The 144,179-nt window shown below is 47.4% G+C and overlaps 2 protein-coding genes across 3 annotated transcripts; both read left to right on the top strand.

The window, feature by feature from the left end:
- The first annotated feature begins 32,418 nt into the window (after positions 1–32,418).
- Positions 32,419–103,761, top strand: LOC119379383 (ornithine aminotransferase, mitochondrial). 2 transcript variants are annotated; one of them, XM_037648702.2, is made up of 9 exons: positions 32,419–32,528; positions 34,270–34,447; positions 35,841–36,065; positions 38,607–38,830; positions 41,030–41,202; positions 48,700–48,778; positions 71,389–71,502; positions 73,364–73,502; positions 103,530–103,761. In XM_037648702.2, exons 2-9 carry the CDS (start codon positions 34,276–34,278, stop codon positions 103,697–103,699), a joined length of 1,296 nt encoding a protein of 431 aa, XP_037504630.1. In that variant the 5' UTR covers positions 32,419–32,528; positions 34,270–34,275; the 3' UTR covers positions 103,700–103,761. The 2 variants fall into 2 exon arrangements, with proteins under 2 accessions (XP_037504630.1, XP_037504628.1); XM_037648700.2 differs by lacking the exon at positions 32,419–32,528 and adding an exon at positions 33,854–33,985.
- Positions 103,762–124,907: 21,146 nt separating this feature from the next.
- On the top strand, positions 124,908–126,991 carry LOC125757537 (uncharacterized). The gene is made up of 4 exons (XM_049413109.1): positions 124,908–125,056; positions 125,158–125,234; positions 125,328–125,478; positions 126,122–126,991. Exons 1-4 carry the CDS (start codon positions 124,908–124,910, stop codon positions 126,900–126,902), a joined length of 1,158 nt encoding a protein of 385 aa, XP_049269066.1. The 3' UTR covers positions 126,903–126,991.
- The last annotated feature ends 17,188 nt before the right edge of the window (positions 126,992–144,179 follow it).

Here is a 144,179-nt window from a genome sequence, read left to right as displayed (position 1 = left end):
AAGATATTTTAATTTGGTTTTAAAGTAAGCCTGAGTGCTTATCTGAATTTTGAACTCCTATCAACATAACCACTAGTATGACGTAGACGTAGGCCCCCTGTGACGTTGCAGAGGTAAAGCAAGTGTTGTCGACGTCACAGACAGAAATATGCGCGGTGCATGCACTGTGGTATATTGCGAAGCATGTTTACTCTCCCATTTTCTCCTTCTTCGGTACGTGTCGGCAGGCAGCGTGAGCTCTCCGTGTGTGTGTTCTCCAACTGGCAGTTCAACAAGCGCGTGGCTGACGTCACCCAATACTGAGCGCACGTCATCACGCGTGCCCCGAGGCGCGACCGCCGCGGCGCGGCGCTAGTTTCTTAAGGCCCGAACACACGTACGCGTTGCAGCGCGTCAACGCGTGACTTTTTGACGCGGCGTCGCACCCTCTCACTATGGGGAGAGAGGGCGCGCGGCTACGCGAAGCTGCGCGCCCTCCCTCTGCACAGGGAGAGGGCGCGACGCCGCGTCAAATAGTCACGCGTTGACGCGCGTTAACGCGTACGTGTGTTCGGGCCTTTATCCTCTTTCGGCGCGCGTTTTGAACCTACACTAAAAATGACCACAATTAACGCTGCCAGGATTATTTAGACATCACGTTGGAGGATTTACGGTGTCATTCCGTGATTACAAGACATAGACCTACTTATTACAACATAAATGTCACAAACAAGAAATCGGCTGTCAGGGGCCCTTTAAGAAATCGGAAATAAAACGTAACCATTCTAATGAACACGCATTTACTTACGTAAGCCCTTTCATTTTTTTTTCAATAAAATATCCAAATCTCGTGTGAATTAGGTGCTGCCATCCACTCTTTTAACGGCCTATTTATCTGCGAATCGGTGAGAAAACGACAACGCACTCGGAAGTAAAATTATCCAGTAGCAATATCGCACGCCGATTTGCCCGTACGTTCGGCTACTGGCGTTCCAACCCGAGACGTAAATAGGTGGCGCGAAACTTGCAGTTACCGAACACAAGCCACTCCGATTAGACATATCAACCAGCTCAACAGCAAGCAAGGTGTGCTTCAACGAACAGTCGAAGGACGCAATGCTGCAACATGAGGTCAACCTAACACCGACGGCACATTCAACAGACTGCAAAGCGGCACGCGAAGCTTGGCGTGTGCGTGCCTGACTTTTATCGTCAATTATTGGAAGACGGCGAACCTCAGAGGGCCGCTCGCCGGGTATTTTGTGTACGACGACGCCATGTTCGATAACAAGCTTCGCTTAAAATGCGAGCCAGTTGGTACGAATCCATAGTTAAAAACAGCGCCAAGTAGACACGGAGGACAATGCACACAGGACTAGCGCTGACTGCCAACTGCTGGTTTATCATAAAAACGCGCAAATATGTACTGAAACGGAAGACTCGGGGAAGGGAAATGCGGCCTCGCTGCCCGATGTATGCTATTCGAGCGATACGTCTAACATCGGGCAGCGCGGAACGACCCAAGAAGTTGGCTTTCCCTCACAATAGGTTGGCTTTTCCTCACGAAAGGGGACTTTCAGGCATAGAGTTTCCTACAATACTATATAAATGCATCGAAATATAAATTCATCGAAACACAATCCCCTGCGAAATTGCCACGCTCATTCCTCAGCGTAATTGCAGATGTTAGTGCGTGGAAATATTTTTCTTCATATCATACATCTCTTGAAAAGAAGGCACATATTCAGAGACAACAGCCGTACTCGAAAATTTCGACAGCCAAAGCAAGGACAAGCAAATGGACAAAAAAAATGTTTGTGCATGCGGTGAAGTAAGCTTTACAGGAACAGACCACGGCGCTATGAAAGCTCACAAGAGGCGCAGGTGCAGGTGGCGTTCTACTGGAAGTGAGGTCCGCACAACTTTCTTCAGCACAACTTGAGAAATGATACTCTGTGCCACTTGCTTCGGCCGTTTTATCCCAAATACCCGCTGATGAAATCGCGAGATGGTGCCTTCATGACACAGTCCCACTTTTTTTCAGTTAACTATTGGCTTGGTCTCGATGAAATTTGTTTTATACTATTTCTTTGCAGTTTATATAAATATACCACAGCCGGTTTTTATATCATCGCGTCAAAAATATAGGCAAACCTACAAAGGGTTAATGGAACAGCCTCTGTCAAAGTAGACAGAAGTGTGTGTGTGTGTGTGTGTGTGTGTGTGTGTGTGTGTGTGTGTGTGTGTGTGTGTGTGTGTGTGTGTGTGTGTGTGTGTGTGTGTGTGTGTGTGTGTGTGTGTGTGTGTGTGTGTGTGTGTGTGTGGTGTGTGTGTGTGTGTGTGTGTGTGTGTGTGTGTGTGTGTGTGTGTGTGTGTGTGTGTGTGTGTGGTGTGTGTGTGTGTGTGTGTGTGTGTGTGTGTGTGTGTGTGTGTGTGTGTGTGTGTGTGTGTGTGTGTGTGTGTGTGTGTGTGTGTGTGTGTGTGTGTGTGTGTGTGTGTGTGTGTGTGTGTGTGTGTGTGTGTGTGTGTGTGTGTGTGTGTGTGTGTGTGTGTGTGTGTGTGTGTGTGTGTGTGTGTGTGTGTGTGTGTGTGTGTGTGTGTGTGTGTGTGTGTGTGTGTGTGTGTGTGTGTGTGTGTGTGTTACTTCAGTAATAATATTTTCGGTTAGCACTGTGCCTGTCTTCCCTGCTGTGCTGGTTTTGACACGTGTGCACACTACCAACATGCCCAACTTCTATATTTGTCAGCTATGAATTCCAATGCTACATTTCCATTTAAATAGTCTATTCAGTCATCTACAGCTTGTTGAATGTCCCAAAACTGACCATTTATTGAGCAGTCACTGGGATACCATTTCCTTACCGTTGTCAAACAAACATTTGCACAAGCATATCAGTGCTTCAAGGATACAAAAAACAAAGGCATCAATTTCTTCTGTTCATTATTGTTCTTACTTCATGACGTCCTGCCCCCAAAAATGTGTTGCACACTAGTTGTGTGCATCGCATTGTTATGTGCTTCAAAATATATATTTTCACGACTACAGTGCCTTCATTAAACTGCGCTGAATTATGTAGCACTTTTCATTTGCATGTTGCTATTAGTATTTTTTTCCTTGCTGCCATGTTTGAGTGTAACTCCATACACCTGAGGCTAATGAAATCACTGTCATCCAATCTAACCAACCTAAGTTGCCACACCTGCTTTTTGCCTGGGAGACTGGCAAAAAGATCATTCTAGGGATTTACGTGCCAAAACCCCAATACAATTATACGACACGCTATGGTCGGGAACTCTGAATTAATTTTGGCCACCTGGGGTCTTCTAACGTGCACCTAACTGTAAGTGCATGAGTGATTTTGCACTTCGCCTTCATCAAAGTGCAGCTGCAATGGCCGGGAATCAAACCGGGACCTTGGTTGCAAAAGCTGGGTTGCCAATCACGAACTCTTTCTCTTTTGCCAGGGTACTGAACGTTATCTGTGTTTTCAGTAAATTTACATTTAGCCCTACTTTTAATACTTGCACAGTTGCACAGTTTAGGTCTTCAATAATTTCTTGTAATCCATTGTCATCATTGCTGAAAAGCACCATGTTATCTGCAAATCATAGGTTGCTAACATATCTTTATTTCAATTTCTTCCAAGTTCAGTTGTTTCCGTACTTCTTCAAAACATGCAGTGAATATTGCCAGGAGTCCAACACTAGATAAGTACCTAGGTAAGTACAGTGAATATCAATGGAGAAATTTTATCTCCTTGCCCGTTTCTCGAACATAATTCTATTGCTTTTCTCGAGGAGAAGCAAGGTAACTGTGGAGCCTTTGCAGATGTTGGATAAGGATTTATACATGTTTCAAATACTCCTTGGTGACGCAATGCTTCCAAGACTGCTGATATCTCCACTGAGTCAAATGACACTTTGTAGTCTATGAAAGCTATATAAAGGGTACTTAATAAGAACTTGTTGTTGGGCGAGTTGGTGAGTACTTAACATCGTGGTTTAGCGCTAAAGAAAGACAGACACATGTGAGAGACAGGACAGGCGCTACTAACAACTGGTTTATTGCAAGGGTTGCAATGGAATAAATACCACACTGGTGCGCAGACGTGACGAACGCGTAACAAGACGTCACCACTTATCAGGCTACAGGCATGTGACATCAAAAAGCCTAATCTCATTTCTATACAAGCAGATAGATGTGTCGCTAACACAGTTAGTACCTTTTTTCTTTATATGATACGCCTCCCAGAGTTCGCGGGCTGATTTGTTCCAGCTTCTTCCTAGAATCTTAGTAGCGCCTGTCCTGTCTCTCACATGTGTCTGTCTTTCTTTAGCGCTAAACCACGATGTTAAGCTATATAAAGGGGTTTGTTGTACTCTGATTTCTCAAATACTCGACTGATCGCATGGCTGTGATCCATTGCAGAGTACCCCTTCCTGACGCCAGCTTGCTCTCTAGGTTGGTTAAAGTCAAGTAGCCTAGAGGTAATATGAACTAGAAGAAACCACAAGTGCAAAGTTCGAAATCCCTAACAGCTTTCAAAAAAAGGCTCCTGCACGGTATAAAAGAACAGGGAAGCACGATTACAGAGCTTACAATCACAACCTGCCTTATGAACTCTGTTTCAGAGTTCTATACAGCAGTGTCAACAATGCTACATGGACATGAGTATCAGTTGTACATGACTGTTTATGTTAACCTGTTTGCTCACTTCCACATAAATTTTACATGCATATAGCATAGGTGAAATTCCACCATGGATTCCACTCAATATTAAATTTGACAGCATTACTTGCCTGCTTTGTCTGAAGTGCTTGCCATGTACAGCAACATTATGCCAAAAAAAATCCAGCAGGAACTCACTACTAGGGAATTGTCATACATTGCATAGCATTCTTTGTGATTGCTTATTGGGTTCATACTATAGGTTAGTCCTAACTGCAATGCAGGAATCAGAAATTTGAACATAATGCATAAGACCAATCATTTAATGAGAGGTAAATAGCTTAAAGGATTCAGTACATACTGCCTGAAGATCCCACAGTGGGCAAATTTTACCATAAATCGCCGTAACGTTGTGCTTAAGTGTGCCACAGTAACAGGAATACAAAGTAAAGCCAGCAATGGAACCACCTAGAAATGCTCTTTTGCTACAATGTCGAGTGCAGTGGACAGGCATCAAGAAAGCTGGCGGTTTCATAACACATTAGGTGGACGTGTTTGGCACCTGGTGGTTTTCAAACAAAACATTGCAGCAGATCTGACATGTTGCAATGGAATCCGAGTAGCAAAACACTTTTATGAAGTGGTGGACGAAATGCCATATTAGTGAACATATTCTGCACAGCGCTTTGCACCATTGCGATTACATGCCTACCAAGCAAAATGGCAGGACGAGACTCCACAATCTAACCCACATGACTGCGCATTACTGCATCTGGGTTCGACCCACTGTGTTAGTACACCATCTCCAGGGTCAGCACTATACCTAGAGTGGGCCACTCCCGGACTTCTCAGGTGATAGACCGACCTAGCAGACATGCCAAACTAAAACCCCAGAAAAAGAACACAGAGAGGCTTGTTTGGTTAACTGAATCGTGCTCTTGATGGTGTATATTTGTAGAAGTCAAAATATTCAGAAACTGTTTGTTTACAGAGCTATGCAGAAACTGCATAGCTCTGTAGAGAACAGGATCAGCAACCAGTGTACCGATAAACAGGTCTGCACTTATACCATGAAGCACCCTGGGTGAACCCAGCTGTGGCACCCCTCGTTGCTCTTGTGACAAGTATGGTGCTGCAAGGGGGGGAGGAGTCACACAGCTGTGTCAGGCACTATGTTCAACCCAAGCAGAAAGCTAAAGAAAAGTTATAGGGACATGTGGTGGTGCCTCCTACTAACGGTAGCCTAGGTCGCCCACCCTTAAAACCGGCCCTGCCTGTAGGGATAGTTCATATGCGGCTACGTATAGGCCAATTCAAATGCTGTCCTGCATGTGAGCTTTTTGACAAAACAACAGCGCCCAGCAGCATGGTCAGGAAAGTGTGGGAGGGTTCGCAAAGAAAACTTCACTTATCGTATTAGATGTTCATGCACTCATGACGAGGTGGCAGTAAGCATGCAGAACATTGTGTGGTATTCACAAATAGACAGGGCTACAGGTTATGCGCTTTTCAAAGAACACCATGCACAACAAGCAGAGCTTAATATGGCGTCATGCACCTAGACAAAGAATGCCATGCATTAAAAGCAAAAAATATGCAGCATTAGAATGGTGCCACTATTGCTCACTGTGTCAGCACAACAAAGTGCGCGCATCTCGCTTTAGTCACAGCAGGTGGAGTAACCCTTCTGCTGCAACAAATGTCCATCGCAGCAATCGCACACGAGCGGAAAAAAGCAGGGTTCCAGTGGGAATCAAAGCGAGGCCCTCTGCGTGGCAGTCGAGTGTTCTAACACAGAGCCACGCCAGTGCTTGAAACTTCTTCGCAGAAAGACCCTATACAGGTGTCACGTCAGGCGAGGAACCACGTTAAAAGATGTAACATTGCGTGGCAGAAGTTGAATCACACCAGGCACCACACAAGGTGAGATGTATAAAAAGTGGGCAGATTAAAGCTTCCCAGCTATTAAAAAGGGCTCAGCCATAATTTATCATCATCAGCCACAGCCTCAACAAAATGTGCAGCTACGCAGGTGCACGTACTACCTTGCAGACACGCAGTGGATACCTCACTATTTCGCCAAACGAATTATGATGTAGTTGGCACTTCCCTTTTGCAAAATGATAATTATGGCGCAGTGGGTACCTCAAAACTGTGCTTGACGTAGTCGACCTAAGAGAGTTTACAATGGGCTCTATGAAGGCCGCTCTCCCAGCTTATGCTGTGACCGTGCTACGTGTTTCACACAGGCCTGGCGTTCTTTTTTTAATGCAAAGCATTTCTTTATGAACCAAGGGCACTTTCACCATTTCTATCTATCTATCTATCTATCTATCTATCTATCTATCTATCTATCTATCTATCTATCTATCTATCTATCTATCTATCTATCTATCTGTCTGTCTGTCTGTCTGTCTGTCTGTCTGTCTGTCTGCCTGCCTGTCTATCTGCCTACGTCTGGGTGCTCTCGTGGTCGCCTCGTTAGCTTGGTATAAACAAAAATTGGCATATAGGAGGGTATGAGTGTGCGACGAACATGACTGACAGGTCATAAACATGAATAACATGACGTGCCTAGTGTGTATCTGATGAAACCCTTTCCCACAGTCACGTGCGGCGCATACCATGGCCCTTGGTATTCAGGTATGCAGGTGATTCACAGTATATCAACCCAGGTGAGCAAAAATAGAAATTGCTGGCTTTATAAGACACTTTTCATGGATTAAACAACAGAAAGACATACCGCCTGTTATAGTTGATGATTTTAATGTAGCACACAAACTCTTACTTATGTACTACTATGACTCAAACAGTGTTGCTCGTCCTCGCAAGAATATGCTCACACTTTGTTTTGACAAAAGTGACGTCTGTGCTGTAATGTGCGAGCCGACGTTACATAAGACAATGAACTACCCTTTAGTAGCCAGTGTGGTCAATGTGCCTGGTAAGCCCACAATATGCACACAGCTACTCAAACTACACAAATACATCAATGCACCTCATAAGAGTTGGCTCAGAATGAGGCATAAGCAGCTACTTGCTGGCTGCTTTACATGAAATCAATTCCCACCTGGCGTGGGACCTGCCGGAATTTATTTCCTGTCTACACCTCACATGACGTACTTATTACTGATTCTGGATGAAACAAGCCCGAGTGCACTATACAAACCCATCTATGTGTGAAATTTGAAGTCATACTTAGCTAATGTGCTTATTTACACAACATTTAACGGTCATACTAGTGAATTTTAGAACCGAGTACACAGGCCTTGAGTTTCTTGGGTTCGCTGGGCTTGCCTGCCCCTGCACACATGTGTGACTGTCTTCCATAAATCTAACCCCAGGAGAATCGCGCTTGCAGCACTGCCAAAAGGATGCGGACACTTTTGTTTCATGCACGTGTGAAAATATTGAACAGATTGATGCTTTCCTATACACCCTTTAAAATACCTTCAACATAATACAGATTTTTTTTATGTATTGGAGTAGGTGCATGCACGACACATAACACAGCCATGACTATCCTATCAAAATCAACCTGAAGCAGCCTTGGAAGTGGCTTAAGTATGCACATTACCTTAGAAAAATGGAGACTGAAACAGTAACCCAATGTGTGGCTTGCATTTGATGCAAGCACAGTGATGACAATCCAACTGCAGATGTAAAGCTCTACGTAACCAACTCTAAACCTCTCTATTAAGACAACACTCAGCGGAAGTGTGCGAACAGCGGGCCAACGAAGGCAGTGCTAATTCCATCTCTTCCACACAGCTTCCCATCAATAAAAGCGAGAATGATGAAGACATTGAGACACCGCTAATGGGGGCGACTGGAGCACACACTGTCGCCATGTGTGAGCTAAATACTGCACACGAGGTAACAATGCTGCTCAGCAGCGTTGCCACTTCAGCCGATGTTTCTCCAGACCCAGCATATTCCTGGCTAGATTAGCCATACAATTTCACTCAACAAAGAACAAACATTTGTCCCAGAGTTCTCGGTTTGTCTTTCGCAGAAAATTGCGGCCTAAGCTACGAATAACGTCAGAAAAGAAGTTTTCCAGCTTTAACCGCAATGGGGTCCCGAGACACCGCAAAACGCGGCGAGGCGTGTTCGCATCTGGCTCTTATTTACCGCCCCAACGCTCATGGACTATGGTTGATTTCTGCAAGGCAATTTTGTCTGAATCAGATACACGAATCCATTCAACGAAGCCCACAAAGCTTAGTGCAGGAGACAATCGTTGGCAACGGTTGGTTGATTTATGGGGTTTAACGTCCCAAAGCGACTCAGGCATTGAGAGGTGCCGACATGGGATTCCCTGGCATCGCACAGTACACGGGCCTCGATCATTTCGCCTCATCAATCAATATGCGACCACCGCGACTGGGATCGAACACGCGCCTTTCAAGTTAGCAGCCGAGCACAGTAACCACTCAGCCACGACAGCGGCCCCATTGGCAACACATGAAGATGCGGCAGCATACAGCAAGCGTAAATTCAAGGAAGTCGATTACCATTAGCAAGCTGCTGCTCGAAGGAACAACGGTTCAGTCACTGAGGTTTCTGTTCTGCCTTTCGTGTTCCGGCCACGATGCCCACGATTATGGCTGCGAAAGTCAGTCCTTGACAGACCACTCGAGTACGCATCATCATCTGTGACTGCCTCGACTGACCCTTGAGCATCGTCCTTAGACCAAAGCCCAACGCCGTCACCGTAGCCAGAAGCCCTGCGATGAGCACATTTGCCACAAGAGTTTGTTTAGCGAGATCTGAAAGGTCTTACCCAGTGGCACGAATGGGTTCGCCGCCAATTTATCCTTAATTCGTTTGGACCGGTCCGCTCTCTCAGCGGAATCTTCTTGCCGAAATGATTTTTCGATCTCTATCCATTCCAACTCGTCGTGCTTTGAACTTGTAGGATGATCCGCCATCGAAGCAGCAAAAAAAGAAAACGCAAACACATGTCACGTGACCATTACTTCGATTACCGTATATTCGCCAGCTGGTTTCTGGGGAATTTAATGCCATAAATAAAAATTGGGTGAGTAGCCAAGCGAAGGTACAGTGTACTAGAAGTTTAAGTTCTAGTACACTTCCGCGAGCAATGCCTGCGGCCTGCGGTGAGAGTGCGGTGAGTACTCGTGGCGCTGCCTCTCGCGTATCGAGCGCTGTAAAACGGTTTCGGTTTCCCACACTGGTTTCGCATGCTACACCAACGCCTCCGGAGGCGTTGGCTACACAGTACTACACAGGGATATGCTTGCACTGTAGGAAAGAAGGGGAATTTTTCCGAGGGGCTCGTTTCTTTGTTAGAGACAACCAAATGAATCCAACAGACAATTCGGCCAAGGATTGCTATTTATCATTAGTTGTTTTCTTTTAACTGTAGTACTTCAATGGAAATAAATTAAAGTGGACGAAAAATCACCCTTGCCGTCTGTGAGATCCGAACCCAAAACCTTTGAATTACGCGTCCAATGCTCTACCGATTGAGTTACGACGGAAGGTGCTTCCCCGTCCACTTCGTTGTGTGTCCCCCTTGGTGTGTTATCCAGCGCCATTCGTAACCAGGGCGGCAACTGTGGAACCACGGCCGATCGATAAAAAAAAAAGAGAGAGAGAGAGAGAGAGAGAGAAGGCCTGTTGCGTCGCGCTGAAACACATGGGCACAAGTGGGAACGCTGTGTTCACAGTTTCACCCGCATTCGCGCTAGTAGAAATACGTGCCCCAACGTATCTCGCTTTTGCACAGCCGGGTGAATCTGCCGCCGCCGCTGCTAGCGTGTCCGCTTATGTAGTTTCTGCTGGTGTATCTCCCGAAACAACGGTTTGAAAAGGTGAAAGCTATTTCTTTTCCGTGTTTTGCATGTATAGCTTGAATTCAGTACGAAATTAAATGCTCATGAAACGTGCAACGTAGAATGAATTCTCGAAGTGGCGAAGGCAGCGGCGGCATGCAGGAGAGGCAGAACAAATGTGAACGCTTTCGACGCGCGCGTCCCCCTTCACCTTACTAGGGCGGAGGAAGTCGTGCTTAGAAGGCTTCGGGCAGGGGTGGCCCTTACACCAGCTGTTATCTCAACATGGAACTGGTCGCATTTACCAGTTGGTGCTACATGCCCGTACTGTACGTTCTGTTCCGGTGATGCAAGCAGATGAATACCACCTTATATGGACATGCCAAGGATTACAGTCGGAACGCTCCCGGCATCTCCTGCAAGCTGGTCTTCGCTACACTGACACAAACAGTTATGACCGATGGATACATGACAACACATTCCACAAGACACTTCTTCACTTCATACACAACACCGGCCTAACGGCGCACATTTAGCACAAATATACACAACAAATATTATGCCTTAAGGGCAAGTCTATGTCGCAAATAAAAAAAAAGAACACGGTCTTCCGGCCGCTCTGGCGTTTTCGCTTTCTCTTCGCTTCTCAAGTGTGAATACGCCATTAAAGGCGAATATTTTTTATCTCTTTCTTTTTTTTTCTTTGTCGAGCGGCTGTGGTGGAACACTTTTTCCAAAGAGCGTCACGTGGCAAGTGATCTTTGCACGAAGCGGCAGCTGACCAATAAACCCTCGCATGCTAACGTAAGGCATTAAGTTGCTGTGGCGAGGCCTTCGCTATGAATGAACGAAAGGGAAATTTTTTCGATGGGCTCGTTTTTTTTCTGTTTTTTTTTACACAAAAATTAATCCAATTCAGACAATTATGGCAAGGAAAGCATTGAGGACGTTGTTTTCTCTTAACTGTAGTGTAGTAATTATGATTTAAAATGAAATGAATTAAAGTGACGAAAAATCACTCTTTTTTGTGATTGGTGATTTTCGTCCACTTTAATTCACTTCGGTTTAAAGGGATACTGGACAAAATTTTGGCCGCCGAGATTTTCAGCCAAACAGAAAGATTTGGTGCTGAAATCATTCGACACAACCTTCTTTTCAGACAGAAACTAGCACAAAATAATGAATATAACGCGTTTTTCACAAACGCGGCCGCGACGAGAACTAGAGGAGGTGACTCACGGCCGGTCTGGAGGCCGCGGTTGACGTCACCGGAAGCTGGCGTGCTAGCAATGCCCAACGTTGGCAATGCCAGCCGTCGCCCGCGTCTCTCAACCAGCACTGCGCCCACTACGCTTCCTAGAACCACTACGAACGGCAGCAAACAATGCCCCCCGGTGGAATAAATCCCCTAAAGCGGTATACACACGGAGGACAAATCCTCAGCAGAATTCGCTACAAATGTCCCCCATTCACACGGCGAGGCGAACGGAGGGGGCGACCAGTCCTACCACACTACTCTGGTGGCTTGTACCGCCCGGTTTCACCAGCTGGTGACAACGAGCTGCAGATTCTGCTGCTCTCTACAGGAGCAAGTGCAGCAATGTGGCCAAACAAGAGCCCGAAATTCCGCTATATCCCCCACCGCCGGGGGATCGTTTGTCCTGTTGGCATCTTCCTTTTTTTTTTTTTTTTCGGTTGTCTGAGAACATGCGTCCGAGAATGCTGTGTGAGAGGTGATTTTCAACCAGATGGCAGAGCGCTACCTATGGCCCATATACCGGTAACTGATATTAACTTTTTTTTTCGAATGGGGTGACTTTTATGAGCATTTTGACGTTGCAAGTTTTGTTGAGCCCGTTTAACCCGACGTCGCCGGTTTTCTTGAAAATAACGACTTAACGAAAAAAAAAAGCATAATGTACATATGTTTGTAGTAGTATACTAATGATGAAAAGCAGTTAACAATACGTTCGAACGAACTTTCTGGATGTTTGGTGGAGCGTCGCTTGCTCTCGCACACTACACAGTTCTCATGCAGAAGGCCCCGGCTCATTATACGTTAATTTTAGATATATCTGTCAAGCGTCAAGAGGCGACAACTCTTCCGTTCTCGTGAAAAAGAAAAAAAAGAACTATGATAACTGCACTTCTTCGTTAACACAAAGCCGACCAACATCGAAAGACGCTTTAATTCATTTCAATTTCTATTACTCGACTACATGACCAAAGCCTCACAGATTAGAACCAAAGTTGACTGATCGGAAAGGTTGTGGGCAATTTCTTTAGCAGAGGTGGGGGGGGGGGGGGGGGACGCCGTCAATGACCTTTTTTTTCAGTCCGGGCTTGCGACAACAAAAGCACGTGAAATACTCAGCGTCGTTATTTTTTACGCGCATTCTGCGAAAGGCAGCAGCGCACTTCTCAATAGCCACCAGGGTAGTGTGGTCTCCCTCTCCGTTCGCCTCGTCCGTGTGGGCGGGGGATCCCCGCTTTCATCCCCCGCGAATTTCTCCCTCGTGTGAATAGCGCCTTTGTGGAAGGGGTAGAGTTGGATGTGAAGGACAGGTGGAGAAAGGAAAGTAGCAGGACAGGAACACGTGCACCCGGCGCGGTGACTGAAGTCAGGGGCGTAGCCAGTGGGGGGGGGGGGGGGGGGGCGTTGGGGGGGGTTCAACCCCAGCCCCCCGAAATTTTTCAATTTTGCTTGCGCATATATACGCGCATACATAGAAACGCACGCACGACCATACATAAAGTATGGTTGAACCCCCCCAAAAAAATTTCTGGCTACACCCCTGACTGACGTCACAGCTCGCGCTGGCGTGCAACCGCCGCACGCTGACAATCCTCCAAAAATACAGCCAAATACGTTAAAAAATATGTGAAATAAACTCTGTTCATCGGAACAGTCGTGTATTCCGAGTAAAATTTGGACGCTTTCGTTAGGATTTTTGTTCAGTATCCCTTGAAGTCCTGGTTACTACACTGCCGTTTAAGGTAGACATTTATTGACCCCTGTGCTTTCCATGGCGTAATAGTCTATTGCATTAATTCTTGTATTCTTCAAATCAGCCATGTTTCCAAAATCTTATCAACTCTGATTGGCCCAAAGGGCCGCACTCACTGGCTGGAAATGCCACCACCCCAGAATTTTATAATATGGCGCGATTTGACAGTGTCCAGAATAGCACCCCAGGTCACTGTTGTGCATGCAAATTTAATTTATTTGCACGTATTAGCGGGTCTAGGAAAAGTAGAGAGGTAAGACCTAGTGGTGTGCGAATACTGAAATTTTCGAATACGAATCGAGTATGAATAAGGCAAAATAACTGTCTTCGGATATCGCATATGCGATCATTATTAGTCTGTCTTGTGCAGCTTATCAGGAAGAAGGCCTCGATCTCCCTGTGATCTCCAACACAGTCATGTTATGCCTCGGAATTTTTTTTTAATTTCGTCGCTGCCTCTAACCATTTCCCGTCCTCGGCCGCGAGTGCATCGTTAAAAAGTTGCCAAATGAAAAGTAAGAATAGCTCTCACTATTCTTTTTTGAAATAAGCTAATTAAACCGCACGTCATTACGTTGCAGCATATTTAAGATACTCTTGGTAATGCACTAATTAAAAATTATCATGCAGAAAAATTAAATAATTGACATGCATGCTCACAAGGCAAGCACTCTCTAGGCTCTGTAACAACACGTCTGCAAATGAAAAAGACCCTCTCCCTCTGATGTGATGCTCGCACATTGCATTTTCTTTTTCCAAGCATCTGAATATTAAGGCGAAAGCCATAGATGCCTCATCAAACGCGAAAATTGACTGTAAGGGACGGCGTCCCACGGCTTCGGGGACAACACAAGTGATGCAAAAAAAAAAAAAAAGCGCGAAGCTTGCACTAAGCCACGCAATCCTTGAAACAGCGAAACTGGACGATTCTGAAGACTAATCTGATTGCTTCTAGGCCTTAGCTAGGTGATGCAGGTTCTAGGTTGTTGCTAGGCTTTAGCTGTGATGCTAGGTCATTTCTGCGTTGATTCTCAGCGCAGAGAGATTCGAGTTAAACCACACTCAGTCACAGACACGACACGGATGTCCAAATTCCAGAGACAGAAACTCGCGCTGAAACCAAGCGTCCGCACCTCTCATAGATCTACGGGCACGTCGCCGTTGGCGCAGGCCTTCCATCCCTTCGGGGTCTTCTCGTAGCCGCCGTGGCCTTTCCCGCTCCCTAGTGTTGGGCTAACTGTTGCGATCTTACTTTTTAGTGTACCAGTGGTGAGTAGTGGCATTTACCCAATTTCTATGGCACATACCCGTTTATTTTTCGAGATATATGGTCGGACACATTACGGCTAGCTTAAACAGCTTCGCAGTTAATAATTATCGCGTGATGACGTCACCATATGACGTCACAGATTGCCAAATTTTTTTACGCCGTTATCATGACGTCAAGTGGCGTAACGTCACATGATGACATCGTAGCTTGGTCAAAGGTAGCGGACGCAGTGCAAAACCAGGTGAAGTGCCTCCGATTATGGAGGCAGTGCAAAACCACTTTAGGTGCAGAAAGCTTTCGGAGGGTGGCGGAGCAGCATCAACACCGTGATCGACCGAGAAGAAAAAGAAGGTGGCTCTCGCCTTCGAGTCGTCTTAGGTGAGTGCATAAGGGACCCTGCGTGTTTTTTTTTTCTTTAGGTAATATTCTTGGCCGTTATTTTATTTGCATGCTTTGTACAGAATGAGAAAGTAGAACATATGCTGTATAAAAGAGCTACAGAATAAATACTGGTAAAAAAGAAGCATTCTCTCCTGCTTGGGCGTGCGGAAGTTAAAGGAGTACTGACCCGATTTTGAAGTGCAGCAAAACGGACGTTTTTGGTTTCCATGGCATGTAGTGTTAACGCTCTCGCCACACCGCATCCGGGAAACACGTATAAATATTTAAGTTTGATTTTAAAGTTTTCATCTCCCAGCATCTGCAAGGAAGCTTCACCGCACGGAGAGCCCTATGACGTTTCAAGTCAGTTCACTTGGTTTGCGAAGTCTGGGTTCTGCATGCAGCCTAAATCACTGAAATCGCTGTCGGAGGCACTGGACGACAGTTCACTCATCATGAACCACGTTCGACTGACAGCAAAGGACAGCAGGTGCATATTTCGTGGGTTGCAGTCGGCCCGTGACGTCACGGGCAGACTTGACACGTCACTATGAAGCCGCCCTCTCGAAACCGAAACAGAAACTGCTGGTTGAAAGAAGCGGTATTAAAGATATATGCCATGCATCCCCAGGCACCACGACACTCTTTTTAGGGTTCTCGACACCCGTGCTTTCATTTAGAGCAACAACCCGAAAAATTTTAAAATTCATGTCAGTACTCCTTTAAGGCTGAAACGGAGCATGCAGGCAGTGCGCGGGTCATGCGCATTTCTCAGGGATTACGGTGAAACATCCCCAATGGCCGGAAAGCAAAACTAATGCGGTAATTGCGAAGAACAACGTAACCTAACGGGTACCCATTAGCGTTGTTTCGCTTTAAAGATAAGAATCTGTACCATTCGTGTATCGTTACTTGTTCGAATATTCGAATTTATCCGAATATTCGTCTGCTTAACCGCATATTGGGCCGTGGCGGAATATTAGGAAAAATTCGGATATGCCTTTTTCGAATAGAATAAGGTTCGAATAAAGAATATTCTATTCGTATTCGAAATTTCGAATATTCGTATATCTCGTAAGAACCCTAGCGCATGAACATCTGCAAGTCTGTCACTGAGAGCAGGTAAAATAAACCACGAACCTTGATAGGGCGCACCAGTTTACATCCATGCTCGGCTATTTTTTTCCTCACACAGTAGCCCAACCAAGTTCTGCTAACCTGGAGCAGCGGTGAACGCGAAATCACCTCTGAAGTGATTAAGATAAAAAGCTCAGGTAATCGTGCAAACTGATAGTGCATGGAAGCATGCTAGAGCGTCAAAGATTCGAGAAGAGGGCGGTAACAAACTGTCCCTTGTTTTGAAATGAATTGGTACAGTAATTATGAGCAGTGATAGAGCCGATGACCGCAATTAAACTTTCAGGCTGCCATCAGTGGTTTATTGATGCACGCTGAGCGTCATTTTATTCGACAGCATTTTAGCTCTGGCTGGAGTTGATCAGGCAACAGAGAGAAATCATGTGTACATAACTACAGAAATGACAAACAGTCCTGTAGAGTCTTATGCCTGCGTGTACATACCAGTCTTCATTATCTAATCTCTCCTGCAATAAATAACTTGAGTTGGTCTCAGGCCAACGAGGGGACGCAACAACGAGCTTTACGGCACTCAGATGAGGGTCGTATAATAAATGTGGATATCGTAGAACGGAAAACACTTTCAAACCGCGGGCTTTTATATAAGCGCGCTTTCCACTGCTTCAAGTATAGCGCCGTGAACGGCAGCCAACACATGGATTTCTTTAGGGAAATTCGAATGAAGTGAAAATTACAAGTAACAAATGTCAACTTATTTATGGCATTAAAACCACAGAAAATGCCGAGTGGATTTTGCAAGTTTATTTTGTATGCAAAATTCTGTACGTAATACACAAGTGTCCAAGAGGGATAGGTATACGGGCACACATTTCGAGTACTTTCCCTCGAACGAAACATGAATAACCCCCGTATTCAGAAACGCTCCTTCACTTGAACTTGACTTGCCACCGCCTTCAACGCGTTTCGAACGCGCTGCCCAAGGCGGTGGCAAGTCAAGTTCAAGTCGAGGAGCGTTTCTGAATACGGGGGTAAGAAATAAAAAAATGCGCGCCACTTTCCAAGGCTCCCGGTCTTGCGCGATTGAGGATCGCGTAATGCACGATGGATACCCAGGGCATAGAGACTCCTTAAATTCCGCTAGAAACTTATGTGTTGCTCAGGCTTTATGTAAGCGGCGCCAAAAATCCAGAAAAAATCTGGAGCGTGAATGAATCCCTCCAGCCATAGGCGTGCGCAGGGTTCCCCATTAGGGGGGGGGGGGGGGCAAAGGGTCGTCGCAGCACCCCCCCTACCTTTCTAAGTCAATGTATGGGGCAGATTTTGCCCCCCCCCCCTCTTAAGTGTCTAGAAGGCTCAATGTACAGGGCAGATTTTGCGCCCCCCCCCCCCTGCCCCCCCTGTGCGCACGCCTATGCCTCCAGCGTCCTTCGTGCAAAAGACTCGCGGAGTCATTCTTTGAGGAGTTGCCCTAATAAATAAACAGTAGACAAAATTGGGGCACGTTTTCAACATGAAAAAGAAGAAAGGAATCCAAGTTCGAATATGCATCGTCGAGACTTGCACAACAAGCGCCTTAAAAAGCACGGGGGGAGCTTTTGTAATATATGACAAGTTTCAAGTCAGTACTTATTCGGCGCTGCTCTGTCACACACGGTCACCGGCACAATAGATGCAGATTAAAAAAAAAATTAGCTAAACGAGATGTGCTAGCCAGCCATTTGTGTATGACATGACGTAACTCTTCTAGATGCCAACAGGGAATAGCAGTCGCCTCGTTTATTAAATGCGAAGCATTTCTTAGCGAACCTTTGGCACTTTGAGCGTTTCTATCTATCTATCTATCTATCTATCTATCTATCTATCTATCTATCTATCTATCTATCTATCTATCTATCTATCTATCTATCTATCTATCTATCTATCTATCTATCTATCTATCTATCTATCTATCTATCTATCTATCTATCTATCTATCTATCTATCTATCTAGCCGCCTACATCTGGGTGCTCTCACGATCGCCTTTGTTTAGACCAGAATTGGCATGGGAGGGTAAGAAGATTTGACGAATATGGCTGTCGGGTCATGACATGAATAACGTGAAAATCCTGTCGCGTACGTCGTCAAACCCTTTCCTCCAGACACGTGTGGCACATACCCGTTTACCACGGGCTGCTGTGTACGGGTATGCGCCACAGGTGATTGACAGTTTATATCTACCGAGGAACGGCGAGAACTGACATCGGTAATTTAAATACGAGAGCGTTAAGAAAAGCCGACATCGGCAGCGTTGGCCCGACGAATGTAAATAATAAAAATTAGGATCCCAGCAGGAATGGAACCCAAGCATTCTGCGTGGCAATCAGGTATTCTACCACAGAGCCACGCCAGGTCTAGAAACTGGTGTGGAAAAAAAAAAAAAACAGCCTATGCAGGCGTAATGTCGGTGCAATACCAATTGTGGTTGTGGTGCTGGCTATCTAATTTTAAAAGAAAGCAATAAACATTACATATGTACTCCTACGATACAGGCGTCATATCAGATTAACGTCTGTGGTTCCACAGTTGGCTCCGCTACATTTGCATTGTATGATTCAGCAAGCTATATTGAAGCAATGCTCCACCCTGGAGGAATATATTAACGAAAGTTACGTATGATATTCACATCGTCACAACGTAAAGTGCAATTCGTTTCATAATACAATAGTCCCTCAATATGCTATAACTAGCACCCTTACACCCTAGGAAAAGGGTGTTTTCACGTATCAAAACACCCATACCATAGGGTGTTGCCACTGGCCTAACACCCTTATCATGGGGTGTTTCCAATGGCCTAAACACACTTATCACTAAAAAATGTGAAAAATAAAATCTACCAGTGAGGGAACATGCAATTACAGATGACATCAGCATAGAAGGTTCACGCACGCGCCAAACCGCACACACAACAGAGCGTATTGTGAAATACCACAAGGACGGAGCGCTCGTGCTACACAGCCTTACACTGAATCGCAGCACCCATAACTCCCCTTGCTGATGCCGTTGGCAATAGGTTATGAACCGCTTTTCGCCCGAAGCTTCGTGACCTATTTGTATCGACTTTACAGTATGTCTAGAAAAATTGTCAATTCATTACCAGTCGTCGCCTTCGCGATAACGCTACACATAGCGCTCTCGTACTGAGGTGAAGCGACAGTCTCAGGGTGTGTGAACTGTTTCTTTTTTATTTTCTTTTATATTTAGTGCTGCTTCAGCGCATACGTCATGGCAGGACCATTGAATTCTTTAAGGTCGATACGACACGTGGGGCAGTTCACGCGAACTAAACCGCTGGTGTCCAGAAAAGCTGCATAAGCTCTGGTGTAGTGGGCACTGCGCAACAGTCCTTGCATTAGGCATCCTAGGATAGATTGAAACGGCCAATGTTACGCGCACAGACATTCCTTTCCTTACGGCACGGTTGAGGCATGCACCGAGAAGCGAAGCTAAGCTAGCGACTGAGAAGGCGAAGCTCAAGCGTCCCCCAAGTTTTTTCAGATGCTTCCCATTGAGTTACGTGAGCATATTGCGGGGAGGTTAAACAAAAGGCTGAAGGGGCAATGTCCTAGATTTCTGGGCATGTAAAAGACAGCGAGATAAGATACGGAAAGATAATTTTGAACAGCAATTGTTCATGAAGATAACGTCTGAAAGGGCTGCAGCGAGTCCATGCGCTGGAAGAGCTAGGTCAGCTTTTTTTATTTGCAGTACTTAATAAATGGTGATAATTGCCGGTGGGAAAGTAGCACAAAAGTAGTTGGACACAACCCAATGAAACCAACGAGACAATGAAGCTAAGGAAGGCACAGGCAGCGTTACTTCTTGTTTTAGCTGCAGTATATCGTAATTATGACATAAGTAGAAAGAAATTGAAGTGGACGAAAATGCAACCTCCGGATAACTCGTCCGACGGTCTACCACTTCGTAGAGCGTCGGACCCTCACATCATCATAACCTAGTATCTCGTAATAATACCGCTTACAGTGCGCGCACATTGGCTGGTTAAGGAAAGGCGGGCAACTACATCTTCACAGTCATTGGTTATCTCCATATGTATGTGGGTGGGTGTGTTCGTATGTGTGTGCGTCAATATATATATATATATATATACATATATATTGTTGGGTGAATCCAGATAAGAACGCATATGTGGTCTTGGTTGCCATTCCCGATTTTTATGGAATTTACTTTAGAAGAAGGTTTTGAACCTATAACAATGATTCCGAAGTTTGTTCGTGAAAAATATTTTGCTTGCCTGAAAAAAAAAATTAGGCCGCCGAAAGCACTTTTGCGTCAATTTCGCAATTTCTGACCTTTTAGCGCACTTAGCGAAGAAGTGGTATACATTTCTTGGTCGCAATATTTTCTCCCAACAAAGAACAAGTGATTTTGCTTTACTGTGAAGGAATTCTAAGGGGGAAAAAATCACAAACATGGCAAACGGCCCAAATTAGCGGTAATTCAGGAAGTTACGTCCGTTGACAAGTTAAGCTGACTGTAGTAAGACTCTGTGGGTAGTGACATTGGTGTCTGCGCTTTCTTTTGATATAAATTTAGTGCCTTTGCGCGAACTTTTATACTTTGAAATTGTGCTGAAACGTATGTGGTTTACCAAAAACGTCAAAGTTTGAAAATAGTTTGTAAAAACGGAGGTTTTTAATTGATTTGAGAGTCTCTCAGGTTTAAGTCAAGGACATCGTCTACCATTCTGCGTAAACAGACGTCGCATTATTTGAGTTCCTAACAAGTTACAATGCGTCAAATGTGACCAACTCGGCCTAGCGGCCGCGCCATACCACTGATTTTGCGCTGCGAATCGTATGCAGGTTGTTTAAAAATAATTGCACTCCACATAGTGGCAAAGAAGCTGTTAAAAAAAATAAATGCGCCTACAGGTTGCATGGTGGGGGATCGTTCCTCGGAGATCAAGAATCCCAATATGTCCTCAGTTCTCCAATTTACCTATTCGCGCGCGTGCCTGTCACGGCCTTTTTCTTGTTTCATCAGCACGCAGTTGTCCTCTTGGAGGGCGCGCGTTGTATAAAGGTGGTGTCTGACTTGCATCATTATCCCTCCTCCAAGAACGCGTCGTCCAGATGCGTACAGCGACGAGCTTGTTGACCTGCGTTGCATAATGTGGTATTTGGCATTGAGTGGAGGTGGTTGTGCACTGTTCCTTGCCTTTCAAAACAATAAGGCTCCATTCTGACCACATGCACAGCTAATGCGCATCGTGATGAGCTCACTTGTCCTTGGTCGTTTTTTGGGGGCCGAAAGTGGCGAACTCTGCAAGGACCTAAATAACGACGCAGAAGCTTTTCGGAGAGGCCAGGTGTCCGTACGGACTCCATATCCATACTTTAGTGCGTACTCAGCTTCTCTACGCCATCGATGCGCTGTTGCTGTCGAATGCGGTGTCGTGCCAGTGGCCGCGCTTCTTAGGCCCTCTGTGCATTTGCTGATGTCATGTTTGTGTTCTGCATGGTCGCTTGCAGGCAGTATTGCACCCGATGGCGTAGTTCGACCATAAACAAGCTGGAATGGCATCACCTTATAGTAGCACCTTGCAATGCAGTATTGTAAGCCAGTGACATAGGGTGGTATCTTGTCCCATGTACTATCGGTGTCAAATGAAACCCGAGCGACAAGCATTAGAAAGGACACAGTGCATGCCGCCCGGTCACCACCATTGAGAGGCGCGCAGCACTCCGGTTTGGCAGCACAGCGCATGCATGTCCATGGTGATGATGACTGGACGGCGCGCATTGCTAATGCTTGACGCTGTTCGGATTTCATTCGACGCCGATAGTACTCTGCTCTAGGTCTAAGTAAATTGTTACATATCGGTCAGCGCTCTGCTCAAATTAGCTCGATTATCCCATTTGTTGCTTTTCCTAGGGCAGATATGTGGGCAAGTTTCGTAATGGCTGCGTCAAATCGGCTGTTAATGCAGTTCCTCGGTCCGTGATAACAACCTTAGGAACACCATTTCATAGTACTATGTTGGTGACAAAGAATTCATCTACTTCTATGGCTGTTCCCCTGACCATAGTGGCTGTCTCAGCATATCGGGTTAGATAATCTGTCGCTACTACAATTCATCGTTTGCCCAATGATAATGTCGGAAATGGACCAAGCAGGTCCATTACTTGTTTGAACAGGGCTTCTGTGGGTGCTAATGTTTGAAAGAGCCCTGCGGGTTTTAATGGAGGTGTTTTTGCTTCGCTGGAAATCCCGACACGTTCTCACATGCCCATACAACTGTGGCCTCCGTGGGGCAGAGCGTTTAACCAAGCTATTTATGTACACCATTTAGCGTTGGTAGTATGAACATCTTGTAGATTCTTCACCAGCTTGACACAACACCCGCGAGATGGCGCAAAAGGCCTACGGGCGCGCTTTTAAACGGCATCGCCCCGCCGTGTGGGCGTGTTGGTGTTCCGTAGCGCCGCATGCGTGGATATTGGACCTGGAGGGCGTCCGCACTTTCCTTGCGGCACGGTTTAGGTCTCCACCAGGAATCGAAGCCAGGCTAGCGATTGGGATACGGTTCGATTACGCTATCGCGTTCTACTCTTGAAAGCGAAGCTCTAGCGTCCTCCAAGTTTTTTGCCTATTTTTAGGCAAGTAGGTCTGAAAATAAAACATTGCGAGTCGTACCTGAGATTCTCAATCCAGTGAGTCAACTAATGAATGTTCTGCGTTGCAGCTATAGACCTGAACACAGCGAATTCCATGCGCATCGCCATATTTGCATCGCGCGTCGTGCCATCTATCGCACACGCGACGAAACAACACGCGCGGGCTGCCACGCCAGCAGACGCTACACAGAGCAAACGTGAAACTCCCGAAACTCAGCCCCGTCGGAGAGCGTGTTTCGCGTCTTTTCTAGCCTGGACATTTTCGCTGATTTTATTGGAACATCAAGAACATCTTGCTCATGCAAGTCCACAATGTATACAGTACGTGCTGAGTGGGCTGCGGAAGCAACCTCGTCAGATACGTACGCTGTTACATTTGTAAAAAAAACGTTCTCGCTGTAGTACGCGTGAATCGTAATTGTAATGCAGCTCGCGAAAGAGTAAAACGATGTTTTGTTGCCCCATATTACAAGTTGTGCGCCAAGTTTTGTGAAAGCTCATCATTTCAGCATGCATCGCGTAAAGTACGCTTTACGGGTAGTTTCGCGGAACGTAATTTTTGTTTCACGAGCGCTCTTACAATAATGCGTCTTGCTCACGAAAGCTTGCTATCAGAGAGTATAACCTGCAGTATCGTTCAGCGATCCCTTTTGGAAGCTACCTGCGCGATTTTATTCTTGTAACGATGGTGCTTTACAAGCGAAACTGTGCTACTCTTAGTTAAGCCGGTTAGCTACGCCTGCGACGTAAAGGACACTGGTGCGAGTACTGTTTACTTACGTGCCAACATATGTATTATGTGCAGCTGGATGCTTTGTGTCCAAATAAATTTGGGGACATCAAACAGTGAAATGAAAGCACGAAATTCTGGCCAGCTGTTGAGGAGCACCATGCCATTTATTACCTTTTGAAGACGAAATCTCGAAGGCGTGGATGCCATCAAAAGCACTAAAGCTTAACACTACGTTGAAATTGGCAAAGCATGCTGATTGTTTGTGCTTGAAAGCACTACCTTGCACTAGATTTTCGTCAAAGGAAACGCTCAAAGGTATGAAGTGCACCCCCACACAAAGCTCGCGCCTGCCTTCAACCCAGCTGCGTGTCACGCAAATTAGGTTCGCAAAATGAAATAGGTGGGCATCACACTGCAGAATACACGCAGTTAGTGTACTTACTCGCGCATTTTCACTCGGCTCCTAGTTTTTCTGCTCAAATCACAGCTATCCACTCGAGGCGAAGCTGAAAACACCCCACCGGCACTAATTCCGTGGCGCGTCGTAATCGTCGCAGACAACGTTATTATCCTCCTGTTGCGCTGCTTGTTTTGACATCCAAAGACGACGAAGTAGTGCCCAGACGAGCTCTTATACGCTGAAGCGGCGTGAACGGGTACTTTTTTGCACTTTAAAGCCGCAGAACTGCAGCTTGCCCTGTTTACTTGATGCAGCCCGCGCGCGCCTTGGCAGCCCGGTCAGCCCGGCGTATGGGTGCGAGAGTATCCGCTCGGCTCGCCAGCAGCCTGGGTGCGAGACAGGCGTGCTCTGGTGTATAGCGTTAATTGCTTCGGGCTAGACATATTTTAACCCTTCACATCCCGAGTTATTATATCCAGAATGCCAATTTATTTAGTGCTTGATTGGATCGGCACATTGAATAAACGGCGGAAATACATTTGGAATCATATCTTTATTTGTATAATATTCATAAGCATTTGTTCAATCCTAGGGACAGTTGGCTTCACTACACTGTGATCGTCCCGAACACAACTTCTGTGGCCTGTGAGTGTTGTGACGCAGCTTACTTTTACACAGATTAAGATGTGATATATGTATATAGGTCGCTGTCCTATGTGGGCCCCCCTTTCAATGAAGGGAGACTTTTAGCCCTGAGTACACCGAGTGATTGTCGCTCACTGCTCGGAACACCGTATAAGTATGGTGGGAATTTTACTGCAGAGCTGTTAAGGTCAAGGTTTGCCGTGTGTCGTAGACAATTATCCCCATCATGAACCGGCCCGCGCTCAATGACCGCCCAAGCATTTTGCCTACAGACGGTTAACAAGAGAAGCTGAAACGTGCCCACCAGCTCTGCTGTGACCCAGCCTTGCGCGACTTCGTGCAAGCTGCGCCAATTTCTTCCTATGGCCCATATTACCGCGAGACATTCCTTTCTCAGTCGCCGAGTAGTTCAGCCATCGAAAGAGTGCTGCTGGTGCATGCACTTGCTCGTTCCTCGCAATCCCCAAATTGCTCACGTCCGTATGAATGTGTGTTTCCGCTTCATCAACGTGTTCAACGACCGCGAGCTCATTGGATTGCATCTTCTTGTTCACTTATCCAGACGAAAGAGACTTCTTTTCTTCTTTTTGTCAGTCTCGTTAGCGCTTCGGCAATCTTCGAAAATCTTTTTGACGAAGCGTCTGCAATAGGCGCAAATAGAGTTACTGTGTATGCTACTTAGCACATACAGTAACTCTAGCTAGGCGCAAATAGAGTTACTGTATATGCTACCTTTCCTACAGCTGCAGTCTTCTCAGGGTCAGGGCGGATTCGTTCAGAGTTAATCTCATGGCCAATAACATAATTGTTGGGGTCCTACGTCCCCCCCAGTTAAGATTTGTCCAGGCTGGTAGTAGGCTAGGCGTTTCTAGGGATGCCTCTTCCTTATCGTCCGGTGACACCTTGCGACCAGGGAGGCCAACTTCCAAAACAAAACTGTTTATTAAAGGCAAAAAGGTAAGATCAGATGGGATCAACGTACATGACTGTCCAACGGAGGCCGATGCCCGGCTCGCGCTTCTCCTTCATTCACATACACCCCGTTTATAAACACTCACGATGTGGGGGGAACCATTGTTTAAACTCCTCCCTCAATTTCGACCAATGAGTGCGTCATATCGTATGATAAAAAAAGAGGCGGGGCACCTTCAGTGTACACGCCCCCTTTCGAGCGCGCCTTCCACGACACATCGTTCACGTAACACTGTGGGACACTTACAGCAGTGCCCCAGGGCTCTCCTGTTTACAACTTGCGTCCGTTTCAGTGTATAGCTGGCCTGGCGCGGCGACATCACTCGCGAACACAACAACTGGTTCGAATCTTGCCAACAATGAACAAGTTATCTCGCCCTTCGCCCCACGCAGTGTCAACGCGGGACCTCTCCTCACTGTTGTCCTTTTGAAGTCATAGACCTGCGCCGCCGAAGAGTCCGCTTTGTCGGCATCCAGGCCACATTCGGATAATGATGCCGCCGGCACCGGGAGGGTTCGGGCTACTGCATGTGGCATGCCTACACGCGACGAGACGACCGCTGTACAGCTGGCCTGGCGCGGCGGCATTGCTCGCAAACACACAAATTGGTCCGAGGATCGCCAACAATGCATAAGCAACTTCGTCTTCCGCGCCGCGCAATCCATGGCCCGTGTCTCTTATCTCTTCATCTTAACACAGCGCACACACACGAACACAGAAGAATAAGGAAACGACGACACAAGCGCTCGTGTCGTCGTTTCCTTATTCTTCTGTGTTCGTGTGTGTGCGCTGTGTTAATTATCCACCTTACTCTCTTATCTCCCTCGAAGCCGTAAACGGCGCACGCCGTCGGGGAGGCTCTTCGTCCATGGACTCTCGTGCCCCTCCAGATGAGACGGCGGAACGGCCGCGCGTCTTTGAAACTGGTTCTTTTACCGCAAAGCAGCAAACTATCGGACCAAGTGAACAGTGGCGCGAGGTCGGCTGCGACTAATCCTCACGTGTTCTGCGCACTGCCCGAGGGCTCACTCGAGCTAACGTTCGGCTTGGCGAAATTAACTCCCCCCCCCCCCCAGAGAAAAAGAAAAGCCCAGCCACATGGCCAAGAAAAAGCAGTTCATGAAAACGGACTTTCGTGGCTTTATCATCAGCCTTGCAGCGTGAAAGGTTCCCCTGAGTACCTTGGCATGCGAAATCGCTGGCTGCACCGGTAACGACGCTTGTGGTTATTGTGATTGAGGCTGCTGTTCACGGACTGCTTGCCTGACTTCTTCACTTTTGCCACCGATGAGACCACTGTCGGGCCTTTGTTTAGCATTTCGATGGAGGCGAAATGATAGAGGCCCGTGTACTGAGCGACGTTGCGTCTCAACCCTTTGTCTACGCTATACTGCAGGCCTATATATATGTATGTATATATATATATATATATATATATATATATATATATATATATATATATTGATGACGTAATCTGTGTGTAGTGGTTCGGTGTTAGGCATCTTCATTACATTTTGTATACTGACACAAGATGCGATCTTTTGTCATTCGGGCCAGTGTCATCGCGCAAAATTCGCATACATGCTTCTTTACTTTAATATAAATCCTGCAACACACGCACTGCACTCACTCCTCCTAAAGACTGATGCACAACTAGGGTAATGGCGTTTGTGCTTCAGCGCAAAAAGTCGACAAGGACGGAAAGAGACCGAGCCCTGACTGTACAATTGAGTGTTTATTTTGGAAGAATAAATTAAGGAAACAATAAATGAGATTCAAAACGAATTAGATGGACACATACTATACATTGCGAGAAAGTTTCTCACTAGATGGGAGAAAGTTGCCTTACGCATTCCAAGCCTGGTCGCTTTCTGCAGGGAAGTCAAATAAAAAATTCGGCAGATCCCGCGCGTTGTGGGAATCGGTTTCATGCGAAAGTCGGCGAGTACTTCTATATGCCGTATTTTGTATCTTTGAGCCAAGCGTTACGAGGTGGATCGACGTGTTTTTGTAAGTGTAGTAGGTGTGTGCACATCGTGGGCTTACCAGGCACGTCAACAACACTGGCGTTTAAAGGGTAACTTATGGTCTGACGTAACGTCACCACTCACGTTAGAGCACATACGTCAGTATTATAAGCTATTGAGGGACTATGGTTATAGACACGGCAAAACCCCCTTAAGGGTGTAAAGTGGTTTACTGTGTACCAACTTCTATTCAACGTTGTGGTTTACAATGTCAAAGGCTTTGGAGAACTGTAAAAGTAATTAGCCGAGCACCATGATCCGACTTTCAGAGTTTTCTGATATAAAATCCCTCCGAGCACGTTCAGTCGATTTCTTTTCACGGAAGCTGTGATGTACAACATTGCGAAGGTCTACGAATTCCTGCTAGTTGTCAGACTTTGTCCTAGTTGTGGTTTCAAGATAAGAAACACGCTTATTTCTGAAAGCCATACGGGAGCACGGCTCAGAGCCAATGGGGAGGGGAAAGGGAGGTGAAAGAAGATACAGGAAAGGAGAGGCCACCATTTGGACCCACAGCACCATAATCATCGAAGGAGAACGCCAAGTCAGCCCCATACCTTACTCAGTCCTACATTTACCGTCATTGTTTAAAGTGCAGAGTTATGATCATGCCAGTGTTGCCGAATGGGTGCCTTCATTCCATTCCAATTCCATTTGGGGAATTAGAACTTGCCGCAATTCCATTCCTTTCAATTCCTCGGAATGAAAAAACTTAGCCCATTCCCACTCCAGGAATGGCCGGGCAATTAAGTTCCATTCCTGTAATTCCTCAAAGTAGGAAAGGCATCTTCATAGTTTTATCGAATTAAGGATGAACGCCCCATAAAGCTGATGTCATCATATGCATTAAGAACTGCAAAAGTACGCAAAACACGTTACCAAGGTTGAGGGACAGTAGCTTGATGACGTATCTCGTGCAGTACAACCACCCTACTAAGGCGTTGGGGGGGGGGGGGGGGGGGGGTATGCCGCCGCCGTAGTTCCGCACGACGGATATCAACGGTATAAAACCGCAGTTACGAGAAGAATAGAGACAAACTTCGGAGCTACACTGCTACACAGTCTATAGACCTTTTTTCCGTGGGCGCCGCCATATTGCCTAGCGGGTGGCACCGTCTTTGGTCTGGCAACCAACAGGCATGTGGGAAGCTCCGCTATCCGCGCGGTTGCAGTTGCAATCATTCATTTTCGCTCTGGCGCGTGGAATATCGTATCAAGTGATGCAGTTTAAGTAGGAAATGAGTCTTTGAGACGTCCTGAAAAGGTTTGATCCACTGAGGGTCAATTCAACATACGGCAGTGCGAACGTGTCGCAAGTGGGCGTTATTATATACTTCCGGCACTGTTTGTCGGTAAACCGCGCAAATATTTCGACTCGTTCTAGCTGGGTAAACAACTGCTGGAACTCTTCGGGGATACAATGAATTTTTTTTGCACTGTAATCTTTTAGTTAGTTTTTTTTTTCATTCTCGGTCGTTTTATGCTGTCGCACCGACTACCGCTCGTACATGCGGTCGTGCATGAGCGCAGTCTCGATTTCGTGGCGCGGACGGCATCTGTTTGTTGCTTACAAACTACCGATATCTTGTTTCTCAGTTTTTAAGTGACCGCTTACTATTCGCTCATTTATTATCCACCGGTACGAACGAAATGAAAGCTGCACAGGAAAGTGCTGGTACATAGAAACACAAGACAAGCATAACAACGGGGTTTTTGTTTTGCGCTTAGAAGAGAATTAACTAGGTTAATTCTGTGCGGCTTGTTGGACACGGTTCTTGACCACGTAGAAAATTGTCTCCCTGAGGTAGTTGTTCGACAGACGAAGCTACAGAACCTTTTTTTAAAGACGCTAGTCTTTCCTGGGATACTTAAACGGAGAAATTTTGGTCTGTCTTTCTGTTTGTCGGCACGTCACTCGATTCAGCCGCTCGGCCAAAGTTGAAGCACTTGCCCAAGGGCCAGCCATCTTGAACAGCTTACTAGGTTCATACTGGTGTACGTTGTCGATCAAAAAGCAAAGATTACGCATATCTGAGGCGCAACATCACTAGGTAAGTATTAGTTGGTGTGTTCCTTTAATAGAAAATGCATACATACGTAATTCTAAAGACCCTAGTTTCTTAAGCTGCGCTGAAAATGCGACTGCACTGAAACTTGCCTTCCTCCGTGCCCTCTGCACGAGCTCATTGTTGTGTTTCGGTTTCGGTTCTGTATTGCACTGTACGAATGCCATGGGGCGCCGCTCTGGCATTCCTGTTTACCCAGGCGACGTGTAAATAAAAGAGTGTGTGGAGAGTACTCGTTGAGTGCGGACGTTTCTTCTGCTTCAGCGCTTCGCGCCAAACCGCGTGTTCGGGCTGGCTGGCGTCCCCGCCGGTCGCATTGGTCACCGCCGGTCTTCGCCTGCTGCTGCGCCGGGACTACCAGCCCGCAAAACAGCACTCATGTTTCCCGACGTATTGCCAGATGGCGTCCATATCTCACGCAGCGCCTCTTCTATCGTCTTTGTAGCGACATTTGTAGCGAAGCACGCAGATACGCGGCCAATTTTTTTTCTTTTCTCTCCTCCCTCCCTCTCTCTCTCTCTTTCTTTTTTTTTTTTACTGTTCGCCTTTTATATCGGACATCGATACACACCGCTTTCTTAGGGAAATGGTAACCTTACGACAAGGATCTCGCCACGTACTTTTCATGTAGTGTTCAGTGAATGTTCGGGTTTTACAAGGCCGGTGCAGAGCACAAATTAAACCTATGATGCCGGTTACCCTGCTGCGAAGTGAGGGATTTCTCGTCCGAGATAATGCCGCTATATAAACTGCAGCGATCACCGTGTTGAGTCGAGCTACAAGGCTAATTGTTTAACCTACCAAACATATTAAAATATAATAATCAAACGAAGCACAAACAACACAGGTGGCTACTCGAGTGGCGCTTATATAGGTGTTCCGCGCTTTACCGGGCAGGTCGATACTTGACCGCTTATGTTTGTTCGACACTGGGAATTCCGGATATATTGCGGCACTTGCCGATTTAGAACCTGTAACGTAACACAAACGATGTACCTTGAAGAGTCCGCAACCGCAAACACTCGCGCTTGGTGTTGTACGTCGCATACTTATTCAGACAGCAATTTCCTTTTTTTTCTGTAGTTGTTAGAACAACCAAAAACGGCACAGTGGTTTCCCGTTGACCTTTCGCTGGCTGAAATCGCAATCAAAGAGAACAAAGTCCGCAGGTCGACCTAAAACACGCAAAAATTGTTCGAAAACGCCACTCATCCAAGCCCGCACATACCGCGCCGTCGCGCACGAGCCAGAAAGGAGGAAAGCGCTGATTGCCAGACCGGTCCTCCTCGCCTGATGCAACGGTCTATATAAGGACAGAATTGTAGTAGGCGCGTTGCTTATAAATGTACCGCGTAATCAGCCAAGCCATTTTAAAAATACTGCTTTATTGTTAAATTCGAGGCTCTGACTAACTAATGTTTGAAGTTTGAAAAACAGCGTGTAGACGAAAACGTGCTCTCTTTTCGGAAAAAGACGTTACTCCATTCCCATTCCATTCCGTGCAAAAGGCGCTTAATTCAATTCCCCTTCCATTCCTCCACGCGTTGTCCCCATTCCATTCCAATTCCATTCCGGGGTCGCGAAAATGTGGAATGATTCCGGAGTCATTCCAATTCCGGAGTGGCAACTCCGCGACACTCGATCATGCATGTTTTTGACGATAATGGCGGCCGAGGACCTCTGATGTTGCATTCCAAGAGCTTGACTTTTTGAGAAGTGCACCAGGAGCGTAGCCAGAATTTTTTTGCAGGGGAGGGGGGGTAACCATACTTAATGTGTGTTCGCGCGTGCGTTTGTATGTGTGCGTGTACACATGCAAAATTTAAAAAAGTTCGTGAGGAGGTTTGATCCCCCCTCCCGATTGCTACGCCAGTGAAGCACATCATCAGTTCGTTTTTCATTTTTGCATCCATTGCGAAGCCTGTTTTCTTTCGGACTCGTCCAATATTAGGGGTGGGGGAGGCAGCGTCATTTGAGAACTCTGCGCACGCCTACGCACAACACCGAGCGGCAGGCTGGGTTACCTTTCTCTCCATTAGAAGAACTGCACATCGAACCCCATACCCTTCACATTGTAATAATTTGAGCTACTTTTTCTAGCGCAGGGTGGGAAACAGCACCCCTTCCCCCTCTTTCTTATTTTTTTTTTCTCAGTGCAATGATGTTACCGACCGAAAACCAAGCTCCTAACGCTCACGACTCGGGGTGCTGAAAATGAGTGCTGTGCTCGGCACGTTCGGCTTGTAGTTGAACATGAATTTCCTTATTTTGAAAAGACGACACGATGGCGACGGTAAAGGAAGGAGCTCTAGAACTGCACTGTCGATGTGAAAAAGCAAACAGGAGCTTAGACAGCACCATTACTTGTTTTCAAAATACCCGCGCGTTTTACGTCAAATTTACGTCAATTCTGGTTGGACCACGAACTTTGCTTCTTTTCTCTCCACTTTCCCGTCAGTGCAACCGAAGTGTGCTAGAAACTTACCCTGTGCAAAAAAAAAACAAAAAAAGGAAGAAAAAATTACACCAGTCATGACATCGGTGGACAACCCACGCCACCACGCGACGAGTGGACATCTGCGCCTGAACGATAGCCAATGAGAACCGCTGATAGCAGCGCAGAGCGCAGGAGCGGCAATGGAAACTGTTTCTTCCGTGGAAACTGCCCTACCGCTTGCAGCGCCACAGCCCTTAATGTGGCGTGTCGAGTAGCCACTATCAGCTGCGCGCTGCGATACCAGCGATTTGCCTTCTTTGCGCTAGGGTAGTTATCTTGTTTGTTCCTCAGCGGCTGCCAACGGTGAGCCTTTTTAGCCGTTTTTGCTTGCATGAGATTATGCAGGAACGTGAAAAGCCCGCTATTTAATCTGTGATTGAAAGTTTAGACACGCACTCTCACTGTCTTAATCTCTTAACCTTAAATTTGACTGTTTCTCCCCCGCCTCTCTTCCTCTCTTTTTCTTCTTTTTTTTGTTTTCCGATTACAGGATTAGCGGGACATGCGACCCACCCTACTGAGCCCCTCCTTTAGGCGCCAAATTTGACCGTCCCGCCGCACAGTGTGCACAATGCGCACGCATGTATCACGTGCACCTTTAATGGTAGTAATTCGAAGCGATCGCTGTGTTGGTCGCTTTGCGAAACGTGGCTATGCGAGGGCGTTGTCACTGCGCACTCGCTTAGCACTCTTGGCGCTTTATTGCGTCCGCGTACCTGTATCCTCTACCCACGTTCTTTGAATGCTAGACAGATAGAAATGTTTAAGATGAATGGGACCTGCACTTCTGTAGAAACATTTCGCGTGTGTTAAGAAGTTTGCAATCGAGTGAGAGTGAGGTGCACAAAATAAATCTGGCATAGTTGTGATCAAAATTTGGAAGTTGGTTTGTGCAAGGTGCATTCCAGCATGTCTAGAACGACATACAGCCTCTAATCAGGGCAGCTAGGGTATGCGGCCTGGAGGCGGGGGGGTATTTGCCTTATTTGCGCTGAACATGAATCTTTCTTTGCACTGAACATGAACAAAAGGGGAGGGGGGTACAGAACTGAACAAGTGGGGAATCGCCCTGGTTTGCATGCTAGCTAGGCATGGTAGATAGGTGCAAACCCCTATACGCAGAGCGTCTGCTAGCCGTCTGCCCACGGGAGCAATGGTTGGCAGGTCTTTGAATGTGTAGTTGTTCAGTTGTTGCATATGGACTGGTTTAACTGGTCTAGTCAGCACTGAACAGGGGCCGGTTCGGCTGTCCTTTGTTTTGAAATCTTCTGTCTAGCGACTAAAGCTGTATTCTCACGACGGACGTGATCGCGGACGGATCAGTCACGTGACACGTGACGTGATTCGGATCTCTCCGCAGCCAGCATTCACACGACAGGACTCACAGGAGAGAATTCACGCTACAAGCGAGGATTTCGGCATTGATCCCCGAGGATCCCAACTGTGATTTGGGCCTCCGTCGTTTCACGAATCGCTCCGCGCGGACCGAAGCGGGGACGCGGGAACGGCTGACGTATGGTGACGTAGTACGCAATCCGCAGGCTCGAATCGCGATTTCGTCCGTCGTGTGAATACAGCTAAGGACATGGCATTCTGTAAAACGGAGTGCATTATGCAAGAGATGACTGCAGAAACAAGACACCATGAATGCCTTATGTGGCTTTTTTAATTTTTCGCTCATCACTGGCAACATCAGCCTATTCTGTGTCCGGTGCTGGACGAAGGCCTGTCCCAATGATCTCCATTTTATTCTATCTTGCGTGAGCTGATACTATTTTGTACCTGCAAACCTTCTCAATTTCATCACTTTACCTAACTCTGTTGCCCTCAACAAAGTCATTCCTTGTATAATGTGCCATGATTTACCCAATATGCAAATCCACCCAACCTGAAATTCTGTTTTAGTAGTTTTGTTGGAATAGCTGATCCCTGTTACTCAAATTCATCACGGTTTGGGTCAGGTTCCAGAGCGCATCCATCTGCGATCGGCAATGCGTATTGATTACTGAAGGCTTAATAACTTTTTGATGTGTTCATTTTGCAGAAAATTATGCATGTTACCAGGCTGTCCTCCAGAGTTCTGCGGCGGCAGCTTAGTTGGTTACAAAAAAGGAACCAGGCTAAGCTGTATCCACTCAGTTCTGACCAGATCTTTGAACGTGAAGAAAAATATGGTGCCCACAACTATCATCCACTTCCGGTGGCATTACACAAAGCAAAAGGTATTTTATTTATTAGTAATTATCCACAGCCCAACTAAGTCTATTATGTTTGGCTACCCGTGTACACAGATTCATGTCCACAATCTACATATAGTAATGTATTCACGTTTAAATCACCTTGTGTCATATTCTAGTGATCGTATCAGACTGCTGTGGCAGTGGTCATCTTTAAAGGATTTTAGTAGCAATATTCCATCTGATGGAAAACAACGTGCAATGCCTGAAGGCCACTGGTTTTCCCGAAGTGATGATTACGTCCATGATAGAAAGCCTGTTAAAGTAGGTGAAAGCTGGCATTCAAGCCAGCTTGATGATGAAGGTGTGCAACAGGCAGGTCCTGTGCCCATCCCTTACGTGCACTAGCTCTCACACTGTCTATAAAAGCTTGCGGGAAAGTGCGGTGTTCCCATTGTTTTTATGGCACTGAACAAGCTTACACTCATGTGCGCTGTAGTGAATGGGCTCAGCCAGGACAAAGCGCGTAAGGTGAACCATGCCACGTGTTTTGTTCAGTCCACAACCGCAGCGGTTTACAGGATTCTGCTGCCTTGCGGCAGGTGCTATGTCGGCTAAACTGTCCAGTGTATAAACATCAGGTGGTGGGAGCGCTGGGTGGCAGTACAGCCACCAGCAGAAAGTGGGCACCTTGTATACCATTGCCGGAGACGCTCCCATACTGTGACAAAACTACAGTGCTGCGCAGTTTTGCAATGCAGGAGTAGAGGGAAATCTTCAGTGCTCTAATAATTAGAAAAGGTATCTACACAATGCGGCCTCTGAGATGCTCTGGCATGCCATTAATGAAATCAGCCAATCCTTGCACTCACTCGCTTCTGCTTGCTGCATAGTTGATGACAACATTGCCGAGGAAAGAGCAAGCAATTTTCGGCTGCTTCTGACACAAAATTGTAAATTCTCTTCTGTGTGGTGCAATAATATTTGGTTCACATGTTCACAGAAGCCTTGATTATAGATCAGCATTTTTCAAGTATGTTCAAAGCATGTTGCAGAGCCATTTTAATATTTACTATAATTAAAAATACCATACCAAACTACTGTATTTGAAAATCATAGAAGCTTGTGGGTTACAATATGCGTACTATATGGCAGAATACTATGTCTTGTATTTTCAAAAAAGTTTGTTAAAGTCATGGGAAATGGGGAAAAGAAGCACAAAAATATTGAGCTCGTTCAGAGATTTATGTACTTGTGTAACAGAGGAATTGAACCATAGTGTCTTGAGCTTAAACCTCTTAATGTAACGAAACAGACTGAACTAAAGCGTTCCACTAATTTCGTTGGACGGAATAAAAAAGGAAAAACAAATGGAGTGAGAGTGATTATGTATGCACATGGAATTCTACATGTTTTATTTTTTGTGTGCTCCATACAGGTGTCCATGTGTGGGACGTTGATGGCCGTGTTTACTTTGATTTCCTGAGTGCATACAGTGCTGTGAACCAAGGCCACTGCCACCCTAAAATTGTGAGGGCTCTGAAAGAGCAAGCAGAAATTTTGACTCTCACCTCCCGAGCCTTCTACAACACTGCTCTGGGAGAGCTAGCCGAGCGACTGACAAATATGTTTGGCTACGACAAAGTGCTGCCTATGAACACTGGTAAGTACTGTCCAATGATTCGTGATATAACATGGCACAGATTTCATACCTGCACAGTAGTATACTGATAAATTAAGAGTCCTAAATAACTTGCCACACAAAAATAATGTGAGCAGTCTCTGTAGAATGCATCCTTGCCAAAGGGTTTGGGGTGAACAATAAAAGTATTATGGAGTTTTTGTGAATTGTCATAACAGTTTCCTTAAAGGAGTCGTGAACCACTTTTCCAAGTAATCATCAAATGACCTCAGTATTGAAGATTATTGCCTCACAGATTGATTGCCGCAAGAATTCCTCGAATCTATCAAGAACGAGTGGAGTTACAGGGGTTTGTCGTGCGCTTTAAGCGCATTCTCTCTCCTCTCGTCCCGATGAATGTGCTGGAAGCTAAGCAGGGAGGGGTGGCACAAGGGAAAGATGTTACGTCGGTGCGTGTCATGACCTTGAGTGTGCGTGATGAAACACGATCGCTCTCTCCCATTGTTATTTTTGTGCCTGAGTGTGGCTCACTGTGTAATCCTATGGAGCACTGCGTCGGCACGTGGTGGCACCCTGTGGCAAGAAGTGCTTCTGATCCAAACGCCGCTCTTGATTCATGTTGGCTTTTGGACAATAGCATGCTATCTGTTGTTGGACGTCAAACAGAAGGTGCCAGCAGCTCCAAAGAGAGTGAGCACAGGCCTCTGTATGAAAACAGGGCACCTAAGAAAATGGCAACTTCGCGCTGCGCTTGTAAGCTCTCCTTGCCACACACAACTGCAAGATTTGGCTGAACTGTTCATAGCAGTGTCTATTATCCGCAGGATGTGTTTTCTCACCAAGCCCGAGGGGTGGTTTATGACAGCATTCGTTCTCCATTGACCTGTACCTTTTACTCTCGTGACACTCACTTGTTGCCTTTGACAAGTTCCTACAAATATGTATAGGTTGTGTGCACACTCTACTGCAGCTGTCATGATCAATTAAATAAGGCTTAGGTTCTGAGCAATACCAGTTACCGTATAAACGCGTGTAAGGGCCGCACTTTTTTTTCAAGAAATGAGGGCCAATTTTCAGGGTGCGGCCCATACACGCGACATTTTTTTTTTAAGTAAAAACGCACCAGTTAGCGAACGAAGAGCGTTTATTGCAGTATGCGACATTTCTTGCGACATACGTGCTCAATCGTCGTCACTCGGCGAGTCCTCAGACTTGAAGTCCGAGATGAGATTGTGTGCTGTGAAGCGCCGTCACCCCACAAGCAGTCATCTTCCGTGCCATCCAAGCCGTTAGATATCCCTGCGACTTTAAAACTTCGGGACACAATGTCCGTCGACACCGAGCTCCACGCAGATAGGATCCACCCAAGTACAGTCGCCAAGGCTAGTCCCTTCACACGCAGCATGTCCGTTGCGAGTGCAAGACCATCATTCCGCACTTCAGTCACATAGCGGAGCAAGTCTTCTTCCAAATAGAGAAACTTGCACTACTCTCCTCGGAAAGCGCGCTTAGTGCTGTTGGTGTTTCGCAAGGCTTCTTTTTGAGCACACCAACGTCGAACACACTTCTCGTCAACGTCGAATTTTCTGCCGGCGGCACGTTTCCCATGCTCGAGAGCATACTCGATCACCTTCAACTTATAGCCAGCAGTGTAGCTATTCAGGTACTTGCCCATCTTGCCAAAACGTGAACGCCGAGTAGAAAACAAGCTAGTACGAAGGTCATCGAACAGTGCAGAAAACTACAGCAAACGGCTGGCTGAACTGCAAAAACCGAACAACGCGAACGCCATGCCCAGCCATGCCAAAGTTGGTGATGCTAATGCCGATATGGATAGCGCCGATAGCGCGTTTGTATAGAGATGTGAGAAGCTAAAGATAAAATCCTACTTTAACCTTTAGTTGGCGGGCCTATGAATACTAATAAAAAGTTAAAATTTTTAGCCCACTTCACAAACATCTTAACACGAATAAAATACAAAAATATATATTATATACTCTGGTGACGATGATGATGGTTGCGTTTCCTTGCGCCATCTATCGACTACGCCTAGAAGCTTACGCGCGCGCGCATTTTGAATACGTATTGGTTGAGGAAAGTGTGGGTGCGGCTCTTACGCGGATTTTTTTTTTTAGAATATGCACTTCAAAAAAACGGGGTGCGGCCCTTACACGGGTGCGGCCCTTACACGCGTTTATACGGTAGTTCGAGTTCACAAGGCAGGCAGAATGTAGAGCATTCATGGATTGAAACACAGCAATTTAGGGTAAAGTAACGCACACACATTGGTTTCCATAGTCTTGTGTTAACGTCCACTCAGTGTAATATTGGCTCGTGCACTTATATTAGAGCCAACGTCAGTGGTTAGATTTGTAGCTACATGATGTGGTTATCTCGAGCAACTGCAGATACACTTGTTATGCCTGAGCTTTTCGTGTCACGTTTCAATCTGTGAGCGCTGTACACATGTACACATGTTACCAGAGAGTGGTGTGCGACAGCTGCTATGCTATTTATACCTGTGGAATTTTGCTTACGTGCTATAAAACTGATGTCATGCAGGTGTGGAGGCTGCAGAAACTGCCTGCAAGCTTGCTCGTCGGTGGGGGTATGATGTGAAAGGCATCCCCGCCAACAAGGCTAAAATCGTGTTTGCTGAGAACAACTTCTGGGGTCGCAGTATTGCAGCTGTCTCTGCATCAACGGATCCGTCAAGCTATGGAGGCTTTGGACCATTTGTGCCAGGTTTTGAGATCGTACCATACGATGACTTGCCAGCCTTGGAGGTAGGCAGTGTTGGGCACAGTATCAGCCACCATTATAGTACATGTTTTTTTTTCCTTCCTAGAACCTGCACTGAGACACATCAATGTGCCTCAGGGCAATCATTTCAATTTTGTAGATTAGTGTGATGGTTTGTTCCAATTACTCATGAACTTAGTTCTTACAGCGCACCAGGGCCGTGCAGCTTATTCCTTATCTTTAGAGGCAATCAGATTGCTCATAGCCTCGTACGTCTTGTGCTCTCATGCAGAGTTTGCGTTGAAGCCATAGACATCCTGATGCTCGCTTTGCTTGCCTTACTTCGTATAACTTTCCAATTTGTCGCTATCATGTTCAGTGCTCATTCCTTGTGGCAAAACTGACTTTTTTTTTAAAGGGACACTAAAGGCAAATAACAATTTATGTCGGAGTGAAAGCTCAATGTATGGCAATGTCTAAAGCAGCAATATTGTCAATAGCAGTGCTCTACTTACCGAGAAATTAAGCTAAATGTATCACACGATGAGCGTCACAAGCGGGACATTTTGGAAATGATCCTGATGACGTGAGAGAGTCCGACTATAATTAATCACTCGTAATCAAACTAGCTGCAATAAAAAAAGAACCTTCCGTGCATCAAGAGACGTAATAAAATACTGCTTATTCGTTTCTGTTTGATTCATGGAAAAAAAAAACCTCTTTGGCGTTGCCATGGGGAGCGGTGCGCGTGGTTCAAAGGTTCCGTTTTCGCCGAACTGCGCTTTGCCCGGCGCCCTGCTTCGCTCACGCGGTCGCGTCTCAGTGGTAGTTTCGGTATCGCATACTGCCGTGTGTTTTGCGTGCTTGTGAAAGTTGCTCTGACAGAAAGTTCGACAAAATGCCGCATACATGTGATGTTGCCGGATGCCCGAATGGTGCACGTCGCAGTGCACGCCGCCGCGCAGTAAAGGCGGGCAACGTTGGGCACGGCAGCAGTGCCGTGTGAAAGACTGATTTCAGGCGGGTGATTTGAAGTGCGCTAACGCGATGCAGACCACTAAAACATGATTTTATTTCTAAATAAGCACTTCCTTGGCATAAAAATAGCACTACGAGGTTTCTGGACCGGTATTTCAACAATCAACGTGGACTTAATATTTGCCTTTAGTGTCCCTTTAAACAGCGGAGATGTTTAAGCTTGGAGAAGCCCCGTTATTCATGAACAGAAATGATCATCATCATGAACCGACACACGCTCTCTTCGTCCTCTTCTTCATCTTCTGCTTCGCTCCCAGAACATGTGCTTTGATTTGACCGATGTGGGATGTAATAACACTGATGGGCGAGAGAGCGAGTACAGAGGGAGAGAAAAAAAAGAGATAGAGAGAAATTCTTGGCAAAAAAAATTTCTTTGCAAGGTGGGATTCAAACCCATGTGCCCACAATCCAAAGTGGAGCGTCTTAACCACTCGGCTATCCAGGCACATTAGCAGAACAAGCATTTATGGGAACCATATGATTGCATTGCTATGGGCGAGAGAACGAGAAAAAGGTAGTGTGAAAGAAAGAGAGAAAGAAATAGATACAGAGAGAGAGAAAGAAAGCGTAGCCATGTATAGCAAGTGTGGGTGGGAAAGGGAAGTGAGGAGGAGAAGGCCTCCAGCTCCGCTGTTTCCTCAGTCTTCGCTGCCCCAATTTTTTTTTTGCATTACCGCATCTTTTGCTCATCCTGCAAAAGTTTTCGTAACATTTACCCCGGACAATAAACGCACCCCCCAGCTTCGGTGTTTTGGAAAAATAGTGTGTTCGTTCGTGAGTAAGTGCGGTAGTAGTGAATGTTTACTGTAGTTTGTACGGTTGATGAAACTAAAAGCCTTGCTTTGTGCAGTTGTCTGATGCTTTGCTATTGCTATCAGCCACTGTGGTGGTACAGTAGTTACGGTGCCTGGCTGTTGACGCGAAGGTTGTGGGTTCGATACTGGCCACGGTAGCTGCATTTTTGAAAATGCTAGAGGCCCGTGTACTGACATTTAGGTGCACGTTAAAGAACCCCAGGTGGTCGAAATTTCCGGAGCTCTCCACTACGGCGTCCCTCATAATCATATCTTGGTTTTGAGACGTAAAACCTCAGCAATTATTATATTTCACATCATGGATACTTGGCTAATTGGGAACAAGCGGTATTTCTGCACCTTTGTCTTGCGTGATTTCTCATCCGCTGCAACTTGTTTTGTTATGCACAGAAAGCCTTGCAAGATCCCAATGTGTGTGCCTTCATGGTGGAGCCAATCCAGGGCGAGGCTGGTGTCGTCGTACCGTCAGCTGGCTACCTGCGTGGTGTGCGTGATCTTTGCACCAAACATCGAGTTCTGTGGATAGCAGACGAGATTCAGACTGGTCTGGGCCGCACGGGCAAGTGGGTGGCCTCATTTAATTTTGAACAGCAGCCTTTCTCGGCTGGGTGAACATTGCTTGGGAGCTGGTCTTAGGCCTAACAACCTAGCCAACTCCTTCACTTTACTAGTAATTAGGATTCTGATGTAATGGATGTGACACTTAGAGAAGAAAAATGTTGTGCTACATGTGATAAGGATATGCTGTAGTGTGGGTCTGCCAGTGGTCATGAACAGTACGTGAATGCTTTCACTTGTGGAGAATTTCTTCAGATTCCTTGGGCGCAACTAGTTATGATAAGGTTGCTGCAGTCATTATTCATCTTTGTGTTATTCTGGCAGCATTTTGAGAAGTGTGGCCTGTTCAAATGTAAGCATCAAATTGATGATGAAGAAATGCTTAAAATGGAGATATTAGTGCAGTATAGATGTTAAGGTAATGAAAGGGAGGCAAGATTTTACAGTAAAACCTCATTAATTCAATCCTTGTTAATACAAAAAATCAGATAATTGAAGCTCGTCCTCTGGTCCTGGAAAGCACATGAATTATTTAATGGTATCAAACTCCTGTTATAATATGGATATATCTAGCCACACCCTAGTTACTTAAAACAATCCTGGAGTGCACCAAGCACAAAGGGGCACAAATACGCAGTGCAGAAGAACGAACACAGCACTGGTGCCCAAAACAAAGCGGTCCGCATCGCTGTAGTCATTATCATGAACTGTATGGTGAGGACTAAAGCCCTTTAATCATGGCTTTAGTATTGACAGGAAAGCCAGAATGCTTTGTGCCTGGGTGACTGCATGCGACATCACTATCACATGTCTTCATAGCTGCATGTCTGCTATCCATGATTGCTTTGTTAGCAACCTATGGCACATCCACAGTGGCTGCAGTTGACAGTAGTTTCAGTTTTATTCCGTGTGCATCGGCCGCATAAGTGTTTTCAGAAATGCGTGGATGCTATTCATGAATGAACGAGTAGTGATTGTGGTTTTGTCTGCTGTGGTTGCGGCTAACAGTGGTTTCGTTTCTGCTCATAGCGCCATGGCTACTTGCTGTCACAAGTATATTGTCACGGGGTCGTGACGTCAACGAAGGCAGCAGTCGGCGTGTCCTAGATGCAACTCTTTATTTGGCCGAACTTGTGGCCAGGAAACGAAAAGTCAAACTACAGCATTACACACTGTACACTGATAGCGGCGAAGAGAGCGTTGGCCGTCGGTAAACTGAACCGCGGCAAGGCGTGCCGGCATTTTATACATGCGGCATCGAACATTTGAGCCTTATTGCTGGTGGCTGCGTTAGTTCCAGAATAACCTCAGCTGTTTCGCGTTTGCGCGCTCAAGCCTATAAGAAGATTCTAACATAATCTGGAAGGTTCCCAGACATTAGGGCGCGGCTTGTGCAAGGCAGCGGCTACGTGTGTAACGGACTCGTTAGATAAAAATAATAAAAGAAGCGTGCGTGGCAATATGGTGTCCATCTACGATTTCATTCTTAGTGAGCTAGGATTCATCTGCAGTGGTTGCAGCAAACAATAGTTTTGTTCTGACTCGGTGCACGTAGGCTGTGCGGATGCCTTTACGTGTATCCTGAATCAATTGCTTCTCTGTACAGGAGGCAAGGAAGAAACAGTGCTGACGTCTCGTGATGTTCATATATTTGAGAAGTGTATGCGTATTCTGCACAGACGCCCTAAATTTGGCGTTCACCCTGATGTTCCTGTGCATTAACTAATTGCCTTGAATCGGAAAGTGTCCGAAAGGGTTAAAGATGAAAATCGGTACCACTGCCTTCTTGAAGGTGTCAACTGCCTGCGAAAGAATGTTCCGAAAAATTCGGACTTGCACCGTAATAGTTTGTTGCATGACGTTGTGGCATTCTTTAAAGGGACCCTGAAACGGTTTTTTGAAGTTTTGTCAGCGTTTAGGCAAGAGCATCCCTAAATCATTCGCACCAGAAATTAAGCAGTGCACCCTGTACCAAGGCTACTAGGGACAATTATATATATATATACCCTCCTCCTCATCCTGCCTTGCACCCTCAACTCACAGACATGCTGGCATCGCCGGCGATCGCAGCGCTTTCATGAGCGCACTCGACGGTTTGAGCTTCACCCAGTCATGGCCTCCGATATTGCACGCCGACGGGTTGCGCGCAATCTCGGAGGCCCAGTGTGCCCGGCAGCACGCCGCTCATGGAGTGGTCAATATTTGCTCCGACAGGTGCCGCCACACTACCAGTCGATCTTATTTTATTCTCCTGTATCGCGACAACCTGCGAAAGCATGCGGACAAACAAAAAGAGTTAGAGAACGATCACCGATAAGCGTAAACCCTGGCTATGTGGTTGTGTCTTCAGGGGTGAAGTTACAGCCGCAGACATGTGGATCGTGGCGTTGAACGGATAGCGAGAGCGCGACGCTCATTGCAGCGACGAGCTGAAGGGATTCCGCTCGCCAGATGCCTCACAAACATTGCACGATGTCGCAGCTACAAGTCACCAATTGCTAGATACGCGGTACACAACACGGCCAGGGCAATTCATTTTGTCCAAGAAAAGAAACCTCGAGATAAACACTGTTGCTCAGCTCACGTCAACGCAGAGCATGTTGTAACACAGGCAGACGACGCTCGTTGCCCACAGGAGGTTCAGTTGTACGTGGACTGGACATATCCAATCAGATCAGCCGCCTGCGTGATGTCGCGCTTCCAGTGCAACACGCACTGGAAGTGAGTGGGGATCACAGCTGAGCCGCTGTGATCGGTGGCGATTCGCAGCTTTAAAGCCTTGTAATAAATTACACAGTTTACGCACATAGCTTAAATCGGTCTGTAAATGATCCTTACGACTTGCTCTACCGGCCCAATGTGTTCGTACAAAATCGTCAAAACCGTTTCAGGGTCCCTTTAAGAGCAATAACCTGATGCTTGTCCAAACTGATAAAGAGGCCAGGTTTGCCGTTTTACCCAAGGGAATTTACAACGAAAAAGCATCGGCAGCGGTAAACAAGAATTTTGTCCCTGTGAAGAAAAGTGAAGTACGAGTTAAGACCAAGTTTGTAGAGTTTTGTAAGCGGTTAGATCTCAGTACGCTTGTGAGAGACATATCTAACAGCAGAGAAAATATGTAGCCTAAGGGTGTTTTTCATTGCCAAGACCCATAAGCCGGAATTCCCATTGAGGACCATTGTTAGTGAAGAGGGATTGTGGCAGAGGAATATTAACCAGTTCTTGTTAAAAATGCTCAAGATGCTCATGATCAATGACCCGTTTCTTGTAAAAAAAGTCTGCTGAAGTCGCAAAGTTTTTTTAGGGTAATGACGAAGTTGGTCTTGGCTTTTTAGTAGACGTGCAGGATTTGTTTTATTGTTTTCCGCAGAAGCAACTGATGGTTTCTGTGAAAGAATGCATAGAAAATAACGGTGATGTGTCCTTCCAGAACTCAGTTGGTTTTTCTCTTGATAATTTTTTTACTTTATTGCAGTTTTATTTAGACTTTACTTTCATTGTGTTTGACGAACAGCCATCTTTGCAGCGTGATGGCATATGCATAGGGTCTTGCGTAGCCCCTATCTTGTGTGACCTTTTTCTTGCTGACGCTTACAAGACTCTAGAACAGGTTTTTAATGGGAGGCTGGTTATAATAATTTTTAGGTACGTTGATTTTTTAGTGCTTTTAAAAAAGCAGCCCGCCTTCACTTAACCCTCTACAGTAGGTGAAGTTTTATCTGTTTTTAGGAAACATGGACTTGGGTTGTGTTTTCCCCATGAACTCCCTGAACATTCGGTTGTACAGTTTTTAGACCTTAAGATAACATTCTGTGGTAGACACGCTTTCTGGGGCTACTACCTTGGGGCTAAGAAGAGATTGCTGCCGTTTGATTTGGCACATTCAAAGACAATTAAGAGAGCAGTAGTGTTGATGTGCCTGGAATCTGCTCTCAGAAAATCGTGCCTGCATCGAACACTGCCTAGTTTTGAGAATCAGGGATGCTGTCTTTTGCATTCAGGGTTCCCCAACTCGGTCTTGATTGCCGTTTCTGAAACCCTCCTTCAAAAATTGAAGCGTGGAATAGGAAGTACAACGACTGAGAATCACCGGAAGGTCCTTAGGCCTGAGGTTGTACCATACGTTCATAAGCTTTCCCACAATCTTAAGAGAGTGTCGAGTAGGCACTGGGTCCCAGTTTGTTTCTCTGCCTCCAGTAAGCTAGGATCCCAGTAAGCTCTAGGATCGCCGTTGCGAAAGGGTCCTTAATTCATTACCATCATCATGAGATTCATGATCATGTTGATCTTTGAAATGTTGTTTAATCTTTATGTCTCAGGTTTATTTAGAAGCTGCTGATGAAGTACCACCTTGAATACTGAAGTACCGTATTTTCTCGCATATAACCCGCCCTCGCATATAACCCGCACCCCTAACTTTGAACTCCCCGAAAAAAGAAAAAAAATCCTCGCGTATAACCCCCATGCTTAGCTTAAAAAAAACTGTTTTGGGAAGTTACAACTGCACAGTCACAATCTCGTTTACAAAAGAACTTTATTTCGAAGCGATCGCCGCAACGTTGACGGCACCGATTCCCGTTCCTTCAATCATCGCCCGACTCGCCGCTGTCGCTGCTGCCATCCGAGGCTTTGTCACCGCTCTCGAAGACTCAATAGTCTTCGGTGCCATCCAAGCAATTGCTGATGGCGCACGGCTCGCACGAAACTCGCGTGAGATGTTCATCTCGCGGGCCAACCTCAGCGCTTCCATTTGCGCCATCTCCGTTGACACAGCGTGGCCGCGACTCCTCCGCTCCTCAATAAATTTGACAAGCTGCGTCTCAAGAAGGGGGTACGCACCAGTCTTCGGGCCGCGAAATGCTCGCTTCTCCTTGTGTGCACTTTCAAGAGAGGCCATTTTTTTTCGCGAGTCGCAAATGCAGGACTCGTAGACGTCGTGCCTCCTCGCAGTAGCTTTGTTGCCGATTTCTTCCGCAGCAGCTATAATCTCGAGTTTTTCTTTTGCGGTGAAAGATTGCCGCCGAGACCCACTCATGGGGCCTCACCAGACAAGGCTGACCAACGGTGCAAACTGGCCACACCTGACTCGGAGACAGACGCTGTCAAATCGCTGTTGTGACGCTGTTGACCAAATCAAACAAAGCACGCAAAAAGTGAATAAACACGCTAACGGAGGGGATCTGTCTATGGCCTGTGTTGGCTTTTATTGGCTTTGCACCAGACGATGCTGATGGGGATGCAGACTGCACGGCAGGCCATGCATTGCCGTGAAGCCGACCTCTGCTTCCGGATTATCCGCAGATAACCCGCACCCCCACTTTTCAGGCGATTTTTTTCATTTTTTGGTGCGGGTTATATGCAAGAAAATACGGTAACTGCTGTATTCAACCTACAGTTACAAAATATCTGCAAAGCGCTAGCCACTGCTTTATACGAGCTTACCTCAGTTTATGTAAGTGTGGCATTTTTTGTCAGTTAAAGGGACACTAAAGAGAAACAATGAATCGGTTTAGATTGATAAATTGTGCTCTCAGAACTCTAATGTCATTAATTTTGCCATCGTAGGTGTAATAATAGAGGAGAAAATCAAGTTCAAAGTCTCATTTTTAAATTTCGCGCCGAAATTTCCCCGCGTGACGTCACGGATTTCAAAGTGTGTTTATCGTATTTTGGCACCATTGGCTCAACAAAATTACCCCAAACTTGGTATGTTAAGTCTAATGCCCCCACTGAGGACAATGTACTTCATTTTTACCGATTAGGAACTACGTGCTCCCTAGTAGGCGCTGTCAAAACTTGTGACATCACGGCGAATGGTGCGGAAACTTCAAGGTGGTGTCGCCACACACAGTTTGTTTTTGCACGTTTTCTTGCTTACTAAGCGTCTTCTCGCAGCAAGCGTGGTGTTTTTGGTATCGTGAAAGAGTAGTTTACTTATATGAGAAAAATTGTTTCGCTCTTTAATGTCCCTTTAAAAGTAATCATAATGTTCCTTAAGGTTTGTGAATATTTCTTTAAAATAAAATGTGGAATTGTAGGCCTGTTTTGAAAATAGTTGCCTTACTATTTGAAAACTATTTGAATAGTATTCGACTCGTTCAATTCGGTATCATCATTATTTGATTAAAAAATTCACTAGTATTTGCACACGCTTATTAGAAACCTATCATTCTGTTCTTTGAACAGACAAATCGTAGGCTTTGGGAAAATGACATTGGTAATTTTCATTAATTCAAGCTTTAAACCTATACTGCAGGATAAGAGTCATATGTTATAAGTAGAGGCCGGATTTTTAGGCAGTAAAAAAGCTCACTTTAGGTGCTAAAAAGAGCCAGGCAAAACAGCGTTTTAGGCCTCCAAATCGTAAATATAGGCACAATAAACTTTCACGTAAATGCAAATAATGTCAAACGAGGACGTGTGCGACCTCTGTCTACGACAAGAAAACAAAAATGTTATTGCTTAAGATGGCACGAAGGTGCCAATGGTTGAACATAGCCGTGCAATTGTACTTTGTCCCGCACAGTTCGCAGAACACGGTCTCTCCCATGTTCTGCAGGGTGAGTCAAGCCGAAGTGGTTTTAGAATTCGGTAAAACTGTTAACAAGGACCAACATTATTGTCGACGATGGCGTAATTTTTTTCGCTGTTGTGGAAGCAGGAGCTTTAAAATGCGCGAAAGAAAAGTTCGTCTTGCTCCGCCCACGTGAACGTGCCGAAAGTGTGGGCGCGGGAACGAACTAACTGGAATTACATCATGGTCGGTAGTTTTGGTGGAGCCGCACAGCACTGTTGTATCTCCAAGCGTGGCCTCCGTGACTACTTCCGGCTGCGCGCGTTGGTGGAACTGATCGCGAAGGCCATGCTTTAACACAGCTGATGGCGCTGATGACGCGGAACATTGAAGATGACGTCACTGCCTTCGCTCAGCTGCTCAACAAGCCCTGCGGCCGCATCCGCTGTTTTTTGCCAGGAATTGCTATTTGTGTTCACTTCTGTGAACTCTTACATTGGTTTTCGAATTCAGCAGGGATCAAACTATGATTACACATTCCAAAGTCATTTTTTAAAAAAAGTGCTTCAGCTTCCCTTTAAGGCTAAATAGCGTTGATATAAGCGCCAATTTTGAAAATAGGCCTTTATAGGCACTATAAAAACACTATAAAAGCCCTTCTTAACCTCCAATTCCTGTTCATATAGTATCAAGATGGCACGATAGGAGCGCAAGGAACAAAATAGGCATTTGCCTAAAATCCGCTCTCTAGTTATGAGTCGTGACATGTTTTTACAGGTAAGGAAACTAAAGAATTGTTTAGTTTCAGACCATTTCAAAGGAAAATTTTAGATGGTTTATAAATGCTGTGTCTGCATGTGCATGTAAAATCAATCTGCAACTGCAAGCATGAAGGCTAATGATTGTTCTTTTGACAGTAGTTCCCATTGCCCACGTCCTACCACTTTCTCATATCTTTTTTTTTTTTTTTGCTTGCTTTCGTAACTAGGATGCTATGTGTGGACCATGACAATGTACGGCCTGACATAGTGACCCTTGGCAAGGCTCTTTCTGGGGGACTGTACCCAGTAAGTTCCACATTTTTCTATGGGTCTACCTTTTCAGTGGGGTAAAGAGTACCTCCTCTCTGTTCTACAGCTCAGACCACTTGTAACGTAACTGCTTATACAGTAAAACCTCGGTGATACGAATCTCGCGGGGTTACCAAAAATATTCGTATCATCCGAAATTCGTATCACCAGAACACATGGAAAATTAGTATGCGACAAAAGGAAGTTGGCATACGTTTTGATTCAGTGTTTCTCAGTGCCGCAGCGACGTCATGAACAGGTCTGAATGATTGCCAGTAAAGTTTTTAGACGTCAACGATCATACTTGTACTCGTAAATATACGGTGCATGCGCGCGTGTGTAATTATTGAACCAGACGTGTTGTGCCCCGTCACTGCTAGTAGCCCCTTCCTAATCTTACTGCGCTTTTCTGCATGACACTTTAGTACTGCGGCGAAAGTGCCTTAGGATTGCTTTGTACACAACAGATAGAGACTAAGCTCCTTCGCCAAGACCGTCCGCGTCGTCTCTTGGGGTCTTCGTCCACCTTTAATGGGACTTCATGACGGACCCGCAGCCCAAGTTTCAGTCTTGTTTCATGGAACGTCTGATTGCGGGGACATGGCTTGCATCGACGTGGCAGGCACGTGTTAACTCAGTACAAAGACGCTGCTGCCTCGAGCACAGGAGCACGCGTCAACACGTCAGAAAAAAAAAAGCGCGACGTCAACGTCATCTATAATCTAAACGTGAAGGCGCCTAAAAGCCTCCAAGATTCGCGCGCACTATCTCGGAGGCAACGACGCACCGTCGATGGTCGTGTAGCGCGCTTGCCCGCGCCTGCGCGTGACTGTCGCGTCTTCCGCGACAACGCAGGCCGCACCTGTGGGCCAGCGTACGTTCGTATCAAACGTCGCGGGGTGCAAATCGGTTCGCAACAACCGTACTCCAATACATTGCAGGCTGATGGGCCTTGACCGGGACCACAGAAAAATTCGTATCACCCCAAAATTCGTACGAGCCGTGATCGTATCACCGAGGTTTTACTGTAGTGCAGTACCAGCTGTAATGCCATATTCTTAGGGATTTGTCACGCACTTTAGATGGTTTCTCTCTTCTCTCGTCCTGACGAGCACGCTGGAAGCTGCACAGGGAGGGATGGCACGGGTTAAAGTTGCATCACCGTGTGTCATGACCATGAGTGCACGTGATGAACTGTGATTGCTCTCTCCCGTTCTGATTCCTGTGTGCAAGTGTGGTTCGCTGTGTAATGTTAGCAGACTATGGAGTGCAGCGCGCGCATGTGGCGGCACCCCGTGGCAAGAAGCACATCTGACCCAAACACTGCTCTTGATTTATGTCGGCTATTGGCCATTATCTGTTGTTTGACGTCAAACAGCAGGCACCAGCAGTTTCGAAGAGAGTGAGCACAAGAGAGTGTTTGAAAAGAGGGCGGCTGAGAAAATGGCAACTTCGCACTCTGCTTCTAAACTCTCCTTGCCGCGCACAACTGCAAGGTTTGGCTGAGCTATTCATAGCAGTGTCTGCTATCCGCAGGATGTGTTTTTTTGCCAAGCCCGAGGTGTTGTTAATGACTCTTTAAACATAGGACAGTCACAAAGTTTATTTTCTGTTTGACACTCCACACCTTATAAAGTGTGCCAGGAGGGGCCAGTGCGCCCCTTAGGGTGATTACCATCCTGCGACTCGCAGGACTGTCTCGTGTTGAGGGCTGTTGTCCCACGTCCTGCAAGAGATACGAAAATCTTTAAAAATGTCCCACATCTAAAACTTTATAATTATTGCTCGGCAGCCTCGAGCTCAGGTGCATCTGGCCACCCTGTTTGTGGATGTATTAGCTGCTGGTACTATAGGGCTCCTAGCTACTGAAAAAGTTAGCTTTGACTTAACTATCTGCGTGGTTCACATTGGCAATGAATGCTACTGGCGCCAGCTGCCACACCGCCACGCTGCTAGGGACCACAGTCCCACCATTCACCCCGATGTGGGTGGTGAGCTCCCGGACCAGGCTGTTTGAACACTAATGCGCCATCTCGTCTTATCACCGGTTGGATGTGGCATGTGGCATTGAGAGAACCCCTTTCGTTGCCGCATCATGCGCTGGTTGTGCTTACCACGCTGCTTGAGGTCAACACTGCATGAACGTCAGCTTGTCAGTTACTCTCTTTCCCTGTTTCAGAGATGGCAAAGAAAAATTTCTTGTGAGAAGTTAAAACAAAAATTATTGTATAGTAAATTTCTCAGTGTGCTGTCAACTGCCCCCTGCTCCCCCTGGTCAGCATATCCTGCATTTTGTTAGTAGGAAGGTGGTCATCCTAGCCTGTCACAAACTTTGCATTGGCACAGACACTACAGTGAACTCCCGTTAAGACGAACTCGGTTAAGACGAATTCTCGCTTATACCGAACAGCACGGGACCATTTGTTTGGTTTCCCATAGACCCCATGCAAAAAAAATTCGCTTAAGACGAACCGCCCAACTGTACTCTTCTGTTAAGACGAACTTTCGCGGTGATCGACAACGCTAGCGATCCTGAGAAACGAACACTGCAGTCTTGGTGGGGCATTCAGGCGACCAAGAAAAAGCAAAACAGATGAAAAAAAAAGCGCTTCCTGGAGCAAAGACTCAAGCAAATCGCGAAGCGGACGAGATAAACGAAGAATACCTAGCGGTCAGCGGATAAAGCCAGTATACCCTCTCAACCCCAGCCTGTGCCTGGGGCAGGTGTGGGCTTTATCAGCAAAGAAAGCAACAAAAAGAGTAGGGGGATTTACAACTTGGACCCTCAAGCCATTGTGTCCTTTTGTATTCCCCCCCCCCCCCCCTTGTTCTTCCGTTTCCCAGCTGGAGTACAAAGGAGAACAGAAGAACACAAGAGCTTGGGGCCCTTCCGCCGTGGTCAGAGGGGCAAACGCAAGGGGAGTGGGGGAAAAAAAAGCGACAACAGGAACAAAAATGGTCTGTGCATTACAATCGAGTACGAAACCGAAACCACGATCGCGTCATCGCCATCACACATTGGCGGCCAAGCACATTTATTTTGTGGTCAATTCGCGTTGGTTGGGGGGTGGGGAAAAAAAAAAGCAACAACAGGAACAAAAATGGTCTGTGCATTACAATCGAGTACGAAACCGAAACCACGATCGATCGCAGCGCCGTCAAAGGGGTCAGGTGCATTGTCATCGCCATCACACAATGGCGGCCGAGCACATGTATTTTGTGGTAGAGTGACCTAGAATAGGGGGAGTGTCCAAAGCGCCGCGCGAATACATGGGAGGAGCGAGGGCCTTTTGCGGTGAACTTCCGCGCCGCGGCGCTGCCGTGCCGGACCCGTGGGCTTTCTCCGCGGCGGAAGCCGTGTCAAAGCTGCGAGCGTCTGCTATGCGCGTGATATTTTGGCCGCTATTAGCTAGAATTGTGGAAATTTGAGCAACATTTAATACTGCGTCACTGCAACATAATACTGCAGCGACTCATCACACAGAGAACGCGTTCGTGTGTTGTGAAATGGGGTTTTTATATATATATCTTTTCAGCTGGTTTGTCACCGCATTGGTCCACACTTCCGCGGCTGTTTGAGGAACGCATCCTGCGCGCACTTCATTGTGAGAAAAGGCGCTTAGCTTACTTTCGTGTGGAATGACGAACGTAAACTGGCTGCAGGAGAGAATAAACTGGAGATAACCAGGAGAACGTAGCACATATGCACGTAGTAACTAGCTCATGCATGCTAACGCGTTTGCACCCTTCATATCCTATCTTTTATTTCGTGCATTCGATTTGTTTTACAAGGCTGCCTCCGGCGCTCTGGTGTTTCAAGCCATTTCATGCGAAGCCGAATGTGTCAGTCGGCGTGGCCGCGGTACCAAAAGTAAAAAATTACTCGCGTAACTCGCGTCTCGTTCACTTGGTATACACGGAAATTGGCACGGAGGGGCACGAATGTACGTATGCCCAACACGACCGATAGTTCATGGTATCACTAACTTGACACGCTTGCCATTTGCGTAATGACTAACAATAATAATATGGTGTATGGCACGCAAACCCGCTTTCAGCCAGAGATAATTCTGACGATGTGTGGTCTGACGATTTGTTTTTGTCGGGTTATAAAAAACGTGGTGGTCACCAATATTGACGTCAACTGGACTTACCCATACATTTTGAAGAACTGACCGCATAGGTAAAATGAAATGTGTGCAAAAAAATTACATGAAAAAAAAAGACATGGTCCCTTATGCATTCGCCAGAGATGACTCGAAAACGAAAGCCATCTTTTTTGTCAGTCGATGCATTGATCCTCCCTCGCCCCTCTCCGAAAGCTTTCGGCACATAAAATGGTTTCGGACTGCCCACAGGATCGAAGGCATTGCAAGCTTTCTGCACCTCACCTGCTTTTACATTGCCTACATCGGAGGCCGATCACGGAGGCAATGGAAAGCGACCATGTCATGTGATGGCGTCATCATATGACGTCACGTTGAATGACGTCATAGTGACGTCACAAGTTCTGTCGACGTTATCGCGTGATGATTTTGTGCATCACTCGTGTTGGCTACGCGGGACGCCGACGGTCAAATTTTGTGTTTGATGAGTCATCTAAGGCTTTAGCGTTAAAAAAAGACAAACCAAAGAAAATGAAACGATAACAGTGCAACATCGTGTATGCCTCACTTCATGTTACGAGCGATCGCCCGAAAACAAACGTGATTCTCAGTTAGAGCAGCTGATTGCACGCGTCTGCGGGACAAAAGAGGCTTGCTTTACCCGTCTGGTATCTCTTTATATTTATTCAAGAGATGAGCAGACTCGCTATTTAAGTACGCCGGAGCTTCAGCACGAAATTGTTTGGTGGACGCTATATTGAGGTCATCAGGAAAAAGCGGGAAATTGCGGTCGGGTGCCCTGTTGGCGCGCACTCAACTGCCGCAGAAACAATTGTATTTTATGTAATTACTCGTCCACATCTTTTCGTAAAGTCTCTGAACCGGGCGAACACTAACCACCGAGAACCGTGAAAACATCTGAGGCTTGAAGCAATGCACGTAGCTCGCGCGAACGTTTCATACTGACGTTCAGCGATCCACTGCAACATGCGATTATATATATATATATATATATATATATATATATATATATATTTTTTTTTTTTTACCGTATTTTCGTTCAGGCAGCTTGTACAGCAAGAATGGGGGCATTTGCAACTTTGTTTCATGATATCTGGATATTTGTAAAGCATTTGCTATATTACGCCTTTTATGCAAAAACTTGTGCAATAAGGTTAGTTTACCTGGCATTGTTTTTCTTTCAAATGTTTGCGCGCGGTGAGCCTTGTTGTACACTACCTCAGAAACAAAAATAAGCCAACAGCATCGCGGTCGTATGGCCGTCTCTACTCTTTTTTATTTTTTTTTGTTTCCCTTGCGTCTTCCCGGTGTGCTCCGTACATAATAAAGAGCTTTTGGAGGCTAATAAATTGTCAAATAAAGCGGTGTGCATATGGCTGGCAAACCAGTGGCGACTATGAGTAAAAAGCTCGTGAAGTCGCTGCGCGCAAGTATTTCAGCTGACTGCGCGTGCAATTTACTTTTTTTATTACTCTTAATTCGTGCATGCGTGATGCTATTGCCCGATTACTCGTGCGAATAGGGTTTTTTTTTCGTTCTTTGCTTGTGCGTGTCCGTTTTGCGCGTTTTTACACACGCACCAACGTTCTCGAACTCTGTGACCGGAACTAGGCCACGCTGATGCTGCTTGACACATGATTTTTTGCATTCTGTTGTTGCCCCAGCACTAACACAACGCTTAAAGATGGATAAGCTTCATTCCGCACCGCATTACTAAAGTTAAGTAGACTTCAAGTGCCTTGTGTGGAAACGCGGCGCAAAAAACTACAGCGCGTAGCAGACGCCCCTCGCTTTCCGCGCGCTTCCCGAGCGCGGAAAGCCCACGGGTCCGGCGCAGCAGTGGCGCGGCGCGGGAGTTCATGGCAAAAGGCCCACGCGGGAGCCGGCGCTTTGGACACTCCCCCTATTCTAGGTCACTCTATTTGTGGTCAATTCGCGTCGGTTCGCGTCCACCTGTGCGCGTTGTATCTGTTCCCGGTGAAGTGCAAATTGTGACGAGCCACTTTGATTATGGAAGCGCATGACAAAGGACGGCTATTTTGCACACTGAATATAGCTGCGTCCTGTCTTTTTCGTGTGCGCGAGGCTTGTGACCGTGAGTAGCGCGATGGGATATCTTCAGCTGCACGTCGATCAGGGAAAGTTACTACGGGCCGAAAACGGGAAAATATCTGGACCTCGAAGAAAACCTTGCAGACTTTCTTAAGCAACTCAGCGTATAATGACTTTGTCAAGGCAACAACACGCGACCGAGGCGTATCCAGAAGTGATCTTAGAGCCAGCAAAACAGGCTCACAGAAGAAAAGGAACTGCCAGGACAATAAATTTTACATTCTTTGAAGAAAAATTGTGCTTGTCTCTTAATTTTTTTTGTAATCGTGAACATAGGAGCGTGTTACAGTTTTATCATGTAAATGCGGTAGCACATATCTTCATGCGCATTTTTATTTTTGAACACGCGAAATCGGGTGCTCGTAAGATTCGTCTAAATACTCTGCTTGAAGGCATAGTTTTTCTCCAGATGAGCCAAATAAATTATTTTTCTTGTCTTTTTGCCCCCATTGTAAGTCTACTCCATTCAGTGTTTTCAAGTAACATTTGGATGCATTTGGCTTGTTAGCATGTCTCTTTTTGAGGGCACTTCTGATAAGACGAACAGATGACCGCGGTCCCTTCGAGTTCGTCTTAACGGGAGTCTACTGTATTGCTCGAAACACACTGTTAAGTTACACAAGAAGTCTGACTCAATTAGAGTGACATCGCCAAGGAAACTGACTGATGACAATATTTACAAGAGGCCTTTTAACAGTATGAAAGCAGTATTTGCCACTGAGGCAATGAGCGAGTCAGAGTCAATGGCATTATCAGCAGTGATTGCTTTGGGAGAATGAATGGGACTGCAAAGGCCACAGCAACTCTGCTGTGGCCTTTCATAGAATTGACAATTTATTTTATTATCACAACAGCAAAAGTATCACTGCCAGCCCTGGAAAGATGGACTATGCCATTAGTGCATGCTGACTAGTTTAACAGGAAGCAGTCAAATGGATCAAATACTGGAGACTTGACAGCCCCAAACAGCCTGACACAATTCATAGCTGGCTTGTCACCATCCAGGATTTGGTCTTTCTGCTGTAGGAAGAGCTCTCCCAAAATTTTGGCTTTACTTTTCTCCTGGCACACCTGTTGTAGCAGGACCCCTTTGGGAATCTTTTTGTCAGCATGGCAAGGAATCTTGTCTCAGGGCTTTGTCCTGGGGCACTTGCTGTTCTTATTGTATATAAATGATATTGGCGACAGTTTAACATCGCAGGTGAGGTTGTTTGCAGATGACTGCATGGTTTATAGGGTGACTAGCAGTACGGGAAAACCTCAGCCTGATTTAGCAAGACCTCAGTTGAATTATCGAATGGTGCACTAGGTGGCGCATGCAGCTAAACCTAACAGAAACTGTCAATATGACATTAACTCGAAAGAAGAACCCTTTAATTTTTTCTTTCACCTGGAATAACATTGTAATTGCTAAAGTAGCAGATCGAGTTTAAATACCTAGGTGGTTGGTATTCCCAGAATTATCGTGGCGGAAGCAGGTTAACTACGTAGCTGGAAAGGTGCAGAAAATGTTGGGCTTTCTTCACAGAAGCTCTCGAGCATTCAGTCAGTCCACATGTGAGCTACTATACAAGACGTACGTGAGGTCCGTCCTTGAATACGCTTGTGTAGTGTGGGACCCTCTGACAGCATGCGACGTCAATAAACTTGAAAGGGTACAGAATCTAGGTGCACGGTATGTGTCCCGTCAATACATTGTTGATTTCAGCGCAACGAGAGCCAAGGAAGAACTTAAATGGGATACCCTGGTAGCACGATGCAGAAAGCTGCATCTGAAGGTTTTTCACTTCATATACTAGGGCATGATTAAGATACGAAGGGACAAGGGTGTAATGCTGCCTCACTATCGGTCACAACACGTGGACCATGAGCGAAAAGTTCAAGAAGTTGTGTGCAGGACAGAACTTCTTAAGATATCATTCTATCCTAAACGATCCAAGACTAGAATAGCTAATCTGCTGACGTCGTCAATGCCGTGTCAAATGATGTGTTTTGTGCCCTGTTGAAGTGACTTTTGTTCCTTTGAGCTTTCTTGTTTTGTTTGACCCATGTGTCATGTATGATCATGTTTTTGAAACTGCTGTATCTATTTTTGTTCTTATCATTTTCTTATTTTCTACGTCACACATTATGCAGAGGAAAAATGTGATACTCTCATATCAGATCAGATATTTTAAGCCCTCTCGAGGTGACTCAACTTTCTAGTGTTCTTCGGCATATTTATTGTATGTCCCTTCTATAACTTATCCTGTTGTGAATCTGCTGTAGCTATTGTTCTTACCATTTATTTTTAACAGTGAGGCTGTTTAAGCTCGCTGTAATTTGTCTGCCGGAAACAGAAATGATCATCATCATGATCTGGCACGTGCTCTCTACATCCTCTTCTTCATCTTCATCCTCTTCTGCTTTGATCCCAGAACACGTGCGCCAGTTTCTCTGGCGTGGCCTGTAATAACCCTGATGGGTGAGAGAACGAGTACAGAGAGAGAGAAAGAAATTCTTGGCAAAAAAAATTCTTCACGAGGCGGGATTCAAACCTGCGTGCCCTTGATCTGAAGGCAAGTGTCCTAACCACTCGGCTATCCAGGCACGCTAGCAGAGCATAGCATAGCCTTGTATAGTATATAGTGTAGCAAGGGGGTGAGGAAGTGAAGTGAGCGTGAGAAGGAGAGATGTGATGGTGAGGAAGAGGGGAGTCAGTGAAGCATAGCATAGAAAGAATGAGAAAGAGAGTAATAGAGAGAAAGAAATGCAGGAAGAGGGAGAAAATCAAAGAGAGAGAAAGAAATAGAGTGAGAGCTAAGGAGAGAAAAGGATAGAAAGAAGGAGGAAGCAAGCGAGAAATAGAGGGAGAGAGAGAGAAAGAAAGGGGAAGAAAAGATAGAAAAGAGCAAGAGAAATAAATACAGAGAGAGAAATAAATAATTAGAAATAAACATAGAAAAAAGGACATCGAAAAAAAATACAGAGAAGAAGAAAGACAAAATTTGCAAAACTTAGCAAAAGCCAGGACTACATAAGTGCCCATCAGCTCTGCTGTCTCTTTAGCATAACGGCTTCAGTGCAAGCTATGCCAATTTTCTTTTCTTATTTAGATGCGAAGCATTTCTTAGTGAACCCAAGGCACTTTGAGCGTTTCTTTCTACGTATCTACCTATCTAGCCGCCTACATCTGTGTGCTCTCGTGATCACCTCATTAACATAGTGTAGACCAAAATTGGCATGGGAAAGTAAGAGGGTTTGACGAATATGACTGCCTGGTCATGACATGAACAACGTAGAAATCCTGTCGTGTATGTTGTGAAACCCTTTGCTCTAGACATGTGTGGCACATACCCGTATGCCACGGACCGTGGTATATGGGTATGCGCCACGGGTAATTGACAGCTTATGTCTACCCAGGAATGGCGAGAACAGATAATAAGTAATTTAAGTGCGAGAGCGTTAAGAAAAACCGACATCAGCAGTGTAGACCCGACGAATGCAAAGAATAAAAATTAGAATGCCAGCAGGAATCGAACCAAAGCATTCTGCGTGGCAGTCAGGTATTCTACGACAGAGCCACACGCCAGGTCAGTAAACTGCTTTGGAAAACGACCCTATGCAGGTGTAATGTCTGTGCAACCTCAATTGTGGTTGTAGTGCTGGCTATCTAATTTTACTACAAAGCAATAAACACTACTATGAATGCCTATGACACAAGTGTCTTGTCGGGTTAACGTCACTTGTGGTTCCAGTGTTGGCTCCACTTTTGTAGCAGTCTAATGAACATTATATTTCTATTCCTATGATCGAGCAAGCTATATTCAAGCGTTGCTCGACACTGGAGGAATATGCGAATGAAAGTTATGTATGATAGTCACATCATCGCACTGTATAGTGTGCACTTTGTTTTGAAAACATAGACTTCTGCGCTCTTACATGAGTGCTGATACTACGTCAGACCATAAACTACCATTTAAATGTCAGTGTAGTTGGCGTGCCTGGTAAGCCCCCTATGTGCACACAACTCCTCCATTTACAAAAACACGTCGATCCACCTCGTAACGCTTGGCTCAAAGCCAAAAAATGCAGCATAGAACTACTGCTTCGGATGAAACCGGTTTCCACGAGGCATGGAATCTGTTGAATTTTTTTCTCACGGTTTATGTGTAAAAATTGAATGGGTCAGACTGACTGTAAACTCCTCCCCCCACTGTAATGGCTTTGGCGCTGTGGGTACAAAATAAATGAGCAAATGAACATCTAAATGTGTTTCAATTCATTGGTGCTCTGGAACACATTTTTTCAGGGGTAGCTGAGCAATCTGATGTCTCATGGGGACTGTGAAATTCTGGACTTGTGCTTACTGGCAAATGCAAATTCTGCTGCACCACCTGTTTTTGCTGAAGAGGCAGAGGTGCCAGGTTGCTGCGACACATTCGGTGTTGACATTTTTGATGTTGAAGAGCAGAATGGACTTTACTGCATTATGGCTCACCTCTTGCAGCAATTTCTTAAGAAACGTCGTGCAGAATGTGTTCGCAGGCATTTCATAAGACGTGATGAGGAGGCATTTAGTAGGTTACCATCAATTTATGGCCACACTTCACAATCATGGTAAGTCGAGGGAGCTTTTTGCCTACCTGATGCAGTCTTCCGAATCTGTCTTTGAGATGGTAGAGAACATAGAGATTTTCTAGGAAACATATAACTCAGCTCATCTGCCTGGTGTCGTACATGTGCTAGAGGAAAAACTGTGACAGCCTTTCCCAGGCACTGCTTTGCTGCAGAAGCTGTCAATGCGACTTCTTCCAACAATTTTTTCAAGCAAGGCTGCTGCTTCACTTAAGGCATGTAAACTGATTGCTATGAAAGTGGAGGGAAAAAAATTGCCAGCTAAAAGAAAACGGCAAAATTGAATTACGTTAGCATTCTCTACTGAAAACATATTCTGCACCTACCCGATAAAGTGAACCATTCTGATTATTACATCATTGATGTCCACATTTTCGTCCCTTATTTTGTCAGCGGCCTCAATAATAATTCAATGTCATGGGCTTTGCATCTCATTTTGCATGCTGCCTACATTGCGTTGTGCCAGCAACAGCCGACTTTAAGCAGCAAAACACCTTCACCATTGAGCCATGGCTGTTGGTTATTTTGTCCTCAGCCAATGCAGTAGTTTTGTTTATTTATTTATTTAATTTATTTACTTGAACTTTCGAATATTTTTCGAATAGTGTTTGCTATTCGATTCGATTCGCACCGGAATTTTACTACTCGAACTATTCGAACCTTCGGAAAATAAATATACCGGCTTATAATAACGGAAAATAAATATCAAGAAAATAAATCGGCGTGCAGCGTGCTTGGACTTGCATTTTGGGGCGCCGACGTGCGAAGCTGCTAGCCGCTTCCACCGGTGCTCCGAGCGGTTGCTGTGCGACGAGCTTGGCCGGGGGGTCCGCTGCCGATGCGTAAAGTGCCCATCCACGATTCCGAGGAGCCAGCGGGCGATGCGATTCGTTGCTTGTGACGAAGCACATAGCAGCTTCTTCGCTTTCGCGAAAAAGCCGCAACTAGTGTGAGTTAGGCCTAGCCACGACTCCGAGCAGTAAGCTCGGTCGCAGTGTGTGTGGCCGCGGTGCCTGGTGTTTCAAAGTAAGTCATGCACGATCGCGAGTACAAAGAGTCGTCCAGCGATGGTCTTCGCCACGAGGTCCGAAGTGCTGACAAGCAGAACCTCTAATCGCGGGTCCCACGAGTCGGTCCGAGACGCGTGTCTGCGATGTTCGCGATGAATGCGGCGCACTGTCGTAGTCTGATGATTGAGGTTCCGCTTGCAGCTGCCAAACTAAAGCGTCATTGTATTCTAAGTGATCGTCGACCCAGGAACGCGGAACGAGCGTCACTAGTAGCGCGATTGTCGACAGCCGTGAGCTCGCGACGCGCAAGCAGCAGACGACGCTCTCATGGAGCGAGCATCGGGCGAATGGCGAGGCGTGCTGGAGCAACATCGCGGCCGCAGCCAATGGGAGACTTCGAAACGAACTTTAAACGTTTGCTTTTTGTATACTTGTTTCTGAATGGAGGACCTAGCTGAAGCGGGAAAATTGAAGGCGGAGAAATGCTCTTTCCGACGAGCCCGAAATGGCGGCGCCCGGTTGCGTCATAAATTTTTAGAATATAATTTAGAATATGCTTAGGGACCCTCTGCAACATTTTTTCTGTAATTTCGCTTCGAAGTATTCGAAAAATATTCGAGAAATATTCGAAAATTATTCGATTCGATTTGCACTCAAACTTTATTATTTGAATTGGCTTCACACTAAAAATTTTGCTATTTGCACAGCTCCAATTTATTTTATTTATGTATTTATTTATTTATTTATTTATTTATTTATCTATTATACCATCGGGCATTACAGAGGGGTATGCTTATAACAGACAAACATGTAACAGCGAATAATGTTTTACCCATAAGATGATCCAGCTGTCCTTTACGAACTATTCACTATGATTAACTGCTCTCACCTGTATGGTAGAAACTTCCAACAAGTATGTTGGAAAACAGTGAGCTGTATTTGGCGTTGACTTTATTCCAATGAGTTGGTGTCTGCAAGAAATATAGAAAAACATTAGCAGCTTTCTAAGATCATTGACGAACATGATGCCAGAGCAGAGCAAAGCATCGGAGTGTGTAAAGAGGTAATTGTATAATTAGAAAAGTTGACTTTAAACACTGGCTTTGTGTTGATAGTAGTTACTTTCTTCTAAACGGTCTTGTGGGATATGTTTACGACTTGCTCTTTGACCAACTCTCAAAAATCACTTGGCTGGCAGGCAGTTGAGGAAATGTGCAAACTGCCACGAAAATAACCGGCAAACATAATGTTCCCAGAGTGTCGGCCACTGCTTAAGAAAGTTGAAACGTTAATTATCACTCGGAGACAAAAAAAAATTATGCATGGCAGAACTGAGGGGCCAGCTTCACTGACTTAACGTCATGAAGGTTGATGTCGTCATCACTAACGTCACACAACCTGCGCTTGGCACGGCTGCACGTTGCCTTCTCCCACGCGCGACTCCGCCCTACCACCTGCGCTGCTGCTCCTTCTCTCTGTTTAACCATCTGCATGTCTCCAACCTCCAACTTGCCTCTGCTGAACTATGTTATGCCCTCCCTCCTCCTTTCCCTCATCCTCACGTCACTCCTCACCCTCAGTTTCCTTTCGCACCCCTAAAATCCCGAGCAAGCGCCCCTACCTGAGCAAGCGCACCCCTCATTTTTTCGGGAGGGTTTAAATATCTGCCAATGACCAAGCAAGCGCCGCCCCCTGCCCTCCCACCATTTTCACTGCCTTGTTCACTGTTTTTATTCACCTGACGAGTGCTTATAACGACAGTGGATGCATGCCTATTCAATAAAGCATTTTATTGGAAGCACACACGGCTCTTTCACCGCCATCTTGAATTTCGATCCGTGACCGAGCAAGGGCCCCCCCTCCAAATCTTGTGGGATTATCTTTCACCGTGGGGGGGGGGGGGGGGGGGGGGGCTTGTTTATGATTTTACGATATACATGGCTATGGGCTATGCTATACCCTCTCCCCTTCTTTACCTACTCCTTACCCTCACATCACTCCTCCTTGCCCTCACTTCCCTTTCCCACCCCTTGCTACAGTATGTTATGCTGTGCCCTCTCCTCCTTTCCCCCTCGTCACGCTCACATCACTCCTCACCTGCGCTTTCCTTTCCCATCCCCTTGCTATAATACACTACATGACTATGCTATCTAAGCTAGGAGCTGCTTGACTAGTTGACATACCCATGACATACCCACAACGCTAGTTATAGGCCTAATGCACTGCAGCTTTGCCTGAGAAATTGGCGCAGCCCGCTACTGATCACTGGTGCAGGGGTGAGACAGCTACGCATGGGTAGCCAGCGCTGCCCAGGTGGCGCGCCTAAAATGTACAAGCTGCGCCGCCCTGGCGAGCTAGCTGAGAAACATCCAGTAATACAGAGCCGCCGCGAGGCGTACGACGGCACGTTTCGACGTGCCCTCACATACCTCGTGGCACGTTCAAACGCTTGCTGAACGTCATTCGACACTACCGCGGCTTTTGCTCGATGTGCGTCGTTTTGTTGGTACTTTGGAACGCACAAGACTAGCGAAGATCGGGACACTTCGCTACACTGGGGCGCAGCGGGCGAGCAGCGATGCCACCGATTATTCTCCGCTGCGGTTTCAGTGATGTGATGTGTGCGGACGGGTACCTTCGCGAGAGTGTGCTGTCGAAAAGACGGAAGCTGTCCAATGCGAAGTATGTCTATGACGAGGAAGAAGCTGTTTTTCGAAGAGACAGCGCTTGTGACCTTTCGGCGAAGTGTCAAGCACCGCACGACGTAAACTTACAGGTAAGTGTGTTCAAATTGCGCTAGCAAGCTAGTCGGTGTATACAGTGTGCTCGTTGTGCGCCCGCTTTGAAATAAAGTTAGTTCCTCAGGCAGCGCTGAGAACATTCAGCCCAGTGAGTGACAGCTGTTTTGAGCGAGCATATCACATTTACGTAATCTGTAGTTACAGCTCTCGTACTATATTACAGAAGCTGTTTCGCTACACGCTTTCCTTTACAGTGTTTTTAACGGCTTGCATCTGAACACTAAATGCTCGTATCGCTGTCTTAAAAAAAAAAAAAAAAAAACGTTTTGAAGCTGACGGTGAAGCGTGAAATAAATGTAAAAAGGCCGGTGTGAAGTGGAGATCAGTGGTGTTAGCGGAAATGCAAACATGTCGCAGGTCTCGTGCTTTAGCGACGTCGACTCGCCATCGTCTGCAGACCGTTTGCAAACTTGCGATCGGCCGTCGTTAAGCCTGATACTTAAAAAAAATGCCCTTGAGGAACCTAGTGGTAATTGACTTCGTGGTGGTTCCAAATTTGACATGCAATGTGTGGCCAGCAATGGAACATGCGTAGACAACACGGTTTTTCTAGCGGTCATGGATTTGTAAACGGTGTAGACCTGCGCACGTGACAGTGACGTATAATACCGTTTTACTCGAATGTAACGCGAGTTTTATTTTCTAGATTTTTGGAACCTAAAGTCGACCTTCGCGTTGCAATCGAATACCGAAATTCTATTTTTTCTTCCTGTACGTAATGAAATGTCACACCTGGCGTTACAATCGTGGTCATGTTACAATCGAGTAAATACGGTATGTGTAATGTACGGCGCGATGCTTACGCAACCTAAGCTGTCATGTGCTTTCTTTAACTTTTTCAAGGCCAGTTTCAAATAGAAGACTTGTGATGTTTTCCAGAGCGCCAACCCATGCGCATCGGTGGAAAGCAAGGCCGAAGGGAGTCAACTATGCTCTGGACAATTTTTTTTTTTTTTTCAGTTATTAAAGACATTTTTGATTGTGGCATTTGTGGATACAATAATACCGCCGGTCTCGACGCTTCTTTTTCCTCGTTTGATGATCGCGCACGGCGGCATGGTTCACGTTAGCAGCCACTCGTATTTGTTTGTATGCCTGAGTGTTTCCGGCCGTGCCCGGCAGGGCGGCGCACCCTGTCCGCGGAAACTCCAGCGCAGGTTCCCCATATTGCGCATTTTTGATACGATTCCGTTTTCCTGCGCCAAGCTGCTCCGAAAGCATAAAAATTGCAAGAATTGCGCCGAACTGCACCGAAACGGCCCCGCAAGCAAGAATTTTCAAGCCTGCATCAGTTTCAGTGTGGGAAAACGTACCGTATTTACTCGAATCTAACGCGCACCTTGTTTTCGGCAAAACGAGTCGAAAAATCGCATGCGCGTTAGAATCGAGTACCGAAAAAAAAAAAGAAACTCGGTTATCGTATTGTCAATTGTCATCGGCATATTTCAAAATGGCCGCCTCCCACGCGCCTCGGCCATTTCTGTCATTGTTTCAGTTCGTACGTGTGCTGAGGAGTTTGTCATCCCGTTCTACATTCGCATCGGTGGCATGGAAGTGCCCACTCCAAGTACTCGATGAGTGCACCACGATGTCGCATTTCAAAGAAATGTTATTACATGCGCAGAGACGGACGGAAATCGGGCCGCATCGCGGTCGTTCGGAGTTGCTGAAACATGCGTGCGAGACTGGCGCAAACAGAAGCAGAAGATTGTTTTACAGCAAAGCTTCACGAAAAAGTTTCTGTGGACAAAAGCAGGGCCGGTTTGCCGAAATCGAAGAGCGTTGACAGCGACAAGGAGTTGTCCGACAGCGACGAAGACTGATCCATTATGCGACTCGTATCGCCGCCGTAGTGGTGACAGTTTCAGCGGCAAGGCCCGCCGTTTGACTTTGTGTTTTCTTTTTTTGAAACTTTAGTTCTTTAAAAGCCAAATACTTGTTCTTCTGAATGTGCGAAGGTGGACTCCTACGGACTTTTGTTCATTTCTCTCACGAAAAATGGGTGCGCGTTAGAATCGATGTTGTACTTTTTTTTTTGGTCGCGGAAAACGGGTGCGCGTTACAATCGAGGGTGCGGTAGAATAGAGTAAATACGGTAACTTTAGAAGCAGCGCCAGGGATACGTTCGCAGAACATGTTAACGCGCCCAAGCGTGTCCTTCTACGCACCTTTGTAATGGAGGCTTCCATAGTGCTGTGGTAATCGCCTCTGAGTGGTTGTAAATATATGTGCTTCAAATATATGTGCTTCAAATATATGTGACCCCCCCCCCCCCCATGCGTTCATCGGTGGCCGCCATACCGCTTTTGTTCTTTCCTGATGTTACACGTGAAGGCGTCGCCGCAATCGCGTGCTAGTAAGAATCGTTCATTGACCGTTCAAAGACCTACTGCTATGTGACTACAATTCTTGTGCAATCAGATTTTTTTATTATTTGAAAAATGTGATGTTTATTCTTTTTTTATTTTCAAATGTAAAGTGAACCTAGTTAAAAAACTTTTTTCTTCTATTTCATATGTTGTTACCTGGGTTATATAAATTGCGTAGTTTGTAAAAAGGTAGTGTAGTTCATACCTGGCAATAATATGTTAAAAAAAAAGCTTTCTCCAAAGGCTCTTTGAACGTTATATGTATTCTAAGCCGATTAAAATGTGCGTTTCTTCCTCCAAGTTGCTACAAATTTGTTTTATTCAAGCTCCAAAAACGACATAATAAATGCCACTAACTGCTCCCAAACAAGGTTCTCCTGCTCCTAAATTGAAATTTTGCTGCTCCCAAAACTGCTCCCAAATCGATTTCAGCCGTCTCACCCCTGCTGGTGGCTGAGAGCTGGTGTCTATGAGCAGAACCACAGCAGCTCGAAACGACGAAGCTAATTCGTGTTCTAACAGGAGTGTAACTATCTATTGTTGTGTGTATGGCTGTCACAACAACTACAGAAACGCTGCCGGTAAGTTGCCAAAAATAAAATTATATGGATGGGTCACGAGAATGAGCGATGAAAGCGTTGGATGAGGGCTGTGCGACATGCAAGATAAACAGACGCTCTTCATTTTTTAAAGACTTTCTTTGCTATTATTGCGCATATTTGTTTGTTGTGGTCATAAACACTGCTTTTTTTTTTTGCCCCGATGGAGGTTTTTAGGCAGCTTGTGAAGCATGAAAGCTGCATATGCAGTGCCCACTTCTCAAGTGATGATGAGAGAAGCTTGATAGTCCTTCGCACTGCCATATATTCCAACACTTTTTCCTGCGTGTTATGGAAAAGGCGACAGCCTTTCCATAGCACACCACGTACGCCTTCAGGTTTGATAACCTGAAGGCGTACGCCCTAGTCGACGCTACTCATCTGAGCAACACAATTGCCAATGTATTAAAAGGGCCCCTTTGCAGACATGTCATCATCATCAGCCTGTCTACGCCCACTGCAGGGCAAAGGCCTCTCCCATGTTCCGCCAATCAACCCGGTCCTGCGCTTTCTGTTGCCACGTTATACCTACAAACTTCTTAATCTCATCTACCCACCTAATTTTCTGTCTTCCCCTGACGCGTTTGCCCTCTCTTGGAATCCAGTCAGTTACCCTTAATGACCACCGGTCATCCTGCCGACGTGCTACGTGCCCGGCCCATATCCATTTCTTCTTCTTGATTTCACTTATGATGTCCTTAACCCCCGTTTGTTCCCTGACCCACTCTGCTCTCTTCCTGTCTCTTGAGGTTACACCTACCATTTTCCTTTCCATCGCTCGCTGCGTTGTCCTCAATTTAAGTTGAATCCTCTTTGTAAGTCTCCAGGTTTCTGCTCCGTAGGTAAGTACCGGTAAGATGCAGCTGTTATATACCTTCCTCTTGAGAGATAGTGGTAGACTACCATTCATGATTTGATAATGCTTGCCGAATGAGCCCCATCCCATCCTTATTCTTCTAGTTATTTCACTGTCGTGGTTCAGCTCCGCGGTTACTACCTGTCCTAAGTAGACGTACTCCTTTACAACTTGATTCGGTGGAGACATCAGCAGTCATGCAGGCACTGCGGAATCAGGGCATCGACGAAGCCTATATAAACATAATGGAAGAAATCTACAGTGCATCCACAGCCACTATAGTCCTTCATAAAGAAAGCCACAGAATCCCAATAAAGAAGGGCGTACGACAGGGAGACACGATCTCTCCAATGCTATTCACCGCGTGTTTACAGGAGGTTTTCAGGGCCCTAGATTGGGAAGAATTGGGGATAAGAGTTAATGGAGAGTATCTCAGTAACCTGCGATTCGCTGATGACATTGCATTGATGAGTAACGCGGGAGACGAATTACAGCTCATGATTACTGAACTGGATACGGAAAGTAGAAGAGTAGGTCTGAAAATTAATATGCATAAAACTAAAGTAATGTGGAACAATCTTGGCAGAGAACAGCACTTTGCAGACACAGTTTCCTCTCTAACGGCATAAACATGATTGCCGTATGAAAATCATTGCCAGGAATAAGACTGCTTTTATTTTAAATATCTTTCTACGTGTTCAGTTCTGCAGAATTCACACAATAGCACGCTTCTCGTTCCGCAGTGCCATTCCAAAGAGCGCCCGCAACATGTCACGACGGGATCGCGTGGCAGCCACTATGGTGGCGCTGACTGTTCTAGTGCCGCTGCACCACCGTACCGGCTGTTGAGGTCTATAAGCAGCTTCTTCATTCTTAATGGACCGGAAGTGTGTAGTGGGGCTTGCCCAATTTCTGTGGCACATACCCTCTTCACTATGCTGGGAACATGGGGAAGGAAAGTTTAACAGCTCTGCTGTAAAACATACCAGATAGTGGTAATTGAGAAGAAGCCATCTATAGAACTGGTACATGAAGCACGAAAGGCTGAAATCAAAATCGAGAAGTTTTATGATGACTGAAAACTGTACTACAGCTGTACTGCATGCTCGAACCTAGCCAAGGGTGTTTCATTATCTGCATGTGGTGTTAAAGTAGAAAATTTGCTGATAATGGCAATTCATCTGTAGCATCTGCAAATGGTGCAGAAAATATTCACCACATTTTCTTACCATTCCAAACTGTCCATGCGGGATGTAATTGTTTCGTGTAAGGCCTCGATGTTTAAAAACAGTAAAGTAAAAGAAAGAAACCTACTGATATAAAACATTAACAGTTGAAGATGGCTGGACTCGTAAAGCTAATGCATAGACCAGTGGTTCTCAGCCGTGGATGTTTCGGGGACCCTTTGTGGACTGGTGGAAGTGATGAGGAACCCCTTGCAGTGAGAGAGAGAAAAAAAAAAAACGGGTGCGGGGGGTCATAAATTAAGACAACATGCATCATGTAGTAGGTCCCTTTTATTTCTCCCTGACAAAGAATGGTCAAGCTAAAGTGCCACAATTCAATCTCAACAGCTTGTCAATAAGTCATGCGGTCTGTAGCCACATTCAACCTGTTTTTTAACTATATTTTCTCTTCAAGTATACAAGCCTATAAAAAGTATGCTTGTGTGCATATGTTGTAGAAAAGTGCAACAAAAGCTTAACAACCATCTCATGGGGAACGGGAAACTTAAGTCAGTTCTGCCGCAATGCAAAAATGTCATGTGGTGAAGCATACCAAAAATCAGAAGGGGCCCCTGTCATGGGACATAGTGTGCCTCCAAAAAACTCGTTTTTTTTTTTTCCGAGGATGGGTTTCGTGGACCCCCATGTGAGAACCACTGGCATAGACACTTGAGCAAAAGCTGTCATGATATACGTAGTCTAGCAAAATCAGCATGCTGGTGCTAGGAGAGATGTGGGTAGCTATGATCAAGGTGCCGCTGCCAGCCGAATAAGTTTAATAAAACATTGCTTTCTTCTACAGCACCTGTGTCTGCGCTTCGAATATTATTATAGAGCATGGGAGCAGGTATTTAGCAGTAGCTGCAAGAGCTCTCACAAAGTTCAATCTGAGTACTCAAATTTGCACCACTGTTCCAGGTAATACGTGTCTACACTGTGCAATATATTTTACATGGATCTGCTGCTAGAACAGCAATACATTTCATGACACATGTTTAGAATGTATTTTTTCAAGCATAAAGAAACTAGAGCTGTGCGAATAGCAAAATTTTGGGTGCGAAGCGAATTCGAATAATAAAGATTGAGTGCGAATCGAATCGAATAATTTTGAATAGTTTTTGAATATTTCTCAAACATTTTTCGAATAATTTGAAGTGAAATTACAGAAAAAGTTGCAGAGAATCCCTAAGTATGTTCTTGTGAGATAGCAACATGAAAGTGTTTCTTTTCGCGAGGTTGATGAAGCGCTGGTGGGGTCATATTTCATCGTTGTCTTTCTTATCAAGAATGAGGCAATGTAGAGGCCGAATTGTATTTATGTTCATGATTTGGTGCAACCAAAGTGTTGCCGACAACACTTTACACGTGATAGGCAGAGATGCCATTTCCTCAGCCTCTCCTTCTCTTTCAACTTCTGTGGAAGGCCAACTGATGTGGCAGACAAGGGTGTGCTCCCTTCAAGTCCGGAGTTCCAAATCTGCCTCGTAGACGTCGATATACAAGAACATCTGAAATTTTGGATGCTAAAAAGCTTCGGCGTCCGATTTTTCGGACTTCCTGCCCAAATTTCAGGTCCAAAACAGCATTAATTGAGCCCCCAACTCTGCCACATCTTTCATCTCCATATTGGAACCAGCGTTTTCTTGAGTTAATACATTTGCGACCGTAGCGGAGCTTGAAAGGCAGCTTTGCCGCATACGGGGGTGTGATGAGGTGAAGCATATTGAAAATCTAGGGACCACTTCCAAACGGACGTTGACTGTCTCTTGGCTAAGTTCGACCGTAACGGACTTTGAAAGGCAGCTTTGCCGCAATACGAGAGTGTAATGAGGTGAAGCATATTGAAAATCTGAAGGGGTCACTTTCAACCGGACGTTGACTGCATTTGTCTTTGGGAAGTTCGAATAGTTCGAATAGTAAAATTTCAGTGCGAATCGAATCGAATAGCAAACACTATTCAAAAAATATTCGAAATTTCGAATATTCGCACTCTCCTAAAAGAAACCAAAGGGGCATGCTATGAGCACTGACTGGCTTGATTTTTCTAGTTCCAGTTATCGACTTTTTTTTATTTTTCAGTTATTTGCTCCAAAAGGCTCATGTGGGGCTTCTGGGGCAGGTAAACGAAAAAGACAAAAAAAAAATGCAATGATTTGCAGGTATCGTGCCTTTTTCATGCTGGGCCACAAATTGGGAGATTAAGCACACTTGTGTCATTAGGCAGTTTTAGAATAGGTTTCATAGCGTTAGCCTTGCTTGGGCACAGTACTCTATTTTCGTTACTTAATGTGCATACCCAACAGGTTAGCGCATGCTGTTGCATTTGCGCACCGATCACTGCCTATCAGCCGGCGCCCAAGTCTGGCTCTTCTGTTCCGGACGATAATCTGCTATCGCGCATGTGCGTTGACATGTTCTCCCTCGCCCTTTGATCACAGCGTTCCTTTATAAAGGACTGCGGATCACGCCGTGGGCGCTTATTTTTGTACACCTTCTTTCGGCAAGCATGCCGCATTAAAAAGTATGTTCTTCCTTCTCGAGGCGTCTTCTTCTCCCGGCTTGGAGCCCAACTCGGCCAAACGTAACAATGCACAGTGGCAACAAGGGCTAACGCAATTATAGGATGAAGAGCGGAAAGATTGTCGATGAATAACTACACCGACGAAAGGGGACTGACAGAAGAGGCGCTCGATCAATCCTGTGCCCCTTTCGTCGGTGTAGTTACTCATTGACAATTTTTCTGCTGTTCATAAATGTCACACCAACTAGCCCAGTGGTTCGCTTCCACAGTCAACGCAAAGCTCTGTGAATGCTATTCTAAAACTGCTTATTGATTGCTTGGAGGTGGCAATCAGCCCGATCAACAAAGTGACTAGCCGTTTACCTCCAGGTCTCTGCTGCCTTGGCGGATGATGAGGTGATGCTGGTGATAAAGCCTGGCGAGCATGGATCCACATATGGTGGCAACCCTCTGGGAGCAAGAGTTGCTGTTGCCGCACTTGAGGTATGCTTGACAGCCTCCTACGCACCCTGTGTGTGTTGGTTGCTGCCAGTGGTCAAGTAAAGTTGTGTATAAGGTTGGAGTATGGGATTAGCGAATAGTAGGTGTCAGATTCGTGTCTAATTGAATCAAGAAATATAGAGCAGAATAGTGGTAAGGTTAACGTAAAATTTTATGCTTGCAGTGTATGTGCAATAAACATGGGACTGCATGGGCTCTGAAGTCTACTCAGATTACATAAGAATGTTTCAAGTTGTGCTTAAAAAGGAACCAACTTTTGAAATAGCTTGCCAACTGGCAGAGGGAGTGCGCTGCAGCCACCAAGCTTCCAACAAAATATAATTACAATAATTAATGTGTACATACCCAAATAATCACTTGTAAGTTCTGCCTTGTACTGTGCATTTTGCTTTCTTCTTGTGCTCGCGTTTGAGACTTTTCTGGAACCCTTCACTTGTCATCATGTACCAACTGGCCCAAAAAACCACAATGCTAAATCACTTAGAGAAATGTCATTATGCAAGAAAAATGAGGGTCCACATCAGCTTGAATTTTCTGTATACTAATAGGTGCATTTCACTGTCCTGTGACTAATGTTTGCCAATAGCAGCATAGCATAAGCAAAAGCCAGCATGGAATTCTCATGGCCTCTGAGATAATGCAGTCCTGTTATCTTTGAGCACATGGCATCACATTTGTGAATTTGACAGCTTCTATGAGGCTGCTGTTGGCGCCAAGTGACCAGCATGTCAACGAGTTGTTTCCACGGCTGCAACACCTCACCCTTGGTTGTACACTGCTGAGAATGGTTATAAAACCCAATTCCATGGCTTTTTCTTTTTTTTTTCATTATAGTACGTGCAATATCATGTGAACATAAATCACACATTACATTTTCAACCAATGTCACGTCCACTGCATGAAGTAATTGCATTGTGATGATGCTATTGGTAAAGTCATTCGATGATTACTTGGAAAGGTGTTACAGGGCCCCTTTATCAAATAATCAATGGAGACTGAAAAACGATGTAGTCAGCCAGGAGCGTCGGCAGGATTTTGTGTTGGGGGGTGCAAAGCAGTGTTGCATGGCGGCTGAGGGAGGGGGAGAGTACTGGTGTAGCTTGGGTGGGGGAAAGTGCTGGTGTGGCTTGAGGAGGGCAAGTGCCCCTTTTGCGCCCCCCTGCCGATGCCCATGTAGTCAGCTGATCATTGGCAGCTGCTAGAGGGATGGAATCAGTGGCTAGCATTGACACAAGGACTGATGGGCCCCGATTTGTGTTGATACTGGGTGGCAGTTGGTCGTACTGATGCTTGCTGGGCAAATGCAGAATTCCTTACAGGGTCATTGGTAAATCGCTTGACTGTGTTGTGGTAGTTTGTCTGTCTTTGCAAGGGTTGCTTATAGGGAGAATGCACAGGCATCCCTTTGCTGGGAGTGTTGCCATTACTTTTTTTTGCAGCAACATATGAAGTGACAGTGTTGATTCTCAAGTCAGGTGATATCGATTTGCTTACCTTAGCAAAGTGGCTTGCAGGTGGCCTGCATTGTCCTGCTAGCTTTCCACTTGAGCCACACTATGCTTCATTAAGTCGCTTCATGGAGCAAGCAACAACAGCGTAACTGTGATGAGCTTCAGCTTGGGCTTCATTATATGCCACCTGATTGCACCACGGACCATTCAAAACTTCACTACAATAGGCCTATTTCCTTAGTGAAATGTTCAGCTTCAGGATGTTGATTTCTATTTAATTATGCTTGCTGTTGCTCAGTGCCTTATCTTTTAGTAACTGAACCACTTATTACTTGCTCAATGGTCTCATAGCAATTCGTTCTTCAAATTCTTTTCACCTTTGATTTTATCAGGTGCTGGAAGAAGAACGACTTGCTGAAAATGCTCAGAAACTTGGTGAAATCCTTCGTGCTGAATTGGGCCGGCTACCAAAAGACCTTGTGACACAGGTTCGAGGCAAAGGTCTGCTAAATGCAATCATCGTGGCACCAGGTGGGTGTCAAGGTCATGCTCACATGCACACACACATGTCGACGAACAATTGATGTCTGTTAATTTGATCTTGCTAGGACTGATCGAGTTACTCAGCTGGTCGAATCTTTAAAAAAGCTGAAGAAAAGAAGCGTGCAAGCATACTGGCCCTTTATTCGCAAATATAGTCACACCTTAAAATACTGAAGCACGTTTAACCCTTTGAAGGTAAAATTTTTTCGCCAAAGGTTACCCCACAGGGCTAACGTTTTGGCATTGCACATTTAAAATAAAAAAGAAAAATCTACTCTAATTTTTTTTATAGTGATCATAAAGTGACAGAATTATTTTCCGTAAGTATAGATGCATTGCTTATTCATGCAGTCCACCGTGGTGGTGTAGTGGTTATGGCGCTCAGCCGCTGACACGCAAGTCGCAGGTTCCACCTCGGCTCCAATTGTTTTATTTAAATAGAGGCGAAATGCTACAAACCCTTTCTACTGCTTGATGTCAGTGCACATTAAATAACACCAGATGGTCGAACTTTTCGGAGCCCTTCACTACGGCATTCCTCATAATCATATTATGGATTTGGCACGTAAAACCCCAGCAATTATTATTACTCTTTCATGCATAATGAAAAAGAATAAAAAAGTATATGCACTGGAACAAATATTATCTGAAAGCCTGTATTATGCAGGTTTGTTGTAATGAGAGTTGACTGCTTTAACTCGACAGGGACTGTTGAAATACCACATGTTCTAAAAACCTCATGTCTCATGTTTCGTGCAAAGAAACACCATCACTGCCCTTTACTGTTTAAGTGGCGTGGCTATAGCTCTTAAAACATGCCTATAAGTGGAAGTGCCAGAAAGTAAGCCAACGACATAACATGGATACACTATTTTCTCTTACTTGCAGTTAGAGTGTCACAATCAAGCAAAGCCAGTGAAACACTACATCTTAGCAAAACCAGTGAAATTTGAGTGTGGGGACAACGAAAACTTTGGACTAACAGTGTTGCCCATGTCGTCAAGAGATGGTGCCTTAACCCTTTGAGGGTCGATTTTTTTTATTGCATATTTAAAATTTTCAGAGTGGCCTATTTTGAAAGCAGTTTACTCAGAATTTTTTAGTGACCATGAAATGCAAAAACATTTTTTTCCATAAGTATAGATGCATTGCTTATTCATAAATAGGTAATACAGTAAAAAGGAGAAGTGAAAAACTTATATTAAAAATAAAAATTAGGAGTGTGCGAATATTCGAAATTTCAAATATTTTTCGAATAGTGTTTGCTATTCGATTCGATTCGCACTGGAATTTTACTACTCGGAGTATTCGAACTTCCCAAAAACAAATACAGTCAATGTCCGATTGAAAGTGACCCCTTCAGATTTTCAATATGCTTCACCTCATACACTCTCGTATTACGGCAAAGCTGCCTTTTAAGCTCCGTTACGGTGGAACTTTGCCAAGACACAGTCAACGTCCGATTGAAAGTGGTCCCTAGATTTTCAATATGCTTCACCTCATCACACCCCGGTATTGCGGCAAAGCTGCCTTTCAAGCTCGGTTACTGTCAAACTTTGCCAAGAGACAGTCAACGTCAGATTGAAAGTGGTCCCTAGATTTTCAATATGCTTCACCTCATCACACCCCGGTATTGCGGCAAAGCTGCCTTTCAAGCTCCGCTACGGTCGCAAATGTACTAACTCAAGAAAACGCTGGTTCCAACATGGAGGTGAAAGATGTGGCAGAGGTGGGGGCTCAATTAATGCTGTTTTGGACCTGAAGTTTGGGCAGGAAGTCCGAAAAATCGGATGCCGAAGCTTTTTAGCATCCAAAATTTCAGATGTTCTTCTATGAGGCAGATTTGGAACTCCGGACTTGAAGGGAGCACACCCTTGTCCGCCACATGAGTTGGGCTTCCACAGAAGTTGAAAGAGGAGGATAAGCTGAGGCAATGTCATCTTTGCCTGTCACATGCAGAGTGTTGTCGGCAACACTTTGGTTGCGCCAAATCATGTACATAAATAGAATTCGACCTCTACATTGCCTCATTCTTGATAAGACAAATCCTCTCTAACTTTTTTTCTGTAATTTCGCTTCGAAGTATTCGAAAAATATTCTAGAAATATTCGAGAAATATTCGTAAAATATTCTATTCGATTCGCACTCACACTTCAATATTCGAATTCGCTTCGCACCCAAAATTTTACTATTTGCACAGCTCTAATAAAAATTTATGTGATGTGGAATATACACATGCTTCACAAGCGCAGAAAAATGCGTATACCAGATTACCATTACCTCTATTCCTGTGAGAATTGTCTTGTCACACACGCTTCTGAGAAGTTGCGCTTCAGTTGGATTTTGAGTCTACACTGTTTAGTGATTCCTCGTCTGAGTGACTGCCATCCAATGAATCTGATTCTTTTTTGGCATTTCGGCAGTATAGTCTACACTAAAAGAATTGCTGCTTCACAGCAATCATCACTGTGTATGTGAGCACGCAAGAAAACTATGGTTGTGTGTCCTTCAGAAAAACCAAATGAGCGACAAACTTCCAGTAACCTTTCATCTTCAGTGAGAGGCAATCAATTTTCATGATTCTCTAGAAAGAAAAACACGCAAGCATGGTACGTAGTCTTATTTTATATGGCGGCATCATTTGTGTATACCAGCACCCGCCTGTGAACAGAGACGTAATCGCACCCTTGTGGGCAATAAATCAGCTAGTATCAAGTAGTCACCCTTGGAGAGATAAAAACCAGATAGACGTAAGTTCTTGCATATGCAACAAACGGAAACCGCTCGTGAGACGAAGGTAAAGCTTACCACCTTGTGAGTGTGCAGGTGTGCGAATTATAGCCAATGCATCAGCCTCTAAACAGACTTTGCAATGAAAATCGGAGGTCAACTGCTCTAGAAAAAAAAATTCCTTGTATCCAGGCAGAGTGAGAGGACTTGCTGGGTGAAAGAATAGTTAAAAATGTGGTGTTTTTCAAGCATACAGACGGCACCGTGAATGTATGGCATCGACCATTTAGGAGTTGTTTGCGGTGCTTTATATTTAGTATTTACATCATTGACCCTCAAAGGGTTAGTGTTTCAGAGAGTTGAACATCGATCGAAATGGGATGTCATGTTTATGGATTTTTGCACAGTCAACCACTTCCATCTACATTTCAAAATTTGCTTTGCCAGTTTTTCGCTACCACATAGTTGAGGGTGATTCCACGTAAGATCGAACAAACGATGGCTGGTCGACCTCTCAAATTTATTTCAAAATTTTATATATTATTGCCTGATGAGTGGAAAGAAGAGATCCGCAATTTGTTTTGCTGAAAAAAATTTTTTCGAAGCACAGGAAATCAATAATGACGAAGAGGTGGAGTGGAGCGCTCATCCGCTCTGCTGTTTTGGCCAACTTTCGTTATAAATTGCACAAAATATATTAAAGTTAGGTAGCTGAAATTTCTTTAACTGAATATATGGATGTTTTTGCTTCTGCTCAGGTATTTTTAGTTTTTATGTGTAGTGTAGATGTTTTTATAAAAAACCTCAAAATTAGCCCAGGAAACGTTTTCTTTACTTTGAAGGTCTTTGTCTCAAAAAAGCCTTGTAGCAGAGCGACAAAAATTACGCGTTACGTTCTTCGCATACTTATCTACCAAACTGCCGAATCTTATATTTATATAACTTTTCAGTAAAGAGATATGATCGGGCTAATTTCTAGAAAACACCGAACAGTGGAAACTTCTGATGACAATTAAAAAAAAAACCCATTTTTTATATTTCTTAAACTTTGTCCACTTATTCTCCTCCGCATCAGCTTTCACAATCATTGAAAACATGTTGCATTATTTCGTTGCACTAATAGTTACGGCCCCTCCAATGAGACCCTTAGGCAAGGATTGGCAATTCCGACTTCTTGCCCAGCAAGTGTATAAAATGCAGGCCGGATTGAATTTCTCTTTATTAAAAGGCCAGCAGGTACCGAAAAAGGTGTCGCCGGCACTGAAGACGTTAATTTTGAAATTATTTGGTCACTGCAGCGGCCAAGAACGCGGGGCTACCAAGCAGGCGCGCGCGCACCCGAGATGCTCGTTGTAAGAGACGGCGCAGTGAGAGCTCGTTTTCGCGCCCTCAGACCGATTGAGTTCGAAACAGCAACACCTCTCGGGTGACTTGAACGCATGTGCACCGGTAGTCGCAGTGATGTGGTTAACGACGTCGATTTCTTTTTCAGGGGGCATAAGAACGTCATCGTTCAACTGCGCGTTCCGTGAAGATCTTTCATTGCAGTCGTAGCAAAAGCACGCGTAGCACAAGTAGTCCGTCTTACTGACAGTCACTGATCTTGCGGGTGTTAAACGTTCCTTCAAAGCATGGATGTCTAGGTCTGTAACTCTGCGAAATTTTGGCTTCTTTAGAAATACTCACAGCTACAGCAAAGAGGAGCCTACCAGAAAACCAGAAACGTACATCGTTTGAACTCCGGGTCATGAGTCCCTGATGGAAAATGAGGCAGCCGACGCTTCCGCCCGAGCTCATGTTCATCGGGCCTTCCCACAGGACGCACTTAGGAGGAAAGATGATGTACCCAAAAAGCACAGCGACATCTTACAACACTACAGGCTAGGCCGAAGAACTTATCCGCCAGCTCTCCCCAGCCTAATTAGGGAAGAGGCAGTAACACTCAGGAAGTCACAAATAAACACTTACGTTCACGGTATATTACTTCGCCGTATCTCACCGACTGAGCACTCGTACATCTGCAAGTACTGTGATGTCCCGGACACTCTATGCCATATGGTACGGGGATGTATACAAAACTTTAGCACCTCTACACTAACCGAAGAGCAGTGGGAGGCCAAGCTATCGGACCCAGACCTGAAGAATCAGCGAAGCCTGGTTCAACGGGCACGAGACATGACGAAGGCCCGCAGCAGCCTGGAATACGGAGGCCACCCAACTTGGGTGCACAGTGCGCTTGCTCAAAATAAACGTTTATTCTCTCTCTTGCAATAATTAAGCTTCTTGTGCTTCAAAAGGTAGTCTCCACAATACACTCACTCAGAGCTATACTTTCTCGCCATGAGACGCACAGGAGGAGTAGAGTAAGAGCAAAGCGCAAGCACTATCGGCGTCGAATGAAGTGTGAACAGCGGACGGAACACGCAGCCACTTCAGGCCGTCTGCTGCCGACATATAAGATAGGCAAGCGCATCCGGTTACCGATAGTTTTCCTTTGACATTCCATATCTTGCTTTGCCACTGGAGCGCCACGTTCATGCTTTCCACTGATTGCAACTAGCGTAGCGCCGTTTCTCTGGAAGCAGCGTGCATGAAGCGAGCGCTCATAACTCCCTTAGAGCTTTCATCTTGCTTTCATCTCCGCCGTGTTATCAGCGCCTAGCTGCGATGCGAACAGAGGGTGGATAGAAGAGCGAAGTTCCAGTGCACGTGCGTTCAAGTCACCCGAGATGTGTTGCTGTTTCGAACTCAATCGGTCTGAGGACGCGAAAACGAGCTCTCACTGCGCCGTCTCTTACAGCGAGCATCTCGGGTGCTCGCGCGCCTGCTTGGTAGCCCCGCGCTCATGGCCACTGCAGTGACCGAATAATTACAAAATTAACGTCTTCAGTGCCGCCGACACTTTTTTCGGTACTGCTGGCCTTTTAATAAAAAGAAATTCAATCCTGCCTGTATTTTTTACACTTGCTGGGCAAGAAGTCGGAATTGCCGATCCTTGCCTAAGGGCCTCATTGGAGGGGCTGTAACTATTAGTGCAACGAAATTATGCAAAATGTTTTCGATGATTGTGAAAGCTGATGTGGAGGAGAGTAAGTGGACAAAGTTTAAGAAATATAAAAAATGTTTTTTTTTAATTGTCGTCAGAAGTTTGCACTGTTCGGTGTTTTCTTGAAATTAGCCCGATCGTATCTCTTTACTGAAAAGGTATATAAATATAAGATTCGGCAGTGTGGTAGATAAGTATGTGAAGAACGTAACGCGGAATTTTTGTCGCTCTGCTACAAGGATTTTTTGAGATAAAGACCTTCAAAGTAAAGAAAATAACGTTTCCTAGGCCAATTTTGAGGTTTTTTATAAAAACATCTACACTACACATAGAAACTAAAAATACCTGAGCAGAAGCAAAAACATGCATATATTTAGTTAAAGAAATTTCAGCTACCTAACTTTAATATATTTTGTGCAATTTATAACGAAAGTTGGCCAAAACAGCAGAGTGGATGAGCGCGCCACTCCACCTCTTCGTCATTATTGATTTCCTGTGCTTCGAAAAAATTTTTTTTGCAAAAGAAATTGCGGATCTCTTCTTTCCACTCGTCAGGCAATAATATATAAAATTTCGAAATAAATTTGAGAGGTCGACCAGCCATCGTTTGTTCGATCTTATGTGGAATCACCCTTGAAGCTTTTGTTGATGGTCTGCAAGGCATTCTCATTGCATGTGACATGCGGCAAGGCAACAAAAGACCTTCTTTATTGCACTGCATTGAACACAAGCTGATGTCTGCACCACAGTGCAGTGATGCCTAACACTGCCCTGTATGGATCTTCTGCACAACCTGTCCACACTGTCTAGCACATAGTGTTTCTATTTTTCACTGGGAACCCGATCAGCCTACGTCGGTTGATGGCCACAAGATTGTGCACTTGAAGGTGGGCTTCTAAGCTGAAACTGGGACCTTTTTTCTGAATTTGTTTGATTGTTTGACGTCTTGTGTGTTGCCTCGGAAAACCACGAGGTGTGTTTCCCTTTTATTCTTGTGGCAAGTCTGCTTGATGTTTCTGAGCAAAGCAGTGAACATGCTTCTCCGCATTGTCTTGACCATTTGGCTGATAAATATTCTGGTGTCATTCAAATTTTGAGAGGCCAGTATAGCAGGATAGAGGGAGCAGAGGGTGACACAATGACATAAGTAGTGATTCCACTCCTGCGCCAACTGCACCAAAGGGTGCGAAATTGTAATCACTGCACCATCCTGATAATATCGACGAAAATTGCACCAAACTGCGCCAGAGTCTCGGGTTTGGGGTCGTCTATCAACGGCTATCACACCGCCCGCACATCAAAACATGCGCAGCTTGATCGGGGGGCTGTCAAAGCCACGGACCAAGAATTAGTATTCCGCTGAATAAACAGCACTCGCGCAGGCGTGCCGAGTAAGCCATGTCGCCATGCACGGTGCCGACGCAGCTTCTGTTGTGCAAATCGGCTCAACAGCAAAACGCGCTCTCTGCAGATGCTCGTGACATCTAGGCCAATCGGCAGCGTGAAAGTGTGGCGGCGATTAATCAGCGGACGTTGCCTGTTCCAGAAACGCTGCTGATAGCTCGTTTCATGCGTCGCACGGCACTTAATGAAAGCAATGTTCAGTAATAAAATAACTACACGCATGCCGCTAAAATGTCTGTCACTTCTGTTTCTGGACATCGCGGAATGAAATCTGGAATCGCTAGCAATAGATATACGGAACAATATCGAATTTTCCGTGTTTCGTGTCTATGGAAGAGCACATAAACAGTGGGAACATTTTGACACTTTCCCTCAGATATACTTTATCCATGTATTTTCATCCAGAAGAGCTTTTTCGTAATTCCTTCCAATAGCACATCCGGGTTTATAATAACTCTGCAGTAAATACCCCCTAAAAAGCCTTGCCCTTTCGAGTCCGTGAGTGTTAGGGCTCCAATCCGAATTTTTTGCTCGCTTTTTTAAAAATGTCATTTCGTTAATAAAAGCATACCTCCTGGTCGGAGCAGTCGCAACTGCGTTTTAATATGTGCCGCTGTCAGTAGCGGGCCCATCGCTGACTGCCCACTGTGAAGCGGCTACGCCATGTTACACGTCCGCCCCTCGCTTTTCAGGGTCAATAGCTGGCAATTAAAATTGCTCACAGTTTCGCTTAAGGGCGAAGCAGTGAATGCGATACCAACAGATTGTATTGTTATACGAAGTAAGGCTAGCAGCTAATTCTTTTGGATCCGATGTCGCGTAACTCAACAAAACGCTGGTTTAAGGGAACATGACCGCTCAAGGAACCGAAGCGGTTTTCATGCTGTGAGTTCTCTAAATGCGACGTAAGTGTTGAGAGCACCGCAAGTTTACAAGCCGTCTCCTGATGCCTTGAGGAAGCGCGCCCGCCAGCACACGCCCTTCGAGCGATCCAATCCCCCCTTCCCTGGCGTCCCTTCATGCTCTTTGCGAAAGACAGGCAGGGCGTTTCCTCTCTGTTTGATAATAAATCGACGGAAGCCCGCATGCAGGAAGATGTTTCGCATGCGTTCTCTGTGCGACGGAGACGGCCAGCTCGTTTAATCTCCGCTTCAGCCGTGTTCGTCGCCAGCGCTCGCAAGCGTTTACTCGCGGGTAGAATGCGCGGGGTGATGTTATAAATTTGGACTTTATACGGAAAATTACGGCAATGGCGACGGCAAAAACCCGTTGAGAGTGTCCATATAATTGCTATCACAATAAAAATTAAAAAATTGAGGAGCCATTCCACTCTGTGAAGTGGATGATAAGCGAAGCTGTTTCGCGCACGGCACAGAGGTGACATGGTGGAGGACAGTTTGGTATGTAAGGCCAGGTTGTTAATGGCCAGGTTCAACGTTCAATGGCCAGTTAAATGGCAACGTTCAATACACAATATGAATGCGAAAGCCTTAATGCTTCATCAAACACGAAAATTGACCGTCGGCAGCGTCAATCAATTGATGCAAGAAATAATCATCACGTGATGGCGTCATCATGACGTCATAGATCGTCAAAACTTGTGACATCATCATGGCATTATATATCATGATGGCACATGATGACGTCGTCACGTGACATCGTCGCTTTGCACTGCTTTCGTGATCGGCACGCTGATCATGGAGGTAGTGCAGAATCAGGTGAGGAGCGCAAAGCTTGCAGAGAGGGAGGGGGAGGATCAACACATCGAAGAAGAACCTGGCTTTCGCCTTGGAGGTGTCTTAGGGGAATGCATTAGGGACAGTGTGACTCTTTGGCATTGAGACACTGTATTACGTCACGGCGTTTGTCTACCACGTCTGCTGATAACCACATAGATGTATTTAAAGGGACCCTGAAACGGTTTTGAATATTTTGTACGAACACATTGAGTCGGTAGAGCAAGTCCTAAGGATCATTTACAGACCGATTTAAGCTCTGTGCGTAAACTGTGTAATTTATTACAAGGCTTTAAAGCTGCGAATCGCCACCGATCACAGCGGCTCAGCCAAACACGTTTTCAAACCGCCCACTTCCAGTGCGCGTCGTATTGGAAGCGCGACGTCATGCAGGCGGCTGATCTGATCGGATATGTCCAGTACACATCACTGAACCTCCTGTGGGCAGCGAGCGTCGTCTGCCTGTGTAACAACGTACTCCGTGTTGACGTGAGCTAAGCGACAGTGTTTATCTCGAGGTTTCTTTTCTTGGACATAATTAATTGCCCTAGCCGTGTTGTGTACCACATTGTAAAGCTGCGACATTGTGCAATGTTTATGAGGCATCTGGCGAGCGGAATCCCTTCCGCTCGTCGCTGAAGTGAGCGTCGCGCTCTCGCTATCAGTTCAACGCCACGATCCATGTTTTTGTGGCTGTAACTTCACCCCTGAAGACACAACCAACGCAACCATATTGCCCGAGTTTATGCTTATCGGTGATCGTTCTCGAATTATTTTTGTTTGTCCGCATGCATTTGCAGATTGTCGCCGTACAGGAGAATAAAATAAGATCTGCTGGTAGTATGGAGGCACCTGTTGGAGCAGATATCAACCACTCCGCGAGCTTCGTCTTTGTTGGGCCTCCGAGATTGCGTGCAACCCGTCGGCGCACAATATCAAACCGTCGAGTGCGCTCATGAGAGCGCTGCGATCGCCGGCGATGTCAGGGTGTCTGTGAGTTGAGGGTGCAAGGCAGTGGTGAGGAGGAGGGTATAGATATAAATTCCGTAGCGGCCTTTGTACACAGTGCATCGCTTAATTTCTGGTGCGAATGATTTGGGGATGCTCCTGCCTAAACGCTGACAAAACTTCAAAAAACCGTTTCAGGGTCCCTTTAAAGTGTTATTTCTTAAAGTACAATTTTATTGATCCGGTATTCTGTTTATTTGCTAGTGTTGAAAATAATCACTGAAGAGGTTAATCGAGCACACTCTACTGCATGAGCGTTTATTTTTGCATTATCGAGTGAAATATGGAGTTCTCCTGAGATTATTTTTTCCATGAGATTTGCAGTGATCATGGAGGCAGTGCAAAACCACGTGAAGTGCCTTCGATCCTGGAGGCGCTGGAAAACCACTTCAGGTGCAGAAAGCTTTTCGAGGGTGGCGGGGCAGGATCATACATCGACTGAGAAGAAGAATAGGGCTTGTGCCTTCCAGCCGTCAGTGCGAGTTTTTTCCTTCTCTCTCTCTCATCAAGTGTCAGCCACTGATCTCCACATCATCGCAGAATAGGTTGACGACTCGTTTTAACGTGGTGTCATGCAGACCTCAAACAGCCGATGGGCCTCGCCGTTCGTTCTGGTAAACAAAAATGACGGCTCAAATAGCTTAGCTCTGCGTTGACTACAGCTGGTTGAGCAAAATCACGCGTAAGGCTTGCAATAGACGATACCCTCGACTGCTGGAAAAAGTATGATTTCACTGTGGAGCATAAATGGAGCACTTGCTTCATTTGCAACATCTGTCTGTGTCCGTCCACGAAAAAAAAATAAAGTCACAGTTTCGCCGCAAGGGCGAATCAGTGAATGCGATTGCAACAAATTGGAATGTCACGCAAAGTACGGCAAGCAGCTCGAAAAGTGCAGTGCGCTGTTCAAGCGCAAAGGACGTACGAAAAGAACACACACAGAACGAGCGCGAATTAACAACATTCACAGCTCGACACGTAAAGCGTGCTGCTCAAACACAAAGAAGTGATGGTTGTGGAAAGCACTCGTTACCCGCGGGTTTCCTTTCTCCTAGTTCGCTTGTTTTGATGGGTTGGGTTCAGAGTTTCACCAGCCTTCTACTTCGGTGCTCGATTTTCACACGCTTAAACCTTGAATGATGAAAATGTGCAGTGTATCAGAGTGCAATTAAACAACTTCAGTAGTCACGTTTATTTATGTTCCAGCTTTCTTTTTTTATCATGCAGGTCTTGTTGCACGCTCATACACTTGGCCATGGAAAAGCGAAAGAAAGAATTTGCTTTTGTGGTTTTAAGCTTTCACAGGGCTTTCGGTGGCTTTTGCTCTCGAATGCCGCAAGGCGTTGGGGCGCCCTCTGGGCCGGCAACTGGAGGCAAATGGCCCAGTCGACGATATCGTGGGTTTGTGATGAAGCTTGTCTGTCTTTTTGCCTATGGGCATTCCTGTAAAGAGGCGGCGGCATTTGTCGTCTTCGGGGTACGCGACCATTCATAAAAAGAAAACAGCAAACTATTCGAACGTGCTGGGCCAGAGTAGTAAACAAGAAAAAAGACAAACATGTGCTCCGAACTACAAGTGCGGAGTGTCGCAGGGTCAACCTGTCCGGACCTATGTTGGTGCCACAATTCGATCAACATGCAGAAGAACAAAATTACACGTGCAAACGATATGTCCGCTTTGATGGAAGCGCCGTAGAGAACAAAATGAAAAGAACGGCGCTTCTACACTGCCAGCTCGTTGCAGCGAATGTCGTCTGCTAGGAAAGCGAGTTCCTCCCGGCGCACGCACCCGCTCCTCGACTCCACCCCTGCAGTCACGTGCTACCCGCGTCACTGCTTTCCCATTGGTTGACATTGGGCAGACGTTTTGCCGCGAGCGATTTTTTCCAACACCGGCGATCTCCATCGCTGCGACCAGCGGTCGCTCTGAAACCTGTTTTAGGGCTCCCGCGACGGCAGCCGTCCGCTCTTGGAGCAAAATCGCTGTCATGTGAAACAGGCTTACGACGGCTCCGCGGAACCCCGTTTGAGAACCGCTGCCGTAGGGGAAGTAAATCCAGTGAAGATAACTAGCACTAATCGCAGAAGCGGAGCGCTACTCACGCAGAAAGAGTACGACGATTCGGCAGTGCAAGCTTTGCGCTGGTTCCCCCTTTGCTGGCTAAATTCCTGCGTCTGTCTTTATTAATAGAGCGTTTGTACGAAACGCTCCGTTATATTGTAAATAACTTTTGTCGTGCTTTCTTTGGCTTCATTGCATGTTGCCTTGTATTTGTTCTGATTAACTAAAAGCGGGCTCCGCGGTTCCCCCTCTTTTCATACAAGGTAGAGTGATAAGAAATAATAAAGCGTGTGGAGTTTACTGGCTTTATTTCCTAGAAGAGAAACCTAAACTGCAGCGACTATGTCGTGTGCTGCGCAACCTGGTCTTCAGCGTAACTAAAAAAAAAAAAATGCCACGACGTTTGCGCGAATTCTGGCGGCAGCGATTACGCGTGCACTGTCGGCACGGCCGCTTAACCCACTCGGCCACGGCGCACGTCGCTCGGCGCGCGATACGATGGGTATTATCAAGATACTACGGTCAATGACACGACCGCGTTGTAGAAAATATAATTTTGGAACGTGTTTTGAGAGAGAGAGAGAACAACTTTATTGAAGATGCCTGCAGAATAGTGATGCAGAACTATCGATGGTACTATCGATACTATCGATAGCTGAGTCACTATCGAGCTATCGATAGTCAAAAATACTATCGATAGTGCTATCGATAGTAAGAAATTCGATGGTACTATCGATAGTATAAAAATAACATCGCCGACTCACTGCAGGATAAACTCGGTTCCCCGCGCGCGTGGTACATAGTGCAGCCGGAGGAGCAGGCTCAAAGGCAAGAAAGTTGACATGATTGTGTTCCACCAGAGTGATTTGCTGACACATTATCATAAAGTGAAACTTTTCAGCTGTAGCGGAATGGAAGCCTTTACATGTGGTGGGCAGAGGCGTAGCCAGAAATTTTTTTCGGGGGGGGGGGGGGTTCAACCATACTTTATGTATGTTCGTGCGTGCGTTTGTATGTGCACGTGTATATATACGCAAGCGAAATTGAAAAATTTCGGGGGGGGGGGGTTTGAACCCCCCCAACCCCCCCCCTTGGCTACGCCCCTGGTGGTGGGACTGCGCGGCTTCAAATTGATATTGCATTTTATGATTTCAAAATAAAAAAAATATCAAGAAGTTAATTGTAAGCTGTAACTCGTTGCTTTTGGATACGAATTTATTGATGGATATAGTCCGCCATTTTCACTGCGGAAATAGATAATTTCTCGGCCAAAAATTGGTCATAAATTAAGCGAAGCTGGTAGTAGGCTATCGCAAATATTTTGACAATATGGCCGGCCAGCAACCGCATCATTGTTCACACCGCTATCGATAGTATTGTCACGTGGTTGTGACGGTGAAGAATGCTGCAGCAAGACTGGGAAATACGGAGCTCTTATTTGGGCGAACTTGTGCCCAGAAAATCAAAACTCAAAATACAAGCGATACATGCTACGCACTGATAGCGCCGGGAGCAGTCGTCAGCCGTTGAGTAATTTGATCATCGTTGGAGCGCGTCGTCCTTTATACATCAGTCATCAAACCATTCCGCGTTATCGCTGGTGCTCGCTTAAGCTCTCGAATAACTTTGACTATTCGCGTCCGGCGCGTAATCTTAACAGAATGATCTCAAACAATTGTGAAGCTTCTCAAACATTACGGCGCGGTCTGCGTCGAACGTTGCTAACAGTCTTTGTAGGTGAAACCCGAATACGTCAAAACAAAGCAATAAACACGCGTGGCAGTAATGTAGTAACATCGTTATAGTAATATTAACGATGGTACTACCGATTGCACTATCGATTGTTTGTCGATAGTAGCACTATCGATAGTTTGTTTACACTATCGATAGTTTTAAAAGAACTATCGATACTATCGATAGTCAATTTACCGATAGTTCTGCATCACTACTGCAGAATCGATGCCTGCTCTCTCCACGCAGGGAGGACGAGTTTTCACGTGTTTTAACTGCGAAGCTGTTAAAGGGACACTAAAGGCAAATAACAATTTATGTCAGAGTGAAAGCTCAATGTATGGCAATGTCTAAAACGGCAATATTGTCAATAGCAGTGCCCTACTTACCGAGAAATTAAGCTAAATGTATCACGCGATGAGCGCCACGAGCGGGACATTTTGGAAATGATCCCGATGACGTGAGAGAGTCCGACTACAATTAATCACTCGTAATCAAACTAGCTGCAATAAAAAAAAGAACCTTCCGTGCATCAAGAGACGTAATAAAATGCTGCTTGTTCGTTTCTGTTTGATTCATAGAAAAAAGAACCTCTTTGGCGTTGCCATGGGGAACGGCGCGCGTGGTTCAAAGATTCCGTTTTCGCCGAACTGCGCTTCGCCCGGCGCCCTGCTTCGCTCACGCGGTCGCGTCTCAGTGGTAGTTTCGGTATCGCGTACTGCCGCGTGTGTTTTGCGCGCTCGTGAAAGTCGCTCTGACAGAAAGTTCGACAAAATGCTGCATGCATGTGATGGTGCCGGATGCCGGAACGGTGCACGCCGCCGCGCAGTAAAAGCGGGCAACATTGGGCACGGCAACAGTGACGTGAGAAAGACCGCTTTCAGGCGGGTGATTTAAAGAGCGCTAACGCGATGCGGACCGCTAAAACGTGATTTTATTTCAAATTATATATATACTTCCTTGGCACAAAAGTAGCACTACTAGGTTTCTCGACCGCTATTTCAACAATCACCGTCGACTTAATATTTGCCTTTAGTGTCCCTTTAAGGACACGGCATAAAAATGCCTGTTTCCCGCAAGAAACCTAGCCGCGCCGTTGCCTAGCAATCACCGACGCCACAGCTGCACACCACCTTGGGCGCGATTCTCGATGTATCCACCTTGTAAATTATCCACTTCGGCCTTCACTGATTGGCTGAGCTCGGTTAGCAGAGCAACCCCTGTTTCCGGTCCTTCTTCCGCAACATCATTTTTACGTCACGAAGCTTTCACAACTGTCGACACAAATGAGAGGGACGGGATGCGTTTCACCGCAACAAATGCTGCCCCCAGAGATCCGCTTTTAGACGCACGTCTCGGAGGCCGTGCATGAACTCCCTAGAGTTTCATACAGTAACCTAGAGAGGAAGCTGGCGCTGCGATCGTTCAACCACCATGGGAATGATGGGAAGTGCAGGCTTCGGATTGGATTTCGTTAGCTAGCAAACTGTCTACGGATCCTTTTCTGCAGTTTCAGTTTCGTTCTTTGCGAGGCGAGGGCAGTGGGGTGCATTGCAAAGCACTTAAGCGCTACCTTTGTTGTTCAGAGAGGCTGAAGACCGCTAGGTTTCTTGGTTTGCTGCCACTTTGCAGCTTTACAGGTTGTATTTGACAGTTTTAGCAAATCGTCGTGCACTCACCGCTGCGCATAGATGTAGCGTACCATGCCAGTCAAGAAGTTGCCTAGAGTTCACGTTTTGTGATAAGCGCTACGTGTCAAAACTCTTTCAAATCGACTGCAAAGCGACGGCGAAGCTAAGTAGACGCACCGTCACGCTCCTCTGACTCGACTTCACAACAAAACGAGAGATGCGTTAGGGGCAGGCCACTTTGACAGACGCATCTGGCATCGCAGCAGACGATACTTCAAGTGTTTCTCACTCAATACGGTACTGTTATTTCCATAAATAGATAATGCGTACTTTCGAGGGAAAGACAAGCGCGTTTGTTTTAAGTGTTGTAAAGAAAATAATTCATTATATAGTGATGCCAAATCTGGAACACAATTGCAGAGCAATGCGTATCCTGGTGGTTGAATTTGTCCAGGTTTCAGTTCCGTCTCACGGTCACGCAAACTTTTAGGGGCGAAGCTCCTTACGCCGTGGGTCTGTCCATCCTCCGTTTGTTTGTTTGTAGTAGCCACCTCTAGTTCGTGAAGTGCCCACTAGATGGCGTTGGTGGCGCTCGCTCCATATATATATACATAATTGCATATAATATCGCTAGTTTTAGTATAGTTCCAAAGGAACCATATATATATATATATATATATATATATATATATATATATATATATATATATATATATATATATATATAATTGCATATAATATCGCTAGATGGTGCTAGTTTTAGTATAGTTCCAAAGGAACCATATATATATATATCAGAAGGTTGCGTGTTCGTATCACGTCCGGGTCACCAGATGTGGGATGCCGTGTCGATGGAAGGACGCATCCCAACATGAAACATAACGACTGTTTATTAGCGTAGTAGCAGCAGCGGTGCGAGCATAGCGACGCTGCGCTCAGTCGGGTAGCGAAGGAATGATGACTTCCGAGCTTGGCAGCTTGGTTTTAAAGCCACCGTCGATGACGTAAGCCTCCGGTGACGCTGCGGTGGCGCTGTCCCTTATCGGAGACGTGGTGTAGCATGCAGCCGTGTCACGCTGGGCTAGCGAGTGACGAGGCGGAGGCTGCGCCGGTTTGTGCGCAGTGTGTCGCCGCAATTGCATATAATATCGCTAGATGGTGCTAGTTTTAGTATAGTTCCAAAGGAACCATATATATATATATATATATATATATATATATATATATATATATATATATATATATATATAATTGCATATAATATCGCTAGATGGTGCTAGTTTTAGTATAGTTCCAAAGGAACCAAAGGAATTGGTTGGAGAAGGCGGAAAAGAAGAGGTAGAAGAAGCCAGGAGGAATGTAAATAAAATGGCTGAAAGCAAACTGCTTTCGTTGGAACTTTGCATGCCCATGTAGACGACGTGGAACGGGACCCCATACTGCGGTGGACGTTCTCTGTCTTACCGAGATGTGAAGCGCCAAAAGACCGTATATCAAAGGATACGTTCCAGTCGAGTGTATCGATGATGCAGAGCGTCCTGCAGGTGGCGTGGCCGTATACGTCAAACAAGCAGAAAAGACACAAGATCTGAAACTACTACCAACGACACAGAGCCACAACAGTGAATATGCTGCCATCAATTTTGATGGATGCATCATTATGACCATGTACCTTGCACCCAATTTGTCGAGTGGGAATATCAAGACATTCATTGACACGGCATTGTGTAATTATGACAAGTACAAGAATAGACCATTTGTGTTAGTTGGTGACCTGAATGTCGATATTACCGAAAAGAACAATGAGTGGTTAATACAACATATGGCAGCCAAATATGCTCTCACGTGCACGTCCTTTGATCATATGAAACCAACGACTATCCGAGGGACGTGTATAGACCTGGTATTTTCAAATTTCCAATTGCAACCCGTACAGGAACCGCTATCCCTTCATTTCACGGACCATAAAGCCGTGATAATGAAAGGACAACACAAGCCAAGCATCATCTAATTAAGAAAAATAAAAGTTTGATGTCGGTAATATACACACAGTGTTTCTCACTCTTTATATGATGATTGATGGGGCGTTACACGGAAGGTTCACGGTTTACCGAATATTCCCTCTGGAGCTTCACCTCACTCATCATCATTCACCACGTGGATATGCTGTGAATTTTTTTTCAATAAGTTTTACGTACAATGAATGAAGCAAGATTTAATTGGAAATAACTTTATATCGCTTTGTTTTACACTCGGCAAACAAGCGTCGCGAATCTCAAGAGCCTAATCCATCCGAAGCAAATCCGAAGCCTGTACTCCCCATCATTCCCATGGTGGTTGAAGCGCCGCTCAAGGAGCCCGCGTAGACACTAGCGCCAGATTCCCCTCTGGGTATTAATGTAAGAAACTCTATGATGAACTCTAATCACGTTTGCCCTTGAATTAGGCTTAACGCTGCCGCCCGCCTAACGCACCTGGAAGGTCGGTACGCGCATTCCCTGCTTTGTTCGCAAACATCTGAACACGTTCATACGCATGTTCAGACTTGTCAAGTTTGTTTAAGCGTCTTGTTACTGTACATTTCGTCCACGTTCTTTCTCGCTACGCTGGGAATGTGCTGGCGGGTTCGGTGCGTCGACGTGGTCGGAGCGCCATGACGTCACTGCTCGCCGCTTTTTCGAGTAACTGAACGCGCTCCGCCGAAGTGGATGTGTCCACTAGGTGGATACATCGAGCTTCTTCGATTTACTAGGGTTTACTAGAACAGGGGAGTGCCCGGAACGAGCTTCGAAAAGTGAAGCCCAAACAGGGTCAATCCGCTTGCAGCGCTGCGATCGGTAGTCTGCAATGTGTCGTCGTTTAAGAGTTGGGCGCGGCTCCCGCAAAGTGGTGCAGGGGTAGAATGCCCGCTTCCCACTCAAAAGGCCCGGGTTTGAATCGCAGCTGCAGATAGTGGGTTTTATTATTAGTATCACCTTTTGTAGCTGTATTGGTTTTCCTTTGTTTCTTAAAACTAGCTTAAGTTGCTACGTGTTGGTTCAAAAAGTAACGCAAAATGTGAAGTAAAATAGAAGAAAGTTGAGAGCGAGCGCAGTTATTTGCAGCACCACCGCCCGGGATTGAACAAAAACGTAAAGTATGGCCTCCGAGATTTTCGCGAAGAGGAGACTCGAAACAAGATTTCACATTTTACGTTACTTTTTGTATGTATCAACAGAAGCTAGCTTTAAGAAAGAAAGTAAAAAAACCAACACAGCTATAAAAGGTGACACTAAGAGTAAAAGGAAATCACCAAGCATTTTTACCTGAGGCGCAGACAGTGCCCTCCACCACACAGAAAATTAAGTAGACCACAGGCTCTGACATTCAGGTTACTTCAGGTCGGGGCGTACCCAAACCCCAAGATCTATCCTGCACAAGATCTATCCTGAAATACAGCCAACTAATGCATGTTCATTATGCGCAGATATCGCTGATCTCGAACAGATGCTCTGGCGGGGCCCCGCGTTACACGGCGGCGAAGTCATCACGCAGTCAAAATGGGAAGATGCTATTACAAGCTCCGGACTCGAAGCACAACTATGGGCAGTCCAACGGGCCCGCGACGCAGCAGAGAGACTTGGTATTTCTTATCCGACGTGGGAGCGGCCCGCAACGTGCTAGGGCGCGTTCCGAGGGACCTAAATAAAGTTTATTCATCCATCCATCCATCTACAGCTGCGATTCGAATCCGAGTTGAGTGGGAAGCGGGCATTCTAGCCCTGCACCACTTCGCCGGAGCCGCGCGCAACTCTTAAACGACGACACATTGCAGACTACCGATCGCAGCGCTGCAGGTGGATTGACCCTGTTTGGGCTTCACTTTCTGTACATTGGTGCTGCGGCCGTTCCGAGCACTCCCCTGTTCCAGTACACTCTAGATTTACTAAGTCCCGGACGCGTCCCTGACCAATCGCCGGCGGCCCGTAGACGCCTCTGCTCATAGTTAACTACGTCACGTGGCGCCATTATCACGTGATCCAAGAGTTTCGAGCCGCCCGAGCGGCCTCGGTCCGTCTGCGCACTGCGTGCTTGAAATGCTGCGGCCGCGTCCGCTATGGCGTCTGCCACGCAGTCTGCTCCGTCTGTGGCTGCAACACCAGCCACAACGCCGACCTTATCCTGACCGCGACGGTGGTTAGATCGTGAATGATACTTGACTGCGTTGTGGCACAACTTACCAAGTAAACTACTGGAGCGCGCGCACATCGAAGACGCGCCTGGGCGTTCCGTCGCTGTTTTTTGTGGTGAGCATCGCGCGTGTTTCCCCGACCTTCAGAAATACGCACATGCTGACGCGGCTCGCAGCGCCGACGACAAGAAATGGGTGCGAACACAATGCGCAATCCGAAAATGTGCGAGAAGCGGACAGAAGAGCAAAGAGAGCAAGGGCACGTCGCAAATTTCCCGTGTCCAACTTAAGATGGCCGCACGCGTGACGCACCGCGCCGCCGTCTGCCAGCTGCCAGAAAGAAGTCGTTCGGGCAGTCCTGGGCCGTCCGCAGGCCGCCAGGCGCGCGAAAAACAAACATGCATCCGAGCGGTCCCGGACCAGAGAGCGGAGCTTCCGGTTGGTCCCCGAGAAAAACGAATGCAGCGCCTGCGTCCGGGGCCGTCCGGGACGTGTAAATCGAAAAGCTCGTGGAGAATAGCTCCCCTAGGTTTAAACTCGCCTAGCCGCGCATGCGCCGAGGAGCAGCCGCCGCCAAGCCACGCCCACCGACGGAGACAGTCCGCGCAGCCACCGCGCCGAGTTTGCCCGGCGTGGCGCGAGCCGAGTACGAGCTACGAAAGGCCCGTGCTTCTACGGGGGTGGGGGGGGGGGGGGCAGGCACAGCCAGGTTTGCAGGCGAGTTCCTGGCGCTGTAGTTTAGACGTTCTTGCAAGGACTGTGACAGGTTGTGGTTCGACTTTACTCGGTCTACGCCAAGGAAAGACCTAGCATCAGCAAAGAAGGCCACGTTAAGCCCCTCAGAACGACCAGCTTCACTGTTTCTTAAGCTTTACGCGTCTAGTGTAAACTTCTTCATTTTTTTTTTCTTCACGCGGAAACATGACGACCGGCTGAATTGAAAGCTGTGTCTTCGTACTACTTGCGCAGGTTTCTGTCTACTTTTTTCAGACGGCCCGTTTTTTGTCCTGAAAAACGAGGTGCAGGGGTGCAAGCAGCTGCGCCAATTGCGCCAATTTGATACAATTCCTTATTTTTGTACCACGCTGTGCCAAAACTTTGAAATTTGTTGAATTTGCGCCACGCTGCGCCGAAATGCCCGACCAGCTTCAAAATTTTCTCAGTTGCCATCTGCAGTGTGGGCATCCTCCAATACAGACGCACAGACCCTAACCCCAACTAGAGTGACCTAGAATAGGGGGAGTGTCCAAAGCGCCGGCTCCCGCGTGGGCCTTTTGCCGTGAACTCCCGCGCCGCGTCGCTGCTGCGCCGGACCCGTGGGCTTTCCGCGCTCGGAAGTGCGAGGAAAGCGAGGGACGTCTGCTACGCGCTGTAGTTTTTTTCGCCGCGTTTCCACACAGGGCACTTGAAGTCTACTTAACTTTTATAATGCGGTGCGAAATGGAGCTTATCCATCTTTAAGCGTTGTGTTAGTGCTGGGGCAACAACAGAATCCAAAAAATCGTGTGTCAAGCGGCATCAGCGTTCCGGTCACAGAGTTCGAGAACGTTGGTGCGTGCGTAAAAACGCGCAAAACGGGCACGCACAAGCAAAGAACGAAAAAAGAAACCTTATTCGCACGAGTAATCGGGCAATAGCATCACGCATGCTCGAATTAAGAGTAATAAAAAAAAGTAACTTGCACGCGCAGTCAGCTGAAATACTTGCGCGCAGCGACCGCTTCACACTACTAGCTTTTTACTCGTAGTCGCCACTGGTTTTCTAGCCACATGCACACCGATTTATTCGACAATTCAGTAGCCTCCACTAGCTCTTTATTATGGACGGAGCACACCAGGAAGACGCAAGGGAAAAAAAAAAAAAGAGTAGAGACGGCCATACGACCGCAATGCTGTTGGTTTATTTTCGCTTCTGAGGTAGCGTACAACAAGGCTCACCGTGCGCAAACATTTGAAAGAAAAGCAATGCCAGGTAAACTAACCATATTCCACAAGTTTTTGCATAAAAGGCGTAATATAGAAAATGCTTTACAAATATCCAGATATCATGAAACAAAGTTACAAATGCCGGTATTCTTGCTGTATAAGCTGCCTGAACGAAAATACAGTAAGAAATTGACAAATAGAAGTGTAATATCTCAATCATATCAGAAAATTATTCAAATGCAGAGATCCCTTATGTACATAGCCTGAAAAAATGCAACATGCGCCTCTTTTGTCCCACAGACGCGTGCTATCAGCTGCTCTGAAGTGACAATCACGTTTGTTTTCGGGCGATCGCTCGTAACATGAAGTGAGGCATACACGATGTTGCACTGTTATCGTTTCATTTACTTAGACTTGTTTTTTTTAAGGTAGAGCCTTAGACCATTAAAGGAACACAGGTAGAGCCTTAGATGCCTCATCAAATACGAAAATTGACCGTCGGCGTCCCGCGTAGCCAACACGAGCGATGCACAAAATGATCACGCGATGACGTCAACAGAACTTGTGACGTCACTATGACGTCATTCAACGTGACGCAATATGATGGTGCCATCACATGACATCGTCGCTTTGCATTGCCTCCGTGATCGGGGGCCGATCACGGAGGCAACGTAAAAGCAGGTGAGGTGCAGAAAGCTTGCAATGCCTTCGATCCTGTCGGCAGTCCGAAACCATGTTATGTGCAGAAAGCTTTCGGAGAGGGGCGAGGGAGCATCAATGCATCGACTGACGAAAAAGATGGCTTTCGTTTTAGAGTCATCTCAGGCGAATGCGTAAGAGACCACGTTTTTTTTTTTCATGTAATTTTTTCGCATTTTGATGAACTGACCTATGCGGTCTGTTCTTCAAAATGTATGGGTAAGTCTAACATGTTTACATCGATATTGGTGACCACCGCGTTTGTTATAACCTTACGGAAACAAATCGTCAGACCACACATCGTCAGAATTATTTGTGGCTACAGAAAGCGGGTTTGCGCGCCACACACCATAATATTATTGTTAGTCGTTACGCAAATGGCAAGCATGTCAAGTTAGTGATGCCATGACCTATCGGTCGTGTTGGGCATACATACATTCTGCCGCTCCGTGCCAATTTTCGTGTATACCACGTGAACGAGACGCGAGTAATTTTTTGCTTTTGGTAGCGCGGCCACGCCGACTGACACATTCGGCTTCGCATGAAATGCCTTGAAACAGAAGAGCTCCGGAGGCAGCCTTGTAAAACAAATCGAATGCACGAAATAAAAGATAGGATATGAAGGGTGCAAACACGTTAGCATGCATGAGCTAGTTACTACGTGCATTATGTGCTACGTTCTCCTGGTTATCTCCAGTTTATTCTCTCCTGCAGCAAGTTTACGTTCGTCATTCCACACGAAAGTAACTTAAGCGCCTTTTCTCACGATGAAGTGCGCGCAGGATGCGTTCCTCAAACAGCCGCGGAAGTGTGGATCAATGCGGTGACAAACCAGCTGAAAGGATATATACAAAATCTCCGTTTCACGACACACAAACTAACAAACGCGTTATTTGTGCGATGAGTCGCTGCAGTATTATGTTGCAGTGACGCAGTATTAAATATTGCCCAAATTTCCGCAATTTTAGCTAATAGCGGCCAAAATATGACGCGCGTAGCAGACGCTCGCCGCTATGACGCGGCCTTCGCCGCGGAGAAAGCCCACGGGTCCGGCACGGCAGCGCCGCGGCGCGGAAGTTCACCGCAAAAGGCCCTCGCTTCTCCCCTGTATTCACGCGGCGCTTTGGACACTCCCCCTATTCTAGGTCACTCTACCCCAACCCCCCCTCTCGAAAGAAAAGAAAAAAAAATGGCCGCGTATCTGCGTGCTCCGCTGCAAATGGCGTGTAAAGACGATAGAGGAGGCGCTGCGTCAGATATGGACGCCATCTGGCAATACGTCGGGAAACATGAGCTTGTGGAGAGGGTTTCCTTCCTCCGTGCCAGAGGGCGTTCGTCGGCGCGCATAGGCATTTTCAGCGCAGCCGCATTTTCAGCGCAGCTTAATTAACTAAGGTCTTTAGAATTACGTATCTATGTATTTTATATTAAAGGAACACATCACCTAATACTTACCTAGTGATGTTGCGCCTCAGGTATGCGTAATATTTACATTTTGATCGACAACGTTCACAAGTATGAACAGCCGTATCAGTTCAAGAAGGGTGGGTGGTAAGCAAGCGGTTCAACTTTGGCCGGGTCTCTGAGTCGGGTGACAGACAAACAGAAAAACAGACAGACAGACCAAAATTTCTGCGTTTAAGTTCCCAAGAAAGACTATCGTCTTTAAAAGTCAGTTTCACCGCAAAGACGAAGCAATGAATGTGATAGCAACAAGTTGAAATGTTATTAGAAGTGAGGCTGGCAGCAAACTCTTTTGTATTCGATCTCGCGTAACTCTACAAAACGTTGGTGTAAGAGAACACAGCCGCTTTCGGTTTCTGCACAGTGTCTTCGCATTGAGAGCGCAATACGTAGAAGGGTATACGAGCCGCCCGCTGATGGCTGCCGAGATAGCGCGCGCGTCAGCGGTCGCGACCGCGCCCTTAGAATCAAAGTCTTAAGTTGCTGCTTGAGCGACACCCCTCCGCCCCTCGCGTCTTTTCATGCTTATTCAAGACGGGCAGGGCGTTTCCTCTCTGCTTCGATGGCAGGCCTCCCGAGCGGAGTGGTGTTATCGCATGCGCCCTCCGAGCGACGGAGATGGGCTGGCTCGTTTGATCTCTGCTTCAGCCGCGTTCGTCGCCCGCACTCGCGCGCTTTTACCCGCGGTAGAACATACTATGCGCGGGGGTATGTTATCAATTTGGATTTGTACGGGACATGAGGGCAAAAACCCGTCGAGTGTCCATATAATTGCTATCGCAATAAAAAAGGACACTGGTTCTCAAATTTCCTGATGTTTGTTTTATTGCGTGTAGAACGCTTTTAAGCCACTTTTGCCGCAGTACTTTGCTGTCCTGCGGAAAAGCGTGCTGAGATTTAGAAGAGGCTATTAGCACTAGCTGTCAGGGACACAGCATATTTTGTTCCTTAATTACTCATCGTGCACGCACCGTGTAATTACGATTACTAGTATGATCGCCGATGTCTAAAAATTATTGGCAATCATTTTGGAGCTGCTGTGTATGGTGTTTCTGCGGCCTTGAGAAACAATAGACCAAACCTTACGCCAGTTTTCTTTTTCGCCACCCCCACTTGCTCCTGCTTTACGAATCTCCCGAATTTCGAGGTTGCCAGGTTCGCAGGTCCACATTAGCATTTGCAGTGCCTGTAGAATTATTTGACAGGCCCTGGAAATGCTAATGTGGACTTTGTCATTGTTCGCACTTTGGGGTCGCTCAACACACTGCTTTTATTGAAATAGCGGTGTTCACGTGCACTGTGCACGAGTTAGCTGATGTTGAATGGTTTGTACGTATTTTAACACGAAAGTGTTTTATGCCGGGGTCCACCAAGTACATCCGTCACGGATATGACGTTGATAAAATGTACGCCAACGGGTGAGAAAGAAAAAAATCCCCTGCTGGGAATCGAACCCACGACCTTGCGGCCACGACGGCAAGCGCTCGACGCTCTACCGACTAAGCTAACTCGGCAGATGCAGGACACTGCGCGAACGCGCCTTATGTCTTTCACACATTCTCTTTCGCACGGTGCTCTCTGTTGGCGGTGTATAGGCGGGGCGGTGCCGCCGTCTGTGAGAGGTGAAAAGAAGTAATGGTTCACGATCGACATTTACTAGCGCTTACTCCGAGATTGCGTACGATATCGGAGGTCATGGTTAAAACGTCTCGGCGCGCTGGCGTCGCCGAGGCATCCTTGACGCAGTTCGTTCTTTGCCTTTCGCTTCGTGTTAGCGTGCGTCGGCTCATCGGAGTAGTGCAGCTTCCACATGCACCAACGGGATTTCTCCGCTGCCGGCTGCTTCTATTGCGAGAGCACCGACTAACAAAACTGCTGCAATACGCGTTGCAGAAAGGACGCGATTTCGACGGGCGAATGTCGTGCCTTGGTGGAGTGCGACCAGCGCCTGCGAGACAGGGGCCAGCGGGACGCACGCATTTGCGGCTCAGGCTACGAACCTCTACCTCCCGTGTTGCTGAAGCGCAGTGTGTGGTAGTGTATGCATGAGCGCAGGCGTCAGTCACCCACTGCTAGAAAGCGCACACCGTGCCGTTTCTCTCCTTAATTGACGACGCTTTGAAGAAGTGCATACCGGGTACCAGTGTTGATTATGAGATTGTTGATGTCATCCTCACGCGGGATTCACGATTCGCTGTGTCCAAATCTATGTTCACAACGTCAGCTACCACAACGGTTTAATCATGATATGGGCGTTAGTCGTCGCGATAGAGACATGCCGTCAACATGGGTGCATCGACGTCAAACGGTGCTATAGCGGCCAAACACGAATAGACATTGTACAAGCTCTCATATATCACTACACAATAAGCACTACTTCTGTGAAGACACGTTTCACTTTCGTGTTATTCCTCCGTCATAGGCATCGGTAGATTCCTATGACGGAGGGATCAGCCATGCTTTTTTTTTCTTTTCTAAAAGTAAGCATTCTTTGTTATACTGGTCCAAATTTGGGGTTTTGTGCTAAAAAAAATCTTTTTTTCGTAACCTGTTCCAAATTTGGATTTTTGTGCTCCAAAAGCAACATTTTGCTGCTCCAAAAATTGCTCCAAATCCTATTTCCGCTGTTGCACTCCTGCAAGGTGTCATTTTGGTAGGTTCCATAGGTTCCCATTGTTTAAACTTTACCCAAGCCATGGGAACAGAATTTAAAGCCTCAGTGTTAACAGTTCTGCATTTGGGAAGTGTGGTACAGCTTCCAGAACATACCTTGCTGTGGACTTTTGGAATTTGCGCCTTTACGGTTTTTTATCACCAAGAAATGAGCCTCTCCCATTGAAAACGGGAGAGCTTCGAGGAGTGGCCGCTAGGAGCGCTGATTATTCAGTGTCCCTGAAAGCTGGATCTGGCAACTAGGAAGGATCGGCTTGACGCGGAAGCAAATGCTGTGTGTCGGTGGAGATTTTCGTACAGTAACCCATCGTTTACGTGAGCTCACACATCAGGGAAAGCCGGACAAGTCCGCTCTTCCGGCACAGCCTTCGTGTTCCGCGTCGTCGTTTCCAAACGCTCCAGGTGAGAGAGCTGTAAATTTGTCCGCGCTTTGCTGCTTTCGGCGGCGCTCATCGCGGGACGCGAATTTGTAATTGTCGGATGGCACGTAGTTAAAGGAGTACTGACATGAATTTTAAAATTTTTCGGGTTGTTGCTCTAAATGAAAGCACGGGTGTTGAGAACCCTAAAAAGAGTGTCGTGGTGCCTGGGGATGCATTGCATATATTTTTAATACCGCTTCTTTCAACCAGCAGTTTCGGTTTCGGTTTCGAGAAGGCGGCTTCATAGTGACGTGTCAAGTCTGCTCGTGACGTCACGGGCAGACTGCAACCCACGAAATATGCACCTGCTGTCCTTTGCTGTCAGTCGAACGTGGTTCATGATGAGTGAATTGTCGTCCAGTGCCTCCGACAGCGATTTCAGTGATTTAGGCTGCATGCAGAACCCAGATTTCGCAAACCAAGAGAGCTGACTTGAAACGTCATAGGGCTCTCCATGCGGTGAAGCTGCCTTGCAGATGCTGGGAGATGAAAACTTTAAAATCAAACTTAAATATTTATACGTGTTTCCCGGATGCGGTGTGGGGAGAGCTTTAACACTACATGCCAAGGAAACAAAAAACGTCCGTTTTGCTGCACTTCAAAATCGTGTCAGTACTCCTTTAAGCAGGGTTCGCGGCAGGTACCGAATGTGTTCACGAGAGCCTGCGTGGGCGCGCACCAAAATGCCTGTAAGTGTGCTGGGAGCATTAAAGCTATTTTGGACGGGGCTGTGACGATTTGACTGCTTTAGTGGAATAACAAAGCATGAATTCGTTTTTTCGGACTTCCCGATTTTTTAGAGGATTTCACTGTCCATAGGGAATCCGAGAAATCGGACGTTGACTGTATGCCATAATTTCCTAATTGCTTAGCGGAAGCGAATGTTCTGAGTCTGGAGAGCTCCGATGATAAAGGCGTTCAAGCTGAACCATTGGCAAGCAAAATCGCCTTGAGGGGTGAGGATGACGGTGATGTTGAAATTGTTGAACATGAAGATAAACGCGTTAATGATGGCGATAATGAATGACGAGGACAAACGCGTTGAAGCAAAGCCGTTAATAAGGAGAGGCCCCGTGAACGATGATTGTGATGATACCAATGATGAACGCGTTGAACTGATGATGAAGGCGTTCATTATGATAAGCGGTGATGATCATAAAGAATAACGCATTGGAACAGAGCCATCGGCAAGCAATGTTCCCACGTGCAATGAAGAATGACGATGGAGCTAGTGTACGTGGTGTTCCCGGCGTCCACATATGTAGGCACTCATTTTCTTCTAGAGATAAACCTAAATTATCCTGGTTCTCAGTTTATTCCAGCTCTCATCTGTATTGGTATTTCATATATGCAAAAAAAATTTACTTGCTCAGCTGTGGCCATGAGATATAAAGGGTTAAAAAGGGGAGCAGCTACCAGCTGCTGGGAGCTGGGAAAATCACCTCAGCAGGCTAGTTGAGGCACTACCCACCTGAGCAACCCACCGGAGCCGTCGGACTCAAAGCTCAGAAGAGCGTAGTCGTGAGCCACCATGCCCAAGATGTCCATGCACGTTATTCTACATACAAGCTGAGCATGGTTTGTTCTTGGAGACAAAGGTAGCTTGGTCGAGGCACTACCCACCAGGCTGATCTCCACAGTCTCTTCAGCGCTGCATTGCCGAACGTCCTGGCAAAGGCATGAACAGCCCAGCTGCTGGGCCTCCGCCTTCCTCAACACCACGTCGTCGACTCCTCCATTGCTAAACCCTTGATGTTCCAAAATGGAAAGTTGTAACAAGAGCTACCCCCTGCACATGAGTCTTTGAACTCTCAGTTACGAAGCCCAAGATGAGCTAATGATTAGTTTGGCCAAGGATATCACATAAATGCTTGGTAACCTGTGTATACGTATCGAGCCAACCAGTCTTCTGGGGGACACGTAGTATTACTGAACATGTGTTGTTCGATATTTCGATAATTCGAAATAGTACAAGATATGCACCTATCTGAAGCTTATCTGAAATCTCCACATGCCTCTAACTGTCTTTTGAGATTGTGAAAAAATGGAAGTTCATCAATTTGTTTCCCCAAAGTCACAATGAAAGTGTAAAGGTTTACCTATTTATTTTTCATCCATGCCTTCTTGTGGAATGCATGTATGAGACCGGGAGCCCTTTTGCATTATTGAGGCAGGTGTTCGGTCCTCTTTGCAATAATAAACTGATGCAGGTAGCGCATACCATCGCATAATGTGGCTGTGTTGTGGTGACTGTGAAGCATAGGAAATCAATCATTACAGAACAGTAATAAAATTCTTGCTGCACAAGACATTCATATTTTCAAGACATTCATATCTAGAGGCACGCGGCTAGTTAATTTTTTCCATGTGTGGCCTGTACTGCTGTTCAGATTCCGATTGCTGTTTGACAGCAGCTGTCAAAGTGGTGTTGTTTCATTGGCATGTATATTTTCTTCAGCCAGACATTTTTTTTTTGGGGGGGGGGAGGTAGGGACCATACTTTATGGATGTTTGTGCATGCATATATACACATACAAAATTTAAAAATTTCGTGGGGGGGGGGGGAACCTTCCCTCCCGGCTGGTTACGCCGTTTACAATGATGCGAGGAGTGATTGCCGTGCATTTAGTAGTACATTTCTGTGCTCAACATGTCGAATATGGAGGTGAGTAAATTAATAATTTCTGGAATGTTATGTGCCAATACCATGATATGATTATGAGACACGCCGTAGTGGAGTGCTCCAGATACATAATTTCGACCACCTGGGGATCCTTAACGTGAGATGGCAGCACGGGGCTCTTGTATTTCGCCTTCATCAAAATGCGACAGCCACGACCGGGATTGAACCTGTGTTTTTTGGGTCGGCAGCTAAGCACCGTAACCATTGCACTACTGGAGCATCATGAACGAGCTTGATATAGGCATAGTAGAGTGCTATACCTTTGCATTGGATTTGCGTGACGATGTTGCAACTTGTGGATATTTGGGACAATTCGATATGTCCAAGCTTGATGTAGTCCTCATTCTACTGGATCTGTTTTGATTGGTACAGTGACGAACAATGACGTACAATTAAAGGGTCAGCAACATAAGTGTCAATTCTAGCCTAAGTAGAAGTGAACTGAAATTTCTTTACCATAGAACTCATTTCAACGGTGCATTATTTTGGCATACCGCGATGTGATTTTAGTTTATGATGTACTAGGCAAAAGCATTTCGAGCATGTGCTTAATCTGAATGCTATTAGTGACAAAATGTGTTAGTAGCATAGCTCTTTCTAGCGTAGCACTTACCACATTTTTCTTTGCAGGACTCGATGCATGGGAAATCTGCTTGAAGCTTAAGGAAAATGGTCTGCTTGCTAAGCCAACTCATGGAGACAAGATACGTCTAGCACCGCCCTTGGTCATCACTGAAAAGGAACTGAAGCAGTGCATTGAAATTATTGGGGCAACAATCACAAGCTTTAAGCGACAGTGACATTGCGTGATTGTTCATTCAATAATGCTATGCGCCCCATTAAAACCGTTTTTAAAGTTTTAGTGACCGCATAATTTGTGTGCTGAAGGTGTATAAAATGCGCAAAACTACCCAGGGACGAGAGGTCAACACGTACAGATACAAACTTCAACTAACCTTATTTTCCAACTCACGTCAATATAAGCACATGCGCAAGAAGCGTTTATAGATTCATGATAATTCAAACTTTCAATCAACTTAAAAAGTTACAAGTTGTTGGTTGGCTGGCTACGTTTTCGAAGAATTTTAAAGCCACTTGGATTCCTGGATACGCTTCCGGTTCGAACCCCGATTTTTTAGAGCGCAGCTCTTAGGCGCCCGTTCCTGCGTTGGGCGGCGTCGCCGTCGCCGTCGGTGGCGTAACTTATAGACAGAAAAAGTAACCGATAGACAGGAAAAAATAAACGAGAAAAAAATCCCCAGGATTGAATGGGATCTGAACCCGGGCTTCCTGCGTGGCAGTCGAGTATTCTACCACAGATCCGCGCTGGTGCTTGGTACTTGTTTGCAAAAAGACCCTATACAGACGTCATGTCGGGCAAGGAATCGCGTTAACCTATGTAATATAGCGTGGCAGATGACTAAAATAACAACCAGTCATCACACAATTCTAATTGCACAACGAGTGTGTTTAATGCTTCCCACCCACTGAAAAGTGCTCAGCCATAATTCTTCATCGTCATCAGCCACATGTAGCATCAACGAAGTGCACATAATACCTTACAGATATGTAGCGGGTACCTCGCTTATCCGCAGAAAGACAAATAATGGCGTAGTGGGTGCTGTCCTACTTCACAAAAGTTATGATTTATGGCGTAGTTGATGCCTTGCGGAAAGCGAAAACTTCAAACACAGTTAGTCTTGCCCCAACACGAAGCTGCGCTCAGAATTCGCATTGGGCCGTATCGTAATCGTCGGTGAATTTTTTTATTTACCCTTATCAAGGTCACGTGGGTTTTCGCAACGTACGCAGAATTTTTCTTTTGATGTAGCACTGAGAGGGATACTGAACAAAAATGGGAAAAACTGACGAAAACACCGAAATTCTACTCGGAAGACGCGACTGTTCCGAAAAACAGAGTTTATTTCACGTATTTTGGAACATTTGGCTGCATTTTTGATGGATTGTCAGCGCGCGGCGGCTGCACGCCAGCGCGAGCCGGGACGTCAGATTCGCCGCGGTGCCTGCAGGGTAGCTATTTTGTACGCGTTCTGTGACAGAACGGAACAAAACGTCACGAGAGGGTAGAAACAGCCAGTAGGCGAGCTGAGGCAAATCAGAAACGCGTGAAGAAATATAGAATTATAGCTCAACATCAATACTGACAGGCATTGTTTTTCAAAGCTTGAAATTGAAGAGCGCGATGACTAAAAATTTATTTTCGTTAATGTCTTGAGTGGGTGCTAGGTGGGGTTGAAATTTCACGGGTCGTTCGGTGGTGGGGGGCGGGTTGCGATTTTCGCAAACTGTCGGCGCGGGATTGGAGTAAGCCAGACACAAAGCAGGCGAATTCGATTCTCCGGCCCTGGCGCTTACGTTTTGATCCAATCCAAGTCGTCTGGAGACCGTTATATATCCGTTCTATCGGATGGAACGATGCCTCCATCCGTTCTGTGCGCGTTCTCTTTGCCAAAATGATTGACAGCATTGCCGTTTCCGGTTGCTATTCCCACGTCTGACCGTCGGACGAGCCTCGGCCAATCCCGTGCGGCTCCCTCGTTCTCTCCTGACGTTTCGTTTCGTTCTGTCACAGAACGCGTACAAAATAGACCCCCAGGGTGCACGTGTTCCTGTCCTCCTCTTCCTTATCTCCACCTCTTCTTTACATCTGACTCTCCCTCTTTTACAAAGGCGCTGAGGCGTGCCCCACCATTTGGTGGCTTTATCCCAGCCATGAGCATTGTCGCTGCCAGTGCCGTTCGTAGTGGTTCTGGGAACCGTAGTGGGAGCTGAGCGGGTTGAGAGAACGCGGGCTACGGCTGGCACCGTTGGCAGCTGAGCGAGTTGAGAGACGTGGGCGACGGGTGGCACTTTTGGCATGCCCGTTTCCGCTGCATGAAACGTTACCTCTTCTAGTTCACGGCGCGGCCGCTAGACGCGGAAGTTTGTGAAAAACGCATTAAATTCATTATTTTACTCTAGTTTCTGCCTGAAATGAAGGTTGTGTCTATCGATTTCAGCACCCAATCTTTCAATTTGGCTGGAAATCTTGGCGGCAAAAATTTTGTTCAGTATCCCTTTAACGCCCTAAAGGGATCATGAACCACTTTTCCAAGTAATGATCTAATGACCTCAGTATCGGAGTTTACTGCCTCCCGAATCGATTGCCGCAAAAATTTCTCGAATCCGTCAAGAATGAGCGGAGTTATGGAAGTTTGGCGCACTCTCTCAGCACTTCCTCTTTTCTCGTGCCGACGAGCGCACTGGAAGCTACACAGGGAGGGATGGCACGGGGAAAAGAAGTTACGTCAGCGCGCGTCATGAAACGCGATCGCTCTCCCGCTGTGATTCGCGTGCGCGAGTGCGGCTACCGTGTAAAGTTACCAGAATGAGGAGTGCGGCGCGGGCAAGTGGCGGCACCCCGTGGCAAGAAGCGCATCTGATCCAAACGCCGCTCTCGATTTATGTCGGCTATCGGCCAGTGAGAATGCTATGTCTTTTGCGACGCGGCGAAGCAGATACGCGACGTCAACCGGCAGACGCTCCGCCCACCGACGAGAGTGAGAACCGGCCTCTGTTTGAAAAAAGGGCGCCTGAGAAAACAGCAACTTCGCGCTCCGCTTGTAGCCTTTACGCGGCGCGCACGACTGCAATATTTGGCTGAGCGGTTCATGGCCGTGTCAGCTTTCCGCAGGATCTGTTTTTTCAACAAACCCAAGGGGTGCTTCTGACCCCTTTAAGAGACGGTCTGGCCTTCGTGTATCGCGTACGAAACGCTTAAGTCACTTTCGCCGCAGTACACTGAAGTCGTGCGGAAAAGCGCAATAAGATTGGGAAGGGGCTGTCAACTGTCACGGGACACGTTTACACGCGTGCACGCTCCCTATGATAACGAGTACCATTACTGACGTCTAAAAACTTACTAGCGATCATTCGGAGTGTTACGGGGGCGCCGGATGGCTCGAGTGCTGCGCGTTGGCTGTACGAAGGGTAGAAAGTGGCGTCGTTACTTTTCCACTTCTCCGGCAAATCCCGGCATCTATCGCTGAAAGAGCAGCGCCGCTGTAGACAAGGACTAGCGTCAATATTCCTTATATTGCGACTTCAATAACGTTTTTCGGAGAAATTTGAGGCCTTGTACATTTTGCTGGCACCGCAGTTTCTGCCTCCTGAACTGCGATATTTAGTTTTCCTGGCGCAGAGGGCTCTACAGACGGTTCAGGAGCTATATATGACGTTGCTGCGGCCCTGAGAAACGCTTTGCGAATCGTCCGAATTTCGCGGTCCCCAGGCTGGGAGCTAATGTATATGTGACTGTTTCATTACAACACAAGTTGGTATGTTGCCACGAGTCATATTTGTGATAATTTCTGATAATTCAAACAAAATCATTGTATCCCCTTGAGTTTGGATTATAGAGAGCCTACTGCACATTGTCAAGTCACACAATGATTACACAACAAGCCACGCAAAAAACTTGAGGACGCTTCCGAGTAGCACACCATAACTGAGTAAACCCACACGTTTACTCAGTTATGGCCTCGCAGGTTTTTGGGTATAATGGTGGTCGAAGACCCGTGATGTTGCATTCCAAGAACTGTTTACTTCCCATCTTTACTTCAGGAAAGTTGAGGTGGCCATTGTGAGAAGGACATCATCGCTTCGTTTTCATTTTTTTCTTCCATTGTGAAGCATGTCCTTTGGACGCGACCAACGGAGGGGGGGGGGGGCTGCGATGAAACTTTTGTCCCCCCCCCCCCAAATGGGGAACCCTGCGCACTCCTATGACTACGGTGCTTTATCCTGGTAGTTAGCTGCAGTGGCCAACCACAAGGCTCTGTCGTGCAGATTTCGCTAGGAGTAGCAAACGCTTTGAGTCACACCTTATATCAGCCATACATTCGCCTTAATACGAACACGGGCACTGTCATCAAGTAATGTGGAATCCTCTGTACTTTTGCATCTGTGATTGATCAATGGGCAACTGCAGAAAATGTAACGCTTGATGCTCCAGCTCATAAGACTCATAACCTTTTCTCACGGCACAGAGTTGGTGGTCATGCATGCAAACGGATGCACCAGAGTGAGAAAGAGGTCAACATTATTACAGAAAACACTTTCAACACAGCCACAAAGAAACACACAAATTGGGCACAGGTTAAATTGTTCTGAACGAGCGTGAAGCTCACGTTTAGGTGTGTAAGAACGCTACAGCCTGCTGCACCTTTGATGACTTGGCCTTACTTGTGGGAGCGAGCCTTAGCCAGCCACACCCTCGAAGACCAGCGCCAGCTGGTAGCGAGGGCTATCGAGGCGGCGAAAGCCTATGGTTTCCTGGAATGGGGAGACCACCCCAAAGACGATGCCTAAATCAAAACAAAATAAAGATCTTTATTATCTCTCTCTCTTGGCGTTACTTTCAGACGTCGTCTGGCTGACTAGCATGGTCTGTGCAGAGGAATCCATACTGCAAGAGAGATGTGGCAGCAGTAAATTATGCTTCCGTATACGTAGTTTAGAATTGTTTACTCTAATCATAAAACAAAAACAAAAATCCCTAGCATCAGCAAGTGGTGAACTGTATTGCTCTCTGATTTAGCCATGCATTTGAAAAGGATGCATTGTCTCTTAGGCACATTTGAGGAACTTCTTTTACACTTCACCTCATCGCAACCTATGCCAACTATAATACTGCATGTGGCGTAAAAAGAAGTGCGGCAGGCATATCACCGTACCCATCGGTTTCTTTGCTTCATACGAACCTTTGCTAAACTCCACTTAATGAGCTGTTAAGCGGTTTATTGGACGGCACTCGGCGACAATGCACTATGGCGACAGTCAAGGCAAAAGCACGGGCTCCGAGCGCGAGCGGCGTTTAGAAGAGGACGACCCACTAGGAGCCGCTGGAGAGCGCAACCGTTAAGCAGTACCAATTGCTTCGCCACAATTACCCCGGGTACGAAAAGGGAGCCGTCCGGCGACCTAACAGCTCGTTAGTATGAGTGGGTCATAGTAGGCCTTGAGGCGCTCCACGTTGACTATGTCACGCCCTCGACGGCGCATGTCCGAAGCTGGTTCGATGGGTTCGATCAGGTAGTTGACCGGGGATGTGCGCTCGACGACCCGGTAGGGGCCTTCGTATTTCGGCAGTAGTTTTGAAGAGAGGCCGGTTGCAGTGGTAGGGACCGAGAGCCATACGAGCGCTCCGGGGAGGAACGTGGACTCAGAAGTGGTGGTGCCACCGCGAAGGCTCTTCTGCCGCTCTTGTTCGTGCGTTGTAAAGGCCTTTGCAAGCTCGCGACATTCTTCAGCAAGTCTGGCTGTGTCAGAAATAGGCGCACAATCAGATGGATCCGGCTTGTAGGGTAGTATCGTGTCAATGGTGTGCAACGGGTGCCTTCCGTACAACAGGAAGAAGGGTGAAAAACCAGTAGTGCTCTGAGGGGCGGTATTATAGGCGTAGGTGACGAAGGGCAGAATGGCATCCCAATTTGTGTGATCGGCGGTGACGTACATTGAGAGCATGTCGCCGAGCGTGCGGTTGAAGCGTTCGGTTAGGCCATTCGTCTGCGGGTGGTAAGCAGTAGTTTTGCGATGAACAGCATGGCACTCTTTGAGAATGGCTTCGACGACTTCCGACAAGAAGACACGGCCTCGATCACTGAGCAGCTCCTGGGGTGGACCGTGACGCAGCATGAATCGGTGGAGCAGGAAGGAGGCCACATCGCGCGCTGTAGCCGCAGGGAGGGCGGCAGTTTCAGCGTATCGCGTGAGGTAGTCTACAGCGACGATGGCCCAGCGGTTACCAGCGGACGTCAGAGGAAGTGGCCCGTACAAATCGATGCCAACGCGCCCAAACGGCCGGTCAGGGCAAGGTAGTGGTTGCAGACATGCCGGCGACAGGTGCGTTGATGTTTTGCGGCGCTGACAATCGATGCAGGAGCGAACAAACTTCTGCACGTAGCGGTACATTCCTCGCCAAAAGTACCGTTGGCGAATGCGGTGGTAGGTTTTCGATACCCCAGAGTGTGCACACTGCGGATCAGAGTGGAACGACTCGCATATGTGAGAACGCAGACTGCGGGGTATTACTAGTAGCCACTGGCGACCGTCGCCGTCGTAATTGCGTCGGTGGAGGACGTCGTCGCGAACGGCGAAATGGTGGGCTTGACGACGCAATGCGCGAGAGGATGGTGTGGCCGATGGATCGGTCAGCAAATCTATCAGTGAGGCAATCCATTGATCCTTGCGCTGTTCTGTAGCGATGGTGTGAACGTCGATTGAAGCTACAGCTATGTGAGACACTGAGCAGGAGGCGTTGTCGTCAGGCAAGGGGGAGCGCGAGAGGGCGTCGGCGTTAGCATGCTGACGTCCGTTGCGGTACAGCACGCGGATGTAGTCTTGCAGGCGAAGTGCCCAAGGGCGAGACGGCCCGAGGGATCCTTCAATGACGACAGCCAGCATAGTGCGTGGTGATCGGTGACGACATCAAATGGGCGACCATACAAATAAGGTCGGAATTTTGTAAGGGCCCAGATGATCGCCAGGCACTCTTTTTCCGTGACAGTGTAATTGGTCTCGGCTCTAGTAAGCGTACGACTTGCGTAGGCGACGACATATTCGGGGAACCCTGGTTTGCGTTGCGCAAGAACAGCACCGAGGCCTACACCGCTGGCGTCCCTGTGTACCTCCGTTGGGGCCGTAGGGTCGTAGTGGCGTAGTATGGGAGGCCGTCGCATTCGGACGACCACGAATGTAGGGGCCCGTTACTTCCAAGGAGCTTCGTCAGCGGCGATATGATGGTGGCAAAGTTGCGTATGAAACGTCGAAAATAGGAGCACAGTCCTACGAAACTGCGCAGTTCTTTGACGGACGTAGGTTTGGGAAATTCGTCCACGGCCCCAAGCTTGGCCGGATCGGGAAGGATTCCGTCCTTGGACACAACGTAACCTAGGATTGTCAGCTGCCGTGCTGCAAATCGGCACTTCTTCAGGTTCAGTTGGAGGCCGGCGTTGGTCAAACGCGTCAAAACATGCCGCAGACGTTGAAGATGCGTGGAGAAGTCCGGAGCGAAAACGACGACGTCTTCCAGGTAACACAAGCACGTGTGCCATTTCAAGTTGCGCAGAACGGTGTCCATCATGCGCTCGAAGGTCGCGGGCGCATTGCACAGACCAAACGGCATGACGTTGAACTCGTACAAGCTGTCGGGCGTGACAAAGGCTGTCTTCGGTCGAGCGTCATCAGCCATGGGTACTTGCCAGTACCCCGAGCGCAAATCGAGAGATGAAAAGTATTCTGCTCATTGGAGGCTGTCAATCGCGTCGTCGATTCGCGGCAGTGGATAAACATCCTTCCGAGTGATCTTGTTGAGCCTTCGGTAGTCCACACAGAAGCGCACAGAACCGCCCTTCTTGGCAACGAGAACAACAGGAGACGCCCACGGGCTGTCCGAGGGTCGAATAACGTCGCGTCGAAGCATATCGTCCACTTGCTCATTAATTACCCGACGTTCTGTGGGAGATACGCGATATGGACGTTGCCGCAGTGGTGGTTGGGCGCCAGTGTCGATGCGATGCGTAACAGCGGACGTGCTGCCGAGAGAAGTTTGCCCGACATCGAAAGAAGAACGAAATTCTTCCAGAAGGCACAGAAGCTGGGAACGCTGGACCGACGTAAGGTTGTCAGCAATGGAGGGACCAAATACATCCGCGGGTGAGGAATCAGACGTGGAAACGGCACTGATGGTACGGGAACAGGTGCAGTGCGAGTCATCGGGTGCGTCCAGAACTTGTGCGTCTTCGAGGGGCTCCACTCTGCCGAGACATTCCCCTCGCACCAACGTAACAATGTGCGGGGATGGGTTGGTAACAAAAATAGCGGTGCTATCCTGAGTGACTTGCACGGTCGCGAAAGGTACCAGCAACCCTTTCCTAGTGCAAACGCGGTCAGATGGCGAAAGGAGTGCAATTGTGTCGCAGAAACCGGCGCAGTAAACTGGCACAGCCGTCGACGAGTTTGGAGGAACTTTGGTATCGTCTTTGACGAGGGTCTTGGTGAATGCCGATGGACTGTCTGCCGGCGTCAAATGTGAGAACGGTGAGAGTTCGAGGGCGGCTGGTGCGCAGTGAATTATGGCGCCGTGGCGGGAGAGAAAATCCCATCCCAGGATGACGTCGTGGGAGCATGCAGCAATTATGATGAACTCGACGTCGTACAGAACGTCCTGAATGACGACGCGAGAAGTGCATACTGCTGTAGGCCTAATACTCTGGGAGCTGGCGGTACGGAGGGACATCCCAGAAAGTGGCGTCGTCACTTTTCGAAGTAAGCGGCTAAGTTTTGCGTCCATAACGGATACGGCGGCTCCAGTGTCGACAAGGGCAGATGCGCGAACACCGTCCACAAACACGTCTATGACATTCGATGGACTTCGCTGAGGGCTTTTACAGTTCGATAGCGTCGCAGCCCTTGCCTCGTGGACTGCGACGACTAGTTTTCCTGCTCTCGTGCGACAGAACGTGGCCGCATTGGTGACAGTGAGCGACGGCGTGGAGACGGAGAGCGGCGAGTGGATGGAGCTGGGCGTGACGTCGGCGACATAGGCGGGTCGTAGAATGCACGGCTGGACTGGCTGGTGGTGGTTGACGCGACTCGAGGCTGCTGCACGCGATGGCAGTAACGGGCCACGTGACCGGCATAACCGCAGCAAAGCAGATGGGCCGATTGTCGGGTGTGCGCCATCGGTTCGCCGGGGCAGGTCCCGGCCACGTCGCAGGATGCGATGGACGGGGCGGCTGCTGAAATGACTGCAAGGTGGGTTGCAGTCGGGGCCTAGGGATGACGGCAGCATACGTAGCCGGCACGCCGCCGCTTCGAAGGACGGAGGTCTAGCGGCGGCTTCGGCGTAACTCAACGGTGCAGCCGCAGGGATTGCCTGGTGCGTCCTGGCGACAACCTGAGCGTAACTCTGTGGCGCAGGAGCCGGAGGTTGCTGCTGGTACTCAGGCATCACCTCCGCGATTTCCTGCTCAATCGCTCGGCGGATGGGAGGAAAAGGGGCGTCGACGACTGTTGAACGTGCGGCGGGTGGGCGAAGGCTAGGAGAGAGAACTGGCGTGCGATTTCCTCGCGCGCGAATGCACGGCTGCGGCGAGAAGACACCGCCGTTCGAGCCTGCGAGGCCGAAGCCGCTCGACAAGCTGCAGGGCTGCGGCTAGAAGACACCGCCGTTCGAGCCTGCGAGGCCGAAGCTGCTCGACAAGCTGCACGGCTGCGGCGCGAAGGCCCCACCGTTCGAGCCTGCGAGGCCGAAGCTGCTCGACAAGCTGCACGGCTGCGGCGCGAAGACCCCACCGTTCGAGCCCGCGAGGCCGAAGCTGCTCGACAAGCTGCACGGCTGCGGCGCGAAGACCCCACCGTTCGAGCCCGCGAGGCCGAAGCTGCTCGACAAGCTGCACGGCTGCGGCGCGAAGACCCCACCGTTCGAGCCCGCGAGGCCGAAGCTGCATGGCTGCGGCGCGAATCGGATCTCAAAATGTGAAGGACCGTGAAGCGGCGAGAAAGAGCGCGTACCGGCAGGCAGAGCCCGAGGCGTGGAGCACACGCGCGCTTCCAGCGGGACTTCCTTGATAAGTTGCGGCCATAGTTGCGGTGTGTGCAACAGATTGTGGTTCTCAAACAATCTAGTCACAGTATCTTCCATCAAGAAGGACCACGCTCGCGCCAATGCCATCGCCGTGCTGCAGCGCGAGTTCGCTTCGCCCCACTCATCATCATTCACCACGTGGATATGCTGTGATTTTTTTTTTCGAGATAAAATATGTGTAACATATATGTATGCACAACGTATGTGGAACAGTCTTAAGAAAAGTCCAAGCGCGGCCCGACCGGAGCCCGCTACCTCAAACCCGGGCCCGACCCTAAGCCCGGAGCTTCAGACCCGAGCGCAGCCTGGGCCCGCCGTGAAAACTGGTTTTGCCGGCCTGACCCGGGCTTTCGGGTAGGCCCGAGCCCGTGAAAAACCCTAATTAGGTCAACAGTAAATTTTTCTGGCGTAGTTGTCCGCCGCCACCGCTGCCGCCGCTGTCCGTTGCCGCTATCGCACACAATGAAAAAAAAAAAAAAAAATCCACGCCCTCTGCGTGGCAGTGAAGCGTTCTACCACAGAGCCACGCCGGTGCTTGAAGATCCTCTCGGAAAAGGCCCTACACAGGCGTCATGTCGGGAAGGAATCACGTTAACAGATGTAATATGGCGTGGTAGACGAGTAAAATAACAACCATGCGTCACACAATGCGAATTGAATTGCGTAACGAGTAGGTGGTTTAAAGCTTACCACCCATCACACAGGGTTTAGCCATAATTCTTCGTCGTGATCAGCCACAGCAACAACAAAGTGCGCATAATGCCTTACTGATAGCAGGTACCTCGCTCCTCCGCAGAATGATGAATAATGGCATAATGGTTGCTTGCCTATTTGGAAAAATTATGATTTATCGCGTCTTGGGTGCCTTGCAACTTTACTTGTAGTAGCTGCCCCAAGATGGTTTACAATGGGCTCTATAGAAAGGCCGCCCCTCTAGCCTTCGCTGTGACTGTGCTGCGTGTTCCGCGCAGGCCTGGCGATTGTTTTTATTTGCTCGAAATCAATGCAAGTAATAATAAATTGCGCATGTATAGTTCGAGTCTAGCATTTAATTATTTTTATCCAGAAATACAGCATGACTGATTTTAAGAATAAATATATGTTTGATTACGCTCCAATTATGAAAAATCGACAAACTGCACGAATTAACACACTACCACCTTGGCTTTCTTACACTAGCTAGAACGTTAAATGCCTTGGAATAAGGTTATGCAAGTTCATAGAAAGAGTCTTATATTTAGTGCCTGAAAGAATGTTTAATTTTATTCAGATCTGCTGCATGATTGCCCTAGAGTGTGCGAGAAAAAGAACCATAACGGCAGAAAAGGGTTGCTGCAAAATGAGAAGCGGTGTAGCAGCAGTCATATACTGTTCGGCGGCTGAGGTTGGTGCAGGCTTGCTTTCGAGGCTGCTCGCATCACCTTACACGTTGGCACAGACCAAGCATGGTTTTATCTCCGATTTCAGGCTCAAGCTGCCTAAGGACGGCGAAAAAATATTGAGTTAGAATGAATAAGTGGTCGACTCTATGGAAAGTTTCGTTATACTGGGAAGGATTGCGTACGGCGTACTTTGGGACGCTCGAAACAGTGACTGAGTGCTGGCAGAAGCCGTTGTTGCAATGCGAAAAGCTTGTGGCTGCCGGGAACAGAGCGGCGGAACAGAATGGGCGCAGAAAAAAAGAGGCGATAAAATGGAAAGGCGCTTCCACGAGTCGCCATTTGCATGAAATGCTCAACATGCTACTGCCGGAGTTATGCGTATATCTTTGTCAAGAACGCGCGCACTTGTGTGTGCGTTCGTGAAATTGCATGCGTTTGCAATAGACAACGCGCTTACTTTGGTTCACCGTTCGGTTACGTGCCTAGTTACTCCAACATGCCGCCTGGTTTCATCGCAAACTGAGCAGGAACAAAGAGGAGACTAAGGCACGATTATTAGCGGCTGCTAATTTCTCTGCAGCCCGTGGGGTACGCGAGCTATAAACCGGCCGACTCGCGCGTAATTAGCGACATGTGCCCGGCGTTCTGTCTTCTTGGCCAAATTTAACGCCTGACTGGTGGCGCGCTCACCCGTTGCCTGATTTCGCGCCGAGGATAACATCGTCAGATCGATACGCGGTCCTTAAACGTGCAAGAAACTCCTGTTCGCCAGCTGCAGAAGCGTCGCACTTTATATAATTTATTTTTCTTATCTCATTAATCTGCGGGAACGAGGCTGGTTTCCGTCAATGGTGTCGGGGCTAGCGGCGCGAAAGGCAAGCAGTGTAGTTGCGGTACGAACATACTATCAGCAGGCTTCCAGAAACGCCAGCGCGTCCACCAGCACACTGCACGCGGCGTTCAACAGCACACTGCACGCAGCCGTGCCGGCAATAAGTATTGATTCCTTAAAAAAATACTGACGCACTTTTTTTTCTTTTTTTTTTGCGGTCCAAGGAAACAAGGCCGTCACCTAGGCCCAGGGTGCTTGTGGCCCCACCCCGCTTAATAGCGCCGGACATATTCAATGAAATCTTTACTCATTCTAATAAACGAGTACGCCCTGAAGAGCCTGAAATATCTGCTGGCAAGCGTGAGTTCGCCCTGAAAAAAATTAATTGCATATTTTTAAGAGCTCGTTTCGGTTCCTACTGTACCGCGACGTCACGACATGGTATGAGCTTATCGTCATGTGCTCGCGCAAGATATCGTGACGTTTCCACGGCCGCTACACTCCGTGGCTTTGTTAGTGACGCACGAGTGGCCATTTTGCATGTCTTGGTACCCGACGTCATCACAAATGGTGCGTGAAGTCACCAGAACTGACACTTTAGCCTGACGTCAAGTTAGTATCGATGTACGCAGGTTCGCCGTGCGGAAATTGATCTCAATGTCGAAATAAAATATCTGATCAGCATTTACAGAGCTTCACGCTTGGTCAGAGCCGTCTCTTTATACAGGAGATTTGTATGGCAGAGTACACTCGGCTTCCGAAATTGGTGTCAGTACCCTGTTAAACCGGCAGCTACAGGAATATAATTTGTTGCTTGTCGACATAGAGCTCTAAGCGCGCAGCAAAGCATAGCCACAGCGAGCGGTCGAATTACATTTCGCGCTTTCAACGTTCCTAGGAAGCCTTTGCTATGTGCAAGTGGGTTGTAATTATGTGCCAATTTCACCCATTGCGGTCCTCCAAGTTTACTGGATGAGCGGTCATTTTCTTTTTACGTGTATTTGAAGTAAATCATGCTTATGCTAGGTGAGGCGCGAGAAATTTTATGAGGCTGGCACATTTTCGATCGAGCAAGTTACTGTAGAGAATTTTGGTTCCAAGGAAGATGAGACGATGGGTGGTATTTTCGAACGACCTATTTTGCTTTTCATTCTTTCAACTTTTCGTTGTTGCCTAGGGCGTGGCTCGCATGCAGCCGTCATCGGCTCCGTTCGACGAACGAAGGAGAGAGAGATAAAAAATGTAACAGTTTCGCCGCAAGGGCGAAGCAATGATTGCGATAGCAAGAAATTGAAACGTCACACGAAGAACCAGAAGCAGCTCGATACTTGCAGCGCGCCGCTGAAGCACAAAGAAGGACGCCCTAAAAGAACGCACAGTAGTGATGCAGAACTATCGATGGTACTATCGATACTATCGATAGCTGAGTCACTATCGAACTATCGATGGTAACAAATACTGTCGATAGCGCTATCGATAGTAAAAAATTCGATGGTACTATCGATAGTATAAAATCAACAGAACAATTTCATTGCAGAATAAACTTGGTTCCCCGCGCGCGTGGTACACAGGAGAGCCGGAGCAGCAGGCTGAAGGGCAAGAAAGTTGACATGCTTGTGTTCTTCACCTGAGTGCTTTGCTGGCACATGATCATAAGGTCAAACTATTCACATGTAGCGGAAAGGAAGGCGTTACATGTACTGGAACTGCGCGGCTTCAAATTTACATTGCATTTTATGATTTCAAAATGAAAAAAAAAAACGTCATGAACTAAGGTTGTTAATTGTAAGGTGTAACTGGTAGCTTTTGGATGTGAATTTAGTGATTTATTTATGGACCTATTCCGCCATTTTCACTGTGGAAATAATTAATTTCTTTCGCCAAGAATTGCTCATAAATTAAGCGAAGCTGATAGTAGGATATCGAAAATATTTTGGCAATATGGCCGGCTCGCAACAGCATCATTATTCACACCACTATAGATAGTATTGCCACGTGGTTGTGACGGTGAAGAATGCTGCAGCGAGACTGGGAAATAATAATTGTTCGGGTTTAACGTCTAAAAACCAATATATGATGAGAAGCGCCGTAGTGGAGGGCTCCGGAAATTTCGACCACCTGGGGTTCTTTAACGAGCACCTAAATCTAAGTAGACAGGCCTCCAGGATTTTTGCTTCCATCGAATATGCGGCCGCCGCGGCCGGGATTCGATCCCGCGACCTGCGGGTTAGCAGTCGAGACTGGGAAGTACGGAGCTCTTTATTTGGGCGATCTTGTGCCCATAAAATCAAAATTCAAAATACAAGCGATAGAGGCTGCGCACTGATAGCGGCGAGAACAGTCGTCGGCCGTCGAGTAATATTATAATCGGAGGAACACGTCGTCTTTTGTACAGCAGTCATCGAACCTTCCAGCGTTATCGCTGGTGCTCGCGTAAGCTCTCGAATAAACTTGACTATTCGCGTCCGGCGCGTAATCTTAACAGAATTATATCTCAAACAATTGTGAAGCTTCTCAAACATTACGGCGCGGTCTACGTCAAACGTTGCTAACAGTCTTTGTGGGAGAAACCCGAATACATCAAAACAAAGCAATAAACACTTTTGGCAGTAATATCGCTAGTAATATTAACCATGGTACTACCGATTTCACTATCGATAGTGTACCGATAGTAGTACCGGTAGTACTATCGATAGTTTGTCCACATTACTGATAGCTTCAAAAAAAAAAAACTATCGATACTATCGATAGTCAATTTACCGATAGTTCTGCATCTCTAACGTACAAGCATGCACAGGGCAAGCGTGAAGTAACAACTGTCACAGTTCTTACGTCTACGTGCTTGAGCAACGATCTGCAAGTGTCGACAATGGAGAATCAGACGCTCTTAGATATTTCTTCTTCTTCTAAAGTGCGGCGCGTGCACATCACGAGTGGGTACAGAAAATGGCCACTTTGTCGTGTACGTCTCAAGGGCAGTTTTCGAACTGAAAGAAAGTTAGGAGCGCTGCGTCTGCAAGTGTCGACAATGGAGAATCAGACGCTCTTAGATATTTCTTTATCTTTTAAACTGCGGCGCGTGGAGTGATCCCCTGTGTCTCCAGCCACACGGGGGCGTCTGATGCAAGGTGTGCCCGGTGTTCTTTGTTTTTTTTTTTCTTTCCACATCACGAGTGGTTACAGAAAAGGGACACTTTGTCGTGCGCGTCTCAAGCTGGCGCCGTTTTTGCGAGCCTTCGGCGCCGTTTTTGAGAGCCTTAGTCAAATAATCGATGCTGTACACTCTTAATCATGTCCTGCTTAAAGTGGCAGTCCATAGCCCGGAAACGAGACGAAAAATCTAACGCCTAGAGACTGTCTGTTTAGCCGGCACAATCTGTAGGCGGTGCCACCCGTAGCCGTCCCTCGGCGTAGTAGCTTTCTCAGCGGCTCAACTCAGAGGCGGGACTCAATATAGGCCGGAGATTTTTCCTCTCGAATCCCGGCTAGTTGAAGGCCGGCTATAGACATCTCCTCGTTCCACGTGACCAGCTGTCCTGGCTACGGAAAGTCCTACCTGCGGTGCGTCCCAGCTGCGGCGCGTCCTAGCTATAGGCGGTGTACGAAGCAGCGAAAAAAAAATTCATTTTGGGTCACCTTTTAAGCTCTATTCTGGGATTTGGAGGCTTATACACATATTTTATGACAAACATAATCCATATACACATATTACATTCAGAAGTAAACCACAGAAAAATTCACAGTAAACACGCGCGGATTCGAACTCGCGAACACTCGATCCCCAAGTGCGTACGCTAACCATTACACCACATCACGCCGCGGCCCCTGTGGTAAAAGAACGGGGGTTTATATGCACCAATGCGTCGCTACGTGCTCTGGCGTATTAGTGCAGTGGAGGTGGTATTAAAATGTAGCGTTCACTGATACGTAAGGAGACATTTTTTAAATGACATTCGTGGAAATATATACGGGGTCACTCAAGTTATTGCTGGGAGCATGCTTGAAGCGAATTTGCGTGCTTGGTATAAAAGATAAAACTGATTCGCATATATTCGGCACTGGCGCCTCAGTGACATTTAAAGAATCTTGGCACGCATAATACCGGAGTCCTATTGATGTTAGCTGTCAGCCTGTTGCCTTTCGTGGATTGAACGAGTTTTCAACGTCAAGATTCGCTTGCCGTGGAACGTGTGCTCGGAATCTATCCGCGCCAACCGCACAGCGACGTAGACGATTACCGACGGAGAACCGCCGTGTTCTCAGTAACGTCGCTGGCCGCTTCACCGCCGACGGTTACCAGGCCGGTAGCCGATATCGTCACTAAGCCTATTCAGTTTATTTCGAAGCCGTAGTCGACCGCGCTTCAGAACAAACCGCTCACGCTCATATGACAGGATGTTTTACCTGTTACCATCGTTGGCTCGACCCTGTCCCCGTAATAATTGCACACTGAGATGAACATGCGCTGATAATCGTGGTATTGTCAGCCGTATATACAATATGTGAACACGCCCGAGCAGGTGCGGTACGCCGTGCACGCACTGCAGATGAACTTCACTTGTAAAGGAACTCATCTTGGCTCTAAACGTTGGATAGTGCACGTCGTTACCCCTCAAATGAATGACACTATTCCAGTAGACATTATTTTAGCTTCAATAAAAAATGTGGGCGACGTTTGCGTCGACCATGGAAGCGAGGAGCTGGCGCTGATTGCATACAGCTTCGCAGTCGCTCGGCGGACTGCGCCCCGGAGGAAATGCCGTTTATGTTGGACGCCATTCGCGCGACATACGTGACTCGTGAATAGGGCTGTGCACGCTGGAGACGCGGCTCGCCGTTCGCCGTTCTCAGGCACGCAGTGCGCAGGCAGGAATTTGATGCTAACATGGACTGGATCTTATATCCGGCAGCACTTATCGCAGAAGTATTTGTGGCGTTCTGTTAGGACTCCATCAGTGGCCATATTTTTGAGAACGTCTGGATTCACGCTGGTATAGCGGTCCCGCCGCGCTATTTAAATCACTTCACACTCATCTCAAAGCTGCTATATTTTTCACATAAGTTTACTGAAACATTTCCTGGAAGCGCGAGTTCATGCAATGTAATAAGTATAGTATTGGTGCGAAAGGCACTTTCATGGGCATGCAGTGCCTTGTACAAGTTCCACCTTTTGATAAATTTTTGACAAATCTCGCCGTGATTAATACGGCGGAACACGCAAACATTTACGAGCTACATCCACACAGCTGCATTTGCATGCGCACGCGACTGGGCAATATGTTTGTTGTGTTAGAGTGCATGGGATAGCCTTCTGGAGTTTTTTTACGTATACGCGCACCTAATTTTTTATGTGCGGATTACTGAGACGCGTTGCGTACAGCAGGGGGGGGGGGCGCTGCGAGCGCGCAACCGTTTCGGACATGCAGCGTTTCGGCTCCATCGTTTTTCGATCGGAACCTCTGATCACCTTTTCGGACCCTCACTAAAACCTCACCACCGTCACCGGAATGTGATCCGGTTCATCTGGACACCCCATTTCGGCAAGTGGACCCATTTCACAACTTGTACGGGCGATTTACATCTGGACGCCGGAGGCGGCCACGCCCATGGCACCTCCTGGCAGAATGGGCGATCGGTCCCGCACCACGACCGTCACCGTGGCGGACACCTACACCGGTTACGACCCCCACAGCATGATGTGGACTACCATCCCAGCCTAGGACAGCAGGCCGGAGCTGCCCCAAACCTTTAAAAGCACCGCGCTTGTTGCCGCGGGGGCAAGACGCGAGCGAGCGAGCGACGCGGCAGTGGCGGCATCCGCCAACGCGGCCTCCCCGGCCGTAGCCCCGGCCGCAGCTGTCGACGCGGCAGACCGCTCCTCCTCCAAACTTCCACCGTCTGCGCCGCGCTCCGCGGGCCCGCAACAGGGGAAGAAGCGGCCCTCGTGGCAACCTCAACCTCTGCCGAAACCGAAGGCAACTGATTTTGTTGTCGTTATTAAACCAAGGACTCAACTATCCCTCACCGCCGTTTTCCCCGAGAACGGAGCCGGTAGCGCGCTCATCGCCCACCTCGGAGCGAACGCGAACCGGATGGTCACAGTCGTGATGGTGCGGGACTAAAACCTCATCCTGGCCTACACTCCACATCCGCTTATTGCGGACAAACTGATCGGTGAACTGACTGTTCCCTCATCCGTCGGACCGGTACCCCTGTTCGGGTATCTGCGCGCGGACACCCAAGACTCCTGCTACGGAGTGGTGACAGTGCGCAGCTCCGACTCGGAAGCCGAACTTCGCCAACGATTCTACTGGCCGGAAGGCGAAATCCTCCACATCCGGCGTTTGGGCACCTCCAACAAGGTGCGGCTCACTTTTGCCGGCAAGGTGAAGCCCAGGTACGTCACCTATGACGCCCTGCTGATCCCGGTGCAGCCATATAGAAAAACTGTACCAGCCTGCAACCAGTGTGGCTCAGTTGGGCATCGACCCGACGCCTGCCCTGGCCCTAAACCGGACCACTGTGGTACCTGTGGCAACACGGTGCCACTCATGGATGGTGCTCGCGCGCCTCACGAGTGCACGCCGAAGTGTGCTCTATGCGCCGGACCCCACGTCACCGGGGACCGGTGCTGTAAGGAACGTTACAGGGCACCGCCACCAAAACCATCCACTGTTCCACCGGAGAACCAAACCGGCTCCAAGAAACGCAAAAAACGCTGGAGAACATGGAAGCCGAGGAAGCCGACCACCGGGACTTCACCGCAGGGGGCCCAGGCCCCTGCCACCAAACCTCCTCCACCCCCGCAACCTGGCGCGGGTGCTCCCGGCCCCTCCAAGCGAGGCCCCACCCCGGCCGGACCTCCCGCCGCGAGGTCCACCTCGAGCCAGGGCACACCTGCCTCCCCTACACCGCACCCGCCGTCACCCCTGCCTGCTGCCCAAGGGGATGCCACATGGGCCGCTCACGTCCGACAAGGACCCCAGGTGAGCGGCTTGGGCGGGGCAGCCTCCCAAACCGTACCCCCCCCCCCCCCCAGAACCCACCCAAACCTCCAACCTCTTCCGCCCCCACACGGGAACAATTCGAAATTAAACAGCTCCGGGCCCAAGTGGCCTCGTTGACACGTGCAATGGAGGCGCTCGCAAACCGCCCGCCCCCACCTAACCCGACACCTTCTGGGCAGGCGCCGGAAGCGATGGATAGTGCCTCCTCGGAACAAAGGGACACCACGGCAATCCTCGCTCCGATTGAGGCGCGTCTAAATAGCCTGGAGGGCCAGGTGGCCTCCATAGTAACTACTATCGAGGATCGCTTGGCTGCCGCCCTCCAAACCGTATTCGCCAGCATCCCGGGCATGATAGTGGCCCAGCTGCCCCAACTCGCTTCCAGCACCCGTCGTCCCACCCCCAAACTGAAGCGGGTTAATAAACCTCAGACGCCCCCGCCACTTCCCCAAATGGCTGAGGCTAATAGGCAGCCTGCCATTTTGACTGCAACACCAGCGGCAAGCCCCGGATCGAGCGGTGGAGCACCTCTGGATCTCTCTGCTCTCCTGGAGGCTACCCAAAATTCTAATACCCATGATGGCAGGCAACGCCTGTAGATCGCGCCGCGCCCGCGCTAATTCGGACCCTTTCACAATCCTCCAATGGAACTGCCGGGGATTTCGGGCTCGCACTAAGCGGGCTGCTCTCCGGCTCCACTTAGAAACCTATCCCCATTTACCCGCGGTAGTGGCTCTACAGGAGCCGGGCGAGCACGCCGCCCTTACAAACTATACCGTGTATCAAAGGGACGCGCAAACGGCACTTTGCGTGTATCGAAATTACACCGCCAATTTGGTGGATCTCGAATGCAACCCGGCTTACTCGTATGCTATGGTGACTCTCCTCCCACTTAGGTAGCAGGACCCATCCATACACATTCTTAACATCTACAGTTCGCCCAAACTGCCGAACATAACATACGCCGACATTTTTAGCAAAGCACACGCGGTGGCAGGCAAAGAACCACTAGCCATAGTAGGTGATTTCAATGCCCCTAGCCCTCACTGGGGTTATCGTCGGGAGGAACGACGTGGTCGGAAATTGGCGGAACTCATTTCCACCATGGGCCTAACCATCCTGACGGACCCCACACACCCAACCCGCATTGGAAACTCTGTTACCCGAGACACATGTCCCGATCTCACACTCACCAAAAACATCAGACACGCAGATTGGCTCAACACCGCGGAAACCCTCGGCAGTGACCATTGCATTGTCATTACCACAATCCGGACACACCCCCTTACTCGTCCCCACCACCAAGCGAAACTTCCGGATTGGACCAAATTTCGCTCGGCATACTCCAATTCGACCCCCATAGCTTACCAAGGCTACAACACTTGGTCCCAACATCTCGTACACTCACTTCGCCAAACCGAGCAGACGGTTCAACTCTCAGAGGCTACGCCGGCGGTGGACAACCACCTCTTGCATCTCTGGGAGGCTCGGCACAGCCTAGTCCGCCGATGGCGCCGACAGAAACACAACCGACAGCTCAAAATCCGCATAGCGGCTCTCACCCTAGAGGCCGACGAGTACGCGGTCTAGCTCGCCGACTCAAACTGGGTAGAGCGCTGCAACACTGCCGACACACAGATGTCAAGCCGCAACACCTGGCGTCTCTTTAGGGCTCTCATCGACCCTAGCCAAACACGCACAGAAACACAGAAACACCTTCAGCGCGCGCTCCACGCCTATGCGGGCGACGCGGAAAAATTGGCACAGGCTCTCAGAGATAAATATCTCTGTAGCCAACAGGACCCCATCGGACCGGCGTATTCATATGCAGGCACGGAAAACGCCGAGTTGGATCGTTGCTTTCAGCTCCACCATCTGAAGGCGGCCCTGTCTAAAATGAAACGAGGCACAGCGCCAGGTCGGGATCGAGTGACGGTTCGGCTGCTAGCCAACCTCCCTGACTCGGCGTATGCTCACCTCCTCGACTACATCAATCAGATCTGGGAGGGGCGCGAACCCCTACCGCTCGATTGGAAAACGGCCTTAGTAACTTTCATCCCTAAATCGGGCAAATCTGTAAACATCGACAATCTCAGACCAATTTCCCTAACCTCATGCGTAGGGAAACTTATGGAAGCCATGGTCCGGGACAGGCTCTCTGAATACCTAGAGGCCCGACACACTATTGCAGACACTATGTACGGCTTCCGCCCACATCGCTCTGCTCAGGACTCCTGCAACTCCATCGTGACGTTGTCGAACCGGTCGAACATCCCAGTGACGACAAGGTAGTCCTCGCCTTAGATCTCAAGGGAGCTTTCGATAACGTTACCCATGACATCGTCCTTACCAACCTATCACAAACAAACTGTGGGCATAATGCTTTTAGGTACGTCCGCCAATTCCTCATGGAACGGCGGACATACCTGCGTATTCAAGACAAGGAGCATGGACCGTACCCCCTCGGTACGCGCGGAACACCACAAGGAGCAGTCCTCTCCCCTCTTCTGTTCAATCTTGCCATGGCTCACCTTCCCTCATTGCTAAACGATGTCCCAGGCGTGCAGCACGCTCTGTACGCCGACGACATCACGCTATGGGCAACCCAGGGTTTCCTTGGTAGCATCGAGACGTGCCTGCAACATGCCGCGTCGATTGTTGACAACTACGCCCGCAGCTGCGGTCTCGAATGCTCACCCACCAAATCGGAGTACGTGCATCTTCGCCCCAAACCGAACTCACCTTGCGTAACAGGGCCATTCCGGAACGCGACGAAATCAGAGTCCTAGGACTCTTCATACACAAACACCGGAAAATTGACACCACTCTGCGCAAACTACGCACTGTAGGGGATCAGGTGGGCCGCATGATCCGCCGGGTTTCGAACAGACGAGGAGGTCTCAGGAGCCGGGCTGCTCTGCGCCTCGCCAACGCTTTTGTGACCAGCCGGATCCTTTATTCGACACCCTACCTGCGTCTGCGTAAATGCGATGAGAATACACTAGACTGTATGCTCCGCAAAATTTACAAACGTGCCCTAGACCTCCCCATCTCGACGTCTAACCAACGTCTCGCAGAGCTGGGCATGACAAACACGTACGGGGAACTTAAAGAGGCTCATCTCAAAAACCAGTACCTGCGTCTTAGTAAGTCTCAGGATGGGAACAACCTCCTACACCGCCTCCACATTTCCTACACCCAGAAGGTGGAAGAGCGTACCGAGATCCCTGAGGATTGGCGTGGTGCTCTGATCATTCCGCCTCTGCCCCAAAACATGACAAAGGAGACTCACGATGGGCGGCGTACAGCGCGGGCTAAAGCCCTACAGCAACAGTATGGCTCACGCCCGGGAGTCTTTTACACGGACGCATCCGGCCCCACCACGGCGGGTGGTACACGGCCGCTGTGGTTCACCAAACCGTACCTATTCAAGGGCTCACCTTTCGAGCACCGGACATCACACACGCGGAAGAGGTCGCCATAGCCCTCGCCGCAGCGGACCCCGCATCTCGGATAATTATTACCGATTCGCGGAGGGCGTGCCAAAATCTCACCCGGGGTCGCATCAGTGATCGCGCCGCCGAAATCCTTAAGCGATGCTATTATCTAGATCGCCCAAATCCACGCACCGTCATCTGGACTCCGGCTCATACGGGGCTAGCTGGAAACGAGGCTGCAGATGCCTCGGCCCGCGCGCTTAATTACCGGGACCCGCCCGGCCCCCCATCGCCTGATGTTCCAGAACCCAATCCGGCTACCTCTTTCAGAGAAATCACCGCTATGTACAAATCGAACAGGCTCCGCTTCCCACCCCCGGCATCGGGCCTGCCCAAGAAGGACGAGCGCTGGCTCCTCCGTCTCTACACCAATACAGTATTGGGCCCGGCGATACTCAAACACTTCAATCCGGCATTCTCTGGGGAATGCCCGCACTGTGACCATCCGTTCGCGGATACTTTCCACATGGTGTGGGCATGCCCCTCAAACCCGGCGGTCCCGCCACTTCCCTCCCCTTCCCCCCCTACCCGAGAGAGCTGGGAGGCTGCCCTGCTCGGTTGCTCGACCCTGGAGGACCAGCGTGCCCTAGTGGCCCGAGCGCGTGCTGCAGCAGAAGCCACAGGGGTCCCGGACTAGGGACTTCTCCTAGATTTTGTAAGGGGCCGGCCCTTAAAGCCGTCCCCAACTCTCTCCTGTTAACTGAGTGAATAAAGTTTACCTACTACTACTACTTGCGTACAGCATAAATCCAGAACGTAGTATAGTGCTGCATTAATAGAAAATTAATTTGCCACCATCGAGTAATAGGTTCTAGTGTTGCAGAGATATGCGCAGATGCTAAAAGACAAGGTATACGGTCTACGAAGGATGCAACTTTTGGTGCAAGCTGGATTTTTTATTTTTTTATTGCGCACATGCAAAGCGGTTGCGCCTCAGTGTGGCAGTCGTCAGGAGGAACTTAAACTGCTAAATTATCACATATCGCAAGAACGCTAACGTAGACTGGCCATTTGTCGAGCATGGAGTGTTTAACGATTTCTGAACTTTTTAAGCCAATGCAGCGATGTTATACGAGGTACATCTACCGGCGTGCCCGCTTTGCGCTGGCACATATGTACGTTCCAGAGGACGGTCATTTAATTATGCAAATATTGTTTGCCAGACTTAGGCATTGCTTACCGCGGACATAGGAGAACAGGGTGAACGGTTTTGCGAAATCTAGAACACCTCGTGGAAGCTCTACTGCCTGCACTTGACTTCGACAGCGTGCCGTTACTAATAGTAGAACGTTAAATTTGATATGTAAATTTCACGGCAAACGATTCGGGCATTTGTCCAAGGAAGCATTTTGTTTTTTATCAGTACCAACCTATCTTATGTCAACTTCAGGACGAAGGTCTCTTCACTAATCCCCCATTGATCCTATCCAGCGTCTTCATTACTACTTTTGTGTGTTTGGGGCATGCACAAGAACGAAGAAAGCAGTCAGGTTGCGGTATCCCTAATGCGGACTCCCTTGACGTCAAGTGGCAGGCCGTGTAGTGGTTGATTGTTGGCTAACAGAGTTTTAGAATTGTGTACGCGCACGTTGCGCTGGCTGGGCACGTACGCTATACTGTATTCGGAAAGTAACGTGCGTATACCAGTGTTTAGTCTTCGACAGATGCGCAGTGGCAACAAACACAAGAAATTGTGCACACGAAGCTCTTGTTACCGTATGCTAGTACTACCTCATTTTAACCACTTGGGATTTTTTTAACGTCAACCGATTACATCACATGGGAGCGTTTTCGCGCTCAGTTCCGCCTTGATGGGTACCTAGATTAACCATTAACAGTGAGCTTGTAAACTATAAGGATGCAGTGTGTTTAGACATGCGTATAAAAATTCGCATCGTTTTTTTTTAGTAGCGGCGGTTAAAGCATGGGCGCACCGCGTTCCCCATAAATGTACCGTTCAGCGGAATCATTTCGGTTGAGAATGACTTCACGGACCATACCAGCTTCATAGTTCAAGAGTACCCGCTGTGTCTAGCGTGTATAAGCATGCGAGAAACAGGTACTGCTCAGGTGTAAAAATAATTATTTATTGTAAAAAAATACAAACAGCGCTAAAAGCAATGCCCAGTGCTGAAGGAAACGATAAACGTGCCATTTTGGACAAATATATTCTGGTGCTTAACGAATACCTTTGATCTTTTCAATGTGTCTTCAGTTGCTTCCCGCCGGCAAAACACCTGGGAAACAACTGGGTTCATAATACTCTGCACAAGATGAAGTATTGAGCATACCCAATTGGGTATGTGAGGTTCTTAATATAGTACATCGTCAAGCACCAAATAAGGGCTTTCTCTAGAAGTGTGCCAACCGAAGGTTTTACATTCTCTTGCGCTTGATCGCAGTAGAACGCCTTGTTGTCGTACTCCCTCCAAATTCAGCGGTCAGGTGATGGGCGGGCTGCTGGCATGTCATCCTGACGAAAAAAAAAAGAAAAGCAGAGGACACGTGCGACGTTATCTTCTTAGATCACCTGGTGTCTTCGCCCATCACACAAAAACTTCTACCTGGTAAACGGACATTTCCAATCTGTTATACACCTTGTCGAATTTTGTGTAGACAGCGTCACAGAAGTTACAAATATGAATGTGTTTTCAGCAGTTGCTAATGAAGCTTTCTAATAGTGTTTTAACCATAATCTTACTACAGTTATGAGAGAAAGCGTTGCATGATTTCCTCAGATATACTCATCGATCTCCACGAAATACATGCGGGCATTGCACATCTGACCGAGTATGACTTTGACCTTGTTGAACTTCTCCATGAAACTTCCAGTTTTTCTTAAAAGTGAAGCGCTGTTTCGAATGTCGGCTGCAAGTCAAAACCACAGCACAGCTGCAATTTGATGAGAATCACGTACAAGGAAAGCAGTTTAACAATAGACACACGATTCATTCGTTAAGTAAATAAAGTGGCAGGTAAACTTGGGTTGAAATTTGGTTGCACACTATCGCACAATATTGCAAACGAATTTTCTTTAATACCAGGGGAGTGCCAGTTACGGCGAATGTTTGAATGGTAGGAGCAAATGCATGATTAAATATTAATTAGCTGCGGCGGGTCAATGCTCGGATGCGATGTTTAGATGGGAGTGAAACACACACACACACACACACACACACACACACACACACACACACACACACACACACACACACACACACACACACACACACACACACACACACACACACACACACACACACACACACACACACACACACACACACACAAAGAAAATGAATAAAAAACACAAAGAAAGATCGTATGCTCAGTTACGGCATTGTAAACAACACCACGGCCGCCGCCGCCGCCGCTGCCGCCGCTGCTGCTGCTGCCGCCGCTGCTGCTGCTGCTGGAGACCCTGCAAGGTGTGAGCTCCTGGCCAGTTGCTCGATAAAATTGCGCCTGGCTCTTGTGTCAGAAGGTTTTGCCACCTGCAAACGTATTCAAATTCTGTGTATACTAACACGAGGATGAACGAGAATTATATCCCTTATTACGACTGCTGTACGCACTTCACTTCTCTGTAATAACATTAACAATGAGCAATCCAACATAAATAATAAGCTGCCAACGAAAACAACAGTACTTTTATACAACCACGGTTATATATCGCTGTTGCATCGCATGAAATGATTGATGCGAGAACAAAAATGCCATCAACTAGCTAACGCTTAAATTACATATGACGCAATACTTTACCTTCATCGAGATCTGCAGTTTGCGCAGGCACCACAGCCGGTGCATGATGCACTGATGTACTTGCCGACACTTGACTTGGCACTGCATTAGACCAATTGGCAAATGTGACCAGACACCAGAAAAATATGTGAAGGGGCACAGTAAATACGCACATGTATTCACGAGCATGAATGAGGCTGGCTTTAAAACTTGTTAGAAATTAGGCCGCAGACCGCGTCCTAAAGACTGTCGCTATTCAGAAAGTGAAATTGCTGATTTTGCCTCCTAAAAACATGACATGCCGCTAGTCGCATCTATGAGCGCCTGATCCAATGAAACCTACTAACGTCTTCGGTACTCGTAAGTGCAGTTTCATTACTTTTTGATTGTGGAAAAATTTTTCTGCTTCCTAAAGATAACGACCTACCATGAAAGGATGTCTTAACATCATTCAACTGCTAGCAAAAATATGCTTGTTTTTATTGCCGCATTGTATCATTGACCATGAATGCAGAGGGCAGTTGCTAGCCGAAGGATAAGAAGCCATGCGAGAGCTAAAATTACACAGCTTGTCAAGCAACACGAAGTGATTATCTCAGTGACACCTGTCAAGAGCGACGAAAGCCTCTGAACTGTATGAGAATTCACAATAAATGTGACCAGCACGACAGCAATAGAGACGGATGACGATTACAACAAAGATAAGTACTCGTATTCTCGTATAGTTACTCGTACGCATACTGATATAGTTATTTCAAAAGCCGTCAAAAGAATATTCTGACAGCTCAATACCGTCACTCATATATATCAGCGCAAGCATGCAACAATGCGAACGCTAACAGCACGAGCATATATGTGAAGAAAGAAGGACACTCACCCAGGCGGGTGCGATGCGCCGGGCTGTGTCCAGAGTGTGCGCACCAGCGAGACAGAAATCGCGCGAAAGCGTCGTGTAATCCAGCGTCAACTGCTTGCGTGCAGCCATTGCGCGTGAAAGGGGATGTCGCTATGTCCTCGCAACACCCCCTTAATATTGAGATAAGAGAATTTTTCCATGGCGGCCGAGTACCGGCTCACGCGGCACGCTCAACAAACCACACCAACCTATTAAACATCCGCCGCTGTCGAGGAATGCGCTAAAACTAACCGTTCGCGCAAAAAACGCAACCCCCTTCCCGTCGCACAAAATCTTCGAACTCTCGTTTTTACCTCCTTCCTTTCTTTTCTCTGCGCAAAAACAGCAGAAGCGGAGTGCAACGGAGAGCGTAGCGGCCCGTATTCCCTTTCACGCACGCAAGAGAGAGTGCGTAGTTAGCTCCATGCGTACACCTCCTCGCAGCATAGGTCGCCTTTGCGGCGGACGCTGTCGGCGCATGCGTATACACCGACGCTTGCGCCGGCAAGTTATAACACGCGGGAGCATACGCTGAGCTGTAGCCAGGATTCTGCCTTACGCGGCCCACACCGACGCGCGACTAATACTGCAGGCCGTCTATAAGGCGGCGGTGAAGGGTGCACGTTTTTTTATTTACACTTGTCACGGCTAACTCCTTTTCCAAGGCCTACTATAGCCGGGAGTTTTCCTGAGTTTTGAAGCGTCCCGCCTACAGGGCATGCGTTAGCCAGGATTTGATTAAGAGTGTAGGCTTAGTGAGTGGAGATGGGCGCTTCCGAATGCTCGGAGGACATAGATTACGCGTTTGTTACTTGTTTCTAATCCTTCATAGCTGGCGCCACTTGACCTGGCGCCAGCTCGGGGGCACTTTATTAGGTAGTACGCCACGCTTTTTTTTAATGCTGGACAGACTTAAAGGCTCTGTTGACTGCTGGAACCATGCCTGGCAACGAAATCCGTACTTCTATAGCGTGAAAAACGCGGAGCAGAAATCAAGCAGCTCGCAGCGGCCCGCGGCAGACGCACACGACGCGGAAAGCCGAAAGCAGACGACGCGGCGCGCCGTAGTCATGGCAACCGCTCCTCCGTCGCTGATTGGCCACGGTGCTCTGTGGCAGCCGCAGAACGGCACGAAAATGGGTCTCGGACCTATTCTTCGAACGGCAAAGAACGGCTGACGTGCGCGAACGAAATCGCTTGCGCACGGCAGCCTGAGAACGTCAAACGGCAAACGGCGAGCTGCCGTGCCGCTAGCGTGAGTGGGCCCTAACGCAGTTCGCTGGGGAGCGAGGGGTTGCTGGTTCGAATCCGCGGTCGGGTACTTCAGAATATTTTTCTTCTGCTTTATTTTTCTTTGTGCCTTATATATATATATATATATATATATATATATATATATATATATATTGTGAGACGACGTCAGGTACGACGGAACGATTGTTGTATTTACAGCAAAGGCGCGCGAACCAAAAACCGAACACCGGCGATCCAACACGATGATGATGATCACGATGATTTGTGTGCACAAGTGAAGATGATGACCGACACAGTCAGTGCTCACACTATTTTCCCCCTTCACGAAAGCGGTCAGCAAGACGTCCATTTAGTAAGGGTACGAACGCCGGATATAGGGCTTCAGGCGAGACACATGGGTGATCTCGGTACCGCGACGGCGGCGGTCTGAAGCCGAACTAACAGGAGCGACGCGATAATTCACCGCAGACGTTCGTTCAAGCACGGTATAAGGGCCCAGGTATCTGTGAACGAATTTTTCACAGAGCCCTGGTGTGCGGACATGTGTCCAGAGGAGCACTTCGTCGCCTGGGTGGAAAGACACAACTCTACGTGTCTCATCACAACGAACTTTCCTCTTGGCCTGAATGGCAGAGGTGTAGGCGCGGGCAATTTCACGGCAGCGGGCGACGCGGGCAGCGAACTCTTCTGGAAGGGACGCTGATGGGACAGTGAGCGCGGAGAAGAAGCTGGTGTCCAGAACAAAAGACGGTGCACGGCCATACACGAGGAAAAACGGGCTGTAGCTTGTAGTGCGTTGTATGGCCGCATTGTAGGCAAACGTGACGTTCTTGTGATCGGGCTGAACATACATAGAGATCATGTCGGACAAAGTTCGGTGAAAACGCTCGATGAGACCATTTGTCTGCGTGTGATATGCCGAGGTGGTCTTATGGATGGTGTCAGAGGCCTGTAGGACTTCAGCGAGGGCATGAGAAAGAAAGGTCTTGCCACGGTCACTAAGGAGAACTCGAGGAGCGCCGTGGCGTAAGATAATGGCACGCAGGACAAAGTCGGTGTAACGAGCTGTAATGGCGAGACAGAGCTCTAAACGACGTGCTCGTGTTTGTGGGAAAAGAACCACGATGACTTAACAGTCATCGGGACAATAACGAGGCCGTTTATGCATGAAGAAAATGTATTTACAGAGGATGAGGGAACTCTAATGATAGTAAAGAAATAGAACAAGTGCTAAGAGTGCTAACGAAAAGTCAACGATAGAACGAAGCAATGAGTGAGTTCACCGGGGCATAGCGGAGGTCAAGTCCTGGGAGAGGGCTGACGTCTCAACGACGTTGAGCGAAGGCACTCGATGCCTGGTAGCGTGGTAGCTGCGCTGCTAGCTGCGGTCGGCAGCGCTGCTCACCACCGGGGTCGTTGACCTTGAACGCGCATGGCTCCTGCCACGCTGCTCACGAATGCTGGCCGAGGCTCTGCATGGGTAGACACGTGGCTCGCCTGGCGGGGACGTCCTGGCGACGTTTCAACCACGCCAGGCCCGAGGTGGTCCCGGGTCGGCCCCAGGTACGAGGACGGCTGGTTTGGCCCCAGGTGCTTGGATGGCTGGTTTGGCCACAGGTGCTTGGACGGCTGGTTTGGCCCCAGGTGGGAACCTGCTGCTACCTCGAGTCCGGAACCCGACAGGTCTCTGTTCCCGCGCCCTGGTCCTTCGATCGCCGGCCACGTCTGCCTATCTTCTTCCCCTTCTTTTCCCGTCTCGTTCCACCGCGTCTCGCGCCACCGCGTCTCGCGCCGATTCCACCTGTCGTCTTCCTCGATGGTCTCAGAGGCGCGCCGTTCAAACGCGTTTCCCGCGCTTCACTGTTCACTTGGCCCTTCACACACGACCACTTATCACATCACAGTCGGCGACTTCGGAGGCAGCACCAGAAGGAAGAGCTGCCGTCTCAGCGTAGCGAGTTAAGTGATCTACGGCAGTAACGATCCAGCGATGACCGGCGGGTGTAAGCGGAAGAGGTCCGTATAAGTCTATGCCCACGAACTCGAAGGGAGCGGACGGGCACGGTAGAGGTTGTAAAGGGCCGGCGGGAAGAGATATCGAACATTTTCGGTGCTGGCATGACGAACAGGACTCGACGTACTTGGAAACACTAGTGGAAAGGCCAGGCCAGAAGCAGCGAGCCTTGATGCGATCGTAGGTTTTGTGAAAACCTAAATGGCCAGCCGTCGGGTCGTCGTGAAAGGCTTCTAAAACTTGGAGTCGAAGGAGCGAGGGATGACTGGGACCCATCGGTTACCGAGAGGATGGTAAATGTACCGAAGTACGCTCCATCGTGAAGTTTGAAACGCGCGAGCTGTCGTCGTAAGCGACTGTTGGGAGCACGGGACGAGCCAGTGAGCCGATCGATGATTGTACGGCAGTATGTGTCTGCACGTTGGAGCGCGGCGAGGTCTGCGGACTGAAGCAAGTCAGCCGGCGCAGTGGACTTGATCGGACTAAGGCTGGTCATCGGCGTGGTCGCTTCGCTGAGAGGTGACACACAGGAGGTAGGTGCGTCATGGTTATTTTGCGACAGCGGACAACGCGACAAAGCGTCGGCATCTTGGTGTTTCTTACCCGACCTGTATGTGACAATGTAGTCATACTCCTGGAGTCGGAGCACCCAACGGCCGAGGCGTCCTGACAAGTTCTTCAGAGAGGACAACCAACAGAGAGCATGATGGTCTGTCACGATCGTAAAACGGCGGCCGTACAAATAAGGGCGAAACTTTTGCACAGACCACACGATGGCCAGACATTCTTGTTCAGTGATGGTGTAATTCCGTTCAGCTGGAGAGAGAGTGCGACTCGCGTAAGCCACTACTTGCTCTTGCGAAGTCTGGTCAAGCTGCAGCAGGACAGCGCCGATTCCATGCCCATTTGCGTCAGTGTGTAAGACAGTAGGTGCTCTGGGATCGAAATGGCGAAGAACTGGCCCTGACGTGAGGCATCGCTTGAGGGTCTGGAAAGCAGCTTCACAGTCATCCGTCCGTGTATATATATATATATATATCCGGGGCATGACGGCGACGGTGATGGCAAAAATCAGCCGAATGTGTCCATATAATTGCTATCGCAATAAAATGCTACAAAACACGTGGGCCTCATTTTAGATGCTAAGAAAATTATGGCTTCTTCAATCACATTTCAGTGATGTCGGCAGCGGCTATATAAAGAGCACGTGACCGCATTAGTTTATACTCTAGGAAGTTTGATGACATCTTCAGTATTTATTCGTTTCTTTTACGTAACTGACTGTATAGCGTAAGTGCCGTTTAAGTAGTATGCTTTATAGGATTGGCCTTTGTGTTGAGCAAAAGAGAGAGAGAGAAAGGCTAAGTGAAAGGCAGGTAGGTTAACCAGAAGGAGTAACGTCAATTATACACCTAAGAGGTCAAATATGAAATATAATAATTTTGTGGCGTGCGTTGAATGTTTTCGCTCAGAACGAGAAAATTCAGGCGGGCAATGAATTCGGAAATATAGAAGAACCCTCCTTGGGGAATTAAAACACATTTGTTAGTACATCAGTCATTACGTACAAACATATTATAAGGTCGTTCGTGTATGTAAACCTTGATCTAAATATCTTAGCCGACACCCCACTTCTAGACTTGAAAAATGCTTTCCACGAAGTTTCACATTCACAGGTTTTTCTGAAACTTAATTATTAATCCAATTGTATTAGACTGAGTGAAATTGATCCATTCCGCGTCGCCACTGCCTCTCCGTCGTTAGTCGAAATCATCTTTTTTCGCACAGAAGAGAGTTGTTCAGCATGCAGGGCGCAGCTAACCAACGAAGCTTCGCTTCAAACAACCGAACACATTATTGCTTCGGAGAAGTTTTCCGAAATCAAATAGCTTCGAATACACGCTCACAGTGAACAATCATACTCGGCGCTTTTTAATAATGCGTTTATGTGCAAGTGTATGCCGCAGCTGCCTATAATTATGTTCACCCCAAAGAGGAATGTTTTGTTCACTTACGGACTGCACGACACTACTGCTTGAAAAAAAGAGAGACTGACGCTTTTTCATTTTAACACTGTGCTTTGGGCGATGAGTATATGCTGGTGAAAACATTATGGCATACCTTGGCTGCAACTCAGCCAAGTGGCGAAAGATGTTCACCATGTTGTAGCAACGAAGAGGGAACGTTGTTCCAGCTGACGCACACACAGACGCAGCAGTAAACGCCGAGTGACATGCCGTTTCATTAAACGCGCGTGTCGCATTGAAATGAAATTTTCGTGTTTTCTTGGGAAGAAAGAGGAGCATGTCATTTTGCAAGATTGGTTCTCATTCAACCGGTAAGACTTACGGACCGCTCATGGTCACAGAGAGCACGACAGCTGGTGTTAAAACTTGAGTGCAATTGCGCTCGTTGCCAGAACGCGTATCCTTGACGAGAGGGTGGTACTTCTGCGTCGCACAGAGTGTTTGGCAACTTGACGGTCATTCAGTGCTCGGCCCGGAAGCAACTTGCCGCTCTCTGCGAAGCCTTTGCAGTGCTCTCCACACGCATTCATCACGTCTTTCATCGACCTTTGGTTTCCTGTGTTTCGTGGAATAAAGCCAACCAGGCGTTTTCTTGTCCATCTCTTAAGTCCCTCTAGCTACATACATCCAGCTACGAGGAAGGTTGGTTATCTCGCAGCCACCGCGCGGACAGGTGCTGCGAGAAAAACAAATATGTAAACATGGCCGAACGCTATCACTGGCGTAGCCAAAGTGGTTTCAAACCCCCTAAAGTTTTCATTTTTGCGTGCGTATATATACACGCACTCATACAAACACGCGCACGAATATACATAAAGGATAGTTGAAAAACATTCCTGGTACACCCCTGCGCGATTTACACCACCTTTCTGTCCTAGGCAGACGCTCAAGTCATTTGTGAAACCTAGGTTGCTATAAACTGGGCCACTATAATGTAAAGCTGTGATGTGATTTTGTTCGATTCTGCTGACACCATATTTACGCAACCAGAGACGTAAGCATGGGCCGGAACCTACAAAATGTTCTGAACAGCCCAATCAAACGGTCTCCTCGTTTGCAGCAGTTTCCTTTTTTTTTCGGTGACAAACGAATAGCACGGCCTGCACCAACACGTTATCCTTGTCTAACCATCTGACAAGATATTTTGAGATACGGAGTTTTCCCGGTTAACGTTACAGTGCTTGACAGACAAGTGAAGCGGGCAGGATCCGAAAGTTCTCGACCAATCACGGCGTACTTTAGCGGAGAACAGTCTCTTTAAATAAATGTTTGGGCTTTACGTGTCAAAACTCCGATATCATTGCGTACAAAATAAAATTGTTGGGGCTTAACGTCCCAAAACCGCGACATGATTATGAGGGACGCCATAGTGGAGGGCTGCGGAAATTTCGACCACCTGGGGCTCCTTAACGCGCACCTAAATCTTAGCACGGGCCTCAAGCACTCTCGCCTTTATCGTAAATACGGCCGCCGCGGCAGGGATTCGATCCCGCGACCTTCGGGTTAGCAGTCGATCACCGTGGCGGTTTCCGATATCATTGTGAGGTACGCCATTGTAAGAGACTCCGAATTAACTTTTACCACCGGAGTTCTTTACAGTGCATCTAACCCGCCACGGACACTGCACAAGCGAGGCGGGTGAACTTGTGTCACACCTCAATTTATGATATTGATATAGTTCATAAACACATTGCACGAACCCTCAGCTGCCTTTTGTATGCATGTCTTGCTTCATTTTCTTTATTTTTTTATTGAATGTATCGAAGGAGAGCTTGGTGCTTATCTGTGGCGCTGGCTACTCCTCTTGCATAATAGTTGCCGTAATGTGCAATCACGAAACCGTGCAAATAGCAATGGGGACGAACACTCACGCACTTAGTCCCTTTACCTCAATACAAACAAATGAAGAGTTCCATTTGGTTTTATCCACATTGGACGCAGGAGCTGCGTGTGCCCCACATATCCGGCCTCCTCTTACATGTATGTATTCACTTGTATCGATAAAGAATGACCACCAAGTTCCCCACCCACCAATTGGAGTGTAAATAAAAGAAATTGACACGTAACGAGTGCCTTGCATGCTTTCCTCTAAGTTTGAAAAGCGCAATTGAACGCGGACGGAGTAGAACACGCACACACACACGCAGCGCTGTGTGTTGTGTGTGTGTGTGTGTGTGTGCGTGTTCTACTCTGTCCGCGTTCAATCGCGCTGTTCAAACTACCCGCCAACGCACTATGGCCAATTTCATGCTTTCCTCCTTATTGCTTGTTGCTTTTCTGTGGAGTAGCCAGCGAAAGATTGCTTCTGTCCAACAAATAGCGAAAAAAAAATGCGTGACCCGCGTTACAGAGTCGCTTTGTTAATATTCCACGTGACGCCCGCCATGGTCTGGGGGAAATTTCAGATAGACGAGGCGGGTTCCACTCTGTGGACTTCCAGAGAAAAGCAAAGGAATGCTTTCGATGTTTCAGTGCGTAACGATCCGCGAAAGAAGGGATCGAGTCGTCTGTAATTGTGACCGGAATCGTGAGGGGATTGCTTGGTTCGTTGAAAACACTACCGTCAAGAAGCAAGGCCATTGGTCCTTACGTTCACGCTATTTTTCTTGCCCTTTACCTTCAGCACCAGGGATAGCGCGGTCAGCAGTGAGATTGATCGCAAGAGCAAACAGGATAATCCTGCGCCGATCGCAATATAGGCTGCTGTCGAGAAGATGGTGCACTTCTTGCGGAGTATCAGAGCTCAAACAAAAAAGAATTCAATGAAAAGAGGCGCGAAGGAGCTGCCGCTGTCCAGGCTGTCTAGTAATTATGAAGAAAGGCTGAACACTATACCAGCACTGCCTTCTTGTGCGTCGGCGCTCTTCGCCGGGCTCCGCCACTTTCAACATGCAACGTAATCGAGCGGCGTAATGTGTTTGCCCTGTCTTATGCTGCAAGTTTCTAAAGCACGAAACATCGGGTGAGGCGCCCGAGAAATGCACAAAAAGGAAAAGCGAAAGAAGTGGTCGCGTCAGATATGCTTTTGAAGCGAATGCATGACTGCAGCAGCGTGCGACCGCGCAGCGGCGTCGCCTCTGCGCAGCTCAGCGGTGCGGAAAGCACACACGCCTCTGTTTGCAAAAGGCTATGAAGCCATCACGAAGTCTCGCTTGGCGGATCTGGAAAGGAAGCCGACAGCAAGAACGGCGGCCGGTGAACCACCCGCGTCATTCGTAGCACGCTTTAGAGCCTTCTGGGTGGTCTTTCAGGCGCTGTCACTTAAGATAACCTCCTCTTTGGCACCGTCTTCGAAGCGACAGCTAGAGATAGAGGGCCTCACCTGGGAACTATAAATGTGCGGCCTTCGAGGACGATTCAGACTCACAAGTGACAGGTTTTTCGTGCAGTGCGTTCTTTTTCCACACTTAAAAAAAAAGGAGTATGTGTGACTCTTTTCGGATACTTCTGACTTGCCACGTATACGACACTCTTTAAAGAGGCACGGTGACTCTCTTGGTGGGTCAGAGTCGGCGCGCTCTAGAAGAGTACCCTGACCCTCTTAGGAAGAGTGGAAGGACTCTTATCCGCAGGATCACATTACCACTTCTGAGGGAGTCAGACGACTCTTGCCGGTAACACTCCTACGTGGGTCAAATGACCCATACCGAAGCATGAAGAGACTCCACAACTATTTTAAGTTACTCAATTGACCCTTGCTCTACTTTTTCGCGGCTACTGTTGGAAATAGTGGAGTATTCATTTTAAGCAAGTCCATTAATACTTGCCTTCTGCCCAGCGACTGCAAAAAAAGAATAGTTCAATTTTAGCATTATTTTAATAAAACTCGTCAAAACAACACACCTCTTCCTGCAAAGTGACATAGAAAGCGCAAAAAGATGGTCTGTAATTTCCAATTAAGAAGTTGAGCTATTCCTCATTTACATGCTTGCATCAGTATAGCCTACTAAAATGTGTGACTGTGATGCGCATAGTGTCATATGGTGCAAAATAAACTGCAGAAATCGGCATCATGTTTTCATATTTATTGCGTATGATAATGAATAAATCAAAAAGTGGTGACGGCTGGAGGCATCAGACTTGTGACTTGCTATGTTGTCGCTCCTGTTCAGCGTGAGCAGCCATGAAAAATTGTATCTGAAATGCAGAACGTGACATTGTGATGAGAAAATGAAATTGTAGTAAGAGTTTCCAAGACCTACAAAATAAGTGATTTACACAGACATAATGAAGGCTCACAACGAAACAACAAGAGAGATAGAGAGGTTTATTAAGAGAGAAAAGCTGAGAGGTCGGCCTCAATCAATTTTCTGACCTGCTACTCAGCGTTAGGAAAGGGAAGGGGGTGGGAAAGAGAGTAGAGAGAAGGTGTTGATGATGAAGGTGGTGATGAAAGGAAACCTTGAATGTCCAAAAAAGACAACAACAGGCATGGTAAGGAACCAAGTTTTTTGCAATTATCGTGTAAAACACAAGTTGCAAATAGTAGCTTTTGTAACATGTCACTTGGCGAGAAACTTGCAGCACAAGATCATGTGAGCCTCTTTTAAACAACGAACGAAATTGGTTTAGGCTCCTTTGCGTGGGTGCCACTAATCTCTTTTCCTACGTTGACTTGTCCAGCCAAAGGAAATGTAGGACCGACTGCCTCGTTGACAGGGCAAACGCCACTGTTGATTTTCCTATCACGAATGGTGAGGCGCCAGACCATTGCGACACCTTCGTTTCCGCGAGTGTGGCTGTGAACTGGAGTGAAGAGGCGGGAGAAGTGATCCAGGATTCTGGGAATAATCAACACATACACACTGATTATTTGTACTTAAAGCTACCCTTTGTTCAACACACCGTTACTGTACGCACATCTGACACGAGTCTTTCGCAATTTTCACAACGACGGGAGACCAAGAGAGGTATAGCCACACTCATCAGTAAGAAATTCGCTTTCATTGAACACGACGTGTTACCCACCCGCAGCCGCCTAGAGGCGATACTCATCGAACTTATACCAAACCGATTATTAAAACAAAGCGTTTTCGTTCTCAACGTTTACAGCTCCCCGTCGGAGTATCGACAGTCCTTCCACGCGCTCTTAACAAAAGCCACAACCCTCGCGCGAAACTCTCCGCTCATCATAGCGGGAGACTTCAACGCCCCCCACCCGTCATGGGGTTACCCCCAGGCAACGGCCAAGGGCACTAACCTCACGCGAGCAATAGACGACCTGTCCCTCACACTAATTACAGATCACCGATTCCCTACGAGACTAGGCACGTCGGTACGCCGCGACACTACACCTGACTTAGCATTCACCCGTAACGTCACAGGCCATACCTGGACAATACGCAGGAGAACCTCGGCAGCGATCACTTCATCATACGCACCGAACTACCCAACGCAACAGCCCCACCCCGTACATTCACGCTAACGGACTGGGATGCCTTCCGCACCCTCCGCAAAAACAACACAACCGCATACAACACATTCACCGAACTACTGTCCTAACTCCAGGAAGACGTAGCCAAAACAACGAAAACCATACAAATAGAGCTCGACGTCCCGAGGATGGACCCACACCTCGCACACATGCTCGAGGCAAAAGCATCATTACTTGCACGCTGGAAAACACAACGACTCAACAGACGCTTACGCAAACGCATAGCAATACTAAACCGAGACATCACCCAATACTGCACGGAGCTCACACGACTCCAATGGCACGAACTCTGCTCAGCGGTCGACGGCCGCATGCGAACGGGAGGTAAATGGAACCTCCTAAAAACATGCTCGACGACCGCCAAACAAAAGACAACCAGAGTCACGCCACAGACCGTCTCCTTCACTCGCACAAAAAGACGGGAGGAACGGAGACAACCTTCCTTGAGGAAATCGCCAAACGACACCTTCCTCTACACACCGCACACCCCACCGACTACCCCCAAATAGAATGTGTAACAATACCCGAACTCGATGACCTCTACACACCGCACACCCCACCGACTACCCCCAAATAGAATGTGTAACAATACCCGAACTCGATGACCCCTTCACGGAGTCTGAAATTCGGGAAGCCTTGCACAACCTCAACAGTAGATCGGCCCCTGGTCCCGACAGGGTAACCAACCGCCTGCTGCGAAACTTAGATGACCAAGCCATCACACTACTCACGAAAGACATAAACCACATGTGGGAAACCGGCCACGTGCCTGAACAATGGCGCACGGCCACGGTGGTCTTCCTCCCAAAGCCTGGCAAACCACTCAACTTTGACAATATACGCCCCATCTCCCTAACCTCATGTATAGGTAAAGCAGCTGAACATGCTATCCTTAATCGCGTATCGCGCTACATAGAGGACCACGAACTCTTTCCATTCAACATGGTAGGGTTCCGACCACACCTCTCAACACAAGACGTCATGTTACTGCTAAAGAAGCACATCTTCGACTCAAAAACGAGAGATGTCCGCGGCATCCTCGCCCTAGACCTCACCAAAGCATTCGACACCGTTTCCCACCGCTTCATACTGGAATCCATTGCCAGCCTTGGCCTCGGTAAAAGATTCCAGGCATACGTCCGTTCTTTCCTGCAAGACAGGAAAGCTCAACTACGAGTATCGCAACTCACATCCGACACATACACATTAGGTCCCAACGGGACCCCACAAGGGGCAGTCATTTCGCCCCTCCTTTTCAACATAGTAATGAAGGGACTGTCTGACAAACTCCGCGACATCCCCAACATAAACCATGCTCTTTACGCGGACGACATCACCATCTGGTGCCCGGGAGGTTCCCTGGCGGAAGTAGAGCAAGCCCTTCAAACCGCTCTCGATATCACAGAAGCCTACCTACAAAACACCGGACTGAGACTGTCACCCACGAAATCCGAATTGCTACTGTACCGGCCATCTCGCCAAGGCGTTCGTAATCTAACCCCTTTACAGGAGCTTCCCATAGCACTACAAGCCAAAGACGGGCAACGAATACCCCGCGTTGACTCCATACGCATTCTCGGCCTCCTAGTCGAGGCCACCGGGTGCCATGCACGTACAATAACACATATCACAAATAAAACGGAAAACATGCTCCGACTGATCCAGCGAGTCTCGGGTCGCAGGCAAGGTCTCGGTGAGGCCAACCTCCTGCGCATATACCACGCGTTCTTAATGAGCCACATCAATTACGTCGCCTCTGCCCACAACTGGACAAAAGTGGAAAAGACTAGGCTGAAGACACTCATGCGCAAAAGCATTAAACAAGTCCTCGGCCTACCCCAAAACACGAGTACCTCCCTTCTCGACCAACTAGGTATGCACAACGACATCGATGAAGTGATCGAGGCCCAGACCACAGCCCAAGTGGTCCGCCTCTCCTCCTCCAAGGCAGGCCGTCGACTACTAAACGAAGCCGGCATGTCCTCACACCCCTACCTTGAACGCGCAGTAACCCTCCCGAGAGATGTCCGAGAAACCTACATGGTAACCCCATTCCCGCGAAACGTCCACCCACACCAAATAAAGGCAGACGCCTGGCCCGCGCTCGCGCTATCCTCGACCGTACCGCCACGAATCGCGGCTCTACCGTATTCGTCGATGCGGCGCAATACGGCAACTCCTCCACCTTTGCACTCGCAGTAGTAGATGGCGATGGAGCCCTACGCTCAGCCGCCTCGGTTAGGCTAGCAACGAGCGCCATAGCCGAGCAGGTCGCCATAGCTTTAACGATGACCGACCCCTCGCACACTAGCGTCTTCACTGACTCTCGCGCCGCCATTCGGGCTTACGAAACCGGCAACATCGCGCGTGAAGCAGCCCACATCTTACAAACACGAATGCACACGGGTTCGCACTGCCTCTCTTGGTTCCCTGCCCACATGGGCAAAGACGTCCATTCCCAACAACCCAACCTCAACGAAACGGCTCATGACCGAGCGCGAGAGCTCACCCGCCGCGACGATCAATCAGCCACCGAAGAGCTGGGCCCA

Source organism: Rhipicephalus sanguineus, chromosome 1, assembly GCF_013339695.2.
Source record: "Rhipicephalus sanguineus isolate Rsan-2018 chromosome 1, BIME_Rsan_1.4, whole genome shotgun sequence".
Classification (NCBI taxonomy): domain Eukaryota; kingdom Metazoa; phylum Arthropoda; class Arachnida; order Ixodida; family Ixodidae; genus Rhipicephalus; species Rhipicephalus sanguineus.
Note: the sequence above shows the minus strand (reverse complement) of the source record. Positions and strands in the feature narration are given on the sequence as shown.

Bases quoted from the DNA above. Each gene is read 5' to 3' on its own strand.
- LOC125757537 (XM_049413109.1), top strand. From the start codon at position 124,908: ATGGTCCGGGACAGGCTCTCTGAATACCTAGAGGCCCGACACACTATT. The intron at 125,057-125,157 runs GTAGTCCTCGCC...TAATGCTTTTAG, and splicing joins AACATCCCAGTGACGACAAG to GTACGTCCGCCAATTCCTCA. The intron at 125,479-126,121 runs GTACGTGCATCT...CACGCCCGGGAG, and splicing joins TGCTCACCCACCAAATCGGA to TCTTTTACACGGACGCATCC.
- LOC119379383 (XM_037648700.2), top strand. From the start codon at position 33,869: ATGAATGCCTTATGTGGCTTTTTTAATTTTTCGCTCATCACTGGCAAC. The intron at 41,203-48,699 runs GTGGGTGGCCTC...TTTCGTAACTAG, and splicing joins GGTCTGGGCCGCACGGGCAA to GATGCTATGTGTGGACCATG. The intron at 48,779-71,388 runs GTAAGTTCCACA...GTTTACCTCCAG, and splicing joins TTTCTGGGGGACTGTACCCA to GTCTCTGCTGCCTTGGCGGA.